The 144,179-nt window shown below is 42.2% G+C and overlaps 1 protein-coding gene and 1 pseudogene across 1 annotated transcript; one reads left to right on the top strand and one right to left on the bottom strand.

Annotated features, from left to right (window-relative positions):
• Nucleotides 1-38,972: 38,972 nt before the first annotated feature.
• On the bottom strand, nt 38,973-118,693 carry KCMF1 (potassium channel modulatory factor 1). The gene is made up of 7 exons (XM_089675375.1): nt 118,554-118,693; nt 66,452-66,619; nt 63,106-63,245; nt 56,316-56,417; nt 47,935-48,109; nt 46,103-46,385; nt 38,973-41,565 (listed from the first exon to the last, which is right to left on the bottom strand). The coding sequence occupies exons 1-7, from the start codon at nt 118,567-118,569 to the stop codon at nt 41,304-41,306; spliced, it is 1,146 nt and encodes a 381-aa protein (XP_089531501.1). The 5' UTR covers nt 118,570-118,693; the 3' UTR covers nt 38,973-41,303.
• Nucleotides 118,694-119,157: 464 nt separating this feature from the next.
• Nucleotides 119,158-126,847, top strand: LOC149473585 (uncharacterized; annotated as a pseudogene).
• The last annotated feature ends 17,332 nt before the right edge of the window (nt 126,848-144,179 follow it).

Below are 144,179 nucleotides of genomic sequence, written 5' to 3'. Positions count from 1 at the left end.
ATTGCAGAGGAAACTGGCTTTTCAGTTTCCTCATATATTCATTAAGTCTGTTTTGGGATCTGGAGCCTGGAGATTTCAAAGAGATCTGGGAGGGATGAAATCTCCAACCCGGGGTCCGTGTTTTGAGAACCCCCAGCACACTGATTGCACAGGTGTGTGCAGGCCTTTTTGTAGAGGCCTAACCATAGTTCTGGGCTCCACCCCGGCAAACGGAGTCAGGAGGGCTCCACCCCGGCAGACGGGAGGTCTCTGCCTTGGAGTCAGGTGAAAGCCAGACTAGCTGTGTGCTAGTGGCCATAATTTGGGAAGAGTCTGCAGGAGACAGACAGTGAACTGTGTACAAGCCAGGAGGCTGAATCTTTGTTGGTATTTCTTGATGGTGGATACCCCTGCGTGGGAAGCATTTGTGTTATTTGAACTTTCTTTAAATAAAAGTGGGCAAAAAAGCCCTTGAAGCGAGTTGCTGTGTGCTTAAACAAGAAAAGCTCTACCAGTTGAAGCGAGTTCCCACACCCCCTATAGTAATTCATTCCCCATATTGTGTCAATTCACTTACCTTTGCTCCGCGCGTTCCTCTTGCCGTGTTCCCGCGCCGTTCCGGTCTTCAGGGCGGACTGTGAGAGGAGAGGAGTTCGTCACGCTGCCCCGCCTACATCCTGACAGCCAATGTTTGCCACGCTCCGCGGGCTGGATTAAAAGGTCCGCCAGGCCGTAGTTTGCCCATTGCTGGGCTAGCTGCAGAGTCCTGACTTTTGAGGCGGCCGCCCGAGAGGAGGGAGGGGAGCGGGCGCCCGGCACACAGAAGAGCCGCATTAAAGTGTGCAAAGAGCCGCATGTGGCTCGCGAGCAGCGGCTTGCCGACCACTGCCTTAGTGAATTGTGGAGCCATTAAAAATAATAGCTCTTTGATGTTCTAACACATGTAACATGCACAAATGTACACTATAGTGCCAAACGTATTGGGACACCCCTTCAAATCATTGGATTCAGGTGTTCCAATCACCTCCATGGACACAGGTGTATAAAATTAAGCACCTAGGCATGTCCATCCATGAAATTTCCTTGCTACTAAATAGTCCACGGTCAACTGTTAGTGGTTTTATAACAAAGTGGAATCAACTGGGAGTAACAGCATCTCAGCCATGAAGTGGTAGGTCACGTGAAATTACAGAGCAGGGTGAGCAAACCGTCTGCAGAGTCAATAGCTAAAGACCTCTAAACTTTGTGTGGCCTTCAGATTAGCACAACAGTGTGTAGAGAGCTTCATGGAATGGGTTTCCATGGCCGAGCAGCTGGATCTAAGCTGTCCATCACCAAGTGCAAAGCAAAGTGTCTGATGCAGTGGTGTAAAGCATGTCACCATTGGACTCTAGATCAGTGTAGACATGTTCTCTGGAGTAAGGAATCATGTTTCTCTAATTGGCAATCCAATGGATGTGTCTGGGTTTGGCAGTTGCCAAAAGAACAGTACTTGTGCCAAGTGTAAAGTTTAGTGGAGGGGGATTATGGTGTGGGTTTGTTTTTCAGGGGTTGTACTTGGCCCCTTAGTTCCAGTGAAGGGAACACTTAAGGTGTCATCATACCAAGACAGTTTGAACAATTTCATGATCCCAACTTTGTGAGAATAGTTTGGGGATGGCCCCTTTCTTTTCCAACAGGACTGCGCACCAGTGCACAAAGCAAGGTCCATAAACACATGGATGAGTGAGTTTGGGGTGGATGAGCTTGACTGGCCTGCACAGAGTCCTGACCTCAACCAAACAGAACACCTTTGGGATGAATTAGGGTGGAGACTGCAGGCCAGGCCTTCTCGTCCGATATCAGTCCCTAACCTCACAAATGCACTGTTAGAAGAATGGTCAAACATTCCCATAGACACACTCCTAAACCTTGTGGACAGCCTTCCCAGAAGAGTTGAAGCTGTTATAGTTGCAAAGGATGGGCCTCTCCATATTGAACCCTACAGACTAAGACTGGGATGCCATTAAAGTTCATGTGTGTGTAGAGGCAGGCGTCCCAATACTTTTGGCAATATAGTGTATGTTCTGGTAATCGTGTATTAATGAGCTCTCTATCACAAAAATGTGCTTCAGCCGTTAGGGTAACATTTAGATATCACCTTATCCACTATGTTGCCATAATAGATACTAATGCTCAGGGGCGGACTGACAAGTCATGGGGCCCCCGGGCAATAGGGGATTATGGGGCCCCTGTGTCCTTGCCCAAACTCAAGAAAGCCTAAGAAAAATGTACCAGGGGCATCTCATGGGGCCCCCTACTGACCCCGGGCCCTCGGGCACTGCCTGAGTTTCCAAATGGTCAGTCCACCCCTGCTAATGCTTATAGCCATACTGCAACTTAAAGCAGTATTTCACTTAAAAATGAAAGACCAGCTTATCCTCCCCCCCCCCCCCCCCCTCTATCTCTATTGCAACATTAATTTTTTAGAGCGGGTACCATTTTATGAGGGACAGGTACCTGCTCCCACTTTTCTCACCTATGCGAGAATATTAGAAGTTCTTCCCCGCGTCACATGTCCCAGGAGCAGACTGAGGAACCATTCAGAAAACACAATCAACTGACTTCCTGCTGTCTACAAAAAAAATTGATATGCAGCAGTTTTCCAGATGTAGTGTACCACATCAAATGAAATGCATTAAGTGGAGTGGAGTTGCAATGCCTTAATGCCGTTGTGCATTAGGGAGCCATTCAAAATAATAGATAATCGCATGCTTATAGCCATACTGCAACTTAAAGCAGAACTTCACTTAAGAGTGAAAGTTCAGCTCCCCTCCCCACCTCTATTGCAACCCACTCCCACTTTAAACTTTTCCCACCAATGTGAGAAAAACTGAAGTTTGCCCCCACATCACATGTCCCATGAGACTGAGAAACCATTCAGAAAAGACATCTAGCAGGAGCCATATGTGAAACAGCAGGAAGCCACATCCGGCTTCTCACAGTCAAGATGGTGGTGCCAGAGACCCAGAGACCAGGGAAGAATCAGCCGGAGGGAAGGCAGCACTGGATCCCTTGGTTGATAAGTGTCTGTTTATTAAAAGTCAGCAGTTACAGTATTTGTAGCTGCTGACATGTAATTAAGAATAAATGACTGAAGATCCTCCTTAAGACAACCCTGAGATGAGCGATCAATCACCTGAACTGGAAAAAGGAATGGAACTGGTCCTATGACCTCAACTGCTAATACATAAAAAAAAGTTAAACAATCAAATTAAACAAAAATTCTATATACAAACGCAACACAAGTCATATTGTAATTGGATGTTCTTAAAAGTTAAAAATCACCTTTGCTTTTCAATCTGCATTCCTATCATGGCAACCTGGAGGCCTTATGTACACAGATGGTGTATGGAACGTCACCAGAAACATCATTTCCTGCTTGTGTAATTGGCTTACTCATTTTCCCAGAAGTCTGCACTAACATACAAATCACATTTTGAGAATCCCCTGCAACAAAAATGTATATTTTAGTGAGATACTCCAAAAGGGATATCAAATGTAAAGGGATGCAGATCCTGCCACTTGCCACTTAACTTAATTTTGCATATGGACACAGACAAATAAACAGATATTTCTTCAGAATAACATAAGATAGGAATCTGAAACAAAGTTTGTTAAAATCCTTGTAATGTACATAGATCACCCAGAAAGGAATGGGTTTTTTTTCAGCAAAAAGTGAAGTTATTCTTAACCGCCTCCCGCCCGCCATATAAGGAAATGATGGGCGCAAGGTGGTTCTCTTGTTCTGGGAGGACGTCATATGTGTCCCTAGGACAGGACACAGCAGATCACCGATCAACGGAAAGAGCAGAAGAAGTCGGCTCTGTCATGTGATCAGCTGTTTCCAATCACAGCTGATCGCATGTAAATAAGGAAATGCTGGTTATCGGCATTTCTCTCCTCACAAGCTGTCAGCATGAGAGGAGAGCCGGTAATTGGCATTACTCAGAGGGGACATGTACACTGATCATCAGTGCCCTGATGATCAGTGTAGCCACAGCAGTGCCACCTGTCAGTGCCCATCAATGCCAGCTGTCAGTGCCCATCAATGCCACCTACCAGCGCCCATCAGTGCCTACCAGCACATTAATGCCACATGTCAGTGCCCATCTGAGCTGCCTTTCAGTGTCACCAATCAGTGCTGCCTATCTGTGATGCCAATCAGTGCCACCTATCAGTTCCAGTCAGTGCCGCCTATCAGTGCTCGACACTGCTTCCTATCAGTGCCAGTCATTGCTGCCTATCAGTGCCACCTATCAGTACCATATATGAGCGCTGCCTTTCAGTGCCCATCAGTGATGCCTTTCAATGCCCATCAGTGCCACCGAACAGTGCCTCCTCATCAGTGACCATCAGTGCCACCTATCAGTGCCCATCAGTGCAGCTTCGTTAGCACACATTAGTGAAGGAGAAAAATCACTTATTTTCAGAATTTTATAACAGAAACTAAGAAAAAACGTGTTTTTTTTTAAATTTTCAGTTGTTTTTGTTTTGCTTAGCAAAAAATAAAAAAATCCAATGGTGATTAAATACCACCAAAATAAACCTCTATCTGTCTCAAAAAAATAAAAATTCCATATGAATACAGTGTTGCATGACCGCACAATTGTCATTAAAAGTGCGACAGCGCTGAAAGATGAAAATTGGCCTGGGCAGGAAGGGGGTATAAGTGCCCTGTAGGCAAGTGGTTAAGGTGTTTTCTTAGACTGCTAATGAGGAAGAAAGGGAACAGCTGCTTGTTTCATTATCACATTACTTTGTTTTACCTTTTGTAATCTTTTAAGGATAAATTCATATTTCCTTGTTGTTGCTTGTATACAAAAGCCTTGAACTCCATGGCCACATATTAAAAAAAGGGCCTGTGAGTTTATTATTTCAAGACAGTTGTTCGGAGTTTGATTCCATTTCCACACAGTGCCTGATGAATATTTCCTTGTGGTAGCTACAACATGACGAAAAAATCTTAAACTGTACATTAGTAATACACAATAGCTGCAGCTGTTTTGTTCTGTGAAAATGTCAGTTTTTATTGAAAGATATATTTTATATATGAAGCTAAACATCCCTCTAGTGGCCATTTGTTTGAATTACAACAAAGAAATAATATTTTGGGCAAACACATTAGTTTTTTTAAATAACTAGTACTCTTCATCATAGATATTAAGTATGTGTAGCATTTGAAAAAAAAACTCAGTGGGGAAGTGGAAACATCATACTCCTAATGTAGCACTACCCCCTTAGGGGCTGCTGGATTTGAATTGGGTTCCCCTATGCTCTGCAACACGCATCTTCACACTCCTTGGGCTTGGTTTTGTTGTTTTTTTTTTTATCAAGGGATTAAACTTGGATTGGGTCTAGAGGTGTTTGGGATGCCTGAGGAACTGCAGGACTTGGGGGAAACTCCTTAGCAACTATGTACAAAGGTTTGGATTAGCAACAGTCTTTTCTTTAAGAGCACCAAAGGCTCTTAGGTGTACCTCCTTAGACCCTAGATGATTCCTCCTCTTCACCCAGCTGCCTGAGGGTATCCCTGAGCAAGGGGGCCCAGGAGCTGTTAATTTAGAACAGTCCCAAATGAGAAGCTAGTTGGGTCTTGCATCTACTGCCCTCTCCCCTTATCTGGCCCAGGGGGTGTTCTCACATTGTCCTCTCCTGTTATCTTGGTGGGTTGGTGGCTACCTTCAGGCCTTATGCTGGGCTGGCTTCTTGCCTGCTACACAGGCGTTCCTTCCTGTGAGACGCTGAGGCAGTGGAGATCCTCTTCTCCAGCAACCTGCCTGTAGGTAGACTTCCCTCCCTGGGCCCCCCTCCCAGTCTCCACGCTCCAGCCTTCCTCAATCCATCTTCTACCCAACACTGCACACCTCCCCCCAGGTTCTGCCATATTTGAGGGTTGCCCTATTCATCATGCCCAGCCTCGTGCTAGAGATTGGCCAAGGTCCCTCAAAACATGCAGATCTGGGGCTCCTTCCCTCCTCTGCCCCTCTTCCAGAAAGCTCTCAGGTTTATGGAAAGGTGGGGGGGCTCCAGAAACCCTGACCTGTAAGAGCCTCTTAGCCTGTCCTGAGGAAACCTCACTACCTTACTCCCCAGACTGACTCATCTCCAGGCTGCTACTATCTAACAAAAACTATCTAAATAGCCCGGAGGGTGTTACATCCATCCCCCAATACAAAACAGCCATGTTCTCACTGGCTGGGGAAAAAAATGACTCCTAAGCCCAGGAGCAGAGCATTCTATATAAAAAACATGGAGGGGAAAAGGGAACAAACTTGGAAGGGGATATGTAAAAAAAAAGAAAAATAGAATATGTACACTTTTACATATTTACATTTGCAACATATGTACAGCCTGACTACAGCTCCCTATGGCTAACAGCAGGAAAAGAAACATATCGACATATATACATTCAAATTAGCATGGAGCACCTCCCCTTGAGGGAAACCCTCCATAGCAACAGCAACTCTACTTGTTCTTGAGAAGGAGAGGACATCTGTCCTGGGGTACCTGCAGAACAGTAAGAAAAGGAAACACAATCCTAGCTATAACTAGCAAACTCAAACATTCTCAGTGGAAGGCGCTTCAGCAACAGTTCGTTTATATAGTAAAAAAAAATAAGTAACCACACTAGATATCCTCACTACCTCACTTCCCAGGCTGACTCATCCCCAGGTTGCTACTCAGCCTCTATCTTAACCAGGGGCGGACTGACAACTCATGGGGCCCCCGGGCAATAGGGGATCATGGGGTCCCTGTGCCCTTGCCCAAACTCAAAAAAGCCTATGAAAAAGGTACTAGGGGCATCTCATGGGGCCCCCCACTGACCCCGGCCCTCGGGCAGTGCCCGAGTTTCCAAATGGTCAGTCTGCCCCTGATCTTAACCACTTGCCCTCCTGAGGATTTACCCCGCTTCCTGACCAGGCCATTTTTTGCATTACGGCGTGACATTATTTTAACTGTCAATTGCGCAGTCAAAAAAAAATACTGGCAATTTTGAGAAAAAAAACTATATTTTTGACTTTTTGATATTAAACATGTCCAGTAAAAAATTTTTAAAAATCTAATTTTGTCATACAGTTAGGCCAAAATGTATTCTGCTACATGTCTTTGCTAAACAAAAAATCCCAATATATATAAATGAATTGGTTTATGTGAAAGTTATAGCGTTTACAAATGGCGGTATATATACTGGAATTTTTTTTTACTAGTAATGGTGGCGATCAGAGACTTATAGTGGGACTGCTGGACTGCGACGGACAGTCTGACACTGGGGGGAACTGACTTTGTGTCACTGATATCCTCAGTGACACCAATACAGTGATCAGTGCTAAAAAAAGCACTGACACTGTACTAATGGCAGGCAGGAAGGGGTTAACATGAGGGGCAATCAAAGGGTTAAGTGTGTGCTGGGTGTGTTTTACTAGGGGGCGGTGTCTGTGTGCTTCACTGTAAGCACCCTGCTTTGGATGGTTGTGCTGTGCACAGCCATCCAAAGCAGTGTGCCTGAGCTGACAGGGAGAACTGTTAGTAAAGAAAACAGTTCTCCTCCCCGTCGGAGATCCTCGGTAATCACCAGGTGCTGGCAAGTAATCGCAAGCCAGGACCCGGTGATTGACAGCCGCGGCCGTGAATGGCGGTGCGGGTAGGGTGCGCGCGACTCACGCACGCCCCCTACCCAGAAATGCAAAATCAAGTATATATACGTGATTTTGTGCACCCGTGCCTCCCTCTAACAGTATTTCTGCTATAGGGCGGTCGAGAAGTGGTTAAAAAAAACTACCTAACTAACCTGGAGGGTGTTACATTAACATACAGTATATCACACACTTATCCTTTAAATGAAAGTTCCCATATGTGATCATTGTCACTTTTTCACTTTTTTGCAAAAACAATTCTTAAAAAGACACTGTGCCCAGCTTGCACCCACCATCAGTCATACATTGGTCTCCAAATCTGTATTTCACAAAGTTCTTAAATGACAGCATTGTGTTTAATACAAACACAAGAAGGCTTACCTCCCCTACCTCCCAGAATAATGGGGAAAGAGATCTGTTTTTCTCAACAGCACTTGTACAGTACACTTGTACACTTGTATCGTAACATTCACAACAGATTTCTCAAGTGACCCAATTCCTGGGACACCTGTTTAGTCGGCTGCTTCTCCTCTAATTCTCTCCTGTGTGTGTGGTAGTAGTTCTGTAAAGTATTACAAAACAAATTGTGCAGACTGCGCCATAAAAATTGTTTTACTGCACTCCTTTAAGGACTGCTCCCCACTAAGGATTGGCACCTTTGGGGGGTGGGGGGGTGGGGAGAGGGTACCCGAATTTGACAGGTACCTGCTCCCACTTCCGGTCTAATCGCCTAGGCGATCGGAATTGGAAGGTGTCCTCCCTCCCTCCCTGTAGTCTTTTGGGACATGTGACAGGTCCCAGAAGACTACAGGACCATACATGAAGTGCATGTGCAGTGGGTACCCAGCTGTGAAGCCGCAAGCTATCACAGCCGGGTGCCCACACTGAAGATGCCAGCCTCCTAGAATACAGGGCTGTGGGGGACACACCGCTGGACCGAGGGACAGGTAAGTGGCTGTTTTTTAAAGTCAGCAGCTACAGTTTTTATAGCTGCTGACTTTTATTTTTTGACAGGATGAGTGGAAGTCCACTTTAAGAAAAGAAGCAGATGCAGTTGTGACGATGTCATCTTTTATATTCTCTTTATTCTTTTTATATTTTCAGGCTATTAACTGCAGTCAACATTTCCCCCCAAGTCTATCAGCGCAAGATGTCCTTGAACTTTCAAAAGTCATCAGTGTGAGGTGTCCATGCAGTTTCAATGGTCATCTTCAAGGACTACTGCACCCATAAAAGGAGAGAAGAAAAAGTTGACTGTCAATAACAGTGTCTCAACCAGGTTGGAAGCTTGGACGAGACAGTATTGCTACTGCAACATTGATGGACATCATGCATCCTGGTCTTCAGCCTTCCTTGTCACTGGATTTTGTACCCACATTCCCTCAATAAGCCTTCTCACCACTACCTGGAGTCTCTGCACTTCACCCCACAAAGGTACCCATTCCTATCGTGGCACTTACCATGTCTGCAGGGAGTCATGTGGGTCCAGCTAAGAACTGTGCTGGCCCTTTTATGTAAGTTTTGGCATACCCTGATATGACTTCATGGGTAAAAGGTGTCACATACCTGGTAGAGGCTGAATTGACGAGAGGGTTTCCCTTACACCTTTTGTCCCATTTTCCCTGGTGTTGATGACAGGGTATAAGAGGGCACAGAGTGGCACAAGTGTCTGTAGAAGATCCTGGCCAGGAGACACTGTGGCAGGTGCAGAACTGAAAACTGTGCAGAAGGCAAACTGGCACCTGGCAGATGTCGCATCCATGGTCAGGCAGGCAGAAATCTGCAACAACCGGGCAGCAGAAGTACAAAACCGGGAACCAGAATCAGGGCCAGGCCAAGGTCAGTAACGGGTGAGCAGAGAAAGTACCAGAACAACAGGCAAGATACAAGATTATGTCACAAGCTGAAGTCCACAACAGGGTTTCAGGAGCAAACAGAATTAAAAAAAAAAAAAAGAAACGGGTCAGAACACTAAAGCAAACATGGAATCAGGTCACAGGTATTTGGAGCTGGCAACTATTCAGTAATCTTCTTGACTCCTGCATTTAAATAGGCACCAACACATCCACACCCATGCTAAATGGCACATCAATGCTAACATGCTTTAAGGCATGAATAGTTCTCACTCTGCGCTGTGCATATGTGCACATCTTTGTGCATGGGTGCACACACGATTCACCTGACAATGGGTGACTTGTCACTTCAGTACAGTCACAATAAAAACACTACAGCATCTCTTTCTTTGTCTCAGTCTTCAAGGAGAACGATTTCCCTTTAGATTGAGAGAAGGACACATTTGGCAAAAGGTCAGGGACAATCTTTGGACATCATCCCTTACTAAAGAGAAAACTGCATATGTACACCCTAATATAGATGAAAACCATATAAATACCAATCGCATGGGCGCTGAACCCCCAAATTGGTTTTCCTCACAAATATCCCAATATAATATATTCATCTCACTGGTATATGAACACCTGGAACTCACGATGGAGGTGGAGAAGACCAGCAAGTTTTTGGGAAGAACCTCTTCTCAAGTCAGATCAACTGGATCACAGTAACATTTCCCCTAAGGTAACAGCATCTTCCATAGATTGCACTCTCCTAGGCAGTGGGAGCTATTGAGAAATTCATTAAGGGTTGCCAGTCACATAACTGGGTCTTTGTCTTTGGATGGTCCACACATGCCTTGAATCTTTCATGCCATGAATCTTTCATATCTTGTCCTTCATTCATCTTGGCACCCAACCAAATGGCCTTCCACAAGCACATTTCCAGTGATGACAACAGTTGAGGAATCTTCACATTTCAGTTTCTCTCTTTAGCTAGTTCATTATATAGATTATCTAGATATCCAGACTATCTTGATTAGTGGGTCAGTTAACTGCTATTGAAGCAGGTTTGGGGTGATTCGGCAGACAGGTCTGCAGCAATTGTTTGGTCTGAAACATATGCTCCTTCTTCTATACCTGTTTCAAAAATTGCTTATCTAATCTCTCTAGGTTTCTCTCAGCGTGTTCCTAAAAGAAGACTAAAGGAAACAATTTTTATGAGCTTTCATTTAATTAGTTCTATTAAGGAGAGGATTTTAAAGATGATGTACTAAGATATTTTATCTTGCCTGAATTTCCTCAAAATAATTTATTTTTCGAACGGATAAGAGGAGCGGTGAGGAAAAACGAGGATGACAAGCGTAGATCTGGAAGTAGGACGTTTATTGGTTCCAGGCATTTGGTATACTGTATATGTGATTGCTATTGGAGAGAAGTTTTCTTGCTAAATGCAGATTCCTTTTTCTTTTTTGTATTTCTTCTTTGGGCTTAGTCTCAAAAGAGTGACCCCAAATCTTTTTTTTTAGGTAATTCATAATTTGCCATTTCCAAAGGGTTGTTCATTGAACTATGAAATCTCTGCTGATCTAACTTCAGTTTCCTCTTCCTTATTGAGGATGTTTTGCAAAAGATTAGATCTCCTGGTAAGATTCTCCATCTAGCTAAGATGGATATTAAATCTGCTTTTTGAGGGATACCTATTCATCCCTCTGTTTTTAACTATTTGGCTTTTGTTTTAAAGGAATATTATTTTTTATGTTTGTGCCTAAACATAGTTTTTTCTTCTCGCACTCCTATTTTGAAGGATTTTCTTCATTTCTTGGTGTTGTGCTTTGAAATATATTTTGACAGTATTATCGATTATTTGGTTGACTTTCTGTTCATGGATGCAGCTGCTTCTGACCTTATTTTTTCCTTTTGAGAGATTTTTCAACATTGTCCTGCTGGCTTCTGAAAGTCTGTTCCCCCATCTGCATGCATTGTTTTTTTGGGTATCACAATAAATACTGCTCTTTTGGCATTTAGGTTGCCAGAAGGTAAGGTGCTGAGACTGAAGTCTTTATTTCTTATTATATAAAAAGAAGGATAAAGTGAAGGAACTACAGTTGTTTCTGGGTCTTTTAGCTTTTACTGCCCCATTTTCAGCCATAGATAGGGTATTTTTAAGGATACTTTATTTGGCTATCTCCAGTATCAAAACATTACTTTGCATGTTTAACTGTTGAAATAAAGGCCAATCTTCATTCCTGTACCTTTTTATTTGTGAAGCTTTACCAAGTCATCTTTTTTGGCAGGAAGATTTTATTGTAAACAAAGACTTGTTCAGAATTCCTTCCGGTAAATAAACGCTTATGGTTTTGGGTGCAGAAATGTCTTTCTCCTAACCTTTTAGGTCAAAGTTAGGTATATGCCTGTAAAGTGTAACAGTTGCTTATGCTTTATCACAATTTCAGATAAACCACTTCACAATGTTGGTACCTTCAGCAGAACTGGTGAGAATAACTTCTCCGGAAAACTTATGGGACTTTGTTTAAATTTAGCTTTATCCTGTCTTAGACATTCAGTAGCAAAACATACATGGGCCTATTCGACAAAAAATGGAAAGTGCAGCGCTATAAAAGACAAACTGTACTTTTAAAGTGAATGACTAACAATAAATGTCCAATGTAGCAGTATCAAATGAGATGAGTGGTCCAGAGGAAAACTTCAAACAGCTCTGATGTCATCCAATATCCCAATACGAAGAAATAGGTAGATTGCCCACTTACCAGAAGCGCAATCTTAATGCGCATGTAAAGGTCAGATATAGCCGGGGTCCTGTATGGATACTGCCTGGAAATACACTGGTGGTTCCTCACTGGTATGGGGATACCGGTGTGGTCAAATCACACTGCTCCTCAGATCCACACACAGAAGCCTGAAATGCTGGGGCTGAGGTATGAAGGCTCAGTGCCAGGTATAAAAAGTAAAAGTGCTCATAGTGTAGTATTGCTACACTAAAGATTTATTAAAACCAATGTGCAAAATGAAACACATACATTAATGTGCCTGTAGATGATGAAATAGGCTGTTAAAAGCACTAACCAGTATGAATCAAAGGGTGATCCGGCGGCATGACGTCAAGGGCTCCTCCTAGACGCGTTTCGTGTCAATACACGTCTCCAGTAGGGGTGATGCCTCAGCTGGACCACTCATCTCATTTGATACTGCTACATTGGACATTTATTGTTAGTCATTCACTTTAAAAGGACAGTTTATTTCTTTTATAGCGCTGCACTTTCCATTTTGTGTCGAATTTATACAGAAAGGTTTTGTGGTTCCTTTTAGTGCAATAGCCGCTTGTTAGAGTGCGCTCACTAATCTGCATATATACATACATGGGCCCATTGTTTTTTTTTATTGATACTTATTTTTTTCCTGAAAATTTAGTTTTACTTCATTGTTTCAGTTTTTTTTGACAGATGCTAAAACAGTTTTTGCAAAGTTTTTCTTCAGTTTTCTTGCCTTCATTGCTGGAAGGTTTTTTGTGCAACTACTGCTAATATTTGTTTTTCCAACCTTGAAGCCTTATTGTTTCATCTTTATTTGTTATTTTACTTATTGGCACTCCAGGGTTATCAGAGTTGATCCCATCCAGGATGTGTCATTGCCAGACAATTCCATGTATTTTTAGAAAAAAAAGTAAGACTGATCAACTGAGAAAAGACAGATGAATTGTTTTCCAGGCTATTTTTGGTTTCCTGGTCAGTCTCTTTTCAATGGCAGAACATCAGTAACTCCAACTAGAGGGAAAGTCATTGCACAAAAGAGATGGGTCCACAGATTGTGACAAGATTCTTGAGCCAACCATGGACCCATCCCAGGTGCCTTTGCCTAATGTTGGTAATTTGGAAGCCTTGTCCAGCAAACTGGAAGCACAGGAGGTCACACAAGACCACCTGGTACATTACTTAAACAAACTGGATTCTTGCCTAGATTGTCTGTAACCATTCTTGTGTGCCCCGACTGCTTCTACAATGCCCTCACTTCCTGTGCATATACAACCTCAGCCGAAACCCTACTCCTCGACTCTGCATCTGCCGCCACCTCCTTATTACTCCAGGGAGCCTAAGGGCTGCCAGAGTTTTCTTAATCAGGGTGGAATTCACTTCAAGGTCCAAGGTTTTTTAGGTAGTTTATATGATCTCCCTCTTAGCCGGAGTTGTCCTGGCCTGTTTCTTTCTGCACCCGGAAATACAGTGAAGTAAATCAGTATTTGATTTTGAATGTTTGCCCACTCACAAAGAAATGATCAGTCTAAAAATCGAATGGTAGGTGTATTGTAACACAGAGACAGAATAGCAACAAAAAATTAAAAAGAAATGCATGTCTAACAAATTATGCACTGATTTGCATGTTCATGAGGGAAATAAGTATTTGATCCCCTATCATTCAGCAGGATTTCTGGCTACCAGGTGTCTTTCATACAGGTAACAAGCTGAGATTAGAAGCAGTCTCTTAAAGGGAGTGCTGCTAATCTCATGTTGTTATCTGTATAAAAGACACCTATCCACAGGAGCATTCAAACAATCAGATTCCAAACTCTCCACCATGGCAAAGACCAAAGAGCTGTCCAAGGATGTCAGGGACAAGTATTGTAGACCTACACAAGGCTGGACTGGGCTACCAACCTATCGCCAAGCAGCTTGGTGAGAAGGTGACAACAGTTGGTGCAATCATTTGCAAATGGAAGAAACACAAACAACTGTCATTCTCTCTAGGTCTTGTGCACCATGCATGATCTCACCTCGTGGAGTGTCAATGATCATGATAGAAGTGAGGAATCATCCCACAACTACACGTGAGGATCTTGTCAATGATCTCCAGGCAGCTGGGACCAGAGTCACGAAGAAAACAAAAGGTAACACACTACGCTGACAAGGATTGAAATCCTGCAGTGCCAGTAAGGTCACTCTGCTCAAGAAAGCACATGTCCAGGCCCATCTGAAGTTTGCCACTGAACATCTGAATGATGCAAAGGAGGACTGGTTGAAAGTGTTGTGGTCAGATGAGACCAAAATTGAGCTCTTTGGCATCAACTCAACTCGCCGTGTTTGGAGGAGGAGGAATGCTGCCTATGACCCCAAGAACACCATCCCAACTGTCAAACATGGTAGTGGAAACACTCTGCTTTGGGGGCACTTTTCATCGAAGGGGACAGGACAACTGCACCGCATCAAAGGGACGATGGACGGGGCAATGTACCGTCAAATCTTGGGTGAGAACCTTCTTCCCTCAGCCAGGGCATTGAAAATGGGTCAAGGATGGATGTTCCAGCATGACCATGACCCAAAACACACGGCCAATGCAACAAATGAGTGGCTCAAGAAGAAGCACACTAAAGTCCTGGAGTGGCCGAGCCAGTCTCCAAACCTTAATCCGATTGAAAATCTGTGGAGGGAGCTAAAAGTTTGAGTTGCCAAATGTCAGCCACCAAACCTTAATGACTTGGAGAGGATCTACTAAGATACTAAGAGGAGTGTGCCAAAATCCCTCCTGAGATGTGTGCAAACCCGGTGGTCAACTACAGGAAACGTCTGACCTCTGTGATTACCTACAAGGGATTTGCCACCAAGTACTAAGTCCTGTTTTGTGAAGGGTATCAAATACTTATTTCCCTCATGAACAAGCAAATCAGTGCATAATTTGTTACACATGCATTTCTTTTGAATGTTTTGTTGCTATTCTGTCTCTCAGTGTTACAATACACCTACCATTCTATTTTTAGACTGATCATTTCTTTGTGAGTGGGCAAACATTCCAAATCAGCAGGGGATCAAATACTTATTTCCTTCAATGTAGGTGAACCTTTGGTTTACAACTTCCCTGAGTTGCAGGCTACCATTTACTGCAAGTCTGATGAGCCTGGATGTGCCTCCTATGCTTGTAGTGCTTTCTTATGTCTTTGCTGAGGAAGCATGACTTTGGCCCAGCATGCTATACAGCTTTGAACCCTGATGGCCAAACTGATCTGGAAAAAACGTGGCTCTAATTGAGATATTCTAGGGAGAACTGTCTAATCATGCAGAGGATGAGCTGGCAGGCAGAGAACTTCTCTCCTGTTTAGCTGAGTTGATTATCCTTTCCATCTGAATATATATCTAGATTAAGGAATACTCTCAGGAGCGTAGTGCTTCCACCCTGCTTCTCGTTCATCAGCATCTAAAGAGGCAGATGCCCCCTGCCAGGAATCCCCATCTGTTGAAACTATGCAACTGGTCAAGCTTGACTATACTCTAAGGAAAGAAGTCATCGCCTGACCAAGATCCTCCCAGGGAGAAGGGTCATTTCCTCAACCAATGCTCCTAGTGTTCCTAAAACTCATGGGTCTAGTAAACTCTAAAGCAGGCCATAGATGGGTCGAAAATCGGCTGATTTTTCAGCCGGAAAAAAAAATCGGCCGATTTTCGCACTGTTAATGGGTTAATTGGTCGGCCATTTTTCTGGATTTTGCCACATTTTTTGGATCAGTAAAGTTGGAAAAAAAGAAGGAAGAGGAAGGAGGAGGAAGAGGAGGAAAAGGAGGAGGAGGAGGAAGAGAAGAACTGTATCTGAAATGGATACAATGTTGTAACCGCTATACTTTTTAATGTCAAATATAATAGCGGAGCTCTCTTCAGGGCACAGAAGTAATTAAATGCCGGCCATAGACGGGACGAAAATCGGCTGATTTTTTTTATCGTTGGTGGTAACGTCGGCCTGTTGAACGACCAATTTTTCGTTTTTTTGTAAAAAAACGGCCGGTTTTCGACCCATCTATGGCCTGCATAAGAGGCACCGACTGTTATGCCAACAAACTGCGATCCTCAAGATGTTCCTTGGAGTACTACATATGGAAACCCTTTCCTTTTTGGTTTATCTCAGATCGCCTCATCATCATCCTAGGACATCCCTGAATGCAGCAGCACTCACCATACATAAACTGGTCCACTCACAAAGTTTTGACCTAGGGGACTCTATGCTATACCCAGTGCCTGCCTGCTAATCCAGTTACAAAAGTAGTCCCGCTGACCCATGCTCTAACCATTGCATAGGTTCCCGTTACCTATGCTGATGTGTTCTCTAAGCATGCTGTTGGTACTTTGCCTCCTTATCAGTCATTGCCTACACATCTTTTTCCCAATATGCTCCTTGTGGAAGAGCCTACCGACTCTCAATTTCTGAGATGCAGGCCATGTTAGAAAATATTTCAGAAAATTTGAAAAAAATTATAATTCACATATTTACCTCAACGGCTGGAGACAGCTTTTACTTAATTTCAAAGAAAAATGGAACTCTAAGATTTTGCATAGACTACCAGGGCCTGAATGCCATTACTGTTAAATTTCTGCTGGCCCTCATCACCAAATTATTCAATCACCTGGTGGACCCTAGATCTTCTCTAAACTTGACCCGAATAGGACACACATTCTGATCCAAATAAAGGAGAGAAAAATGTAAGTCTGCATTAAACAGTCTGGACAGGCATTATGAATATCTTGTGATATCTTTGGCTTGTGTAATGTCCCTGCAGTCTTCCAACACCTCATAACTTAAATCTATCAAGAAGTCCTTTATACAGTTGCAAGAAAAAGTATGTGAACCCCTTGGGATTACACAGAGTTTTGCATGAATTGGGCATAAAATGTGCTCTGAACGTCATCTAAGTCACAACAATAGAAGAACACAGTCTGCTGAACATACTACTACACAAACATTAGATGTTGCCATGGTTTAATTGCACATAACATGTAAACATTCACAGTGCAGGGAGGAAAAAGTATGTGAGGCCCTAGCTTAATGACTTCTCCCACAGCTAATTGGAGCCAGGAGTGAGCCAACCTTGACTCCAATCAGGGTGATGATATTGGATGTGTTGCTGACAGCTGTCCTGCCCTTAAAAAAACACACACCTGTTTTGGGTTTACTGGTTTCAAGAAGCACTGTCTGATGTGAACCATGCCTCGCAAAAAAGAGCTCTCAGAAGACCTACGATCAAGAATTGTTGACTTGCATGAAGCTGGAAACGGTTACAAAAGTATCTCCAAAAGCCTTGATGTTCATGTGTCCACGGTAAGACAAACTGTCTACAAATGGAGAAAGTTTAGCACTGTTGCTACTCTCCCTAGGCGTGGTCGTCCTGTAAAAATGACTGCAAGAGCACAGCGCAGAATGCTGTATGAGGTAAAGAAGAATCCCAGAGTGTCAGCTAAAGACCTACAGAAATCTCTGGCACATGCTAACATTTTTGTTGACACATCTACAATAAGGAAAACATTAAACAAGAATGGAGTACATGGGAGGACACCACGGAGGAAGCCATTGCTGTCCAAAAAGAATATTGCAGCACGTTTGAAGTTTGCAAAAGAGCACCTGGATGTTCCATAGCACTACTGGCAAAATATACTGTGGACAGATGAAACCAAGATTGAGTTGTTTGGGAAGAACACACAACACTATGTGTGGAGAAAAAAAAGGCACAGCACACCAACATCAAAACCTCATCCCCACTGTAAAACATGGCAGAGGGAGCATCATGGTTTGGGGCTGCTTTGCTGCCTCAGGGCCTGGACGGATTGTTGTCATTGATGGGAAAATGAATTCCAGAGTTTATCAAGACATTTTGCAGGAAAACGTACGACCATCTGTCCGCCAACTGCAGCTCCACAGAGGATGGGTGATGCAACAGGAAAATGACCCAAAGCATACAAGTAATTCAACAAAACAACGGCTGCAACAGCACAGAATACGCCTTCTGGAGTGGCCCAGTCAGAGTCCTGACCTCGACTCGATTGAAATGCTGTGGCATGAGCTTAAGAGCGATTCACACCAGACATCCCAAGAATATTGCTACACTGAAACAGTGAAGAGGAGTGGTCCATAATTACTCCAGATCGTTGTGCAGGTCTGATCTGCAACTACAGGAAACGTTTGGTTGAGGTCATTGCTGCCAAAGGAGGGTCAACCAGTTATTAAGTCCAAAGGTACACATAATTTTTCCTCCCTGCACTGTGAATGTTTACATGTTATGTGCAATTAAACCATGGCAACATCTAATGTTTGTGTCAGGAATGGACTGGCCAGCAATGGTGGGACTCACCTGCCTTATGGGCTGCAGTACCAGGGCTGGCCAGCGGGTGCTCCCAGCAATCAGAGACTCAACCTTGCAGCCAGCCAAACACCTGAAACTGCTTATACTGATGTATTTAAGGGATGGCCAGACCTGCAGACTCTGCCTTGGTGTGTGTTTCTCCTGGGCCCTGTATCCTGTTCCTGCTCCCTGTTCCTGTCTGATTCATTGCTGACCCTGCTCTGATCCCTGGCTTTGTCTGACCATTCTCCTGCTCCTGATCCCTGGCTTTGTCTGACCATTCTCCTGCTCCTGATCCCTGGCTTTGTCTGACCATTCTCCTGCTCCTGATCCCTGGCTTTGTCTGACCATTCTCCTGCTCCTGATCCCTGGCTTTGTCTGACCATTCTCCTGCTCCTGATCCCTGGCTTTGTCTGACCATTCTCCTGCTTAACCCCATACGTTCTGACCTCCTGTTGATAATCCCGGCCTGCCTGACGACGCTTGCATTGTATGTACTGTTATCTGTGGGTGGTTTGGTTAGGTTCGTTTGCACTGTGTTATGTTTTAGTATTGCACTGCGTTTATGTATTGTTAGTGTTAATAAATTATATTTATAACATATCTGAAGCCTGCGTTTCCCTGCGTCAGTCACATACCTCTGGTCACACCCGGGAGCCCTGACAGTTTGTGTAGTATTATGTTCAGCAGACTGTGTTCTTCTATTGTTGTGACTTAGATGACGTTCAGAGCACATTTTATGCCCAATTCATGCAAAACTCCACGTAATCCCAAGGGGTTCACATGCTGTTTCTTGCAACTGTATGTGTGTGTGGGGGAGGGGGGGGTTGTATCTTGATTTTTTTTTTTTGTCTATTATCTACTGTAAAATGGGCTCAATGCCAAAGCACAAAAGTACATTATAGAAGCAAGAGGCTTCTCTCAATTACATTGTCTCCAAAAGGGATAAGCCAACGGTTCAGTCCAAACCTAGATCCAGACCAAACTGTGGCTGTTTGGGCATTCCAATGAATGCCCAAATCTTTGCCCATTAAGCCCCGTTTGGCAGGAGCTGTACACCACATATAGAACTTGTATTTCTACCACTTTATATATGAGAGCTTCCTGCTGTCACTGGTTCCTAAGAAAGCTGTGAGTGCTTGCACCCACCACATCCCTATCAATCACAGAATGCTTGCCACATAAGCAAAGGGGCAGTATCCATGTTCCTTTCCTTATATTTTCACATAAAAACCCAGTTCTGCAGTATCCAAGACAATGCACTTTCCTGCTCCATCAATTCCCATGACAGAGTCCAGCTCTGAAACAGTGTCCATTATTCCTCCCACTAATTATAATCTCCATCATGAAAACCGCCCTTCCTCTAAGTAGAAACCTCGTGTCATTGAATCTCCCGGATTTTCTATTGGGTCCATAGTTCCAAACCAGCAGGTCACTCTGTATATAGGTTGTTGCTATTGGTGACCAAGATTGAAGAAGAATGTTAAAGACTTTGTGGCAGGTTGTACTATCTGTTCCCAGACCAGAGTAACCTCTTGTTTGTCTGTGGGCTATTTTATGACTCTTTCCATCCCCAATAATTCTTTTCAGCTTATCAACTTCAAATAAATGGTCAAATGGAGAGAAATAACTAGACCCTGCAGCAGTACCTTCATTCTCTTGTCTCCATCCAGCATGACAACTAGGTCTCCCTCCTGCCTAGGGACAAGTTTGCCCATACTCATAATAGCCACACTAATTCTAGCTCCAGGGAATCATCTTTCTTTGTAGTCTACTGTAACCAACACAAGGTCCCAACACATTTTCCCCCTGCTCATGACATGTCTGCTTCAGTAGCTATGCAGATGTCTTTCAATGCAAAAAATGGATTTGGCTGGGAACTGGGTCTTTACAGATCTGGTGGGTTGGGAGGGCATTTCAGGGCTAGGGGAATATCTGTACTGGGGCTGTTGTAATGGCAGAAGGGGGGCATTTTTGGTTGTATTCTGTGCAGTGGCCTGTAGATTACCCATTCCTTAGCCCTGCACGCATGTGTTATGTACTCCTGAGAGTGTAGATACAAGTACTGTGGCATGTGTGTGCTGTGTATACAGTAAGTAGGCTCAGGTTTTTATTTACCTATGGCCCTTTAACCCTCTCCCACTCTTATTAAAATTTGGCCACAACCACAATTCAGCACTGTTCATTGTACATGCTGCTTTAATACCTGAGGATTTTTTTGAGCCATACAACCAGCATGGCCACGGGAGTCCTTCTGGATTCTTCAATTATGACTCTAAGAAAGTGTCTCACATAGTCTGGCATAAAGGCAAGTTAAACATGTTAAGAAACAAATATGTGTATGACCACACTCAAAATATCAATTGTTAAACTACCTAAAACAAGGAAAGTGTTAAAATAATACTATATAAAATGTATCAACAAAATAGTCACTTTCAAAATATTGCGCAGCTCAGTTCACAAACAATGTGTCCATAATAATTATTCCTAAATTTAAATAAACAAAAACAAAGTCCTTAACAGCTCCCCGTCCGCCCTATAGCGGAAATACTGCTACAGGGCGTCACAGGTGCACAAAATTGCATTTACGTGTAGGGGCCGCTGGTAGCGGCCACGGCTGTCAATCACCGGTGATTACTTGCCGGCGCCCAGTGATTTCCAAGGCTCTCTGACGGGGAAAGTTTTGTTTACTAACAGTTCTCCTCCCTGTCAGCTCAGGCACACTGCTTTGGATGGCTGTGCACATAGCGCAAAAAATAAAAAACTTAAAAAACTTACAGGCAATCAAATACCCCCAAAAGAAAGCTCTATTCATAGGAAAAAAAGTATGTAAATTTAATTTGGGTGCAACGTTGCATGACTGCACAGTTGTCCGTTAAAATAACGCAGCGCCGTAATGCAAAAAATGGCCTGGTCAGGAAGGGGTAAATCCTCAGGATGGCAAGTGGTTAATGTTCACCATCAATTGCAATATGTGCCAAAACAAAAAAAATATATATATATAGTAAAATAAATTTGTACAAAAAATTCTCTTTGCATAAAGATGTGATGTCAAAGCACTCAGTTTCCTTCACCTCTTCAAGTATATACTGTAGCTCACCTCTTTCAATGCAACTTAAAATACAAAGTAAAAATGTTTTCCTTTAAAAGGTATCATACACAATGCAATCCACTTCCAATCCTGTTGGAGCACTATGCAATCTTTAACAGCTAACAATGGGTTAATAGATCTACTCTCTTCATTAATGAGCTTGCAAGGTTCTCACAGTTCCAGACCATTTGCCATCATGTAAAAAAACAGAAAGGAAGGCTTTATAGCGTAAAACAATCTATTTTTTATTCATAAAAACCATCATAGGTACACTTACATTGCCATGTGTCATGCCCGACACTAAGGAGGTATTTGTATTGACAAGTAAAGTCGCTGGCTCAAGCCGTGAACACAGGCTGCAGGTCAATGAGGACTCAGTGCGGGGATCTTCACTCATAGTGTGGCTCTACCTAACATGTGTCGTCATCAGGGGCAGCATACGTGTGTGTTTACCTGCCCAAACCTTTTATACCATGCAATAGCTGGAATTTTTATTTTTGGACTAATCTTAAAGGGATAGCACTATCTTAAAGCGGCACTCTAACCTATTAAAATTTCATATATAAAACAAATAGTTTAGTTTTACATTGTATTATGCATATAGGTGTACACATTTTAGAACAGAAAAATTATATAGTAAAATATTAATATTAACATTAGTAACTTATCACGTATCTCTCTTGGAAATATTCAGTTACACAGCGGCCTGTGGTATATTAAAGAAATACTCCAATTAAAACAAAAATTAATGTCCAAAAATTCTGGATGTATTGAAGAAATTCAAACTAAAATACAGGAGTACCTGGTGAAAACCAGATATGCGTTCCACTATTCTCTTTGGGAAAGCAAATATCTAAAACTGGTGGCACAGAGAGATACCACAAACCAATAGACAGAGAAGGAGACTAGAAAAGCTCCATGGTCATGTACATATAGGTTAGGGTCACAGTGGGAAATGGTCTTCATGCATCTGACAAGTCACAAAAAAAGGGCAAATATGTAGTAAAGCTAAATATTGCTTATTCTGCGGAAATCATTTCTCACCATCAGCATAATGACTATGAAATATACCCCCTGTTGTAACACTCTTCATACATTCTAAGTCTAGGGATACACACTTTTAAGAGAACCATCTCTTACTGAGGAAAGTGGCCTGTGCTTGAACACACTTTAATCCTCTGGACAATTTGCAGTGCTTATGTGGTAATACCTTTGTGTATGACAGTAGTGGTAAATTTTGCAACATCGCAAAGTAACGCGGTCGCAGCATATGGACACCCCCCATCCTGCTATTTTTGGGGTGTCTCAGCCATGTGTTTTTAGAGCCCCCCAACCACATGTGTAAATAGGACCAAAGAGAGAAAGTTGCAGAGTACAAGCTTCATTAAAAAAACTAACTAACCTCAAGTTTAAGGCATTCTCTCGTAGGAGCTGCTGTGGATTAATAGCATGTACAGTAAGAAAAATTGAGTGCACTACCTGACTTCAGCACTGTTGCTATGCTTCCCACATAAAAACTGAATGAAAATTTTACTTGCTGCCTGAACCTAGTCTTAAATGCCAAAGACAACCAATAATAATAGCAATGATGATAATGATGATAATAATAATAATAAAATGAGAACAAATGTATGATGGTGACTCAGTACTCTACAATCAGAATTCTTTCTTAGCTCTTCTTTTAAATGTATCATAATTTCCATTATGCACTAAGGTATGACATAAGATAAAGCTATACTTAAAAACTATGCTGTATTCATTTTAAGTTAAAGTATGTTAAATACACCATTGAAAATGTTTTGTTTTATCTGTTTAATAAGTTCAAAAAATGTTTGGTGATCTTTTAGACCGATGCAGCAGCACATCCAAGGACTGATAAGTAGCAATATTAAATTTCTGTTTTGGGGTTTACATATGCTTTAAAGGAGAACTTCTGTCAGGATATGACTAAACAAGACTCTTAGGCCCTGTTCACATTATTGACAGCACAATCTTCATGTGATTCACTTCACTTGAATAGGCTGCCCTATGCTTGTGTGTCACTCCAAAAGATGCTCCTTCATCTTTTCAGACAACAAGCTTCACACAATTTTTAAAGTCACGGTTTTCCATAATCTCTGCGGAAGCCTATCACAATGACAATCGCATTGTATTTGGGCAGAATCACATCGTATTTGGGGTGCTATTTAAGGATAATAGCAACAAAACCTGTGCCGCGCATTGTGCTGCAACTGACACACTGTAAGGGATACCAAATGCAGGTATCCAGCAAGGATGACCAGATCATTGGGCTGCACCTTAAGAAATAAGGATGAATAAGGTTAAATAAAGTTTTTTTCACATAAGTATCACTCTTCTAACACCAGCACCAACATAAACATGAAACAACAACCTAACTATGTACAAATGGAGGGAGCACACATGAGCAGGGCAAGGTAAGGACTGAGATAGGAAACAAGGGGAGCAGAGCAGGATACAGGGTACTGGATGCAGGGAGCAGATAACTGGGAGAAGGTCACAGGAACAAGGCACAGTATCAGGTACTGGAACAAGACACAGGAACAGGCACATGATCAGGCGGGACATGGCTCACAGGAAGAACACTGAAGCACTGAACTTCAGTTAAGGTTGGGATTAAATACCTCACAGCAGCCAGAGTCATGTTTAGTCTAGTTACTCAGATAAGCTGGCTGCTAGGAGACACCCCCTGGTGGTCACCAAAACCGTGCCCTTCAATTCCAGAAACAACAGTGCCACCAGCAGGTGACCCAGGTCCTGACAAGAGTCCTGACAGTTCCCCCCTTGAGGAGTGGCCTCCACATTCTCCACTTTGCCTTAACCACTGGACCATCAAAAGCAAGCAGGGCATTGGGCACCGAACCATCAGAGGTAAGCTGGGCATCGGGCAAGAGTCCCAAACATGAAAAGGCAGAAGTTAGAGCTGAGGATGATTCAGGTGTAGACTGACCCATAGTTAAGGCAGTGGTAGACAGGTCTAGAGCAGAAGGCTCGATCATACCCCCCTTGCATGGTGGCAGGATTGACCGGAGCTTGTGATATGGTGGCAGGCTTGATTGGAGCACTTTGTATGGTGGCTGGTTTAACTGTAAAACCTAGCATAATGGCAGGCTTAACCAGAGCACCTGGCATGGTGGCAGGCTTGACCGAAGCACTTGGCATGGTGGCAGGCTTGACCGTAGAAACAGGCATTGAAAAAAGGCTTGACCGGAGCACCTCGCATGGTGGCAGGTTTGTCTGGAGAAACAGTCATGGTGGCATGCTTGACCGGAGCAACAGGCATGGAGGACGACATGACCAGAGCAACAGGCATGAAAGCAGGCTTGACCAGAGCAAAAGACCTGGAGACAGGCTTGACCATAGCAACAAGAGTGGAGGCAGACTGAACTGGATCACCAGGCATGGAGGCAGACTGAACTGGATCAGCAGGCATGGAGGCAGACTGGACTGAATCAGCAAGCATGGACGCAGACTGGGCTGGATCAGCAAGCATTGAGGTAGACTGGACCGGATCAGCAGGCATGGAGGCAGAATGCACTGGATCAGTGTGCATGGAGGCATAGTGGACTGGATCAGCAAGCTTTGAGGTGGACTGGACTGGATCAGCAACCGTTTGGAGGCAGACTGGACTGGATCAGCAACCGTTTGGAGGCAGACTGGACCAGATCAGCAGACAGGAAGCCAAACTGGACCAGATCAGCAGACGTGGAGCCAGACTGGACCAGATTAACAGGTGTGGAGGCAGGCTGGACTGAAACAATAGGCATGGAGGCAGACTGAACAGAAACTAATTGCCTGAATTCGAATTCAAAAATGAATTTGAAAATTAATTCAAACTCAAAAATGATTTTGAATTGGAAACATTGCAATAAATACAGTAAGGTATAAAAGTGAAATAAGATGATGATTCTTAGGCTGCTTTATAGAATACAATAAAAAGAATAGAAAAAAAAGAATAGACTAGAATATAACAATAGAATTAAAAATAAAAGAATAGAATAGAATAGACATCAGTTTCTGGAGCACTGCCAGTATGGACTATTCCAAGAATGGACTTCTCCTATGCAGGTATGCTGGGGCAGTCAAAGCTGTAGTTGGGGTTAGTTAAGTCAAGAGACTTTGTTCTACTAAAGCTTCATAAGTGTTGAAACTTTGCTATGCCTGGTCTGAAGTTATTGAAAGGGGTGTATGCAACTAATGGGCACACTACAATTAGTTTATAGCTCGGGTAAGTAAAGCGCATTTGGGTATGGAGAACTAACATGGTACAGTGGATGAGCAAGTGGTTGCCAGGGGTAACGGAAGTCTAGCAAAAAATGTCAGCAGTCTGTCATAGGTGCCCATGACAGGCAGGGTGTTGCTGTCAGCACTCCCTCTCTGAGTGGTCCATCTCCCATAGCAACGGTAACATATCAGCACTGCAGAGGCCCTTGGCCTAGCCATTAGGTACAGAAAAGGAATGGTTAACATAAGAGCACATATGAGGTCCACGCTAGGACCCCATTCCGTTACTGGGAGCGAGGTAACAGAGACACGCTGATGGGAGGAGTGGACATAGGCTCAACATGTCCCTCCTAAATGCAGCTATTTACACTGGAGGTGTGTATTGACACTAGAAGAGAGAGAGTTACCTGGAGTCCAGTTTATTGTTCAGTGTACATGGTGTACTGCCGTCTCCAGGTTGTAGGTCTGCCTTAAGGTCGAGCTATCCCTGAAAGTGGCCTCCGGAGCATTGATGAGCACGACAAAGTAAAGGTAATCCATGTACAAGGGGAGTGATCTCATCCAAGGTGCCCAGTGCAGCCCAGGAGAACCCACCCCAGGGGTAGGCCTCTTATGTTACTCACACTTGGCACCTAATGAGGGTGACATGGAGAAAAACCACCCGCTTACACTTACTTGTTATTCTTCAGTACTTTTTTATCCTCCATTTTCTGTGTTTGAGGGTTCTCTCTTTCAGTCAATTTCTTAGAAGCTATTTCTGTTGATCTGAAGGCTGCAATTTTTTCCTTCAAAAAAGATTTAAATACTTCTCTTGCAACTGCCTTGATGAATAACTTCTTACTCTATACTTTAGTATCACATACCTGGTAGCAGAGCCTGAAATGATGATTTCTTACACCTCTGACTCAGGTCCTCTGATAGTGTGAACAAAAGGTGCAGGAGCACAGACTGTCACGTGTGCCTGTAAGTCTAGGTAGCAACAGAGTAGGTGTCCATGCCATGCCAGCAGAAGTCATCAGTGATCTTCAGTAAAGCAGTCTAGCTAGTAGATAGCTGATGGGCAGCAGACAAAAGCAGACTGGCATGTACTGGTAACAGAATGTAGAACAGCATGCGCAGCAGGATGGTAGGCAGGTACCGATGACTGCAAGAAGAAGAGCAGTGTCAAGCAGGCCAGTTATACACTGGCAGGACAGATCAGGTTCAGAGGCACAGGCAAAAGACTGTTCAAGGAACAAGTCAGTTCAGGAGCCGATCAGTGAAACAGTAGCCTGCAGAAGTGGTGGTCAAAAGACAAACCGAGGTCAAATGCAAGCAGAGTTCAGGAAGTAGTCAGGACAAGCTGGATCAGCAACTTAGAGTAAGGATACAGAATCACAGGATCTCAGAATACACAGGAGGCTGAAGACAAAGCAGCACTGATCCTGAGCACTAGCACAGTTTAAATAGCCCAATTTGCAGCAACATCTGTCACGAGCACACGTAAGCATGCTTTATGCGCAGGGGTCTGAGCACATGCCTAATTCCTGTGTCCACGAGAAGGGACATGGATTAGCCTCTGACGATGCACAGAAGTCTGTCCAGAGGAGCCATCCTGTCTACGAGCATGCCCTCCCTGACAGACATTTCTGTATCTTTTGTCCCACATGTAGCACAATTGGGTTAATGCACTTGAGTGCATCTTCTTCCTCACAAGGAATTGTCTTTTTATTATTCTTGTACTATCCTGCAAGGTCATCAGGCAGAACTCCATATTACATAGCTAGTTTCCCCTCACTGGAATAGTGAAATTTCAGAAACCTTGAGGGACCTAATTCTCATCTTACCTGCTATCAGGCGAATTATCCCAGGTGCCAGCACAGTTTCTCCACCTGGTCCCTGTTGGCAAAAAAAATAGCCCCTTTGTTTATTATACTCATATCTGGTGTTTTCTACTGCCTAGGCAGGCAGTCAAAACTGCCTATCTCACTCCCTGACACTTCTTTGGGCATGAGCAAATAAGCTTTCCTCACCTTTTTTGACCTTAGTAGCCTATATACAAATGACACCAAGCAGGAGCGCTGCCATCCTGGGTGGACTTCATATGGCGTCCTCCCTGGATCATGGGCCGTACTATGGCGCGATCTGTCACCCACTGTGTCCACCGGATCACTTGCCAACTGTACGCAGTGAATGGTTTCCATTCATAGTGTAATATTATGTTGATCTTTGTGATTGGCCACAGTGATCACAAGGTACAGATGGGGCCAATCACAGCTAGTCACAATAGTACACACTGAATGAATGGATTTCATTAATAAAAAATTGTTGCTTATAACAGTAACTATCACTGTTACATTATAAGCAATCATGTGTAAAGAGAAAAAAATCACCTCCCCAGAGAACTACAGTGGCAATATGGTAACACTGTATTGCTCTGGTCACAGAGCAATACAGTGTTACCAAATAAAAAAAAAAAAAAAAATTTCAAAAATTAAAAAAAAATGACATTGTCACCAGTCAGGCTCTGATCACTGCTACACCAATTATATGATGGTGCTGTACTGCACTGGTGACAGTACATAAAAAAAAAATTAAAAAAACTTTTTTTTTATTACTTCATTTTCCACAAATTTGAGACCAAAAACTTGTCATGCCTCTTTATAAATACCTTGGAATGTCTACCTTTCAAAAAGGGGTCATTTGGGGGTATTTGAACTGTGATGGCATTTTCAGGCCTCAAGAAATGAGATAGGTCATCAAGGACTGAGATATATATATATATACTGTATATACTATAGATTATGGACTCTATAACTCTCCTACAGACTTAATAATACACACTTATTTGGGTTATTTACACCCAAGATATGTAGCAGTATACATTTTGGCCTAAATTTATGAAGAAAGTACTTATTTGCAAAATTGTATAACAGAAACAAAGAAAAATGTTTATTCAAATTGTTTGACCTTTTTTCCGTTTATTTAGCAGAAAATAAAAAACTCAGCGGTGATTAAATACCACCAAAAGAAAGCTCTATTTGTGTGGAAAAAGAAAAATTATACAAATTTAATTTGGGTACAGCAGTGTACATTTTAGTTTTCTATAAGGGTGGTTTACATAAGCCTCTAATTGTTGCTTGTTTGGTCTTTTTACTTACCTGCCCTACCTTCTTTCTATGCAGTAAAAGGTAAGTTCTAGACTTTTTTAATTATTATTTTACCTTTTTACTCTTAGTTATTATGGTTCTGTTGTTTAGAGACTTCTAGCTTTTTTTCTTATGGTGAATGTTTGTTTGTCCTCCACATTGTTAGCTAAGGCCCATCATTCCACTCAGACAGCAATTCAGCATGGACCAATACTGTTCTGTAACACCAGATCCTCAGTTTCCCTTTTCTTTGGTCATGGAAATTACATATTTGCCTTTGTACCCCCTCCTTTTTTTTTCTTTCCAACCAGCCTTCATTTGGTGTTGCTACCGTCAAGTTTCCTTGTACTAGATCCCACCTTCATTGGATCTGTTGGTGCCCCACCTCTCAGTTGGACTGCTTTTGGAAATCCCATATGTCTAAGAATTTTTAACTACCTGTGTCTCTCAACAGACGATAAAGAAAATAGGATTTTTGACTTCCCAGTAAAATGATTCCCAGAGTACAGTACAAGACGCAGACTTCTTTAAATTATTATGACTAGGTTATATGTAGCTGCCTTCAGGTGATTGGACAGTGGCAAAAATGCAAGGCTACAGGTACACACTGCTATATAACCTTATATTATAGTTATGGAGGTTTATTCTCTCTCTTGCTTCCTTCAAGCTGACCCCTTCATTTGCACCATAGCCACTGTGAATTATTAGTGCACCTTCTGGATTGGATGACTTCTTGGCACAGCCTTGGAAACTGAATCCAGATCCCATCTGGTGAAATATGCAGGGGCAACCTGTAATGTTGCTGCCCTGCACTTTTTCCTCCTGTGGCCCTTCCCCTTGGCACATGGTTCCAAGCTAGTCACAGTGACTTACAGATCTAGAGTCGTGGTCTGCCAAGTCGCAGAGCCCAGTTTCTAAATACCCCTGAAGGGGTATGCATCATGGAGGGCAAAGCCAGGAAGGGGTTAATACCTTCTTTCTGCCCTGTACCCAGTACTTTCCAGTAGCAGGGATAAAGTCCTTTAAACATTCATACCAGAGTACCCATATTATGCTTGCTTTGTGTCCATTTGGACCAAAGTCCCCCCTTGGATGGTGTGGTCATGGGCTACAGGACAGACCGGGTTAATGTGGCAGTTTGTGTCCTGCTGGAGTACCATTCTACTCAGCAGTGCTGTATCGTACTTGTGCGGCATTCCACACAGGTGCTGTCTTGTTGGGAAGGAGGTAAATGCACTTGTGTGCCCTGCTGCATCTCTTTGCATGATGGACATCAGCCAAGTAATATCTCCTGGTTCTCTCTCCCTGACTGGGCACACTGAAAGTGGTTCATACTCTCTGATCCTGGGTAGCTTGCCCCAAGGCATTCCCCTACTGTTGCAGAGGTTTTGAAGACCCCTATGGGGACATTTTATTGTTGGCATAGAGTACCATAAGAGAATAGATAATGGGTCAGGCAGGTTTCAATAGCTCAGGTTCAACCTCTAACTCATTCTGGGAGTACACTGATGTTCAGGGTCCTGGCCTCCTTTCCTCTGATGCTTGTGCCCATTCTGACTCCCTTCCTTTCCCTGGTCATCCAGCTTAGCTGTCAGCCACACCTGCTTTATACTTCTATTCTAGAAAGGAATCTTCTGCCAATGTCAGAGTTCAGAAATTCTGGCCTTGTCGTGGCCTTAGAGAGCAGGGGTCACCACCGTTCCCCTCAGACTGCTCCTTCTGACTTGGTCTTTGTTCTGGAGCCACACAGTACAGGAAGCATTGTCAGATGAGAAAAAAAATCCTTCTGAGGTGGTATTGACCAGGCGGATACACCTGTTAAGGAAATCTCTCCAGAATTCAGACTATTGCTACGCTCGTTTATTTCTGCAACCAGTCTGATCATCCTTAAATATCTAGTACAGGATCCCTTAATTTCCCTAGACTAGCTAACACCTTTCCAGTTCTTGCTCTGCTTGAGTCTGTCCTATATAGAAAATAGTCTCAAATGGAGAAGATTTGTTCCCCTAAAGGTTTCGCCCAACATTCTATCATTGAGGAATGTTCGTTTTGAAAATGGGCAATCCTGCAGTTGTGTCTATGGCAATTTGGGATTCCAGGCCACTGCTGCATGACTTTGCATATGGCCTGGAATCCCAAGCTCCATTCTTACGGATCATTCTGTCCATAGTCAGCTGGAACTTTTACCTTCGGCCTTGCATTGCTGCGTAAATGGCTTGGTGGACATACATCACCAAATTTCTGGGAGAAAACAGTTTCTGTGTACACCACATGCAGAATGCTCTGGCGTAAATGCTGCTCAGCTGAACTCTCCTGAAAGAAACTCCCTGAGCATTTACTGTTTGAAGGCGACCACCTGTTTGGTCCCTTCTTGAGTACATTCATTAGATTGCAGGCGGTAAGAGTACTCTTCTCCCTTAGAACAAAAAGGCTTGAATCTTTACCAGTAGGTGTGCTACCTCTGAAGTTTCATTTATCCCTCCCTGTCTTCCAATGCTAAGTTTAAGTCCGGAACATACTTTCTCAAGAAGACATGGCCTTGTAAACTAGCCAAGACTGGAGCTAAGACCTCAGCACAGTGATTGGGTGCCCCCTCTTTTCAAGGTGAAGTCTGTTCACCTTTTCAGACTTCTGCTCCCTGTATGTCTCCAATGCCTGGGTCCAGATTGTTGTCTTGAGGGGCTGCAAACTTGAGTTTTGCACTCTACCTCCTCCCCATTCCTCAACTTGTCTCCTTCCCCATCGCAGCAGGTGAATCTGCTTTTAGCTAACAGTTTTTGAAGCAAGGGATCACTAACCCTGTATCTCTAGGAAAAAGCTTTCAAGGGTTTTACTTGAACCTCTTTATAACTCATAATCTGAATGGAGCAGTTCATCTACCCCATCTGCATTCTGTGGTGGCCGATCAATGCTTTCCTTTGACCCAATCATTTCCCCTCTCCCCCAAGTCTTCACTAGTTTTGTCTCTGCTCTGTTGTCAGGGGATCCTCACTGTTGGGTACTTTGGCAATCTTCTGTTAAAAGATCAGTCCTGTCAGCCAACATCCAATGGAAAGTGAAGGTTCTGCAGAGCTTCATTTGGATTCTCAAGAAGCTGCTGGACCCATCTCCCAGTCAAGAGTACCTAGGTCTGTTGCTGGACATGAATTTGTCCAGAATCTTTCTTCCTCAAGACAAACTTTGGACTTTGTTCTCAGGCCAGGGCCCTTGAGGCCCAGACAAAGCCATCAGTTTGTTCATGCATGAGAGTGTTGGGTCTATTTCAGACCACTGTAACTCAACATTTTGGGTGTGTGGGACAAACTACCTGATGCACCTAACCCCCAAGAAAGACTCCCTTACGTGGTGGATTTACAATCCGGTGCTAGACTTAGGAAAACCTTTTCCTCCAGTCATTGATGATCCTCAAAATGGATGCCAGTCTATCTGACTGGGGCACAGTCCTTAATACCTTTGTGTTTTAGAGAACTTGGTCATCATTAAAGGCTCACCTTCCAATCAACATTCTAGAATTGATTTGGTCATCCCTTCAATGCTGGGCTCCTCTATTATGAGGGCACATGACAAGAATATATTCAGACAATGCCACAGCCATGGCTTACATCAATCTTCAAGTACCAGAAATTGTATTGCTCTAAAGGAAATATATTCCGATCCGCCCCTGGGTAAAATTGCACCATACAGTACTGTCCGCTGTTCACACACAGGTGTGAAAAATTGTCAGGTGGACTTTTCAGTCAACATCTAGATCAGGGGAGTGGGCTTTCTATTCAGAGGTCCATCAAGCCCTTTGCCACAGAGGGGAATGACAGCTGCATAATGCCTTGAAAAAGTATTCTTCAATGAGAATCTGATCTTGCAAAGGAGAATCTGGAGAGGCAGAAAGGCATGGACCAGTTTGAACTGATCCCATAACATTACCAGGGTGTCCACTACAAAGACCCAAGGGTCTCTGGACCTGACAACAAACCTTTTTCGTTTGGTGTTGAATATGGATGCCAGTGAAAAAGTATTCTTAACCCTTGAACTTTTCCACATTTTGACAACCAAAAACGTAAATGTATGGTATTGGGATTTTATGTGATAGACCAACACAAAGTGGAACATAATTGTGAAGTGGAAGGAAAATGATAAATGGTTTTCAAAATTGTTTACTAATAAATATCTGAAAAGTGTGGTGTGAATTTCTATTCAGCCCTCTTTACTCTGATACCCCTAACTAAAATCCACTGGAACCAATTGCCTTCACCTAATTAGTAAATAGGAGTCCACCTGTGTGTAATTTAATCTCCGTATACATACAGCTGTTCTGTGAAGCCCTCAGAGGTTTGTTAAAGAACAAACAGCATCATGAAGGCCAAGGAATGCACCAGACAGGTCAGGGATAAAGTTGTGGAAAAATTTAAAGCAGGGTTAGGCTATAAAAAAAATATCCCAAGCTTTGAACATCTAACGGAGCACTGTTCAATCCATCCAAAAAAAAGAAGAGTGACAAGAAAAAAGCCATTGTTGAAAGAAAGCCATAAGAAGTCCCGTTTACAGTTTGTAAGAAGCTTTGTGAGGGAAACCGCAAACATGTGGAAGATGGTGCCCTGGTCAGATGAGACCAAAATTGAACTTTTTGGCCTGAAAGCAAAACATTATGTGTGGCGAAAAACTAACATTGCACATGGTGGTAGCAGCATCATGCTGTGGGGGCAGGGACAGGGAAGCTGGTCAGAGTTGATGAGAAGATAGATGGAGCCAAATATGGAGCAATCGTAGAAGAAAACCTGTTAAAGAGTCTGTAAAAGACTTGAGACTGGAGCAGAGGTTAACCTTCCAGCAGGACAATGACCCTAAACATAAAGCCAGAGGTACAATGGAATGGTATGGATCAAAGCATATTCATCTGTTAGAATGGCCCAGTCAAAGTCCAGACCTAAATCCAATTGAGAATCTGTGGCAAGACTTGAAAATTGCTGTTCAGACACTCCCCATCCAATCTGACAGAGCTTGAGCTATTTTGCAAAGAAGAATGGGCAACAATTTCACTCTCTAGATGTGCAAGACTAGTAGAGACATACCCAAAAAGACTTTTAGCTGTAAGTGCAGCAAAAGGTGGTTCTACAAAGTATTGACTTAGGGGGGGCTGAATATAAATGCAGACCACACGTTTCAGATATTTGTAAACCATTTTGAACACCATTTATCATTTCCCTTCCACTTTGCAATTCTGTGCCACTTTGTGTTGGTCTATCACGGGGGTCCTCAAACTGCGGCCCGCCGAGCACACTCATCCGGCCCGCCAGCAGGGGACACAAAGTACAGGGGTGGGCAGGGGGCTGCTGTCTCTTACCTGGCTCCGGTCCCAGTCCCACGACGATCCAGTCCAGGATGCGCTGCTCCCGCACTCCGACCGCTCCCTCACTCGATGTCCGTGCTGCCGCTCGGCTCCGCCTCCTCACCGCTGATTGGGCGCCAGTACTGTAGCTCAGGAAAGCCACACAGGCAGCCAATCACCGGCGAGGAGGCGGAGCCAAGCGGCCCCACGAAAATCAAGCAAAGGAAGAGGCTGGAGTGAAGGAAGGAGGACAGTTGACCGCCCGGTAAGTGTGCCGTGCAGATGGTACTGCTGAAACCAGGTATGCTGGCTGCAGCAGCACCATGCTGGAACAGGGTCGGCTAGTTAAGTGTCATTGCTGTCAGTGGGAGGAATAGTGCCCCATCATTGGTGTCACTGATACTAATGATGAGGCATTATTCCTCCCACTGACACCAATGATGGGGCACTATACCCCCCCCCCACTGACACCAACGATGGGGCACTATATCCCCCCCCCCCCACTGACACCAACGATGGGGCACTATACCCCCCCCCACTGACACCAACGATGGGGCACTATTCCTCCCCCCACTGACACCAACGATGGGGCACTATTCCACCCCCCACTGACACCAACGATGGGGCACTATTCCTCCCCCCCCACTGACACCAACGATGGGGCACTATTCCTCCCCCCCCACTGGCACCAATGACGTACTATTCCTCCCACTGACACCAATGATGGGACACTATTCCTCCCGCTGACACCAACGATGAGGCACTATTCCTCCCGCTGACACCAACGATGGGGCACTATTCCTCCCGCTGACACCAACGATGGGGCACTATTCCTCCCGCTGACACCAACGATGGGGCACTATTCCTCCCGCTGACACCAACGATGGGGCACTATTCCTCCCGCTGCTACCAATGATGGGACACTATTCCTCCCACTGACACCAATGATGGGACACTATTTTGCTCCACAAGACACACTTGGGGGGAAATGTCTATGCGTCTTATAGAGTGGCCGGCCCAGTATTCCCGCCGCTGTTGTATGTCCGCAGTCTCTGAACAAATGCAGACACAGTACAGGAGATGACCATAGTTTTTTTTTTTTTCTTTAAAACTATAGTCTGGCCCTCCAACGGTCTGAGGGACAGTGAACTGGCCACGTTTAAAAAGTTTGAGGACCCATGGTCTATCACATAAAATCCCAATAAAATACAGTTATGTTTTGTATGGTAACATGACAAAATGTGGAAAATTTCAAGGAGGTATGAATACTTTTTCACTGGTGTCCATATTCTACACCAAACTAAAAAGGTTTGTCGCCAGGTCCAGAGACTTTTCTTTGCAGTGGACACTGGTAATGTCATGGGATCAGTTCAAACTGATCAATGTCTATTTAGCGCTCCAGATTCTCCTTTGCAAGATCAGATTCTCATTGCACGAAATAAGCCCAAGAGACCAAGGTACTCAAACTTCTTGCTTTCATCTGTGGTTTCCTCTGGATTGTCCAGACCATATGTCCCAAGGGCCTGTGTTCCAGCCTGCTGTTCAGACGCTGGCAATAATTGCATGGCTATTGAAGCCATGGTCTTGAATGATGAGAACCTTTAAAATTCAGTCATCCCTACCCTCTTAAACGCTAGGAAGGCAACTTCTCATAAAGTACCATTGCACCTGGAAGGATCACACAGAAGGAGAGAGTCAAGGAATTTGCATCCTAGAAAATACTCTATGGAACGTATCTTTGCAGTCTTATTTGGAGCAAAAATTACCATGGAGCACCATTAAGGAACTAATTTCAGCCTTGGCCATTCTTCATCATATACCTTTGGTCTCTTACTCTTTAGTTAAGGTCTTTATTCAGGAAATAGCTAACATCTCTCCCCGTTCACCCCCCTTGCATTCTCAATCTGGTTCTCTCTCCTTTTCGGAAGCTGCCCTTTGAACCAGTCAGGGATTTTTTTTTTTTCCCTGGTCTGATCTTATCCTGTAAAGATCACTTCTCACAGGATTTGTTTGGCAGCAGCAGGAGCCAATGGCCCCTGAGAAGAGAGAGAGAAGCGCTGCTGCTCTAAGGCACAGTGCTCGATCAAGATCGGGCTCAAGTAAGTATTCAGGAGGGGAGCTGAACATGAAAGGTTTTCTATCTTAATGCAGAGAATGCATTTAGGTAAAAAAAAACCTCCTACCTTTACAGCCACTTTAAGTATGCTTTTTTTTTTCCTTTTTGTATGTATTTCACTCTGCTCACTTGAGCTACTTTTCGTCCCACTCATGATGATTTAAAGAAGCTCCTTTCCTGTTCTGTACAATCGGGAAAAAAAAAAAAAAGATTTTTACACTGACTGCAAAATCTTTTCTTGAAGTTCATTGAAAGACAGGTCCGGACCCCATTTTCTTCACATACTGAGACATGATGGTTGAAAACAGGATTACAAGGGTGCTGACTTAATGTATTTTGTTTGCCAGTATCCAAACCTCCTGAAGGTAGCAGTATAACCCATATGTCGAAGAATTATCTTGCTGTGTCCTTCAATGGACATCAAGAAAACAATTTTACTGGATCAAAATCTTATTTCAGTTCAGTTAAACATTGGGTAAAAAAAATACACCTTTTTCTATATGCAATGTATTTTACCATATGCAACCTACAAAGTTTCAACAGCTATTTACTTATATGCCTAGGATGTATTTTCATCCTCTAGCTCTATTCAGAATAAACATCTGAATGAGTCAAACAGTAGAGGGACCCCCCTCATTTCCTGTTCATAGGGCTCTGCAGAGTACATAAAGACATTCCAAAAGTAAGCAACTACTGCTGGGCCTAGTTAAAGGCCAAGCATTTTCTGCAAACAATGTCACTGAAGTACCCAGTATTGAATATTTATTTCTAAAATAAAGATTTTAGACAAATTGCATAAAAGTGACATAACCTGTAATTTTAAAATGTATACACTTACCTCATGCCCCGGGTTTGATTTCCTTGATTTATTCTTCCATTACATCTTATAGAACCCCTCCGGTTCGTTCCCATCATCAGCGTTGGTAGTCTGAATTAGGGGGGACTTTGGATCAACAGGACTGGCAGACCATGACCCAAACATTATCTAAATGTTCTAGGAATGTCATTATCATTGAGAATGCCTACAAAATTCTTTACCGATGGTACTATACGCCTACTCGTCTAGTTTTATCCCTACATATTCCCCGGTCTGTTTTCGGGGATGCCAACAATTGGGTACCATGGCCCACATCTGGTGGACTTGCCCTAAAGTAAACAGATTATGGATTAGGGTGTATGCCCTCCTCCGCACTATCCTTCACACAGACATTAAGCGTAACCCGTATGAAGCGCTTCTATTTAAACCACTGGAGAGCCTCCTCGGTTCTGTGAAGCTGGCATCACACTTATTTATGGCAACTAAATTGACAATTGCGAGAGCTTGGAAAACTCCTCTGCTTAGTTTTGAGGCTGTCAAAAACCGGATGAAGTTCATAATGGTTAATGAAAAACTGACGGCCATATTGTTGGATACCCATACAAAATTTCTGCAGATATGGCGTCCCTGGCTGGATATAGCTCAACCTTCAAGATTCGACCAGTTCCTTCTGTTGATACGAGGATGGATTCTGCTGTGATCGCACATAAAGTTTATTCATCTCTGAGCTACTCGAGTGCAGCCAGTCTTGTATAGAAGTTTCTCATCTTGCCCAAGTACTTTTCAGCTTGTTTTACAGAAATAAGCTAATAAAAAAAAAAACAAAAAAAAAAAAACAAAAACATACATTTGTATTTTATTGTTATCCAGGGCTCGAAAAATCCCAGGCACCAGGTTGCCATGGTGACTAGAAATTGCATCCGGGCATCAGAGTTTTTTCGCTTTTTCAATGGGCTGACAAAAGCCCAGTCTACAAAAGATAGGATAACACTCCTGCATAGTAGTGAAGCTCATATGTGTCTATGGCTCTTCCATTATACTGTTAGGGATTTGGGGGGGGATGGGGGAGTGCTGACATCACTAACTTCATTCCAGCCAACAGATCTGCAATTCTGCTGCATTGCCAACCCACTTTTCTGTTTATTTAATGTTTTCTACTTCCACTCCATAGACCGCATAGGCTCTCTACTCCTATGTTCATCTGCCCATATACATTGTACAATCTTCTATAGAGTTACCAAAATTATAGGAGGACCTACCTAATCAATACTTTCCAAGCAGGCAGGCCCTTGCAGCACATAGTTGATGAAAGATCTAAGGAGACCATACAATCCGATTGTATAGTGTATGGTGAGCATTAATGTTGGACTTCACTGTCCGTGTTGGACAGGCACACTCCTTTCTCAAGCTTGAAAAAGCAGTGCGCCTGTCTAACACGGTCATCGCGCATGCTCAGAAACACGTCACACATTCTTGGTGCCTGACTTTTTTTAGCTGGCTACTAGATTCAAAGCAAATTTGTCAAGCCCTGATGTAATTCAGTGCAAAGAACCAAACATGGGTACTTTGCAGTATAAAATTAGATCTCCGTCATCATTCTGGAGAAAATACTCATCTGCGTTTCCTGTTATTATTTACTCACAAAGAAACTCAAGGGGCAACAGTCTTGAAAATGCTTTATTGAACTGAACTTATAGCTGTAATGTGCAGAATGTGTTTGAAAAGACTACAGCTTAAAGAAACGTTTTGTTGAGTTTTTTTTTCCTTGTTTTTCATTTTTTTCTGGAAACCGTCAACAAAACAAAAAGAAAAAAAAAATGGAGGGGGGAAAAAACAGGAAAAAAAAAAAAAAAAAAAAAAGGGAAAAACTGCTACAACAGAAGACTAGAAAACCAGGATCACCTCTTCATTTTAACCCTTCAGCACCATAACCCTCGAATGGATGGGGTGAAACATTCAAGTGCAACACTTTGCAGGAATACATAATGTCAGTATATAGGTGAGAGGAACAATCACTAATATACCCAGTGTTATCGTGGGTTACAACACACCACTGTATTTCCAATTGCACACAAGGTGATGCTGCAACAATTGGCAGTTGCCAAGTGAAGGAGAAGGAAGAGGAATAAATGCAGACATGATCAAGTGATAATATATTGGTAAATTCATCAGAAAGCTGTGCATACTCTTTTGTCCTTTTATTTTCTTTATATACTAACTGTACATTGCTAAACAAAAACAAAAAGTAACCTGCTACCCACTGTCGGGACCCTTATGAAATTCTATGCACTGTACACTGAACTCTGTACATATTTTCATATAGGATTAATAGTATAGGCATGTAGGTGGCATGATTTTAATCAAAGGCTTTTTAATTGTATGCCAAAAGAAAAATCAAAAAAGTAATAATAAATAAAAAAGTGCTAACAACAGCATTAGGAATTACGTATTATATACTGACAAAGTCTGGGAGGGAAAATCCTCAAGCTCTCCTTTTTGTGGACAATCTTTGCAAACTAGGAAGCAAATACATAAATAAGAGAACTCAGGAAAAATAGAATTAAGAATGTGAAAAGGATTTTTTTTAAAACTAAGACAACATAATCTGGGATAACGTTTGCCTTTAAACAGAATTTAAATGAATTTATCTACACCTGGATAAAACAAATTGAACAGTTGAAAAGGCTTTGTTAACCACATGAAGGAAAAAAAAAAAATTTAAACATAGAAAAAACAAGGTTTGCTCGAAGGATCACATATTGCAATTTCTGAAGCGGCCTGACTGTAATGTCAATGTATAATTGTAATTAAAGTTTAAACTGGAATTAAAAGAAGGTCACTATGGAGTCAATTTTGCATATTTGCTTTTAGTGATTTGGTCGAGATCATCCACATAGATTGCTCAGATTAGACAATACATTATACCTCACATTTTTTAAGGTGTCCTAAAAAAAAAAAAAAAAAAAAAAAAAAAAAGGAAGGATTGTGTTGCCTGTAACAAACCTCCAGCTGTCATTTTCCAGTTCAAGCTAGAAAATGAAAGAATTTGATTGGATGCTACAGGCAACATATATAGTTATTCTTCCTTCTGCACATGGAGGCATCATGCATCTCTGATCGAAATGAAAAAAAGGACAATGCTGCCATCTAATGATTAAATAATGCCTTATCAGTATACTTAGCAAAATACACAACAAATCTATAAGATTTTTTTTTAAAACTATTTATAATTTAGTAAAACACCCTTCTAGTGGCAACTGCATATGATGGCATTTTAGAGAAATTGTCACATGAAAATCCAAGCAGACATACAGTTAATGCCACTGCAGAACTTGCTTTTCACGCACATAAAATATTCGTACATTATTCAAAAGATCCAAGGCTGAAACCCACTAGAGTTTAGGTTAACTTTGCATGTCGTCAGGTGCTGTAACCTTTTGAATAATGTTTAGGAAAGCTTTGGGATTTACGGTTTAACAGTCTTAGAATTTAAGTCTGTTTCTTTTGTCTTTTTTCTTAATGACAATGTCACTAAAAACTCATGCACGCTGCAAAAAACCTCATGCAGTAGTTATGGTAAACCATCCAAGCAGTTTTTATTAATTAATATTCATAAATACACACAGCAGCTTCATTAGAGATTTTTTTTTATCCATATAGATTTTTCCTCTTCAGTTTGAATGTGGGAGATTAGGAGAGCTTTATTTTTGTTTATGTCAAGGTACAGGAAGCAGACGGCTGCCTCTGGAACTGCTACCTATGTATATTTGCTAGAAGTAAAAATTAGTTAAGTGATTTTGTCATATATATTTGCTTCTGTCTCTTTTTTTCATTTTTTTTTTACATTTTTTTACGTTTTTGAATGTACACAATGTAACAAGAGTGACAGACTGGAAATTACAATCACCAAAACAAACCCAAAGATAGTTGTTTGTCCACTTTCATTGGCAGTTACAGCACAGAGGACATTGTCTGCAAAGGGGGATGTCATCAAAGAGGAGGTGGCGGAGGCTCGTTTCCTTTATTACTCTCTTTGAGATTTAAGTTTTCTAAAGCAACATCTAAAGGCATTATATCTACACAACCCATAGCCCCAAAATCGGCTATTTCCCCCCGCTCATCCTCATCTGAGGAGGAGCTTTCTTCCCGCATCAATGTAGAAAGCAAGAGCTCCTGGACAAAGAGGCTGCGATCTGCACGTTCACTTTCTATTGACTGTCGCTCGGCTTCTGTCATCTTCGGGTCATTCAATCTGCATCAGGTTTGGAAACACAGATAAAAGAGAAGATAAACATCCAAAAAAAAAATTTATTGCCAGATGATTAGAAAGACACTTTTTTGACACTTTAAAATCCTTGGACACACTGTCACTTTGTCCTTTAAGTGCAAAGTGACTAACTGCTGATAGTCTAACCCCAGAGCAAGTTATTCTCACTGATCTGCAATTTCCAATGGAGTGGGGCTTCCAAATATAGGGGAGCATGTGAAAATCTCAATATGACTTCGTTCCACCATGGTAAGTTCCATCACCACATGGCAATGGAGTTTAGAGTTGACTCCAGCACTGGAGAGGAAGCAAGGGAGCACAGACTGGAGAGTACAACTTGCAGGGATGTTGGCCTATCAGCAAACATTTAAAGTGACACTAAACTCTGGTTGAAAAAAAAAAAAACAAATTCTAGGCAATTCTGTATTTTTAAAGTGGAACTTTAGTCAGCAAATTAAGTTCTGCTAGGTATAGCTATCTAAAAAGGTTAAAAATAAGTGTCTATACTGTTTAAAATCCAGTAATACACTGTCTCACGCTGCTGTGCACAACATGCTCATTTGCGCTCTATTTTTCAGCAGTATGCCGAAAATGTAGAGGCCGATGTGCTGACAACCTAAAAATGTACTGCAGTCCAGGGGCTCTAGGCTTCAGCAAAATGGCAGCCTCCAGTAAGAAGAAACTGGAACATTGCTGGAGGCAATTTATAGCACACACTAATTTTGATAGCATAATTATTTTATTGGAATACAGTGAAGGAAATAAGTATTTGATCCCCTGCTGATGTTGAATGTTTGCCCACTCACAAAGAAATTATTAGTCTAAAAATTGAATGGTAGATGTATTGTAACACAGAGACAGAATAGCAACAAAAAATTCAAAAGAAATGCATGTCTAACAAATGATGCACTGATTTGCATGTTCATGAGGGAAATAAGTATTTAATCCCCTTCACAAAACATGACTTAGTACTTGGTGGCAAATTCCTTGTTGGCAATCACAGAGGTCAGATGTTTCCTGTAGTCGGCCACCAGGTTTGCACACATCTCAGGAAGGATTTTGGCCCACTCCTCTTGGCAGATCTTCTTCAAGTCATTAAAGTTTGGTGGCTGGCATTTGGCAACTCGAACTTTCAGCTCACTCCACAAAGTTTCAATCGGATTAAGGTCTGGACCCTGGCTAGGCCACTCCAGGACCTTAATGTGCTTCTTCTTGAGCCACTCATTTGTTGCCTTGGCCATGTGTTTTGGGTCATTGTCATGCTGGAACACCCATCCACAACCCATTTTCAATGTCCTGGCTGAGGGAAGAAGGTTCTCACCCAAGATTTGACGGTACATTGCCCCGTCCATCGTCCCTTTGATGCAGTGCAGTTGTCCTGTCCCCTTAGCAGAAAAACACCCCCAGAGCAGAATGTTTCCACCACCATGTTTTACAGTTGGGATGGTGTTCTTGGGGACAGAGGCAGCATTCCTCCTCCACCAAACATGGCGAGTTGAGTTGATGCCAAAGAGCTCGATTTTAGTCTCATCTGACCACAACACTTTCAACCAGTCCTCTTCTGCATCATTCAGATGTTCAGTGGTAAACTTCAGATGGGCCTGGACATGTGCTTTCTTGAGCAGAGGGACCTTATGGGCCCTGCGGGATTTCAATCATTGTCAGCGTAGTGTGTTATCAATTGTTTTCTTGGTGACTGTGGTCCCAGATGCCTGAAGATCATTGACAAGATCCTCATGTGTAGTTCTGGGATGATCCCTCACTGTTCTCATGATCACTGACACTCCACAAGGTGAGATCTTGCATGGTGCACCAGACCTAGAGAGAATGACAGTTGTTTTGTGTTTCTTTCATTTGCAAATGATTGCACCAACTGTTGTCACCTTCTCACCAAGCTGCTTGGCGATCGTTTTGTAGCCCAGTCCAGCCTTCTGTAGGTCTACAATCTTGTCCCTGACATCCTTGGACAGCTCTTTTGTCTTTGCCATGGTGGAGAGTTTGGAACCTGATTGTTTGATTGCTCCTGTAGACAGGTGTCTTTTATACAGGTAACAAAATTAGATTAGCAGCACTCCCTTTAAGAGACTACTTCTAACCTCAGCTTGTTAGCTGTAAGAAAGACACCTGGTAGCCAGGAATCCTGCTGAATGACAGGGGATCAATACGTATTTCCCTCATGAACATGCAAATCAGTGCATCATTTGTTAGACATGCATTTCTTTTTAATTTTTTGTTGCTATTCTGTCTCTCGGTGTTACAATACACCTACCATTCGATTTTTAAACTGATCATTTCTTTGTGAGTGGGCAAACATTCAAAATCAGCAGGGGATCAAATACTTATTTCCTTCACTGTATATGTTCCTTTCTAAAGAACATTTCTTTTCCAAACTGTTATGGGTAAAAAGTTCCGCTTTAACTATTAAAAAAAAAAAAAAAAAAAAAAAAAAAGAGCTCCTTCTATTGCTCTCAGCCTACTCCGCATCTCCAAATTCTTTTTGTTTTTACTGCTGTGATCCGATTTTGTTTGAGGGTGGCTACATTGGTCCCACTGTACGTAGGAACAGAACCATCCTCTTTGGCTGTGGACTATAGTATGTATAGTGTGCATACAGCAGTTCACATGGCTTCTACAAGCACTGGTCATTCCAAACAAATAGAAGTCAGAAGAAAATGGAGAGGTTCAAGATCTCACGGTTTTTCTGCCTCCTTGAAATGTCCTTCGTAAGAAAATTACATGAAAAATAGATTACAGGTTAAGACGCATATGTATTGATCATTTTTGAAGAATAAGGATATTGTTTAATCCTGCTCTAAACTGGCCACACACACTCACCTTTAGATTTACCAACTATATACAGCTGTGTTCAAAATAATAGCAGTCCAACATCATTAACCACCGTTTTTGGTATAAATTATATTTCTATATGTCAAATAATTTACTAGTAGGTGTAGTAGAGTAATAGACCCAACAGTCATGACATGCACGATTCTGATTCTGTGTAATTCAATTGTTTGAAAGGGGCGCGTTCAAAATAATAGCAGTGAGGAGATCAATTAGTGAGGTCACTAAGTCTGTGAAAAAGCAACTGTCAAGCAGGTGGCCCTTATTTAAGAACGAAGGCAGCAAATGTTGTACATGCTGGGTATAGTGCATTTCTCTCAGAAAATCTGAGTAAAATGGGTCGTTGCAGACATTGTTCAGAAGAGCCGCACACTCTGATTACATGTTTTCCCCTCTCCAATCATCTTAAAAAGAAGTGCAGAAACAGATAGGCTGCTCAGCTAAAACAATCTCAAATACTTTAAAATGGCAACCAACCAGAAAGACGTGGAAGAAAATGGAAAACTATCGAATGGATCAAAGAATAGCCAAAATGGCAAGGACTCAGCCAATGATCAGCTCCAGGGTGATCAAAGGTCTAAAGTTACCTGTGAGTACTGTAACAATTACAAGACGCCTATGTGTCCCATTGTTGAAAAAAACTACATGTGCTAAAGAGGTAACATGAACACATTGACTGGGTTAAAAAAAAATGTTACAACATTTTATTGAGTGATGAAAGCAAGATTAGACAAAATATATATAAACTGGTGCAGCGCTACCCTGAATATTGCCTTCTAATAAATCCAAAATACAATTAATATTGTTTAAGAATAACTTATAAGTGACTATTAGTGTATACTGTGAATGATAATCCCTTATCGTGAAGTGAACTGATCCACTCTGGGATCAAAGGTGAAAAAAAAGTGACTAAACATGGTGTCAAAACAAGAAACAGTAAAAGCAAAAAGTCCAAATGGGACTGCACTGATGTGAACAATATTAGTAAAAGGGGAAAAAATTGTATATAATGAATCCCTGAAATTGGGACCAATAGCTCGCAATATAGTGATCACAACGGCTAAATAATGCCAGATAAAGTGAAGAAACAAGTGACAAAATGTGAATCCCTAAATAGGGGATCAGATTCGACAATAGTGACAAGTGCTGTGATGAACATCAAGGAAATATATACCAAAATTAAATGAACAATCAACACCAGTTGATTTTAAATATTATGCAATAAGCCCAAAAAGGAAAGTTCAAAGGTGCGTGAACACCAAATATTCCAACGACTTTAGAAAGTGCAGGTGATAAAGTGGATATGTATAGCAAACAATTGTCATTTCTTGTGTTTCTACAAGCGTTTTGGCCCTTTTGGGTCGCTTCAAGGAGGTGAGGGGGCAATTCAGCCGCTTATGGATTATTTCCCATTAGTTGTTATGCATTAGGCTTCATCTGTCAACTTGGAATTCAAGAATGAGCTCATAAAGCAAATGGACAACCCAGCTCTTTGAAAAGAAGCCTAGACTAATGTTACCAAGAGACACTAAGATCACTGAAGATGTTCTAGATGTTGCTTACAACGCATCTTAAAAGAAAACAGTAGGCATGTCTGGGGAAGGAATGCTTAGTGACTCACTAGTCAGAGTAAGGTTGGACTTAAAAATCATAGCCAAAATTTGCAATACATGCATACCTTGTGAGGAGAAACTGTGAATTTTGTATAGTTTGCTGATTGTTGTCCGTATTGGATGTGTTGGTTGCTGCTGCTGATTGGGTAATGGTGGTAGTGACACTACTTGCATTGTTGCGTCTAGTTGCGTTACGTGCCGTTTCTAGTTGTTGCCGTGCTGCCTGTGCCTGTTGCCGCTCTAATTGTAACTGCATTTGTAGTTGTTGCAACTGAGAGGCAGAAGGCCCCGAGGAGTTGAGCTGACCACCCGTTGAACGCCTAACGCCAGATAATTGGGATAATAATTCTGTAAAGAAGAAAGAATTGAAAACCGTGAGACACCTTTGTTTAAAAACACATTAAAAAAAACAAAAAAACTAAAACAATACATGTATAAGTTGATCTGTTTGCTATTTTGCACTATTTCTGTTGGAGAAATTGCGAGAGATTGCAAAAGAAGTCATTTATAAAGACACAAGATAAAGCACTCACCTTCGATGCATAAACTGAAAATAGAAGTCAGCTCCATATTTTGTCTATCTATAGCAGGTCATCTTTTTAAAAGAACGATCCAGAGGCAGCATTCATGATATAAGCACTACAGTTCAACCTCAGTGATTCTGAAGTAAAGGGAGGCAATTCTGACACTTCTAGTGCCACCATAGTTAATGCTAGATGGGCTAAATCAGAGGTCTCCAAACTATGGCCTTCCAGGTGTTGATGAACTGCAAGTCCCATGAGGCCTTGCAAGACTGACAGCCACAGGAAAGACTCCCAGAGCCAGAGGCACGATGACTTGTAGTACATGAACAGCTGGAGGGCCATAGTTTGGAGACCCCTGGGCTAAAAGATCCTCAATATTGTCATAATCATGTGACTATGGTGGTGCATTACCAGAATACTGAATGAGTGACCCACAAGAGAACACGGAGGGATTATCTTGTGAGTTTTATTCTGTAGCCAATTTACTGGGAGGCAAGTGCTATCATGGTACAGTGTTTGCCCTCAATGTCAGACACTTTTAACCTTTTGCAGTATATAAACCCTATAGATCCATTGTTACAGGAATAATGTAGGTTTCACCTTCACAGGGTTGCCATTAGGCTTGTAATTAGTGTTTCGTGGTTGCTCTTTTAAAGGGTTGCTTCACTTTCATGGAAAGAAAAATGAATATTGCATATACAATTGCTACATACATAATTGCCACATTACAATTTAAAGGGGCTTTATTATTAAAAAATGACCTTTGCTTAACTTTGAGCACTGTAATTTTCTGTACAATTCAACGCAATATAGAACCGTGGAAGTGTTCTGTTCACAGCTGGTTTACAGACCGTCCCCAGATGTCAGTTCCTGCTTAGGTGATCAAACACTGCACTAAGGTGCAAGTCACCTATTATCTTCTGCACTAGCTGCTTAAACAGAATCAGGGTACCCTGGGAGGTTGCCAGCTCCCACTGTCAATCAGTCATGCAGCAATTGGCTCTGGATGCAGATTGTGTCCAGGGCCGATCATTTGCATGTGATCACCGCATGAGCGATTACAAGAATGTGACCGAATATCTGCAGGAGCTGGCAGCCTTCCATTGCTTTCAATGGGGCTGCCTCCCGCAGCTAATCGTGGGAACCCACGCTAAAGGTCTTGCATCTAATTGGAGTGCTAGTGCATTCGCAGGCTCTAATGTCATTCCAAAAATTCTTCTTTAATGTGTGTAGCAGGCAAAAATACAAGCAAGAAATCAAACATAATAAATGAATAGTTGTGCAATTGCTACAAATGTCTAGTCGGAATACATTTATTAAAACCCTGAAGTTTAAAGTTTGGATAGCAAACTCTGCAAAGGCCGATGACTTACCTGCTATAGGATCCATGGCTTCCCTATTGCTTGGTGAATACGAGCTCTGTGAGGATGAAAGCCCTCCAGTGGAACTGCTAGTAAAGTGCATGTTTGATCTGCGAGCTCTTGGCCCTCCTAACCCTCGGCCAGGGTGAAACATCCTTCGTACGTGCCGGACTCCGCTGGATTCATCATAGGAAATACTTAAGGAAAACAACAACTTTGGTACATCCAAAAATGTTTGCTCAATGCTAAACAGGGATCGTCTGTTCAAGAAAGCACTTTTTGTTGATGTGAGGGTTAAAGTGCTTATAAGGCCTCATGCACACAGGGTGGTTCTGCAGCCACTTTAGTGCACCAAGTGTGTTTTTTTTTTTTTTTACCGCTTGTAAACTGCCCTCCATATTAACACAGACTTTTAGGAGCTTTTAGTGGCAGGAGTGTTTAAAGGCAGGAAAAAAAAACCCCAAGGTCTGTGTCCAGGAGCAGCATTTTTTTGGCGGAATAAAAGACGTTTGACGCATGTAAACGAGTGTTAACGCTAGGCGCATTTAGGGCGTGAGCATTAATTCTTTTCAATGGCCAGAATTAATTATTATTCTGGACAATTAAATGAATTAACACCCAAGCGGTTGACGCTTGTAAAAATGTTATATGCTTTTACAAGTGTAAAACAACCCATTCAGTTTAAAATAGAAATGAAAGGCAAATCATTTTTGTTTACATATAAAAAAAAAAAAATACCTTTATAAATAAACTTCACCCTCCCCCCCCCCCTTTTTTTGGTTTTTAGAAGGGCTCACATTCCCTCTGATCTCAGCTGCATAAGAGCTAGGGGAGGAGAAACAGCAGCACACCAAACTTCCCAACAAAAGGCTGTGGGAGGGAGGGGGAGGCCGTGTCAGAACAAGCCTGATCATTGCTCTCCTCCTTAGTGTGGTCAGTTTTTAATAGGAAAGAGGATGGACTGGCAGGAACACCAGGGATTTCACACATAGAAAGCAATACAAAGAGAACAGGATACGTTTTCTTACAAGTACATGGTACAGCACGCACATATAAAGGGACAGGCCAGGATAACCCCTCTTACTTCCAGCATGACTCAGTTTTTAGCAAAGCAGTACAGAGAACAAGATCATAAACACAGAGGGGTGAGACCTGTATACCTCAAGGAATTCCATGAGAAGGAAATTACAGGAAGTACAAAAAAACTTTTTTTTTGTTTTTTTTCTTTTAATTACCTGTAAAATCCCTTAACATACATCACAGTACACAGGAGGGTTATATCTTGGACTATTGGGTTATGCTCCAGATTCAGTGATTGGACACTGGCAACTACAGCTTGCCACAACTCAGCATTACTCCTCCCACTTCCAGCATTCCCTCAGTTTTGTCAGCAGTCAGTGTATTCTGATGACAGGTTAGAAAACAAGTCTGGCGAGGAGTATTCCCCCATCCACATCAAGTGGAAGGAAGAATGGGCTGCCATAGTAAATGTACGAAGTCCTGGACTAGCTCCTTGTGCTGCTATTCCCTCCCTCAGTCTGAGCTTAGAACGGCAGATTGAAAGAGGCCCATACCAAATTAAATGCGGTCAAACTGCTTTAAAAAAAAAATATATAAATAAAAAAAAAATATTAATACATACAGTGCTACAATAATTTATGTTTTATATCTGCCTGGAGGTCCGCTTAAAGTGGAAATTTACTCATAACAGCTTCATAAATAAATATTACTTACATTCCGCAATAATAATTCTACTACTAAAATTAGTGCGTGTTGTAAATTGCCTCCAGCATTGTTTCGGTTTCTTCTTGCTGGAGGTCAAAGCCATGAGGAACATTAAATCTTTAGGCTATCAGCAGATCAGCCTCTACATTTTCAGCACACTGCCAAAAAATAAAAACAAAAAATAAAGAGCAACTGAGCATGTGCAGAGCAAGATGAGACAGTGCATTACTGGATTTTAAACAGCATAGGCACTTATTTTTAAATGTTTTATATAGCTATACCTGCGAAAAGGGCCAGGCTGAAGTGATCTAGCAGGACTTCAGACGAAAGTTCCACTTTAAATGTATTTTTCTTTTATTCAAATACCTGATAATCCTGTCGTAAAGGTCTTTGTTCAGGCACTCCCAGTTATAGGGTAACACACTTGTCCCTGTCTCTCAATCGTTCTCCTGTTTTGTCACCCTGTCGCACACATTTCCAATGGAGACTAAAGGTGGCCTTGATGGTACCCATAGTCACCATCAGAAAACTCATTCTGAGAGAGAATATGCACCATGTTTGGTGGGATGTAAGCTGGAAATGTCTGAAATGGGGCTGCAAGAGATCAGCAGTGCTTATAAGCAACAAATAATGAAAACAAAAGATGAACCCATATTTAATAAACAAAAAAAAAAAAACAAAAAAAGCAGTATATGGATGTTTTATTTTGTTTTCCCGAGTCATCTTCTAGGACAGCTCACTTGAGAGATAGGGCTCCTCCCAGGAAACACCCGCTCCACCTTTTTTTCCCCTTTATAGGCGTCCTCTCTCCCATTGGCCCCCAGTTTTAGTGTTTCCTCCGGCCAGGAAGGAGCTACGCCCGTTTTTTATTTTTTATCTGGGCTCTCTGGCGGAGTACAGAGGGTCCCTGGCTGGGCCCCCCCCTTCCTCCAAGCAAGGCAGGGGCCTTGTGAGGGGGGGGACCTTTCAGCCAGTTTCACTAGGGATGCCCGTTGTGGGGTGGGGGCGTCGGCCCCAGATGGTCCCAGCGGGGCTCTCCAGGGGGGTAGAGCCCGCTCCGCCGACCGAGGCATTGGTGCCTTTCCCTGGGGGTTTCAGGTAAGTCTTACCTGCTCCTGGATCCCGGCAGCATGGCCAGGAGGCTCGGCTGCGGTGGGTCTGGACGCTGCGATCGCATCACTTCCGGGCGCCGGGTGTCGTCACTTCCGGCGCAGGAGCAGGGAACGGCCGCCGCCATCTTGGAAATGGGCGGCGGGCCGTGGAAGGAACCCGTGCCACGGCCGCTTCTCCACCGGCGGCCGTGAGAGGGGGGTCGGCGAGGGGGGATCGCAGGGGGGGGGGGGCGGAGCCCACCAGCCCCTGAAAAACCGTCGCACCGAGGCAGAGTCTGCGGCGGCATGGAGGCAGATCTGTCAGGAGCGGGGGAGGCCTGCAGTAAGGTAAGGGCCTTTGTTTGGCAACTTTCTTTTGTTTTTACCCCCCTCCTCCCCCCCCCCCTCCCCGGGATGATTGGGTACCCCCCACGCACACACAGCCCCCCTCTCCCCCCCCCCCCCCCCCCCCCAGGCCCACAGCTGGAGCTTTCACAGTGGCACAGGGGGGGAGGCGTTGCTGTTACAGACGCATGAACGCGTGTATCTCCTTGTCCCCAGATGGGCCCACAGGAGGAGGATAGAGGGGAGAAAGAAGCTCCTTGTGAGCAGAAAAAGAAGTGTGCCACTTGTAGGAAGAAACTGGCGAGCTCCTGGAGGAAGCAGCTCTGCCAGGGGTGCATAGACAAGCTCATCAAGAAGGAGTCTGGATCTCTTTTTAAAGACTTCCTACAGAATATGACACAAGAGATGTCCAAGACATTTCAAAGCTTCAGAGAACAGAAGCCGGGACCGGCCCAGGATGAGCCCCAACCGGGCACTTCTGGCACCCAAGGGGGGAAAAAGAGGAAGCTGGTAGCGCCGGTAAGGGACTGGGAGGACGAACAGTCGGACACCTCAGACTCGGAGGAGGGTGAGATTGAGGCTCAGGGCCCAAAGGCAGACAGGTTCCTTTTTCAGGTGGAAGACACGGAGGACCTGTTAAAGGTGATCTATGAGACCCTGGATCTGGAGGAAGAACAGCAGGACCTCTCCCTCCACGACCAACTGTACGCAGGGCTACAGGCAAAAAGCAGCCGTACATTCCCAGTACACCCTGCCCTATGGTCCACGATCAGGAGAGAATGGGAAGAGCCAGAGAAGAAGGCTTTCCTTCCCAAGAACCTCAAGAGACGTTTCCCCTTTAAGGAGGAAGATGCCTCGGTTTGGGAGACTTGCCCAAAGCCAGACGCCCCTCTCTCGAGGATCTCGAAGGACACGGATCTGTCCTTTGAAGACGGTGGGTCCCTAAAAGACCCGATGGATCGGAAAGCGGACGCCTTCCTGAAGAGGGCATGGGAAGCGTCCGCAGTGAATTTTAAACCTGCAGTGGCAACGACCTGTGTGTCCAGAACCCTGGATGTGTGGTTGGGGCAGCTCCGTTCGCATCTGGAACAAGGCACTCCGGGGGAAGAGATTCTGAAGTCCCTTCCGGTGCTGGAGAAAGCGGTAGCCTTCATCGCGGACGCATCAGCAGAGACCATCAGACTCTCTGCTAGATCTACAGCGCTCATAAACACGGCAAGGAGGGCTATCTGGCTGAAATCGTGGCAGGGGGATCTGGCCTCCAAATCTAAACTCTGCGGCCTGCCGTTTGAAGGTAAACTCCTTTTCGGCCCGGAGCTGAATTCAGTCCTGGAAAGGTCGGCCGACAGGAAAAAGAGCTTCCCGGTCCCCAGCAGGCAGGTTGGACGGAAGGGGTTTCGCCCATCCAGGCGATACGCGTCAAGGGAAGCTAGGTTCCAAACCAGGCGCCCAGGCTGGGGCGCAAGAAGAGGCAGGAACGAGCCGAGAGGCAGGGGAGGTTTCCTTTTCAACCCCGGCCAGAATAGACCCAAAACCCAGCCGAAGTGACTGGAGAGGCCAGGTGGGAGCGAGACTGGGGCGCTTCCACGCACAATGGCTAAGGATAACCCAGAACACCTACATTCTGGAGGCCATCCACAGGGGGTACAGAATAGAGTTCACAAGGGCCCCCCCTCAGAGATTCTTTGCAACACCCCTGCCAAAGGACAGGGCTATGGCGGATGCGCTGGTGGACCTCCTACAAAATATGCTCAGTCAGAACGTTATCTGCCAGTTGAGAGAAGAGGAAAGGGGAAGTGGATTCTTCTCCCATTTCTTTCTAAGGAAAAAACCGTCAGGTACTTACAGGATGATATTGAATCTGCGGAAGGTGAACGAGTTCGTGAGGCCCAGCAAATTCCGTATGGAATCCATATACACGGTGAAGGAACTCCTTTCACCTGGGGTGTTCATGGCCTCGATAGATCTGCAAGACGCATACCTACATGTCCCGATAAGAGAAGATTCCAGGAGATTCCTGAGGTTTGCGCTGGAAGGAGAAAAGGGTCCGGTGCTATTTCAGTTCAACACACTCCCCTTCGGCCTGTCGTCGGCCCCGAGGATATTCACCAAGATTTTAGCGGAGCCTTTAAGAGTTTTGAGACTGGAAGGGATAAACATTATCCCCTATTTGGACGACCTGCTTTTATTTGCGGACACAGAGGGAGGCCTGAGATCGCACATCGAACGTACGATATCTTTTCTGGAAAGTTTGGGGTGGCTTATCAACAAGGAGAAGTCACAGCTAACCCCCTCCAAGAGGATTACGTACTTGGGGTACGTCCTGGACTCCGCACAGGCCCGATCGTACCTAACATCAGAAAAAGCCCTCAACCTGCGGCAGGACACAAGGGCCCTCCGGAGGATGTCGACCTGCACGGTCAGGACCGCGATGAGAATAATCGGGCGGATGACAGCGGCAATACCAGGGGTGCAATGGGCGCAACTTCACTCCAGGGTGCTGCAAAATCACACCCTTTCCCACTGGGACGGCAGCCGAGCAGGTCTGAGTTCCAGGATCCGCATCACGCACGAAGTGAAGGAATCGCTAAGGTGGTGGGGAAGCAGCCTCACCTTGGAACGAGGAAGAAGTTGGAGGCTGGCCAACCCACTGCGGATCACCACGGATGCAAGCATGACTGGTTGGGGCGCCCATATGGAAGACGGCCTGGCCCAGGGCACGTGGAGTGCAGTAGACTCCAGCAGGTCGTCAAATTACAGGGAGCTGTTGGCAGTTTTCAAGGCACTTACGACCTTTCAGGAAAAGATAAGGGGGAGAGGTGTCCAGATTCTCTCCGACAATACCACTGCAGTGGCGTATTTGAACAGGCAGGGAGGCACAAGGTCCCCAAGGCTGATGGAGTTGGCCGGATCCCTCCTGAGCTGGGCGGAGGAAAACCTGAAATTCATCACGGCAGTACATCTGAAAGGGGACCTGAACCAGTTGGCGGATCAACTGAGCCGAAGAGAGGTCATCCAGACAGAATGGTGCCTCAGCCAGTCAGCGTTCGATCAGATTTGCGCCAGGTGGGGCTCCCCCTCTATCGATCTATTTGCCAACGGCCAGAACACAAAGCGGGAAAGGTACTTCTGCCTGCAGAAGGACCCCAAAAGCGAGGGGATAGATGCGCTAGCCCAGCAGTGGGAAGGAGACCTCCTTTATGCCTTCCCTCCATTCAGACTACTGCCGAAGGTGATTCAGAAGATCCGGGTGTCTCAAGCCAAAGTTATTCTGATCGCGCCATTCTGGCCCAAGAGATCTTGGTTCTCCCGGTTGAAGGAGCTCAGTTTAGCAGACCCTTGGATGATACCACCCACACGCGATTTACTCAACCAAGGGAGGGTGATGCATCCTCATCCAGAAAGGCTGTCCTTAGCGGCGTGGCTTCTGAGCGGGACAGGCTAGCGGAAAAGGGGCTCTCGGCAAGAGTGGTCGCCACCCTTTTGGATGGCCGGAAGAGGTCGACGAACGCCTTGTACGACAAGGTCTGGAAGAAGTTTTCCGCCTGGAAGGTCAGAAACGAAGCACCGGGCACGCCCATTTTGCATACAGTTCTTGAATTCCTTCAAGCCGGGGCGGATAAGAGTCTGGCCGCCAATACCCTCAAAGTACAGGTAGCGGCTCTGTCGAACTTTCTCGAGCTGAGGTTGGCGGCAGACCCATTAGTAATCAGATTCCTGAGGGCTATCTCCAGGCCCCGTGCCCCGTCCTTGCCAAAACTTCCAACATGGGACCTGGGCACAGTCCTGAAGAGCTTTCAGCGGGGGCCTTTCGAAACGCTGGATGAATGTTCGCTCAGATCTTTGACTCTTAAAACCATCCTCCTCACGGCACTAGTTTCTGCCCGCAGGGTCAGCGAGTTGCATGCCCTTTCAGTGATCGAGCCGTACTGCACCATCTTATTGGATAGAATCATCCTCCGCACGGACGCGGCCTTCCTACCTAAGGTCGCGTCACACTTCCATAGATCTCAGGAAATAGTAATACCTTCCCTGGAGGCCGATCCGGGCAGCGCGGAGGACTGTAGCAGGTTAGACGTAAGACGGTGTTTGATCACGTACATCGAACGCACAAAGACATGGAGACACTCGTCCCGGCTTTTCGTCCTATTCCAGGGACCAAGGAAGGGGGACGGTGCCTCCAAGGGCACCATCGCCAGATGGATCAGGGAGGCAGTTTCGGAAGGTTACAAGTCGGCAGGCCTGTCACCACCGCCCGGCCTAAAAGCCCACTCCACAAGGGCCACTGCGGCCTCCTGGGCGGAAAAAGGGGGGGCCTCCCCCGGACAGATCTGCAGAGCCGCGACGTGGTCCAGTTTCGCCACCTTCACTAAGCATTACAGGCTGGATCTGATCGGCAGCAAGGACCAGGCATTTGGCAGGAAGGTCCTACAAGCAGGGTGCCCGCCCTAATGTACGTATTTCTATTCTACTCCTCTCAAGTGAGCTGTCCTAGAAGATGACTCGGGAAAACGCAGTTATTTACCTGTTAACTGTATTTCCAGGAATCTTCTAGGACAGCGTAACTCCCCCCCGATTACTGTTTGATCACACAATTATGTGCAGGTATGTTGCGAACCTATGGGGGATATCTTTATTACTGGTTTTCTTCTTTGTTTTTCTCCTAGGCCTTCGGTCATATTCTTATACTGGGGGCCAATGGGAGAGAGGACGCCTATAAAGGGGAAAAAAAGGTGGAGCGGGTGTTTCCTGGGAGGAGCCCTATCTCTCAAGTGAGCTGTCCTAGACGATTCCTGGAAATACAGTTAACAGGTAAATAACTGCGTTTTTCTGCACATATAGCCTAAGCCCTGGTTCACAGCAGTGCAGCTTTGAACTTGCGCTACTTTGTGCAACTTCAAAGCTGACTGACTACTCAGTGCAACTTCATTGTGGCTTGCTGACACTGTATGACTTCATTTAACAGATATCAATGCAAGGTGCAATGAAGTCTCACAAAAATAGTGCAGGAACTGATTTAAAGGTCACTGCAACAAGAGTCACACCGATTTGAAAGTTTGCATTGCTGCTAATGGGATGTGGCTTGTCACGCGACTTTGAACTCTTAAGTTGCATGACAAGTCCCACTGGTGTGAACCAGGGATTATGGTTATTGGCCCTCTTGAAGCATAAACACGTCAGAAAAGAGATCAACAAGCACAACACTTAAAAAACAAATGAAAAAAAGGATATTAGATCCCTGGGAGCTCTGTGTTCAAGTGTAAGATGGGCAGCAAAATCATCTGTAACGTGATTTGGATCTCCCCCTGGTAATGCTGCACAAATTGGACAAATCTGCAGAGAAACAAGCATATCAAATAACTATACAAGTCCGTCAAATGAAGACATACAAAAATAAAATGCATTCACAAAAAAAGCACCAAAAATTCTAGGCAATATAAAAAAAAGACTGTACTTTTACTTACAGCATCTAGTAAACCTGTTCTTATTAAAAAAAAAAAATTAAAAGACAATAGAACAGCACATAAAAATGCAAGACTGCAGAGGTTATTCATTATTTTTATGGGCATCTCATAAGCCCCAAAATACAACTTGGCTTTAATATTTTTAGCCACTGATGAAGTATAGATATGGATTTTTGACTTTTGTGACATGCTTGGTCTGATTTTAATCAGAGGGTTTGAGTCAGATACAGCCAGTCAAGCAGCATTGCAGAATTAAGCCAGAATTTGAGAGCTGTATATACAATAATTTTGTGTTAACTATATGAACTATTTAACTATAATATACATTCACGTCGTATTTGTGTTGGTAAGTGAGCTGTAGTTTTGAACTAACACTGCTGCTTAACCAGGGAGGAGTGTACAGTGCTGATGTCATGCCGCTGCGCAATTCCGAGTCGGCACCAGCTATTTATGTAAGCGGATATTTCTTTGCCATACTTATGAATTTTATCGGATTTTAATAAATACTACACTATTGGAAGCCTATTTGCTCCTGGCAAGTTATTTCACTGCAGCTCAGCTAGATATAATGACCTCTGTCAACACAGTCATATGTCAAATGCATGCACCTTTGGAATCCTTGTTTAAATACACGAGCATTTATGCTGTTGTAGTGGCAGCCATCATTTCCGGTGAGTTTTCAGTTCACTGGGAGACAGTGACGGAATTTGTGAATTACTTTGCTGTAAGCAAGAGCACTTTATGGTGGTGGATGGACAATATTTATATTTTTCTCACAAATTTTTCTCGATGATTTTTTGATATCACGGACGTTTATTATATTATTATTTGTATCTGCTTTGATATAGCTTTAGTTTCCCTATTTTATGATTGGCGCTACACTTTTACATATCCAGTAAATATACGCACACCATAGTTGGTAGGCGCTATAACTTTCATGCAAACCAACCAATGTACACTTACTGGGACCTGAGCAGAGGAGGATCAGGGATGTTCTTTGTATCACTTTAGCATGCTGCTGTTACCAAATGTCTTAGTGACAGCAGGCACAGGTAGCTTGTATTAAGCTACCCATTTTCAACAATGGACTCTGCCATGCTCATTATCATATCTGCAAAACACAGTTTTAGGCCTTTTTATTTTTCTTTGAATAAAAATTTTGGTGTGTGTGTGTTATATACAGCGGCTAAATAAGTATTATTCACCATTTTCTCAAGAAATAGATTTCTAAATGGTGCTACTGACATGAAATGTCAGTAACAACCCATGCAAACCACACATACAAAGAAACCAAAACAAAGTTCAGAAATTAGGTTAAGTGCAATAAAATGGAATGACACAGGGAAAAAAAGTATTGAACGCATGAACAAAAGTAGGTGCAAAAAAGGCATGGAAAGCCAAGGCACCAGCTAAAATCTATCAGTAATTAGAAAGTAATCCTGACCCTTGTCAGTGCAAATTAATATCAGCTGGTTCATTCTCAATTGATGGCCTCAAAAAAGATGTCTTAAGCTGTCACACAAGCAACATCTCATGATGGGTAAAAGCAAAGAGTTCTCCCAAGACCTTTGTAACCTTGTTGTTGCAAAACATACTAATGGCATTGGTTACAGAAGGATTTCTAAACTTCTGAATGTTCCAGTGAACCAGGTGATCCTCTCAAGATTTCTGTAAGAGGAGTGAAAAGAATTAGACGAGTTGTACAAGAGCCAAAGGACCACTTGTGGAGAGCTTCAGAAAGACCTGGAATTAGCAGGTACAATGGTTTCATTGTTTCACTCCATCGCTGAAGAAAAAGCATGTTGAAGCTCATTTAAAGTTTGCTGCACAACATTTAGATAAGCCTGAGAAGTACTGGGAGAACATAGTCTGGTCAGATGAGACCAAAAATGAACTCTTTAGATGCCATAATACACACCATGTTTGGAGGTCAAATGGCAATGCACATCACCCCAAAAACACCATACCAACAGTGACGTTTGGTGGTGGGAACATCATGGTGTGTGGCTGTTTTTCAGAATACAGTACAGGCAAACTTAATAACGCTGAAGGAAGGATGAATGGAAATACATACCAAGAAATTCTTGATAGAAATCTGCTGCCATCTACAAGGATGATGAAGATGAAATGAGGGTGGACATTTCAGCAAGACAATGATCCCAAACACAAAGAAGAAACTCTCAATTGGTTTCAAAGAAAGAAAATAAAGCTGCTAGAATTACCCAGCCAATCACATGACTTAAATAGAATAGAAAATCTATGGAAAGAACTAAAGATCAGAGTTCACAGAAGAGGCAAACAGAACCTTCTAGATTTGAAGACTGTGTGGAAGAATGGGCCAGAATCACACCTGAGCAATACATGCGACAAGTTTCTCCATACATGAGGCATCCTAAAGCTGTGATTACCAATAAAAGGATTTTGTACAAAGTATTAAATAAATTTCAGCTAGCATATTAATCACTTTTTCCCTGTGTCACTCCATTTTATTAGACACAGCTTCATTTCTGAACGGTTTTGTTTTGGTTTATTTGTATGCATGGATTGCATGGGTTGTTAACGACAGGTGGTTAAAATTTCATGTCAATAGAGCCTTTAGAAACATATTTACAGAGTATAATGTTGACGAGTGTGTACACACACGGCTTTTTTTCAGCGGGAACGCACCTCCAGCACTGAATGTATGCAATGACAAGGAGTGCTGGAGAGTCTGTTGATACTGGCTGCTGGGGGATCTATTGTTGCTGGGGGGGTTCTCTTGATGAGGGAAGTGTCTGTTGTTGCTGGGAGGGATCTACTATTGAGAGAGGGGTCTTTTGATGCGGAATGCTGAGAGATCTATTTTTGCTGGGTGTTCTTTTGCTGCTGGCAGCAGGGTATCTTTTACTGCTTTTTTTGCTCTCTTTAGTAAATTCCAAGAAAATTGCCACAAAATAAAAATTAGTGCTGTATTCACTAAAATGGGGTGGTACTGGTAGGTAGGCAGGCAGTGGAACAAAAGGATGGTGCCTGTAGGTGGGTAAGCGGTGGAGACAAGGGGTGACTCAGAAAGGGCGAGTTCCTGCACCTATTCTCGGAGGAAAAAAAAAAGAAGACATATAGATAGATAAAATCTGTAGCTGAACCGGACCCAGACTGCACTTGGTTATTTCCGTTAGACTCCAGCTTCCCTGTCCGAACACAGATCCCCGGACACCACCACTGATCATGCAGGAAATAAGACAGCACCAGGCTTCTTCTTAAGACAGGAAGTGAACTGCTTTAATTTTAACACAGACACAAGATATATACCCACCTCCCTGCATATGGACACAGGGCGTGGCAAACCAAATCTAGCAACCAGAGACATCAGCAGACACTCCCTACCAAGCCAATACACAAATACATACAACCCATAATAGTTTGCTCCCAAGCCAGACACACAATAGAACAATGGGACAACCACATGGCATTAAACAATGAACAACCCCCAAATCCCACCAAACCAAGACAGACAATATTAGGACAGATCACTCTGCACCCCTAACAGGCACAGGGTGCCTACACATAAGAGGAACATGAGGAGCTGATACAGGGGCCCCCCACCCCCCAAAAGTCACTCCAGTCACAAAATCTATATCTACCTTATGGTATTCTGCGAGTGGATTAAATAAGAGGAAAAAAAACGGCATATTGAGGTTATTAAAGAAAAAAAAAAAAAAAAAAAAGAAGGAGGCTGCAGCGACATCCGGAGGCTGAAAAAACCCCTTTGGCACTAACAGATTTGGTAATGTGCTCTAACATGGAAAGGAGGAACCATTCCTTCAAGACTATCAGCTTTAAAGATAATTCATCTGATCCACCTATCAATGATGCACCAAAATGCAGGAAATCCCTTTCCAGAACCTTTAGGAATCACAAAGAATATCCAATTTCCTAAAATGGACAGTGCTGAGAGGTAGACTCTCACAGCATGCCCCACGTCCATACAATGAAGATTATTTTCCCTAAGATGTTGTTTTGGAGATTGACATAAGGAAGGCTTCAAGACAACCTTGTCCAAAACAATACAAGTTTGTTAAAAGGTAAGTCTACTAACTTCTCCCCAAAGGTGACAGCCACCAGAAAGGTCACCTTACGGGAGAGGTCAGACAGGGGAATATCCCTGATGAGTTTAAAGGGTGGCTTCTGAAGAGCCATAACCCAAGGGGATACAGGAGAACAAACAAGTGGAGTGATATGAGCTACTCCCTCAACAAAAGGTCTAACTAAAGAGTGAGGGGGAAAAGGCCTCTGAAATAGAATTACTAAGTCCAAGATTTGTCCTGTAATGGTCCACAAGGTCAAGTGGTGGTCCATACTAGATTGGAAGGACGGACAATATACATCGCAAGGAGTACTTTCTAGGATGAAAGATCCTTTCCTCGCACCAGGCAAAGTAGGCCTTCTAGGTACAATGGCAAGATTTATTAGGTTAACTTTTTTACTTTAAAAAAAATATACTTTTTATACAATTATATGCATAGAATTTCACAATATCAGAGATCACAATATCAGAGTTGCAAACATGTTACAATCTGTAAATTAACAACCGATACATCAAATATAAATAAAGCAAAAATTTCACTCTTGAACAGAGAAGGGAGGTCTGTGAATGAAAAATAGCAGTAGTTTCACCAACAGGGGTGACTGGAAGAAAATACCAAGCACCAAGATTTTCAGAGTATAACAAAAATAGGAATTGAGGCCAGAACAACAGAAAGAGAAAGAGGATGGGGCTTCATTAAGAATGATGTTAAAGTCAGTGAACAAGAAGCAGGATGGAACATTGGTCCCTGGGACAGGGAGTCCAGAAAATGCAGAAAGGCACATGAAGCATCTGCCAGGAGCTTGAGTATAACTGAATACCACCTTCTCCTGGGCCAAGTCAGCGAAGTGAGGATACCTAGGATATCCTCTCCCAGTCCTGCAAAGCAGACAAGGGTGAATCTGGAGGGGCATAAGGTGCAGATCAGGTTGAAGTAATCCCATGGCTTCAGCAAAGCATGTACTGGGAAGGTCGGAGGGCTCCTGGATCTGCTGACAATCCTGTCCAGTTTGTTCTTGAATCTGAATGCCACCTGTGGCAAAAGACCTCCAGATGCAGAGACCATTCCCCAGGATACAGACACGGATTACTGAGAAAATCTGCCTGCCAATTTCCCACGCCTGGAATGAAGGCAGCAGAAAGGGTTGGAACCCGACGTTCTGCCCTAGAGAGGCACGACATCTGGTGCCTCCTTGATCAGTGATGTAAGCCACAGCCATGTGATTGTTCGATTAGATTGTCATTAGGTATCTTTGCAATATGGAGTCCAACACTGAACAGAAAAAAATTTAAATGCCCTGAGCTCTAGAGGGCTGATTGGAAGCTTCCTCCAATGTCCAAATACCTAGGGGGTGCAGAACTACTACCCAGCAGGATAGCATTCACCATGAAATCTGCTCACTACAGTGACAGAAAATGGTTTCCCAGCTCCAGCACAGGGGTAGAAATGCACCATATCTGGGAGAGTCTGGCTTTTGAGTTCAGACACAAGGAGCTGTCCAAGTACTGAGTCTGTCTGTCCCACGCAGCCAGAATGCGGAGTTCCAATGGTCTGGTGTGAAACTAGACATATGGCATTGCTTCAAAAGAAGGCCACCATGGGACCCAAGACCCTCATGTAAGCTTGAGTCAAGAGCTTCCCGTGTGCTCAAAGGACACTAGCATAAGACTGAAGGTACAGACGTCTGTCCTGCAGCAGAAAGGTTCTGGACAAGGTTGTTTTCAGCATAAGCCCAGGAACTCAAACTTGTGAGGTGGGTCCAGAAATTACCTCTGGAGGCTGAGGATCTTACTAAAGCTCTGAAGAGCCTGTACGGTTTGCTGGATGTTGGTTGATAAAAGGGAAGACTTGTCCTTCAAAAAGGATATCATCTAGGTACCCCACAACACAAAACCCTGGGAACAAAGCAGAGTCAAAACCAGGGCAAACACCTTGGAGAATACTGGAGGGGTAGTGGAGAGGCCAAAGGGAAAATTGGCAAATTAATCATGCTGGTCACCCACCGCAAAACGCAGGTAAGAAACATGAAAATGTGCAGACCTCCCAGAAGAAATGAGACAATGATCGATCTGGCATTTTCCATGCAAAACTTCTGAACCCACAAGAAAAAAGTTTTCAGATCCAAAACGGGTCAATCTCCCCCATATGGCCCAGGAACAGTAAAGAGATTAGAGTAGGAAGCATTTCCTGTTGGAATAGGGGTAATGACCCCTTGATCCAAGAGCTATAGGACAGCAGCAAGCACCTCAATATTTTAACTGGAACAGTTGAGACAATGTAGGTTTATTTACACACATATACATATATTTTTTTTTTGTTTTTTTAATACTGGCTAGACGTTTTCTGAGGCCCCCATATGTAATAAAACAGAGGTATTAGAATACTGACTTTGTCATTTGGTTGTTAGACAAGAGGAAACAATTTAAAATAAAACCTAACAACATTTTTCTGGCAAATTAACAGTTAGATTTACTGCCAAAATGTACTTACCACTTCTGTTGATGTTTCTGCATGCTCTGAAGTCACATGCTCTTGTAGCGAGGTCTCTGTATAACCCATTTTACCGCAATAAGGACAAGTAAAAGACTGTGGCTGCTCTACAGAGAAGGCTTCCCCACCATAATATAAATCTGTTTGGAAACAAAATACACAATTAAAAAATGTATACGTTTCTGTCTTTATCTCACATAGTATTTATAACTTTGTTTAGCTGCTTCTATGATTCATAGACCGCTACCATAGTGCAAAGCCAGGAAGATTATTCTGGTTCAGAGTTACTGCTTTTTCAGTATGCTCAAAGTACATAGATGATTATACTGATAATAATCAGGCTGGAGGTGGAAGAGATAACAGAATATGGAAGCTTAACCCGGATATAAATGTTTCAATTGACAGGCTATACTGTGCAGCAGAGATATGCGAATCACAAGACTAAATAAAACAGAATTAGAATTCCTCTGTCAGGTAAAACAGTTCAAAACACACACACTTAGCACTATGCCTGGGATTCCACTTTAATCACTTCAGCTCTTGTACCTTTATACCCCACTGCATGTTTTTAAAGTGGAGGTAAACCCATTTTTGCATCTTACCTACATGTAAGCTTACAATAAAGCTTACCTGTAAGTAAAATGAATATGTCATAAAAGTGCACCGGTTAGATTCGCTCTGTCAGCAGGAGCATGCGCTCTGAAGGAATGGCATACTGTGCCGCATACTGAGACTCCCGTGCGAACCAGGAAGGAAGACCCGGTGAAGATGGAAGTCTCTGCAGCAAGGACACCGCACTGCTGAAGGGCTTCGCGCTTTAAGGTAAGTCCTGTATAATGTGATAGAATGCGATGCATACTAGCACATAAGGACTTCACCTTCCAGGGGACTTTTCTTTTTCTCAAACTGTGGATTACTACTGTTTTAATGACAAAAACTAAACAAAAATATTAATTCAGTTTCTAAAATATGACTAAAATACTAAAATGGCATTTTAGTCAAAAGACTGACTAAATCGAAAAATTTGACATCAAAATTACTAGTGGTCAAAAAGCAATATTCTTGTTAATTTGCGGAACCTGGTTTTATTTATAAAGATGTTACTTGATACTCGTTTTCATTATTAGCAGAGAACCGTTAAAGTATTTATATTTACGTAATATGTGCAATGGCATTACAGCCAATGGAGTTTACTTTTTTTATAATATATATATATATATATATATATATATATATATATATAATTTTTTTTTTTTAAACCCTGGTTCACGCTGATGCGGGGCTGAATAAGTCGCCTTTTCTGTGCGAATTCCGCTCCGCATCAGAATTGCACCCCATTCACGCGAACCACTGCAGGTGTGTATGTTGACAACATCCCGAAAGCGGTCAGCAAAACGCGGTGCGATGTGCAGAATCGGATCGCATAGGTGTGAATACCCATGCGATCTGATACTAGTGCGGCCCAAAAAAGGGTCCTGCACTTTTTTTGTGCGGGTGCGGTGCAATTAGAGCCATACAAAATGTATGCCTCCATTCGCACTGCACACAAATTGCATGTGATTTGCACAGGAATGTGATGCGGTTCCTGCGCGAATCACATGCGATATACCGCACTGCATATATGTGATCCCACTCTTAAAGTTGCACTTCTGTTTGTCAAAAAGCAATATTTTTGTTTGTTTATGATACAGATTTTCAGTCAACTAAAAGACAACAAACTAAAAAGCAAATCAGATGACTAAAATACGACTTAAACTAAAATGGCATTTTAGTCAAAAGACTATTAATAAAACTAAATTGAAATTTGAAGTCAAAATTAACAGTGTTGGAGACAAACTAGGCTTTATTTGGCAATATTGTCTTAAAAAATACTTATGTAATCTATAGATAAAAAGATGTAAAATTGGGGGAAAAGGTCTTTTCCTATTTTTAGCTTAAAACATTAATTGTACTGTAAATAAAAAGTATACTTCCTATTCTATAAACTTGCGCTTTCATTTAATGCGACACAGAAAAAAATACAAGAAAGTAAAAGAAAAAGAAGAAAGCCCTTTTACAGGAAATGGGATGCCAGATCAGAAACATTGTCTGGCAGATGTGATAGTGACCAAGAACAGAAGGTATGTTACTGTCTAGATCACCGGGTGAAACATCCTAAAAATAAAAAAAAATTAAAAAAAAAAAAAAAGGTGGTTTTGGACAAGTCCTTTATTCAAAAAACAAATTTTAAAAAATGTTCCCCAGGTGTAGATCCATCCATAATCACGATATCTGCTGCTACCTCTGGCACGAAAGGAAAAAAGAAAAAAAAAAAAAAAAAAAAAAAAAAAAGAGGATCTGCTCCTGAGAGCTCTGCCGTTTGACAGCTCTGCTGCCTGACAGTTTCTGGGGTTGGATGGGGCGCTCACTTGATCTTTCAAGCCCCCCTTTTCCTGATCTGCCAGGCTGCATGCTCAGATAAGGGTCTGGTATGGATTTTCAGAGGGGCCACAGGCATTTTTTTTTTTCTTAATTGTTAATTGCTGGCAAATGTTTTTCTTTTTACATTCTGCTGTTAGCTTGTTACATTACCGCATATTTTCACCACTAAAATACCGCATGACTTCACAAAATAACTTTTTTTTTTTTTTTAGTAGCTTTTTTTAGTGAATGCCAACAAACATTTTGTATGGTATCTTACTGCATACTTAGATGCAGTAAGATACCGCTTTGTGAATTGCCCCCCCCCCCCCACTATGTCTGTGTACCAGGTTTTTCTGAGCCAGTTTAGCATCATTATTTTTCTCTCTCACGCACTGTATCGTCAAGGTATATGAGGCTAGAGGATTCCTGGTTTTGGTAACAAACCAAGGTAGCTTGCTGCTGAATCTGAGAGCATGGATGTCCACATATGGAATCTCCCATTTTTGGCATACTATACTGCAGAAATTTGGATGAAGGGCCCATTACCCTTGATTCAGGCAATGGCTGCTGAGATACTGTGGACTGCAGATCGTTGGGAAGCGAGTTTCTGTCCAAGAGATAATCTGGTTTGCTTTCTCCAAGGCAGCCAAACTCCAGGTGCCCCCTTGATGGGTGAAATTAGGCAACCGACATGGCACTGTGACTACAACCAGACTAGGATTCCCTTCAGTTCCAGTGCTGCAGGGCCAATTCCAGGTATACAGTGCTGCAGGGTCAATCTGACTGCTCCGACAGCAAAGATGGTCCTTGGACTGTTTGGGATCTGAACACTCTTCCCCACTCTTGCTTTCCAGCGATAGATAAGGAAAAGATGTTCTGTACTGTACAATTAAGACAGTATTTTTTATTGCGATAGAAGAAAATAAATAAATAAAATACATACCAAAGTCTACCCTTGTCAATATGCACTGCATTGGATGGTCAGTTGTATGCCTTGTCGTCGTTGCACCACTTTCATAGCAAGATGCACACAAATCGTAATCGTAGCAAATTAAACACTTGTATCGTCGGCCTCTAAAGTTTCCTTTTAAACATGCATCGCAGCTGACACCTGCACAGAAAGAAAAAAATTTAAGTTTTTTTTTTTTTTTTTCAGAAAGAAATATAAACTGTTTAAAGCAGAAGGCAATGGGTTCATGTCACACTAGTGATTCTGGGCCCACTCACTTTCTATGGCGTTGTATACATACTGGCCAGACCAGAAAGATGTCATTCTCCTGCTGCTTCAAAACTAGTGTTTTAAACAAAGGAATGACATATTGGGGTTTATTTACTAAAGCTGGAGAGTCCAAAATCAGACTCCCTTCTGCATAGAAACCAATCAGCTTCTAACCTCAGCTTGTTCAATGAAGCTTTGGCAATGAAACCTGGAAGCTGATTGGTTTCTATGCAGAAGGGAGTCTGATTTTGCACTCTCCAGCTTTAGTAAATAAACCCCATTGGGTCAAGTGACTGTTACACTTCAGAATTGTAAGTGTGACATGGACCTTGGGCTGCTTTCACACTGCTGCTGTGCGGTTTTCCAGCACCCCGTGTGCAGCACAGCTTTCCTGTGTGTTTGGAGCAGGTTAACAGCACTTTCCCATAGTTATATTACGTCCCATAAGTTTGATGAGATTTCTGAAAGCGCACCAAACACGTGGGACATAATATAACTTGCAGCTAAATTGTTCTAAACACGCGGGTAAGCTGCACTGCACACGCAGTGTGGGAAAACTGCATCACAGCAGTGTAAAGGCAGCCTTAAGAGATAAGATGGGCTGTTAAATTTCACATGCTCACAAAATCAAAGTGACAGCTGACAAATAAAAGAATAATTAGAGTTTCAACAAATGCATTCCTAAACCTTCTAATGGCATAGTTATTTACAGATTTTACCATATAACACATACAGTGGGAAAAGAATCATCCTCCTTTAAAATAATCACATTTTGTTGCTTTGCAGCCTGAAATTAAGGCAGTTTTTGTTTTATCCAGCTGTATTTACTCAGTACAACTTTAAACATCCAAGTTAAAGATATAATGCCAACACGTCACAAAAAATTAAAAACAGAATCACTGAGTTAAGCTGGCCATACATGGGTCGAATTCCTAAAGAATTTTCTTTCGAAAATCATTTCTAAGAATTTTCATTTGTATTTCACACCATTAGTGGGCCAGAGAAACAGCTGATTTTCATGTGACCGTCGAATTTGAGTGATCGGGCATGTTGGAAATTTTTTGAAAAACGAACAAATTTCTAATAATTTATGCGAGAAATATAATCGAAAAAGAAACGAGCATGAGCTGTGATCTGAGGAGAAAAGTACATTCTTGGCCATGAAAATTCTTTTCTGTAGCAACATGAGAACTTGAAGGCTTGGCTGGTTGAATTTCAAAATCAATGGTGGCACCATCGGATTATAAAATGCACAAAATTAGCAATTTTCTAAATAAAATTATTTCGGAATTTGACTCATGTATGGCTTGCATTAGAAAAAGGATCACCCACCTCCTAAAAATGACTTGTAAAACGCAATCAGGTGTAGCTAATCACCTTCTCAAAAGGCACACAAAGCCATTTATCTTTTGGCTGTGATCAGCTGTGGTCATTTTGATTAGCTCAGCATAAAAAGAGCTTCCCTGCAGCATTTCAGTCCCTGATAGTGCAACTGAAGCAAACAATCAACTTGGGGTGGCAAGGCACTGTCAGAAGATATCTGGGATAAAATTCCCTGAAAACCCATCTCTTCAGGGAAGCCTACCCCACCCTCACCTAACAGCCGATCTCCTCCACTCCGCCTACCACTCCATCCCCCACAGCCTCCTGTACCACTATCCCCTCCCTCCTAGATTGTAAGCTCGAAAGAGCAGGGCCCTCGAACCCCTCGTATATTGTTTTGTTACTATATTGTCTCATGTACTGTCCCCACTATATTGTACAGTGCTGAGCAAACTTTTTGGCGCTATATAAACACTGTATAATAATAATAACAGTGGACAGGCACAAGTCAGGAGATACAAACAATTTCAAAGACTTCATCAATGCTTAGAAGCACAGTGAAGTCTGTTCTTAAGTAGTGGAAGGTATTTGGTACAACACAGACCCTCCTTGGACCAAGACGTCACTCCAAACTGGATGAAAGAGCCAGGAGGAAACTGGACAGAGAGGCTACCAAGAGGCCTACAGCAGTTGCAGGAACTGATGACAGACTTGTCATTGTGTGCATGTAACAATACCACAAATTCTCTACAAATGTGGCTTGTATGGGAGGGCTGCAAGGAAAAAAAATCAACACCTCAAGAAAGGCCACATGCAGTTACGACTGAGCTTTCCCAAAAAGCACCTTGAAGATTCCAGGGCCACAAGGAAAAAGGTTATAAAGCAACAAAATATGATTTTAAGGGGCAGCGATTCTTTTCTATACACACTGTATATAGCATATTTTTATTTAAATTTGTATTTTGAGAGATTAATGTAATATTTATTTTAATTTGACTTTCACACCCACTTGTTACACCATATATTATTTTTCATATAGAGATTTGTAGATTCTCCTATAGTGGCTATTTCTTTTTCTTTATTGCAGAAGGATTAGAACCTTTGCAAGGTTTTTATTGCCATGTCTCAGCTGGAGAGTTTTACATCAAATGGATGACTTGTTTGTATATATTAAAAAATGATGAAGTCTATAGCTGCCCAAATGGTCTCCCATTTTGGTAGAAAAAAGGACCAGCATGCCAATTACAAAAAAGACAATTTGCCTGTGTGTATGTTCCTACCCTCAATTAAAGTGGTAGTTAAAAAGGATAATTTCACATTAAAAAAAAAAAAATAAATGCACATTTTTTTGCAGTTAGAAAAAAAAAAATTGCATTTGTTATTTAGGTTTTACTTGGAACCTGTAAAGTACTGCACCCGCAATCAGCAAGCTGGTTGTAACAAAGCAGATCAATGGATCAACTTGGGTACAACAAGCCTGCCCATACACTGATAGAAATTTGGCTGGTCCCTGCTGAACCAGACAAATGTTGATCCATATATGGCCGGCTTTACCTATAATTTCAGAAATATTGTACTGATGAATACACATTAGTACAAGCATCTCTCAGCAGAAGCCATTATAAAATAAATGCAGTATCTGCTGGTGCACAAAGTATTTCATTTGTGTCAAACTGAACTTGTTTTAGACAAGATTTTCTTTTAAGTTCTTGATAGAAGACATTAAACAAAAAACAAAAACAAATGGTGACCAGCAGGTAAAGAATGTATATTGCAGTTTATTTCAGCATGACCATGGAAACTGTCAGCCCAGCTAAAGCTGGGGAAACAAAAGTCCTCACCATATTAATGATGCATCTGACAATTTCTACAGCAGAGAAAGCAAGCCCAGACCAGTTTCCAAGCAGCAAATATACACGCCACAAGTCTCAGTTACAGAAATGCTTTATTTATTAATCTCTCACAATCAGTGAAAGCGTACAGGCTTGACAGACAATAGCAACATAAAACCAAAATGGCATCACTGGAAAAATTTGAAAAACGTTTTATTGTAATGCTAAATAGGAACGGTTAACTTGCTCTTACATTTTTGGCAAACCTATAGGGATACACATACAGTATAAGCTTTGCAACATTTCAGTATACAGATGAAATGCAAATATATGTACATATTAGGGGGCTGTTTAAAGAGACGAATAAGAAGTGTCAAAGTTTTGCAGCTTGGCATTGAGCAAGGGACAGGAGGATTTGGGAGGTCACACTAGCAACTCTAGATGTCTGCCTTGAAAAAGCAGCACTTGAGAGTCTTATTAAAAAAAAACAAAAAAAACTGGTCATTCTGGTTAACAAAACCATCTCTGTTGTTCAAACACAGTTTATCCTTCTTTCATTAGTAAAAATGAAAGAAGTTTGACTGGGTACCTTAGGCAACAATTATTTAATTCCACTATTTTCTCAAGGTTAACAAATTGCATAAAAAAAGTCAAAACCACGTCACCCTTCATATGATCTTACTGGAGATGGATCTGAGGTGCTCAATCCATCTGCTCTTCCACACTGTCAGGTTTGTAACCACAGCCGGAATAGAACACACAATCCTATATTATAATTTGTTTAAAAACCATGAAAGACAAATACGAAAAAAAAAAAAAAAAAAAAAAAACCCCACTCCTCTGAATGAGGTGCTTCAATTGCTCATGTCTTTAGCAAGTTGGGATTTTCTTTTACTTTCTCTTTCAATGATAATGGTAAACAGAACAAATAGAGTGAATCTCATTAACAGGGACACAGACCGCAATAAAAACTGACAAGCATTCGAATCCCTCTGCACTTTATCCAAAACAAAAAAAAAAAAAAAACAGTTTTGCCATTAGTTATACTTTAAATTTGTTCTAAAGGTAAAACATTACCTTAATGCAGGGAATGCATTAAGGTAAAAAAAATTTTTGCCACTTGCTCCCCCCCACGCCCAAATACTTACCCAAGTCCTATATCTATGCAGCACCATGCCTGTCCGCGGTCTTTTCTCCCCTCTTCTTGGTCTCACAAGCTTCCAGCTTCCGTCAGTCAACTCCTGTGAACAGGCAGCAGGAGATGGAGCCAAGCCGCTGTGTGTGTCAATGGATGCACACAATCTAGCTCAGGATCAAGCTTGCACATCTGTCCCTATAGCAAGCCCTTACCACAGGGGCAGACACAGAAGAGGAGGAGCCAAGATTACCAATGGGGGACCCCAGAAGAGGAGGTGCGGGGCTGCTCTGTGCAATACCATTGCACACAACAAGTAGAACATTTATTATTTTAATTAAACAAGAGTTGCCCTTTAAAACCACTTTAACAAACAGCACATTTGTACTACCCCAGCAATCGGAAAATTAAGATTTGAATGCATTCAAGAGACTGGACAGTGTCAATAAAATCTGCAAGGGCAGCCTTGTATAACCCCTCCTATTCCCATTATTATTATACAGGATTTATATAGCGCCAACAGTTTGCTCAGCACAGGGAGACAATAAAGCAACAATACAGTTCAATACAAGTGGGCTAGGAGGGCCCTGCTCCTTGGAGATTACAATCTAGTAGGGAGGGGCTGGTGGTACAAAAGGTAATAACTGTGGGGGATGGACTGATGGGAGAAATAGAAGAAGATTTGGTTATTAGCTGAAGGCAGGATAGGCTTGCCTGAAGAGATAGGTTTTCAGAAATCGCCTAAAAGTGGGCAGAGTAGGTGATAGTCGGATAGATTGGGGTAGAGAGTTCCAGAGGATGGGGAGGCTCTGGAGAAGTCCTGGAAATAAGCAGGAGAGGAGGAGTCAAGGGAGCTAGAGAGCAGGAGGTCATGCGAGGAGCGGAGAGGACAGTTTGGGTGATATTTATAGAGAAGATTGGGGATGTAATTTGCGGCAGAGTTGTAAAACAGCTTTACATGTTGTTTTGAATTTAAATTGATGGGCAATGGGAAGCAAGTGGAGGGATAGCACACATGGAATGGTTGGTAAGGTGGATGAGTCTGGCTGCAGCATTCATGATAAACTGAAGAGGGGATAGCCGGCGACTAAGTAGGCCAGTGAGGAGGGAGTTACAATAGTAAAAGGCGAGCAATAACAAGGGAGTGAATAAGTTGCTTAGTAGTCTCAATGGTTAAAAAGGGACGTATTTTGGAGATGTTACAAAGGTGGAGTCAACAATACTTGGACAGTGATTGGATTTGGGGCTGAAAGGACAGATCGGTGTGCAGGATTGCATCTAATACCCTGGCATGAGGGGAGGGGTTGTATTATTGATCTTGATGGAGAAGTCAGGCGAGGGAGCACAGGCTGGAGGGAATATTAATAGATTGGTTTAGGAAAGATTAAGTTTGAGGAAGTGGTGTGACATCCAGGCTGATATATCATGCCTCAGTTTTCCAGAAAGGCAGTAGTAGAGGTGGATCATAACAGGGGAGTGACCCATTTCTCTTACTGTACTCCAAGATTGCTGTCACAGTGGTCACCATTGGTAACAGTTCAGTAGCTGTCCTGGGAGCACACAATGAGCGCACTCTACACAAAGACCCCTCAGCCACCATGGATGCACAAGTGCAGCATGTGGGGAATGAAAGAAGTATGGGAATCTTTGATTGTAAGCTGCAAGGAGCAGGGCCCTACTAAACCTCCTGTATTTAACTGTATTGTTGCTATATTGTCTCCGTTTATATTGTAAAGTGCTGAGCAAACTGTTGGAGATATACAGTTGTGTTCAAAATAATAGCAGTCAGACATCACTAACCTGATCAATCACTGTTTTTGGTACAAATGATATTTCTACATGGCAAATAATTTACTAGCAGGTGTAGTAGAGTAGTAGAAATCCAACAGACCCAACAGTCATGACATGCATGCTGCGGATTCTGTGTAATTGAATCACTAATTGAAAGGGGCATGTTCAAAATAATAGCAGTGTGGAGTTCTATTAGTGAGGTCATTCATTCTTTGAAAAACAGGTGGCAATTATTGCCCTTATTTAGGGAAGGAAGGCAGCAAATGTTGTACATGCTGGTTACAGTGCATTTCTCTCTGAAATTCTGAGGAAAATGGGTCGTTCCAGACATTATTCAGAAGAACAGCGTACCTTGATTAAAAAGTTGATTGGAGAGGGGAAAACATATAAAGAAGTGCAGAAAATGATAGGCTGCTCAGATAAAATGATCGCAAATGCTTTAAAATGGCAACCAAAACCTGAAAGACGTGGAAGAAAGCGAAAAACTACAATTCGAATGGATAGAAGAATAGCCAAAATGGCAAGGACTCAGCCAACAATCAGCTCCAGGAAGATCAAAGAAGGTGTAAAGTTACCTGTGAGTACTGTTACAATTAGAAGACGCCTATGTGAAGCCAAGCTATGTGCAAGAAGCCCCCGCAAAGTCCCACTGTTGAAAAAAAGACGTGCTGAAGAGGTTACAATTTGCCAAAGAGCACATTGAATGGCCTAAAGAGAAATGGTGCAACATTTTGTGGACTGATGAAAGTAAGATTGTTCTTTTTGGGTCTAGTGGCCGGAGACAGTTTGTCAGACGACCCCCAAACACTGACTTCAAGTCACAGTACACTGTGAAGACAGTGAAGCATGGTTGTGCAAGCATCATGATATGGGGATGTTTCTCATACTACGGTGTTGGGCCTATTTATCGCATACCAGGGATCATGGATCAGTTTGAATACATCAGAATACTTGAAGAGGTCATGCTGCCTTATGCTGAAGAGGAAATGCCCTTAAAATGGGTGTTCCAACAAGACAACGACCCCAAACACACCAGTAAACATGCAACATCTTTGTTCCAGACCAACAAGATTGACGTTATGGAGTGGCCAGCCCAATCCCCGGATCTTAATCCAATAGAAAACTTGTGGGGTGACATCAAAAATGCAGTTTCTGAGGAAAAACCAAGAAATAGAGAAGAACTGTTGAATGTAGTCCAATCATCCTGGCCTAGAATACCGGTTCACAGGTGCCAGAAGTTGGTTGACTCCATGCAACACAGATGTACAGCAGTTCTCAGAAACAGTGCTTATACAACAAAATATTAATTAAGTGATTCAAAGGAAAGCAAAATCTTCAAACATTTTGCAGTTTATGAATGTTTGAGTTTACGAATGTTTTAGTGAATGTTTGAGTTTGTAAAGAATACAAACACTATTTTTTTGAACAGTCTAATATTCACTTTTCTTCCATTTTTTTAGAGGAACAACACAAATTTGATATATTTTTCTTCATGTTTTGATTTGGAATAGAATGTGTAGTGTTCCCAATGCATTTGTGTGTATGGAAATAAAAGCTATTAGAAGGATTTTGAGCTTTATTCACTTTTTTTCAACACACTATTATTTTGAACACAACTGTATAAATCCTGTATAATAATAATTAAAAAAAAATCATATACTTACTTAGGTGGATACAGCATCATTCTGATGCTGCATCTGTCTCCCGCCAGCTCTAAGGGTGAGAACGCAGCGATTACACGACCTGATTGCCGAGTTCTCCCTGCCGCTGTGAGTAGAGAACAGTGACTCACTGGAGCGCTGGGCTGTGGAGGGGATGGGAGCAGCAGACTCAGACTCTTGAGGCAGAGCCAGGTGCCGCTCCAGATTCTAAGTTGCATCCCGACTACATGGTCGCAATCTTTTGCCAGCCTGGACCGGCTCTGACATCAGCAGACAGCAGGCTTCAGCCAGCTGTCAGTTCTGCACTCCTGTGCTAAGTTTTCAGCTTACTGCACTCCTGTGATCCATAGGAGAGTACAGCCAAAAGAGCTCTGGCTGTACCTCTCCTTTAAGATGCACCCTCCCTGCTGCCACACACATGCATTAAATAGTCAGCAAGAGGTTAAGAATATGTAAATACTTGAATATCCATAGCCTGGCCACAGGTTCAATTTAAGACCATGTTAGACAAAAGAATCTTCTCCAATACAATTTAACACATGCAATGGAGCAGGTGTTCCCTCACTCTGAGATGATGAAAAGATTTATTAGCTGGATGATTAATACTGGATATCACTGGCAGAAGAAGCTCTTGAGTCTAGACTGACATCACCCTAAAACGTCATATTTTAGAATGCATCTTGAAGGTTATAGTGACATGATACATGAATTATTAATCATCACCTGTAACAGCTCTGCATTTTTAGTCAATTTCTGTCTATAGGAGCTAGAAGGGAATTCATATAAAAAGCACAAAAATAGCTATTCGTATCAATTTAAGCCCTAAATCTAAAAATAAAGTAATTTCACTTTCACAGCAATCTGAAAAATAAAATATAAAAAGTGGCTGGTAAATTATGTTAATTAACCACTTCACTCCCAGACATTTTCACCTTTCCTACCCAGGCCAATTTTCAGCTTTCAGCGCTGTCACACTTTGAATGAGAATTTCTGAGTCACGCAACACTGTACTCAAATGAAATCTTCATATTTATTTTTTTTTCGAGAGATAGAGCTTTCGTTTGGTGTTTTTTATCACCACTGGCATTTTTTTGCTATATAAAAACAAAAAAATACCAAAAATTTAGAAATCAAAAAATACACACATTTTTCTTTTATAAACTTTTGCAAATAAATAACCCAAATCAGTGTATATTATTTAGTCTGTAGGAAAGTTATGGAGTTCCTAAACTATCATATGACTGATCAGGAACACTAAGTGGTAAGAGTATGTGTAAAAAAATAAAAAAATGTTTTATTTTCTGTGAACAGAGCAGTACAGTGTCACCACAGTGACAGTACTTCTCTGGGAAGGAGATCAGGATTTTTTTTTTTTACACTTATTGCTTATAACAGTGATCATTTCAGTAATAAGCGATCGTTTTTATGAATGGCACTGTGTACAATTGTGATAGCAGTGATTTTGCCATAGCTATCACGTGGTGCAGATCCAATGTAAATGGCCCTGTACCATGTGACCACTATGACCAATTACAGAGATCACAATAGTACACAATGAATGGCTAAAAATGAAAGCCACTGTGTACAACTCACATGTGATCGCTGTGTTACAGCATTCACATGGTACCAAGGTCGGCCTGGTATAACATTCTGTCTGTCCACCTGACACAGCAGATCACAGATTGTGCCACTGCATGGCCCCCAGAGCGTGCAGGAGGAATACAAGTGGGAAGACGTCACAGGACGTCCTCCCAGGATAATGAAGCTCCCCGCCTGGCCATATCATAATAGGCAGTGGTTAAAGAAGAATTACAGGCATGGATAATTTTTTACACAGTAATAATGGTCCAGCTTAGACCTTATGTGCAACTATCCCATTTTGTTCTTACTTTCTATTCTCAAGTTTAAATTTCTCCTTAAATTCATAAAACAAGATCTTATTGGTTGCTATAAGCAAAAATCCCACTTTTATATTAATTTTAATTTCCCTAGGTTTAGTAAATTTTCAACACATCAAGAAATCATTATTTATGGGGGAGAAAAATAGAAACTCATTTTCTGCTTTCTGATAATGCCACTAACCTGGCTGTGCCTGGCTGCTATACTTCAGAGTCACAGAGCTTGCTTAGGCCAGTGCCTAGAAAATTTGAAGCCAAATCTGATATCAGCATGGCATCTAGGAAATTGGTATTCTCAAATAGAGTAATCAACAACTGTCTAATTATATTTCTCTTCCTATGCCTGCAGTCTGTTTTAACAATTCAAATAGTTCACTCACTGAATGGAGCCAAACAGGCAATGTAAACAGGAATCCAGCAAAACCATATGCAAAGCACACACAAGATACAGCAAAAAAAAAAAAAAAAAAAAAAAAAGAAAAGAAAAAAACATAAAAATCAGAAACTGAAATATTTTATTGTAGTCTGTTTACTATGCAATCTCTTGTGTAGTGTTAACACCTTCCATACAAGGTTCAACGAAAGTGAAATATCTGTATCTAAAGATATAGTAGGTATATGGTCTGAAAAAATTAGCAGTTTAGTTTGTGCACATGTTGGATAGTAGATAAATGTAAGATCAGGAACAGCTCAGTAACCTAAGATTGCAGTTATCCAATCAGCCTCTTTGTCCTCACTTAGTGAATGCAGTAGTGAATCAGATCACTACACACATTTGAAATGGTTGTGAGGTTGACTTATGTAAAGTACTTCAGGGAGCCTCTGAAAATGGGAACAATACAATTGCAGTTGTTTTAAGGGTACCCAAGTGCACAGGAAACTGAAAAAGTAATTGCTTTTGGTATATAAAAAAAAAAATTATACACAAATAAGTTTTCTACAAACAGCAAAGTACACTGCATTCATTTTAGGTCATGCTGGAATATTAAAACAAATATGTGCTGGTTTACAGTGAACTGACATATATGACAACTGTAGTACTACATATTTTCCAGGAACCTCAGGCATACTCAGTACGGTGTATCACTTGGATGTGTTAGTTCTGAGAATAAACTGACACCTGTCCTGTTTTAGATTTTAGGTAGTTCACACTTTCACTCCGCAAAGTTGTTTGTTTAGGTATCTTTAATATAATATATAACATAAGACTAGGTTGACATTGAAGCAGTGTGAATTCCTTCAGCATACAATAAACGCAAAAGTATCCACCTCTGAGCACTTTCAGCTCACAGCTTTCAAAATCTGATTTGAGGCTGTCTCAGATCTGTACTGACTGGATTCAGAGGAGGCCCTACACAGTATCTGAGCATCACAAACCAAAAAAGCCATTTAATTTATTTTAATATTCAAAGCAAATGATCCATACGTTTTCTTTGCTGAGAAATTACTTTGAAAAACACCCCCTAGCATTTCTGACCACGGCCATCTACGTAGATGATTCATGTAACATTTACTTCCTGTAATCCTGACATACAACTGTCCATGCACACTCCCTTGTTCAGACTACAGTCCTTAAAGAGAAGCTGCAGTCGGTTTTCTAAAAATTAAAAGTCAGCAGCTACGAAAACTGTGGGTGCTGACTTTTAATAAGCAGACACCTATCTATACAAGGATTCAGCGCTTTGCTCACCTGAGAAGGTGCTGGGGACCATCTTTAGCACTCTGCTTTGCATCCTGAGTGTGGCCACCCATTTGTGACAACTTGCAGCTGCACAGTCGGATGCCCACTGCACGAGCCGACTGTGCATTGTGAATGGTCCTGCAGTTCTCTGGGACCTGTGATATGCCCCAGAAGACTGCCTAGGCAATCCAAGAGGAAGTGGGAGTGGGTACCTCTCAAAACTAGGTACCCAACACCCCCCCAAAAAAAATGTCAAAGAAGCAGGGAAGGAAATATTAAAGCTGAACTACCCCTTTTGCGTGAAGTTCCGCTTTAGGTAAAGATGCCGCCTGCTTAACCTCTTCACGCTGGCCGCACACAAAAGTGCGATCTCCCGACGTCTGGGCCTAGACGCCGAGCGGCCGCACATTTGCGTGCAATTAAGAAAAACATATGCGCTGAGAGCGTGCACCCTGCGTGCTCCCAGCACACGTCCGGTAATCACGGAAAGGTCCCGATCTGCTCTTTCGATCAGGAACTTTCCCAATCATGTGACCGCCATGACGGCGAATCATGGCAGTCACATGACCCTAAAACTCTGCCCCGCCTCCCGGCTTCTGAAACCCTTAAAGGGCTGGGAGGCACCGGCGCCAAGAGGTTAAGGACAACAGCCCTTAATTGAATGCACATTCAGCCTCAGAGGTAAAGACACAGAGGGCACACTTCTCCTCCTTCAAGCCACATGATTGACAGCAGCTCTCGAGTGTTTTCCTCTCTTGCTGACTGAATGAAGGGGCCTGCATGTGTGCAAGTGATGGGATATGTAGTCTTGATCAGTGCAGTATAGTAATGTTATGAGTGTGCATTTCCAAAATGGAACTCAAGGGATGTGGTGCCTAGAAAGTAACTACAAAGCAATCAAATGTAAGTGCTTTTGGACTTAAATATAAGCAAACAATAAAACCAACATAAAAGAAATACACAGGCTACCCGCTGTCAATCTCTTGACATGTCCTTAAACTAGTCAAACTTGGTAACCCAAAAAAAAATTCAATTTTCCATCTTGAGTGGGGCCATCTTTGGGTGTTCTAAAACGGACTTATAAATCATAGTATATGTATGTAAAATTGCTCATGTTTGAGTACAAAAATACCCCTCTTCCTATGAAGAGAGAGCTGTTGTTCCACAGCTCCCAACATAGGCAGATAATATAAGGACAGTCTGCCAATCATTACTTCACCACATCAACTGTTTTCAATCAACAAAGAGAAAAGAATATCAAAAAGGCTGACCCCAAATACAAGCAGAATTTAAAAATATAGACATCACCATGGTTTCTAATATTGATAATATTGTTTACCTTGCTGATAGTATTCACATATATATCTAAAAAAAAGAAAACATTAAGGGGCTCTTTTCATTATGTAAGCCTGTGATAATGTATGAACTTTGCTGCATTGTCATTCATTTTGAATGACACCATAATGCACTATTACATACTGGGCCACACACCGCACTGCAGTATACCACAATGCACATGCCGTGCTTTGAAGTGTGATACATAAACGATCAAGTCAGAGGAGTGGTCACCTGCCCTCTGAGTGCCCCTGATTGCACAACATGAGATACCACCTTCCCAATACATAACCGGAAGTGATGGGTCCGCATTTAGAGCTGTCCTCTGTACATGGCTTCTCAGCACTGATGCAAATGTCTTACAATTGACCTGAGAGATATTATGTGTGTATGTTAACGCAATGCATAGTATAAATAAAGAGTCTATAATTCCTCCTTAGACAATGATCAAAATAAATATAGTTTCAGAATAAAATACTGGCCATTTGTCATGTAACTGGTTCAGTAATCACAACAGCTATAGCTCAAACTATGATCAATAAAAAGGCAGTATGTGAATGTTTCAAGGCCAACAAAGCAAACATAATATTTCTTTGATTGACTCTCCATATGGGATTGATCCAATATCCACAATCTGTTCAACTGTATGCTCGTCAGTAAGCAAAGACATACGAGCATGTAAAATGCTGAAAATATATATAGGGATTGCGACACTTGTTTTTAACATTTATTAGATTCATTCTATTTCAAGTCATAAAACAGAGCAAATGGTAATGAGGATCCATCTCTAGAATAGGTGAACCCATAGCCAGTTCATACATCTGAGTTGTCATAACGTGAAGTCACCCTATCGGCAGCTCAGCTTCCCCTGCTACCCCTCCCAGCAGTGACTTGGCAGCTTTCCAACTTTTTAAATCCCAGGTACCTGGTAGGAGAGAGCAGGGCAAGTTGTGGTTCTGAGCATGACTTAAAGCAGAGTTCCACTCACCCTGTCAAAAAATTGTAGCTGTTGACTTTAAAAAAAAAAAAAAAAAAACAGTCACTCACCTGTCCCACGATCCCCCGGTGTGTCCCCCACAGCCCGTTTCACTGGCTGTCCTGTGTTCCAGGCGCCAGCATCTTCGGTGTGGGCACCCGGCTGTGACTGCTTGTGGCTTTACAGCCGGGTACCCACTGCGCATGCGCAAGTAGCACTGCACTTCATGAATGGTCCTGTAGTCTGTCTTGTGTCCCAAAAGACTACACGGAGGGAGGGAGGACACCTTCTGCTTCTGGTTGCCTAGGCGATCGAACCGAAAGTGGGAGCGGGTACCTGTCAAATTCGGGTACCCGCTCCCCCCACAAGGTGCCAATCCTTAATGGGGAGCAGTCCTTAAAGCAGAACTTCCCCTTTTGGGTGGAGCTCCGCTTTAAGTGCTTCTACTGTGAGGTCATTGAGGAGGGAGGAGGAGTGACTGGCCTCAGGTGATACACAGAGATGAAAAATCCTCCTATACAAGTTGTACACATTTATCTGTAGTCTTCTCTTCAGCTGTTTAAAGACCAGAATTTATATAGCTTGTCTATACTTTCAAATGAGGAATGAGACAGTAGGCAGAAATGATACTTCTGCTCCATTCAAATTTGTGCGACTCCAAAAGTAGTGCAATTTCCATTGCGACATTACATTGCAGCTTTGATGAAACTTTGAATGGGTGCAACTTTGGCTTTGACTGTTGCATGGATAACATTAAGGATATAACTTTCATGCAACTTTTGAGAGTTTACATCGCAGTCTATGGCATTAAAGTCAAATCAAGGTAGTGCAGGAACTTTTTTTAAAGTCACCTCGACCAAGTTACATAAATTTGAACGGCATGGACTGCGACTTGTTATGCAATTTTGTGTGCCCAAAGTCGCATGACAAGTGTGTATGGGATAGGTTTTGCTCATTTTTCATGTCTGAGATTTATAATCATGTTATACACCTACCACGAAAAAAAAAAAAAACTAAGACAAAAAAGAAAGAGACAGACACTCTGCAGTTTGGCAGCACACACCATAAAATGCCTACTCTTAGGGGTTCCAGCTAATGATTTTAAAGCACGATTCACACATTTCCATGTGCCGCGCATAGGACAGCCCATTCAATTGAATGGGCTGCCCTATGAATGTTTATCATGCCAAAGAAACTCAGGGACCAAATTTGGTCCGAATCAGGTATGTTTTTACACACTTATTTTACCGCAGTTGTCATGTGCCAATTCTGCCGGCTATTCCAAACCGGCCTACAGTGAATAGAAACTTACTTTGTCTGCACACTACTCCTGTATGCCACAAGACCGAGCTGCTTAAGCGAATAGACAAATGCCAGGTTTGTGACCATAATTAGCACTATGAAAGTTTAACTGTCAGAAAAATCGAAGTTTTTATAGGAGGTTTGAGTACAAGAATTCTAGTGGAAGAATAGTTTACAAGGAGTGCAGAGAAGATATGAGAGACACCTTATGATACCTGCTACCAACCTGTGAAGTAACATTTTTCTTTAGGTTGTACTGGGCCACTTTAAATAGGAAAAAAAAATTGTTTATCTTCACTGAGAATCTTTTGAATTATTATTTCGGTGTTTACTTTAAAGCAATTTGTGATGCAACATTCATATTTTTACATGCCATTTGTGTTATTAGATATACATTTACAGATTAGCCACTAGAGGGAGCAAACACTCTGCAATATTCTATCTGTTCCATAAGACATTAGTTCTGGATAAAAATTCATCCCAAGGGGGAAAAAGAATTGGTCTCTATGCCTTTCACCAAAATGAGGAATACCCCCCCCCCCCCCCTAGTATTGGGGTTTGCGACAGAATAAGGCACACAAATATCTTCTGTATTAATAAGATTCCAGTGTGCCCCATATCTTATGGTAAGAATATATTCACTCATAATATTGTATTGTAACTTTTACCAAGTATACAATGTATCCCAGTCAGATTTTTCTCAAAGGAAAAAAAAAACTGCAATACATTTACTGATTTTAAGGCGTCATGCACATAGAGAATGTGAAAATATGTCCTGTGTAAAATTCTCAGCAACGTCCTGCACCCACGGAGCCGCAGATGTCGCGCACATCAGAACTTCTGGAAACGCATTCTATAGAAGCATCAGCATGTACAGGAGTACAGCCACTCACTTGTATAGCAGGCTGAACACAGCACCTGCAGCTTCCTGGGTGTGGGAAATGGACAGAGCTTTATGCTGGGCACATTTTCAGCTTCTCAAATTCCATGTGCATGAGGCCTAAGAAACTGTCAGTTTGCACTGAATAGACAAAAGGCCAGCCTATTTATAGTTTACCACCAACCCACTTATACTCTGCAGTGCTCCCAAGCAGTTCGTTCCTCCATTGCAGACACCACAAAATACCAAAATGCTTCCAGATGGTTGTGCGACCTCCTATGATGCAGTGCTCAGGCTTGTCTTAGCAGGGGTGACATCACCAACCCTATGTAACCACCCAACGCCGACCTTACAGCTGGGTATATTCTGGCAGCTGCAACAGAGCAAGAGGTGTACTGTGAAGGCGAGTATAATTGGATTTACCGCTTATACAAATATAGTTGCTAAAAAAGAAATCCAAAATTTTGGGTTGTCCCCAGAAAAGTAATACAAGGGAAATCTTCCAATGGGGACACTAGTACTAGTGACTCAGGGCTCTCCAAGGAATTCCCCAATTTGCAGGCATTTCCTCTTACTTCCTGCTTTGGCTATGGGACAGGAAGTGAAGATAGAAATCGATCCAATGGGACACAGATGGCAAACAACTGACGGGTTAAAAACTCTCCCTACTCTATCCAAAATGGGAAAAAAAGTTTTACCTATAGTTCTACTTTAATGACACGGTAAGGTAGGGCTTTACGTTTTCTGGTCGCCTTGCCAGGCCGCCAAGGCAACCAGAAAACGTCTTCTGGCGCCTGAGTTTCCACCAACCCACTCACTGCCGGCAACTCCCATTGCCTGACAGCCTGAACATGCAGCTCTGGCCGTTTGACAGACGATCCTTCTCTCTCCCTCCGGCTGGTCGGGCCAGTCCCCGTAGTTTCCCGGGAAGCAGCCAGTAGGCCTGGTGGGAGTCTGATGTCCGGTTCTCAGGTCCAGAGTGAGTGACATAGTTGGAGGGGGTTGGTCTTTCTCCTTTCTTTAGTCGGCCGCTGTTTCCTCCCACAAAGCCCAAGCAGGGTACAAAGACGAACGGCTTCTCTCTGGAGAAATAATGGTGTGATCCTCCTGCGTGCCTAACTAAAGTACCTCCTAACCTTTGGGAGCTGCTAACACCTAATCATATACCACGTGATGAGTGTAAATCATAAATGCAATGGTGCAGCGCTGACTTGATAATAAAAATAAAACTGTCAGCTATAAACAGTAAACAATAAATGTGAAAATAAACGTGAACTTTAGCCTCGGTGAGATCTTAATAGTGAAATATTATTAACCAATGAATTCAACCAAGTCCAATTGGGACTAGAAACAAGTGTACAAAGTGTACTGATCCACTAGGGATCCCAGGTGATATCAATAAGTGCTGTAATCAACCAGGTCCAAAAAAAAAAAAAAAAAAAAAGGACTAAAATAAAGTGTGTAACGTCAACGGATCCACTCAGGGATTGTAAGCTCCAAGGAGCAGGGCCCTCGAACCCCTCATGTATCGCATTGTATTGTTATTGTATTGTCTCCTATTGTAATGTAAAGCGCTGAGCAAACTATTGGCGCTTTATTAATACTGTATAATAATAATGTGATATTCAAAAAGGTGATAAAGACCATAGAGATAAAGAATATTATAAATATAGTCCAAATGGGACTGGATAATGGTGAAAAAAAAAAAACAGCAAAAAGTAGGACTAAATAAAAAGGTGAAACAATGAATATAGAAGTGTCAGAAATCCCTAAGTTACACTTAGCAACAAAGCAAAAAAGAAAAAAAAACAAAAATAAAAAATATTTTTTTAAAACCAAACTCCAAAAATGTGCCCAAAAGCCCGAAATGCAAAGTATGAACAAAACGCACAAAAAAAAAAAAAAAAAAGTGTCAGAAAAAAAATATATAATAAATCACTAAATAGGAAACACATATGTAAAAAGTTCAAAAGGTGCATAAACGCCTTGAGGAGGAGGGAAGGCAGGGTATATATATAAGGGGGGAACCATACCCAGTGTATACAGAAAAAGGGAGATGGATGTAGGGGGGGGTGGGGCTCAGCAAAATACCAGGCACCATGGCAACCAGAAACCATGGCCCCAGGCATGAGCAACTTCCATTGCTCCACACCCCAGACATGCAGCTTCATTAGCCAGTTCAGCATCAACAGCCCAAAACCATTTAAAAAAAAAAAAACTACTACTTACCCACAGCAGAACCAAAGTTTCGCTCTTCCTCTCCACGCATCAGCACCCCTGTGTACCTTCCGCCCACAACAGTCCCACCGTCGTGCAGAAAGGTTCCCCTACACTTCCCTCTCCCTTGGCTACAGCCAATCTTTGCGCACTGTGGCACACCCCACCTCCCCTTCTACCTGCCAGTCCCGCAGTCCAACCCATAAAAAACAAAAACCTCAGCCCCCAACAAGCCATCCCCTCCATGTGAAAAGTTAAGATCTGCCATCAACAATAAAGCCCTGTTTAGTCAAAAAAAAAAAACCTGGCTCCTAACTTTAGTAGGCTCCTAGATTCAAAGAAAGTTTGTCTAACTTTGTACTAAGTAGTTTTGGAAAGTGAAAGACCTATGAACTGTGCAGCCAGCTAAAAGCAAGCTAAATGAACACAGAGGCCCAACATCAATTTCATAAAAAAAAAAAAAATAGAAGGTTCTTATCATGCATGCTGGGAATTTCATATATGCGACTCAATAGACAGATAGCAATTGGATAACCTTAGTTATTGTCAGTCATCCCTGCTTTATCAGAAAAGAGCAGAACATTGGATACAATTTTCCACCCTGCCTGACTGCTTGTGATACAGACCTTCTGCGATCCGCTGATACAATCATTTGCTCTTCATACATGATGAGATATCATACCACCTCCACAAAATGCTATATACAGAGTGTATGGTGAAGCATTAAAGTCAACACACAATTTATCTAAAGCCACACTTGGCAGACTCCCATTGTTCTGCTAGTATACTGCTCAAGACAGGTGGAAAATAAACTCATTTAGAGAACTATTTGGAATTGCTGGTTATAATTTTGTTTTTTACTGTAGAAATAGAAAATACTATTGTATTTTTTTTTTTTTAGATTTGCCAAGCCTGCTCCAACAATTGTTTGTCAGGCAAATTAGTGAGTCACTTGAGCAACTGCTGAGATCTAATCAGTCTTATGATAGGCACACTGACTGCACTGCTCTCAGTTGGACTAATCAAAAGACAGACAAGTACTGAAATATTAAAATTAAAAGTAGACCTGTACTCACATCATAACAACAAAGAGGACCTTTGATTGGCTGAGCTTCCCCTGCAGCAGAGATCATGTGAGCTAGGCCCTCAGATATGCATGTAGGAATGAATGGAACAGCATTTTCTCCAGGAAAGGATAATATTTCAGACGCTACTGAACTTCATTTATACATCTCAACAAAGCTGTTGCCATTTGAGCATTACTCCGCTTTAAGGACAACCACTGTGCTATGGTACCAAGTAGAACATCAAATATGGCTTGCCACATCCACATATATTAAGGATCTATACATACCAATATGATTGTAAAGCCATTAACACAAAGAAAACACTGTTTACATCATTTTCAAGCATCTATATTTCCTCATCCATAAACCTCAAATTGCTGAATTATCTCTAGCAATACATACATCAGCCAAATACATATCAAGACAAGCATGACTAGTAGTGAATTAACTAGGCAACACAGTTTTTTGTCGTTATATCAGAGTGGGAAAATAGGGAATCAGTCTGCATTAGGCCTCGTTAACACAGCTTAAAAACACCACTCCTGCAGGCATTTGGCTTTTATTTTCAGCCCATAAAAGCTCCTCTTCGTTAGCTTATATGTCCATCCACATATAGGTATTTACAGGCATATTAGAAGAGGAGTGTTTACGGAAAAAAAAACCCATCTACAATAAGGAGAGGAGCTGAAGAGCAGAAAAAAAAATGTCTGACGTGTCTAAACCGATGTGCAACATGCAGCTTTAGACGCGTTTTAGTAAGCAGCTTTTAGCCTGGGATGAGTTCTGGCATTCAGAAGAGCAGAGCAAACATCCTGTGTGCATGGGGCCTTATACTTCTACTACTGGGATTCATACTAGCATATCAACTGCTGTCATGCTCTTTCACATGCATGGCGTTCCTCCTGAAGAATCCTATTCAAATAACTTGAAAGGGAGAAAACTGGACAACACACACAATAAAATAATGCAACATGCAGCTCTTTTTCCCCAAAGTGATGTAACGGAATGTGGCAGTATGAACAGGTTCTTTTAGAAAACAACGCATTTGTCAATGCATTTTACCAACATTAAAGCGAAACTTGACCCAAAAGGGGAAGTTCTGCTTTTCCTCCTCCTCCTCCAATCCCCCCCAGACACATTTGGATTGCATTTTTATTTTGGGGGAGCAGGTAGTTTTGACAGGTACCCACTCAGACTTCCATTAGGATCACCCAGGCGATCCAAGCAAAGGTTCTCCCCCCACCCTCCCTGCCTGCGGCCTTTTTGGACATGTCACAGAAGGCTTTGGGTCCATTTACAAAGCACAACCCTGCTGACGCATACACTTGTTAAAGGGGTTCTTCAGTCAGATGTGTGAAAATTAAAACTCAACAGCTACAACAACTGTGGCTAACTTTTAACCTCACCTGTCCTCGCTTGCTTCTTCACCGGTTTTTGGTCTCGGGCTCCATCATATTAGCTGTGGGCAGCCGACTGTGAGGTTAATATACTGGCCTCGGGGAGCAGAGTTGTGTTTTTTAAATGGTCTCGCCTTTAGCTAAACTGAAGCAGTCATCCCCACAAAAAGCCTATGGGGGACCTCCTGCCTACCCAACAGAGTATATAACAGGGAATGGAAGCATGCCAGGTGACATTGTGCAACAGGGAAAGCCAAGCTTAAACAGCAACAATTCTGGCCAGGACACCACAGGGGTGACTCCATTTTAGAGTCTCATTGATCACCATTCGACTGATTACTGATCCTAGTGTCAGAGGGACAAAAATAAAAGATAGGAGAGGAATCACAGATAGCAATAAAAGCCCGACAAATGTTCTAACCCTGCTTCACTATATAGAACTGAAAGCAAAAGTCTGGCTGATGTTTGGCTTTAATAACAAAAATGTAAGCAATGTCACTTCCCTGGACTTATTTAATTTGCAGTGGGTGATGAAACATTGAGTCGACATCATTATAAATTAATGAAAAAAAACTACTTCAATATTGATTAGATGGTCAGCCAATTAGTTGACCTGCATACAAAAAAAAAGCATGATTTGTTTACATGTCCGTATATACATTGCAGCACACAGACAGCTCAGTACACTGTCCATACATGTCAATAAGTGCCTGAGAATGTGTGAGGAGCAATGCCTCATGGGACATGTAGTGCTGATCAAGGAGGCTGAAGTGATTCAGTGATTCTAAAGAGGCAGATTTTTTTTATTTTTAAAGTATTCAATGCATTAGGGTACCTTCTGCGACCAGCTGTCCCCAGCCCCCTCCCCCCTATACTTACCTGATCCTGTAATGTGCATGAGCTCTCTTCCTCCTCACAGGACTTGCAGCAGTAGGAGCCTTTGCTGTCAATCACAGCAACATGAGTAAGTGGGGGGGACACTCTGAAGGCAGAAAGAGCCAGTAGTGCTGGCGAGAATCCCAAAAGAGGAGAAGTGGGGCTGCTCGGTCCTGTTGTTCTTTAAAAAACATTAAAACATCACTTTAAGGCCTCTGTGCAGGGAAGATCAGCATCAGAACCAGGAGAAGCTGGAGGCTGATAGACTGGAGGCAAGTTAAGGCACTAAAAATTTAAAATTCTACCAGTATTGTACATTTTATTTAAAATGATTACATCATTGCAAAACAAATCTCAGCCATTAATACTACTGAGATATATAAAGATTAATATAACCCCCCCCCCCCTTGTGTAGCTACATATGTCTGGCTCCTAGTTAAAATACCCTATATTTACTACTTCGGAGTATGTTGATTACAGTGCCTTGAATAAGTATTCATAACCCTTGAAATTTTCCACATTTTGTCAACCAAAAACAAAAAAAAGTATTTTATTGGGATTTTATGCGATAAGCCAACACAAAGTGGTACATAATTGTGTAGTGGAAGGAAAATGATAAAAGGCTTTCAACATTTTTTCACAAATAAATATCTGAAAAGTGTGGTGGTCATTTGTATTCAGTCCCCGAGTCAATTTTTTGTAGAAACCTTTTGCTGCAATTACAGCTGCAAGTCTTTTTGGGATGTCTCTACCAGCTTTGCACATCAAGAGAGTGAGAATTTTGCCCATCCTTCTTGGATTGGATGGAGAGTTTCTGTGAACAGCAATTTTCAAGCCTTGCACAGATTTTCAATTGGATTTAGGTCTGGACTTTGACTGGGCTATTCTAACACATGAATATGCTTTGATCTAAACCATTCCATTGTAGCTCTGGCTGTATGTTTAGGGTCATTGTCCTGCTGGAAGATGAACCTCCTCCCCAGTCTCAAGTCTTTTGCAGACTAACAGGTTTTCTTCTAAGATTGCCCTGTATTTGGCTCCATCCATCTTCCCATCAACTCTGACCAGCTTCCTTGTCCCTGCTGAAGAAAAGCATCCCCACAACACGATGCTGCCACCACCATGTTTTACAGTGGAGATGGTGTGTTCAGGTTGGTGTGCAGTGTTAGTTTTCCACCACACATAGCATTTTGCTTTTAGGCCAAAAAGTTCAGTTTCGGTAACATCTGACCAGAGCACCCTTTTCCATGTTTGCTGTGTCCCCCACATGTCTTCTCATAAACTGCAAATGGGACTTCTTATGGCTTTCTTTCAACAATTATTTTCTTTTTGCCACTCTTCCATAAAGGCCAGATTTGTGGAGTGCACAACTAATAGTTGTCCTGTGGACAGATTCTCCCACCTGAGCTGTGGATCTCTGCAGCCCCTCTAGATTTACCATGGGCTTCTTGGCTGTTTCTCTGATTACTGTGATCCTTGTCCAGCCTGTACGTTTAGGTAGATGGCCATGTCTTGGTAGGTTTGCAGTTGTGCCATACTCTTTCCATTTTCAGATGATGGATGAACAGTGCTCCGTGATATGTTCAAAGCTGGGGATATTTTTTTTTTATAACCCAACTCTGCTTTAAAGCTCTCCACAACTTTATCACTGACCTGTCTGGTGCGTTCCTTGGCCTTCATGAGGCGGTTTGTTCTTGAATGTTCTCTAAACAAACCTCTGAGGGCTTCACAGAACATCTGTATTTATACTAAGATTACATTATACACTGGTGGACTATTTACTAATTAGGCGACTTCTGAAGGCAATTGGTTCCACTAGATTTTAGTTAGGAGTATCAAAGTAAAGGGGGCTGAATACAAATGCACACCACACATTTCAGATATTTGTAAAAAAAAATTTGAAAACCATTTATCATTTTCCTTCCACTTCACAATTATGTCCCACTTTGTGTTGGTCTATTACATAAAATATCAATAAAATACATTTACGTTTTTCGTTGTAACATGACAATGTGGAAAATTTCAAGGGGTATGAATATTTTTTCAAAGCACTGTACATATATATGTGTATTTGTTTTTGTACTATAAAAGGCTATTTTGGGGTTTTTTACCTCATCAGAACAGATGATACAAAAAGCATGCTGCTACTATGGGTCTTAGTGACAGCAGACGCAGGTAGCTTGTATCAACCTACCTGCCTATGACACGAGAGTCTGTCAATAATATTACAGTCCTTTCTGAAAATATGCAAAACAGCATGTAGGGTTTTTTTTTTTGTTTGTTTGTTTTTTGTTTTTTTTAAGAAAAATGTTGATTTCTGAGTCTGATCTGTACCAGATGCAAGCTCTAAAATAAATAAATAAATATTATATATCTTATGTTATTCTCAGAGTGGATTAGATATTTTGTTCCCTAACCATACAGCTGGTATTTACATAACACACACACACACACATATATATATAGATATATATATAAATAATAGATAATGGATTGCGCGAAGATGAAGCTACTTTGAATGTGATCTTATCCCTGGCCTATAACAAAGATATTTCTCCAGGATTCTTAATTATCAGTTTAGTGAAAATGTATCTGTGAACTTGGAAAATCATAATGAAAGTTTCAGTTCAAGCTTCATAACAAAAAGGAACAAGTTTCCTTGAACGGATAATACCACAGTTTTATAATGAGGAGGAACATGAACTTCGAGTTAAAAGAGGAGGAGGGAGAAAGCAGGAAATGTTGAGAAGCATGTGAGACAGGGCTGGACTAAGAACTGTGATTCATGCTTCACTCAGCTCACAAAATGAACACGGGAAAACTTAGAACTCGGCCCAGCACCAAGTCATACCAGCCATGCGGTAGACAAAAAAAGAATAGGCACATGGAGCAAACAGCACATTACACGAGACTGCAACGAAAACAGAAAACATTACTAACAAATACTGTACTTTTAGATGGGAATCCGGATCATATAATGTCTGCAAACCATAATAAAGCACAGAAGTCTTTTCCCTAAGGCCCCTTGCACACGGGGTGGACTCTGCCAGGAGTATCCGCCTGCTCAGGTGGGGATCTGTCTGCTGATCCCTGCTCAGCAAATAAAAGACAGGTCAGTGTCTGCAGAGCCAACACAGACACAGCTTTTGTTCTCTATGAAGCAGTCAGATGTAAACAGACCGCCTGTCAGTTTACATCCGACTGTCATTTAATCCACTAGACGGATTGGGAATGGATCCCCATCCACCTGTTTCTAGCAGATTAGATCAGATGCAGGCGGGTGTAAACAGACATGTCTGTTGACATTCACCTCCCCATTGAGAAAAATGGGTGGTCCGATAGAGTCCGCCTAAAAGACAGACAAGCGGACCTCATTGGCCCGCCTGTGTAAAAGGGGCATAAAAATAACCTTTAGGCAATGCATGTTTTAATGTGTTTTATCATGCACTGCAATTGGTATCTATAGTCCCTATAACAAACTATTGCCTCAAAATAGGAACACATCCACATATTTCACAGATATAAACTAGCATTGTTTAACACAAAGGCCAAGCTGTGCAGGTGTGTTGATGTGTTAAAATGCATAGGTTAGAACTCATAGTTGTGAATAGGATTTAATGCATATTAATAAATGAAAACTATTATGTACACTTAAAGTGAACAAAAATTATTTTTTTTTGTACAGCCAGCTGGCTGATCAAATGGATTCCTCCATCCACACAAGTAAGGTGGATAGAGAAATGCTTCCTGCTGTGCCTTTGTATTCTAACAGCAGGATCGAGAAACTTTTTCCAACAATCCTGTTCGACAGAAGGGGACACACATACATGGATCAAAATTCAGCCGGTCCCTTCTGAACCTGACATCGATTCACCTACAGCAAGGTAGACTACAATGCATCTATAACTGACAGATGCAGGAAACACAAGCTGTGACTAAAATGTACAACCCCTTACTATACCAAAGCTGCATGTGTGGGGAAACTGATGTGAACTGAGACATCAGAAGCAGCTCCATGTTCATTTTAAATCAGAACTCCATGTTTTTTTTTTTTTACAATGCAGTGGAGCTATGCCCCCACTTCATGGATCAGCTGCTCATTTTTTTCTATGAGTGAGGACTAAGCTCATACTCGCCTGTCCTGCCAATCCTAAGGAAAACTGTGCTCCCCCACGGTCAAACGGTGGACTGCTCCTATTTGAGGAGCTGCAGACATCAGGAACAGTCCATTTACAAAACCGCTGGACCAATGGGGGGGCAAGTGCTGAAAGGACCGGTCTTGTACAGTAGGTGTCCTCTCTCCTAGAACAAGCATTCCAAGTTCTCACTTTTCCCACCTGTACAAATCACTGGGGTAATGCATACAATACTATTACTCACGCATGTGAACATCATAGTACCCTCATAATCCACTTCCATCAGCTGTTTCAAACACAATACTTTACCAAACATAGCCTGAAAAAGCCTAATCAGAGTAAGAAGCACTTGTCAATATGTAAATTTGAACTTCTTGCTAAAAATTAGTGGTTATCCTTTGTTCTCTATCCCTTACAATGCTCCTTTCGCTGCAGATGTATACAGACAGCATACAATTAGCATTACCACAGGAAAGATGGAGGTGTCTTAGATAAGCTGTGACTGACTAGTCAGGCTTTACTTTCTCTATGATGAGAGAGGCAATATGGCAGCAAGCAACAGGGAGAAAGAACAGGATCTTGGGAAACCAACTAGCTCTTTTTTTGTTCACCGATTATGAACTGGTGGGTTATTTATGAAATGAGGAGCTTATATTTGGCAGTGGTTTCTGTAAACATTGCCAAAGAAAGGTGTTGCTGGAATCGGGAGACCCATTGTGTATCACAACGATTGGTACATTGACGTCCTTTTCCACATGTATATGGAAACAAGGTTTTACCTCCATCAATTATATAATCTTGTCATTCATACAAGCATTTGACAGAGGGGTTGATTTACTAAAACTGGAGAGTGCAAAATCTGGTGCAGCTCTGCATGGTAGCCAAGACACAGCAACATTACACCTATGAGGCATTAGCAATCCTGTGACTGGAGGAAACCTGCCAGCAAAGCTTGGCAGCTAACTGGAAAGGGAGATTCTTCAGCATCACCACCAGCAAGAGGGTGACAAACACACAGGCAAGGAGTCTATTAAATCAAACAGAAACACACAGAAAAACAACCACAGTGCTCAAAAGTGTGTACTATCCACCACCATAGACCTCAGTGGACAAATGCTCACCTCCTTCGATGGACCTTAAGTTTATAAAAAATATCTGATATGCAGGGTCCCTTTATACAGTCAGGATGAGCTATAATGGAGGATTCAATCTCTCCTGTCTCAAAACATCCATCCAGCCAGGAAATGTTTAACATTACAACTCAAAAAGAGAAATAAGAGCATAGTGCTTTCCGGGTTTCTCAAAACCGCAAACAATTTTTTAAATCCTACTCACATTAAAAAAAAAAAAAATTTAACTCATTCTTCAATGAACTGTAAAGCAGGCCATAGATGGATCAAATCAATTAAATCCATGTATGGGCAGGCAGGTTGAATGCAATAACACTGCAGAAGGGATTTCCACATCAACGCTGACTGTGTTGATGGGGGAATCTAGCAATTTTTCTATCTGCATCCGATGATTGCAGGAAAGAAAAATCAAATCATCTACGGCTTGCTTAAGAAGAAGAGACACCTGCACAGCTCACCAGTCCAATTGACAGCTTATAATCGCATCATGAAAGCGGATCTACTGCAAGAACATTCTCTCTCCTCTACAAAACTACCAAGGCTCAGTGCTCCACACTACACATTACATCACCAACTTCATCAGTTCACTGAAAACTACAAGCCAATAGCCGCTAAAGTTGTCAGGACTTGCAGTTCATCCATTCACGGAAGTTCATGAATGAATGATGCGGCTGTGTGGGCATTTCTTTTGGATGGCTTCCACACTGATCATCATTGAAGGCTGTTTATTAAATCAATCTATTGACTTCATCACCACGGATTACTTCCCCTTTTGCCAAAGAAAACAAAAAAATAAAATGAAACACTTGTTTTACCGATTTGCATATTTATTTTCTTTGTTACTACAGCAGATTACTTGGCACATCATCATAGAAGATTGAATCAATACTTTATTTTGAAAAAAATAAACACCCACCAATTTCATGGATTTATACAAAGTTTTGTTAGTTCATTTGTTTTCACTGCTAATGATTTGACACATGTTAATTTACAGTGCAGTACAGTTATTTTAGGTAATTTATTAGGACTTTGGGTACTGCAACTTTTTATTGGTTATTAATAGTGGTGAGCACAAGATCTATTGGATATAATAAAAACACACAGGTCAGCAGCATCTTTGAACTTTAAAAGGCTGCTTTCACAAGGGTGATCTGATCAGGTCTGCCTGTCTGTTTTTCAGGCAGACTTGGTCAGATGGTCCATATATCCCTATGGACCGGCAGGTTTAAACAGACTTGTGTCCATTTACACCTGCCTACCTACAATAAAATCAGATCAGTCAGGTATAAATGGACAGTTGGTCCGTTTACACCTGGCCACCCATAAAACAGAGTAGTACATGTACACTCTGCATAAACTGAGTGGACACAGACCTGCCATCTATCCACCCCATGTGAAAGGGGCCTAACAATCCTATGCCATACTCCTTATCCTTCAAAAAGGAACCTCCTATGTTAGAGTGACAATTTTCTGGTCACTATGGTTGAAAAAAAAAAAAAAGTCAATTTGACCCCACCAATGATTAGAAAATTGAATGAATGTTCTTAAATTTTTAAATAAAATGGTATTAGTGTATGGCCAACTTGGGTCTTTTAAGCATCACACATTCCCAGAAGTGCTTGATGCCAGTGTTCCCCGCTGCATGCTGTGTTTTTTTTTCCTCCCACCCCAACATCACTACAGGAAACAGCACTGAACTAGGAACTGAGAGGATAGATACACACTCCCAGATGTGTTCAAAGCTGGAGGGAAATACAGAGAAGACCCAGGCTGCCAGACAGGAGAGTTATACTATCTCTTCTGTTAGAGAGTGCCATTTTCATTTGTTTAGGGCCCTGACAAGGTCTTTAAAAAATAAATAAATATAAATAAATATATATATATATATATATATACACACATACATACACATACACACACACACATATACATACATATATATATATATATATATATATATATATATATATATATATATATATATATATATACACACACACACACACATACACACACTATACTATAACTACATGATCATTCTTGGTGTAAGAGCAAATATTCCACCACCATGGCATCCCTTCACATATTCGTCACTCTTTCCCAGTATATACTGTATAAAGAACCAAAGATAAAACCCTTTCCTATAACTTTGTCTTAAAGTGATTCTAAAGGCTCAAGGTTTTTTTACCTTCATATAATCTATGCATGAAGGTTAAAAGCCTTCTCTTTGCAGCATCCCCCCCAGCCCCCCCTAATACTCACCTAAGCCCCCTCTCGATCCAGCGATGTGCACTGGAGTCTCGGCTATCCCGGGACTCCCTCTCCTTATTGGCTTTGAATCAAGCAGAAGCCATTGGCTCCCACTGCTGTCAATCACAACCAGTGAGCCAATGAGGAGAAATGGGGAGGGGGCCAAGCCACGGCTCCATGTGTAAATGGATACAAGGATCAGCGGGTGCCCCCATAGCAAGCTGCTTTCTGTGGGGGCACCCAACAGGAGGAAGGGGCCAGCGGGGGGACCCAAGAAGAAGAGGATTTGGGCTGCTCTGTGTAAAACTACTGCACAAAGCAGGCAAGTATAAACATGTTTATTAATTAAAAAAGAAAGAAAAAGGCCTTTAGAATCACTTTAAGCATATCCCATCTAATGCAGGGTGGCATAAATCCACCTGACAGTCAACAAGGACGTCTCACTGGCTCTAGCAGTCCTACTCCGAGCCAGTTTTCAGCTTAGAACCCCCCTGTGATGTCACTAGATCCATGATGATTTGGTCTTAAAAATGAACCAACTTGCCACAAGTTCGCTGTCCACCAACTCCTCCTCATGGATTAAAAATGTGAAATTGTTACTTTTACTAAATTACGGTATATATGGGTGCTTTTGGGGTGGGGGTTTGGGAGCAGCAGTGTACTGCTCTGTCTCCCCCGTGTCCTCACCTCCCCAAGGTTTCCAGTCATTCAGAAATATATGGCCAAGGTCATAAAAACTTGAGACATTAAACGCCGCTTTTAACAACATTGCTGCCATTGCATACTGCCTGACAGCAATATTTTTTCTACATGTACTGAGCTACGCATGCATGCAAGTCAAGTCCAAGTCATCCCTAGTCAGCCATTCCAGATGGCTGAAGACACCGAACTTGGAAGGAGGCCCGGTGAAAATGTCCGCTGCAGAGGTGTAGCAATAAGGACACAACATCTGCTGCTCCAGTGTTTGGGGGGGGGGGGGGGGGCGTCTCCCATAAGGTGCAAAAAGGCTCTGCAAACGTAAACAATATAGCAAAAACCCCTAGTTACTGGCAGCAGAAATTTTAATTCTGATTTAATTTGATTTCTGCTTTTACCATGCGGCCTATCCTACACCATTCCATCCTCAAGTACATTCATTTTTACCTGGTCCTAATTTTTTTTGGAAGATTTTTCCACTACTGCCATAAAGTAAAACTGTCACGGTTCCAACAGACTAAGATTTTGTTTTCTTTAGAACAGTTGTACAAAATTCCAACTAGGTGCACATTGGAGTACAATGTGAATTGAAAGTTTAATGTTATGCTTTTTTAATTTGAATATAGAGTTCGGACAATACTCAGAATTATAATAGAACTAGAATAGTTTGGAGAAACCCTACAGTAACCCCCCCCCCCCCTACTTTTTTTTTTTTTTTTTTACATTTTAGCTAGTGATATAAACGTTTTCACTCTTCTGTTTTTTTTCCCTGTCTGTGACACCAGTTGGGAGATTCACTCCCTGTCTCAGTGACACCTGCACAAAAAGTGGGAGGTCTGGTTGTCAGTGGAACATGAAGGCACATGCAGCAACAAAAAAACCATTGTATGGAGGTTTTAGGCCCCATTCACACCTGCACAATGGGCCGTTTGCGCTTACCCAACGGAGAAAGTAACACTCTTATGAGCAATTACATTCACATGTCCAAAAACAGCTGCAGGTGCTGTCAGTTGTGAGAGAGACGTCCCATTGCTTTCATTGGAGCTTCTCTCTTATAGCTAATCGCAGGGGACCCTGCCGAGTTACCCGCCGGTTATCGCCAATAGCCCCATTCACAAGTGTACTTAATGCTTCCTCACACTATTAATCTGTATTTTTCCTCATCTGTGTCACCATTACACAGATTTCTCAACACTTCCTGTTTGGACAAGAAGTGAGGGAGTAGCTCTTGAATAGGGACACAGATCATAGTAAAAACCTTGCAAAGAATAACTCCTTCCATGCTATCCAAAATAAAGGTTTTGGCTGGATTTGAACATTTAAAAAGAAGTAGGACTTTCTTTCTCCTTATTTATACTTACCAAGGTGGATGAAGCATCAATCTGATGCTGCATCTGTCCCCCCCCCCCCCCCCCCGGCTCTAAGAGTGAGAACTCAGCGATTACATGATCGCTGATAGATGAGTTCTCACAGCCGCTCTGAGCAGAGAGCAGGACTGTTGGTAACCCCAACAGACCCAAACCTCTGCATTGAAGCTGCCCCAGTAACGCCACATCCATTAACCTCAAACCTTGAGATATTCCACAGAACATTCAATGGCTTGACAAAATGTCATTCAAAAGTGCTTCAAAATTTTGCAGGCTTTTAACATTTGATTTTGGAGGGAATGGATTTTCCAGAAGGAAAACCACATTAACTGTTGGATATAACTACTTGCCCTTTGAAAGGTTTAACCCCCTTTTGTAACCAGACCTTTTTTTGCTATTAAGCATTGTGCTACTTGAATCACTACATAATTGATAGTTAAATATTCAAATAACATTTATATAATTTTTTCACACAGAGGTTTCTTTTGGTAGTATTTGATCACTATTGGGTTATTTTTTGCCACAAAATAAATAAATAAATAAAATGTATGGGGAAAAAACCCACTATATTTTCTACTTTGTTATAAAACATATCCAATAAAAATACAATTTCTTCATAAATTTAGGGCAACACATCATGTGAAAGTTGTCAGAAGTACAGCAAGAGACATGTAACAGAACTGCCAGTAGTAGGAGTACAGCAAGGCACAGGACTCACTGCCAGAAGTACAGCAGTCAGCAAGGGACATGTAAGCACTCCCGGGCGCAATGTTGGGGGAACGCAGCCCTCTCCGCCTCAAAGCTGACGTCACTTCCAATACCGGATACCGGAGTCCCTCGTTTGAGGTATTTATTAGGAGGCATGGCAAGTTTTTTGAATTTTAGCAAATTTCTTAAAAATTTAATTTTTTTTTTTTTTTAACTACATACTGTCACCAGCACAACACAGCATCATCATATGACTGGTGTGGAAGTGATCACAGATACTGAATGGTGACCTTTAAAAAATGAATACATTTATTCAGGGTTTTTTTGTTTACATTTTTCTTTAACATTCCCCCCCACCCCAACACATACTTTTGTCAACGTAATTCAGTGTCACTATAGTGGCACTGTACTACTTTGGGGGTGGGGGTTTATCAGGAATTTTTTTTTTTTTTTTTTATAATTGCTTGTTAGAGTGATCACTGTATAAGCAATAAAGCAATCATTTACACCATGTAATGGCATCCACTCATGATGCCTTTGTTTACTACTGCAATATTTAACACTTTGATTGCTGTTATAATGACAATCACTGATATAGCAAAGGTTTGAACAGTCATGACTACGTTAAATTCATAACAGCTGTGATTACAATTGTGTGTTGTGATGGTACAGGGTGCTGTGATTTGCCCGGGTACCATATGATAGCTGTGGGCCAATCACAGCATTACGATAAAGGATAAGTTCACCTTTGGGAACAGATTCACATTCCTATACCTGCAGCCGCGCCCGCTGCCACCCCTCCCTCTGACAGCTCATACGGGGGAAACTTTTCCCCATACTGTCAGATTTGAAAACAGTGTGGTCGTGCGAGGCTCCACCCACACGGCTGCATCACTCATTCACAGAGTTCTGTGAATGAGTGTCTACAAGTCCTGGCAGCTTAGCAGCTGTCGGCTTGTAGTTTTCAATGAACTACCATGGCGCTGTGGAGCATCGTGGTAGTTCACTAAAGCATCCTGTTAGAATATCTGCTTGCCCATACATCCCGTACGGCAAGCTGATATTCTGACAGGTCTGCAGGAGATCTACTGATCACTGGTGCAATGCTTTCCAGGCTCCTGCAGACAAAAACAATAAATGCACATTTTTTTACCTGCAAAAAAAAAATGTGCATTTATTATTTCTGTCAAAAAGGTGAACTTATGGCTTCATTCATAACAGTTATGCTTAAAGAATAACAGTTGTGTTGACATTGAAATCATGTGATTGCATAACGATCACTTGACTTCGCAGCCAAGCAATCCACTGTGTCTGGCAGACGCAACGTGCTTCGTACCCTTGGCTGGATGACGTACATGTACGTCATCCAGCCTTCCCATGCTGCCCTGCCTGCTGTAAATGTACTGTGGGCGGGCAGCAAATAGTAAAAATTACAACGGTCAAAAATTATACTAGAGTATGGCCAGTTTTACATTTTTGAACCAGATGGATTGTTAGAGCTTTACAGCAGTCATATCTGACCCTTAATTACCCACAACATGTAGCACTAAGCAAGGCCTAAACCAAATTAGACAGATCTCAAAGCCTAACCAAAGCATTCCAAAGGAACAGAAAATGTTAGTGTTGTGGAGGGGCACTGAAATGAAAATTCTTGGCCAAAAACCAAAAATTCAGGATGCATTTGGCCAAAAACGACTTTTTTTTTGTCAAAATAATTTTTATATAAATAATTGTATTATATTCAACTATGCAAATTAATATCATGAATTTAAATGAATATGAATTTATTTTCAGCCAATATAGGCTGCTTTCACACTGAGCAGTTTTTGCGTTAAAAAAAAAAAAAAAAAAGAAAAAGAAGAAATGCACAATATAAGCTCAAGAAAAATGCATCCCTTTAAATTCAATGTATGTCTTCACACTGATCCATTGTGCTTCCCTTGAGGGTCAGGGACTTTTTTGTTTAAAAACACAAAACGTTGCATTTTTTGGTTCAACAGATTTCAATGGAGATGCTGCAGAAAAAAAACATGTAGTGCATTTTTTACATATTTTTAATCTGCCCAACCACATATTTTTTATCTGCTCAGCAACAAGTAGGGTAAAAGAAAAAAAAAAATCCAAGAATCGCAAAACTCATCAAAAAACGAGCGTGCAAAGAACACAACATGCACTGCAAAATGTACAAAACGCAAACTGCATTGGTGTGAGCCAGGCATGAAATAAATTGAAAATGCATCAAAAACGCACACGTGTTGCATTTTGAAGCGTGTTTTTTTGTTTGTTTTTTTAAGTCACATGACCCATGAAAAACGCACCCTAAAACATGGGGAATGATGGAAAGGGGGGCTTCTGAGTTAATTTCACCAAGGTGGTTAGGTGTCTCATTCTAGGCTAAAGATTCTTATCAATAAACAACATTCATGTTTGAATGGGCTCAAATAGCACTGCACCAAAAGTAGTGCATGCAACTAACCGTATCGCATAGCACATGAGATCCAGTGCAGGCAAATGCAGTGCGTTTGTGACCAACAATTGGGGTGTCGTTAGGATAACATTGACATCTACAGCAGATCGCAACTGCGGTTTGAGGACATCGAGCGTGGGCTTCCCGCACTGCATTCTGCCGTGAACCGGCACCTAGCATGCAGACGGATTAGTGTCCTGCCAATGATGGGGAGTGCTTTATTGAAATTTCAAAGTGACATTAATTCACACCTGCAGTGTCCAGCATGAACATAAGGTAAACTCTAGAAAAATGAAGCATGTCAGAACAGAGTAGTGGTATAAACGGGGAACACAAAAAAGAACTATGTCCAGTGGTGGGTTTTGATCTAGTGTGGAAAAATGCCAGTCACCACCTTAGGGCTTAAAGCCCAACTAAATTGACTTAGAAAAAAAAAAAAAAAAAACACAAAACACCAAAAAGGTGTGTCAAGTCTTACAAATATTTCACTTTAGAAAGTAGCTACTGCCTGAATAGAAACGCCTGATCCCTGACAGTATGCTGCAGAGTAAGACACTTTTACAATGTGTAAAACAGCATTCAAACATGACAGTTTCAATATACCCCTCTCAAGTTCAGACTTATAGCTCTGAAATCAGCAAAACTCACTCTCTGCTGATTAACCGTTTCAATACCGGGCACTTTTACCCCCTTCCTGCCCAGGCCATTTTTCAGGTTTCAGCGCTCTCGCACTTTGAATGACAATTGCGCGGTCATACAACATTGTACCCAAACTAAAATTTTATCATTTTCTTCACACAACTAGAGCTTTCTTTTGGTGGCATTTAATCACCGCTGGGGTTTTTATTTTTTGCTAAATTAACAAAAAAAGGCCGAACATTTTTGAAAAAAACAAAAACACGTTTTTCTTTGTTTCTGTTATAAACGTTTGCAAATAAATAATTGCTCTTCATAAATTTAGGCCGAGATGTATTCTGCTACATGTCTTTGGTGAAAATAACCCAAATTAGGATGTATTTTTTAGTTTGTAGGAAAGTTATAGAGTTCACAAACTATGGTATAGATCTGAAAATTGATCAATCCTGAAGTACTGACAGCCAATCTAATTTCTTGAGGTCCAAGAATGTCAGAATAGTACAGATATCCCCCAAATGACCCCTTTTTGCAAAGTAGACAGTCCGACGTACTTCATAAGAGGCATGTCGAGTTTTTTGAAGTTGTATTTTTTTGTCAACTTTTCGGAAAATGAAAAAATGAAAATTATTTTCACTATTTTTTTTTTTTTACATACTGTCACCAGTGCAGTACAGCGTCATCACATAACTGGCATGGTGGTGATCAGGGACACTGACTGGTGACAGTATGAAAAAAAAAAATAAATAATAATAATTTTAATTTTTTTTATTACATTTTTTTTCTTTTTACGATTTTTTTCATATTTGACCTAAGTAGTACAATGTTACCATTGTACTACTTTGGGGAAGCGATCAGTTTTTTTTTTTTTTTTTACACAATTTGTTTATAGCAAAGAATTACTTTGCTATAAGCAAGCATTTACCTGAATGACATCGATTCATTCAGGGTTTTTTTTTTTTTGCGCTTAGCTGTGATTTGGCCACAGCTAATCACATGACACTGCTGGGCTGTGATTAGCCCAGCTTGTGCATGTGATCGCTGTGACCAATCACAGCTACACACACTAGTATACAATGGATGGCATGAATGAAGCCATCCATTGTATATAACTGTCATTTGACATGCTGTGATTGGTCACAGCAGGTCACATGGTATCGGCAACGGGGCCGGTACTCAGATCTGTCATCAGCCGTGCTCTGCAGGCGCGCAAACTGCACATGCCCGGGAGGACGCCATATGGCGTCCACCCGGAACGCTAATGGATTTTGCACGCCGCCATTCAGCCATTGGCCGGGCGGCTAATGGTTAAAGAGCTCTAGTTTTGATGCAGCAATGGCCTCTTCAGGCCTCTGATAAGAGGCTACATCTATGGAGAGAAAGCATCCTCTTGTACAGCTGAGATGGGAACAGGATTCTGTACACAGGCTGTGGCTACTTTCAAAAGGGAAATTAACTGTAACTGCTCCTTCAATTAGAGGGAGAGGGCTGAATACTAACAGAATTCGGTGCATTTCTGCACGTGATATTCAGGTATAGCTGTGGCAGACAAATCAATGACCGACTGACAGAAGCCAAAGCTGTATGCATATCTCACACTCCACATTTGCTTCTGATTAGTTACCAGGTTGCTTCGGAATACGCAGCAAAAAAGCACTTCAGACACAAACACGGTAATGTAAGCAAATCCATTCAGATTAATACATTAGTGTGCGTTTTACAAGGCATTACCACAATACATGGTCACGTGCATACCACCATGGTGCCATTCATTTTAACTGGTACCTCGACACCAAATCAGAAAAAAAATAGCTCATGTCTGATTTTAGAAACATTGTACTCCATTGGCAATTTAACAGCAGCACAGACATTTAAATGGATCCTAAAAACCTGCAATCATATCGGTTTGCCCTTAGAGTATAACTAAAGGCAAAAAAATTATTTAGATTTGGGTAGAGTGGAGAGGGGTTTTTTACAGGGCGACGGAACCGGAAGGGACATCGCTCCGGTTCTCAAAGGGCATAGAGATGAGTGGAGACCATCTTTCCTTCACCAATCTCTATGCCCAGCGCCGGGATCATTCAGAGGTTTCTCAGGTAAGACTGAGAACTACCGAGTTGCGGCCGGTGATGGCTGCGGCGGGAGGGTTATTTTCGGCACCTGTATCTGTGCTTTTTTTTCTCATATCAGCCAATGGCCCAGAGGCCAAACCATTTCGGCCACCGAAACTGCGGTGCACCCCTAGCTATAACTGTCTGTGTTCCCACTGATGAGGTACACTACAGTGGGGAAAATACTTATTTGATCTCCTGCAGATTTTGTAAATTTGCCCACTTACAAAGAAATGAAGGGTCTATAATTTGTATCATAGGTGTATTTTAAAATGATAGAGACAGAAAATCAATCAAAAATCCAAAAAAAAAAAAAAAAAAAAAAAAAAAAACACGATACAAATGTTATAAATGGAGTTGCAGCTCAGTGAGTAAAATAAGTATTTGATCCCCAAGCAAAACATGACTTTGTGCTTGCCAACAAGGATTTGTCCAAGTACTGAGGTAAGACGTTTCTTGTAGACCGTTACCAGGTTTGCACACATCTCAGGAGGGATTTTGGTCCACTCTTATATACAGATCTTCTCTAAAATCAGTAAGATTTCGTGGCTGTCATTTGGCAACTCGAAGTTTCAGCTCCCTCAGTAAATTTTCTATAGGACTAAGGTCTGGAGACTGGCTAGGCCACTCCATGACCATAATGTGCTTCTTCTTGAGCCACTCCTTTGTTGCCTTGGCAGTATGCGTTGGGTCATTGTCATACTGGAAGACCCATCCACGACCCATCTTCAGGATTCTGGACAAAGGTTCTCATCCAAGATTTTACAATACATGGCCCCGTCCATTGGCTCCTCAATGCGGCAAAGTCAGCCTGTACCTTTAGCAGAGAAACAGCCAAAAAGCATAATGTTGGAAACTTCGTGCTTGACTGTAGGGATGGTGTTCTTAGGGTCATAGTCAGCAATTTTATTCATCCAAACATGGCAAGTTGCGTTAATGCCAAAAGAGCTTAATTTTGGTCTCATCTGACCACAGCACTTTCTCCCAATCCTTCTCTGAATCATTTAGATGTTCATTTGAAAACTTCAGACGGGCCTGTGCATGTGCCTTCTTGAGGATGCGAACCTTGCAGGCCCTGCAGGATTTCAATCCATGGTGGCATATTGTGTTACCATTGGTTTGTTTGGCGACTGTGGTCTCAACTGCCCTGAGCTCATACACAGGCTTCTCCCGTGTAGTTCAGTTGTCTCCTTTTCACCAAGCTTCTTGGTCTTGCATTCCATTACAGCCTTGTGCAGCTCTACAATCTTGTCCCTGATGTCCTTTGACAGCTCTTTGGTCTTGCCCATGGTGATGGTGAGGTTTGAATGGAAGCAAGATAAGGAGTTGTTGTTAGGAGCACCTTCTTAAAATGATAGGACTAATCTGTGTACCACATGAGAGCATAGCCAGTCTGTGGGAACCAGAAATATTGCTGGTTGGTAGAGGATAAATTACTTATTTTAGTCCCTGAAATGAAACTCAATTTATAACATTTTTATCATGTTTTTTCCTGGATTTTTGGTTGATTAAAAATACACCTATGATAAAAATGATAGACCCTTCATTTCTTTGTAAGTCGGAAAACTTACAAAATCTGCAGGGAATCAAATAATTTTTTTCCTTGCTGTATCACAAACTGTCTTGATCACCAGTGTCACCACCGATGAAAGTGAGGGTATATCCAAAAGATTGAGTTTCCACCAGAACAAGAACAGAGGGTAAAACCCTTGTAGGGGGACACTTGTTCCCATGACAGCTGTCTAAAGTTAAATTTACACTCATGGCAGACCTTGCCACTTCTCTGAAAAGTGATCCATGGTGAAACGTTGTAAAGCCCGCACCACTGTACTGCAACAGCTTGCACTGCCTGTTCAACTGGACAGGGAGTATAATCCCATCTGGCCACCTTTGCAACAAAGCACTAAACAATATCTTTATTCAAATTCACATGCAGCCACCACCTAATGGCCCTGTAATCTATTTTTCATGGAACTGTTTAAGGCTAGTAGTACACACGATCAGAAAATCTTACAAAAAAATACTGCTTTTGAAGCGACCATACGACAATCTGATCGTTAGTACACAGCTATCGTTATTAGAATGGACAAGCACAAACATTTGTCGTACAATACCAGATCATATTTTTGGTTAATCATTTCAGTTTTCATCCAAAAATACAATACAAATAGATTACAACACGTGAGAGTACTTCCGTATTTTTATGTCGTCCAACAAGAATTTTCGTAACCTTTGCATTATTGATATAAGACTAGCATGCAAAGGGAAAAAAAAAAAAAAAAAAAAAAAACACACCACACAACACACAATTATTCGTCCAATATTCTCATAGTGCATATGGGGCTTTAGCCCTGGTTCACATATATGCATTCTGAACCGCATCCAACTGGCATGATGTGAACCAAAAGGCTTTTCTAAAGATCCAGTTCCCATATGTGCAGGCCGGCTGCAGTGCGATTTCAAATAGTCTGGTGCGATTTTCATACTGGTTCAGGTGTGATTTCCAATGTCATACACTTTAACAATCTGCACCTGAATTGCACCTAAACCACTGAACAAAGTCACAACAGACAGAGCTTAAAAATCGCACTGCAAACCGGCCCTACACATGTGATCCTGGACTTACTGTGATTTTCTGCTGCTTTGTAACATTCTCAGTGAGCTCCTGAACCTCTCCTTTTCCCTAATCATTTCAGTTTGTTTGGAACGGCCAGCACATTAGTTCTGGCCTTGTGCACTGTCCTATGATTACAACACATTCCATAGTCCCTAGCTCCTATGTACCTCTCAGGAGGAAGCAAGAAAAGTTAACTATATTATTATATACAGGGAGACTATAGAGAACGAAAGTAGCCAACAAACAGGAAGTCATAGCACAGCAAGAGGGTACTTTGAATTAAGAACACGTGCTTGAATCAAGATTTTTTTTTTTTATTTAATCACTAGCCTACAGGGCACTTATACCCCCTTCCTGCCCAGGCCAATTTCCAGCTTTCAGCGCTGTTGCACTTTGAATGACAATTGCAAGGTCATGCAACACTGTACCCATATGAAATTTGTATCATTTTTTTTGTGACATACAGAGCTTTATTTTGGTGGTATTTAATCACATCTGGGTTTTTATTTTTTTCTTAAACCAAAAACCACTGAAAAGTTTGAAAAAATAATTTTTTTTCTTTGTTTTTGTTATAAAATTGTAGTGATTTTTCTCCTTCACTGATCTGTGCTAATGAGGCTGCAGTGATAGGCTGCACTGGTAGGTGGCACTGATGGGCATTGACAGGCATCACTGATGGGCACTGAAAGGCAGCACTAACTGGCACTGAAAGCCAGCTCAGATGGGCACTGATATGTGGCACTGATGGGCACTGGCAGGTGGCATGGATGAGCACTGATGGACACTGACAGGTGGCGCTGCTGGGGCTACACAGATCATCAGGGCACACGGATCATCAGTGCTCTGATGATCTGTGTATATGTTCCCTCCGAGGAATGCCGATTACCGGTTCTCCTCTCTTCACGAGCTGTCAGCCTGACAGCTCGTGAGGAGAGAAATGCCGTTAACCGGCATTTTGCTGTTTACATGTGATCAGCTGTGATTGCACACAGCTGATCCCATGACCGAGCTGACATCTTCGGCTCTTTCCGTGGATCGGTGATCCGCTGTGTCCAAGGGACACAGCATACCGTGATCGCTGTGCGCTCCGGGAGCCGCGCATGCACGGTTAGAATAGGAGGACGTCATATGACATCCTCCCAGAACGAGAGAACCACCTTGCGTCCGTCATATTACTATATGGCGGGCGGGAGGCAGTTAAACCAGAGTAAGAAGTGTCACTTAAGGGGATACTGTTGAGGGGGCAGTTAAACTGTGGCTCAAAACAACTCCCTTCCCCAAACCAAAAATGTAAAATGAGCCCTAAATTGAATTCCAGGTATGATCATTTTTTTACACTGAACCAATGTCCAGTTTGAACCAATGCAAGTATGTATGTGTCACACGACTGGGATCCCCATGGAAGCTAGAAATCACGGTTGTAGACACTGCCACTACAAAAATTGTTGCTACCTTATGGGTTCCATGCCAAGCAGATGCCCTTCCTCATTGTGAACACAGGACGTTGCCTGCTTGGCATGGGCATCATTCTGGAAACACTTTGCATTTTTGTAATGAATGCAAAGTGTACTCTGATTAGATGAGAAGATTATAATGTCACCCACCTCTCACCCAATTAAAGAATGTTTTACATTGATTGAGAAAATGGAAACTGTTCCTTTAACTGCGGCTGTGAGGAGCAAACACCCTCCTGTGTTCACGGTGAGGAAAGGCAGCTGCTCAGAACAGGACCCAGAAGCTATCGGCAATCACTGCAGCAGCCATGGGTGCAGGCTACAGTAATTTCAAGCTTCCATGCTAACCACACAAGTATGGAACATGCATAATTACATTAGTCCAAGCTGGATCAATGTACGATGTTACAAAAAAAAAAAAAAACCTGTAATACCTAAAACTTCAGCTTGATAGCCTTCTAACTTTATAAAATGCCATCAGTACAACCAAGACCTATTCAATGTGTTGTGATATAATATTTAACCAACAAGTTAATAGAATAAAGTAGCATTCACAAAACCAGTTAATAAAAAGGCAGAAGTCAAAAGATATTTTAAAAAGCCAAGTAAGGTATGTATCTATGGCCAGCAAGATATATTATTCCCAAAAAGTAAACAGTTGAAATTTTTAAGTGTGCTGATTAGCAACAGGGTCTACGCTTATGCAATTTAATCTCTACTAGAAAGTTTTCCATGCATTCTCATTCCATTACTGAAATCACCAGCAATTAATCAATAAGAGTAGAATAGTGATGACTACTAAACACATGGATCAAATGGCTCCGTAGGTATAAGCTACACAAGTTGTATTAAGTAATGACCAATCGCGCACAATCAAGCACTACCATTCGTTACTACACACTGCTTGTGTGGCTAACCCTATAGGGAGCCATTTCCTCCATCTGCTTAGTAATCAATGTCTACTCTGAGCAATTAAACTCCAGCAATCCTAGTAGCATGTCTAACCCACAAAAGAAACAAAAAAAAAAAAAACCAAAGCCTTAGTGTGCTACAAAAAGCAAGGATAGAAAAAGGTTAGAGTATACAAACAAGATTTTTAAGAAACCTAAAGAAATGCTTACAACCTTGCTACCCAAGATGAGGCTATGTTCACACAGGCAATCATGAAAGAACAGCTATCCCTGCTGCAAGAATCATCAGTTTACTGAGACTGGAATCACAGGTCTATGCAGACAGCTAAGGCTGGGAAGTCTGTACAAATGAATGACAGGTCTTCACTGTCTGCACATGGAGCAGTTGCTAGCGGATAGGTTTAGCAGGTAATCTTTCTGTGTCCAGGGCTGATCTGGGCCTAGCCACAGGTATCACTCCATGTGCAATTACATGCAGATAGCCACAAGCACTTGTCATTCCTTTGAACAGACTTCCTGGCTGCAGCTACTCACATAGACCTGTTTTTCCTGCTAAAGAAAACTGCTGATTCTTGCTGCAGAAATCCACTGTTCCTTCACAACCGCCCATGTGAAAGTAGCCTAAAGATAAAAATGAAAGTAAGTGTACAGTATAATTCATAAGTTAACATAACAAATATACTGAATTTAAAATATATGACATTATCTCTGGATCTCTTGGCAATCTTTCAGAATGAAACCATTGTGTCAACAAACCCAAACACAATATACTTAGCTTTACGTACTTTGGCTATTCACACAGCTATGTTCACATATCATCAAGTGTAACTGCAACAAAAGTAAGTGCAAGCCAAACTAGAAAGATTTCAGTTACTGGTGGAGTTTGCTGGCCAGGGTAACCATTAGGTTAGATCTGTTGGGAAGTACAGTAGGTAAATCTTACTCCTACGGTTTCTAACACTGCTGACACCTGTCATGAAGTCTCATTCGCCCTACTGCAGTGCAGCAGGGTCAGTTTTAATGTTTGTGTTACATTCTCGGCAACGTAAAATACATGGTTAACTGAAAAGAGATAGTGACAGCCATGTAATTACTGCAGCAAGTTAATAGACTTGGAAACTCAAATCCTGAGTTACACCACCAGTATTGCCTGACAAATACAGGATAAGAATGTTGATGGTATTTAACCCGCCAGCATATATGCAGAGTGTAAGTATCAGCTTTAGGTTAGGAGAACCCATCTAAAATACAATACATTACACATGACCAATCAGAACAAGGTTCCAAAACTTGTGCTTGTATTTTAATTATTCATAAAGAAAAATGACAGAAATCATAACACTCAGAAGCCATTGAGTAAATTCTAGAAGGCAACTTGATACATACAATTCCAATATGAAGGAATTCTTCTAACTTTATAGGTTAACCAAAAGTTTTGATGTTTCAAAGCTCATGTTTCAGGACAAATCAAGCAATCAAAACAATATCATGAGAACAACAATATCATGACAACATCCAAGTTAAATTCCTACCACTAGAAAAGCACTTGAAGGAAAGTGAAAGTTGAATGCCAGAGTTTTAAAGACTTAGGCTCCATGCATATCTGAGCGTAGCGTTTTTGGCACGTTTTCATACAGCGTTTTTGAACTTTTTTCTATTAGCCAATAGAGAAAAATATCATCTGTTGCATCATTTGTTGCTAGGTCTTTCTTTTTTTTTTTTTAGTTTTTCCATCAGCCTTAGTTAGTATTAATAATTTTTTGTTTTTTGGGATAAGTATTTTATTATTTCCTTATTTATAGTATTTTACTTATTTTCTCATTAATTTTTTGTTAGGGTAATAATAAAATGAATAAATGTAAAATAAAAACACACAACTTAAAAAAAATCATAAATACTAGGTAAATATTAACCCCTAATATATATATATATATATATATATATATAAAATTATTATTAATAATAATAAATGAACACCTAAACCCGAACAAAAAAATAAATCAATGAATAAATGTAAAATAAATATACAAATAAAAATAATCATAAATACTTGTAATAGTAAATTAGTATATTAATAATTAACCCATACCCTTAACCCCAAAAGCTAAAAAAGTAATAAAATAAATTAATAATGTATTTTTTTGTTCAGGTGTTTATTATTATTAAGATTCTTATTATGAATAATTTATTTCATTTTTTTCAAGGTTAGGGGTTAATTATGTATTTAGGATTTTTCATGTGCATTTATATGTGCATTTATTTTTTCATATACTATTAATTTTTTTTTTTTTCTACATATTTTAAATTGAGCAGGGAAAAAAAAAAAGAAAATCACACAAAACGCACGCAAACGCTCCAATTGCGCGTTTCTATGGGAAAGAAACGCGCCAAAAATGTGCACATCTGCCCAAATGGAGCTACAAAAAGTAGCTCCAAAACATTTTTGAGCTTCGGGCGTCCTGCTTCAGGTGACTTGGAGTGGAGATGTAAACCATCTCCACAGAATAATATTGATTTTTTTTCCCCTGAGCGTTTTGGAGCTTTGAGATTCATGCTACAAAACGCTCAGGTGTGAATGCAGTCTTATGGTTATACTAAACTGCACACCTTGTGAAACAAGTACAGAATTGGTTGATCAGGCCCACTGAAGAAATTGGTTGCAGATTTCTAAAAGACGAACATTTGTATAAAAAAAAAAAAAAAACCAATCATTATCACAAGCTTTTGTTTTTTCTTAGCACGTTCATTTCTTTACGTTTATATTCCAATATCTCCATGAGTATGTGCTCTTCGATCCTTTGACAATAAACATCATCAAAGTCTAGAAACGGACTTACTTTTTTTTTTTTTTTTTTAACTTAAAATAGAACTTGGTAATTTTCTCTCTTTTTTTTTTTTAGACTAGCCAAAGATCCAAAAGGTACCTCTAATGCTGAATAGCCCATGCCCAGCTCACTGCACAAATGTTGATTCTGTTCATCCTGGATACTACACTGTTGTAACAGAGTTCTGGGTGTCATACAGTGAAAGTATGCAGCCATATACCTACCCCCCCAATACTTACCTGAGCCCGATTGCGATTCATGGATGTGCACAACATCCTAGGCTGTTCCAGGTCTCTGCCTCCTCATTGACTGGGACAGCAAGCAGGAGCCATTGGCCCCCCAATGCTGTCAATCACAGCCAGCCAATGAGGAGAGGGGGCAAGGCCGGGCCGCGGCTTGATGTGTGAATGGATACAAGGATCAGTCGCTGCCCCCATAGCAAGCTGCTTGCTACGAGGGTACCCAAAAGAAAGGAGCAGCCACGAGCAGCAGCAGGGGACCCAAGAAGAGGAGAATCCAGGCTTCTCTGTGCAAAACTGCACACAGCAGGCAAGTATAAACATATTTGTTATTTTACAGAAAAAAAAAAATTAAAACATTTAGTATTGCTTTAACCCTCATACATTCACAGATAGCAAGGCAGTTTGTAATTTGACATGGGCCCATTCACACGGTGTAATCCAGAGTGGATTGTCACCACAAGGGCACACAGAAAACAATTGTTTTCTAAGTGTCCTTTTTGCACCACAACTCTTGCGTGATGTTGCTGTGTAGTGTGGAAAAACGCAGACACAGCAGATGAATGAAACTTAACTAAAACAAAGGCACCATTCCCCAAAGCCAACACAGAAAGGACACTAACCTGTACCTTAAAACATGTGCCCTGTTCACACTCCAATGCTGCCTGCATGAGAGTTGCAGTGTGTTGCGGTAAATGCAGACATGCTGCATTTTTCAGCAATGCACAAGAACTCACCTGATGTCAATGTTGGTCATCGCACCACTGTGGTGAACAGATAAGAAAAAGTAATTTTCGAATTCCAATAAAGAAAATAAAAAAAAAAAAGATAAGAGCATCTTGAAATTGTAAAATTGCATGGCACCACCAATACACAGTGGACTCTAGACCGCACACTAAACCAGATAATTGTAGCATACATCTAGCGTAAACACAGCCTAAAAAAACATTATCCCATTCAGTTAAACGGTCCTGTTGGAAAATCAGGATCCAGAATTCGATCAGCACATACATCCAATGGCCCCAGCACTGATCTGTGAATTCAGAAAGGGGGGGGGGGGTCAGAATACAACAGAACGGCAGGAGAGATTCCCTGCATCTACATCATCTATGGATGCGGGGATCTATGCATACCAAGCTTTAGATCTGTACAGTAAACAGCATTAGGCTGGACATAGGACAATCATCATTAGAGGTAACTTACCCTTCTTAAAAAAAAAAAAAAAAAAAAATTCCTGTAGTCATTTAAAAAGCCTGACATACATTAAATCTCCTTGTTATTCCCCCTCCCTAGGTGATGAGATATATGATGTAGATTTTAATATGGGATGATCTAAGAGAGGAATACTTACCCTAAACCATGAATCACAGTCTTCCTCCTGGCTTGTTTCAGTTGTGACAATTCCTAAAAGCTGCTCTTCTTATCAGTCTTTTGGCTGGTCTTGTTTCTCCCGCTCTTGCAGTTGCTGTGTGCAATGCAAAATCAGTGGCTATCATGGGTCCTGTATTGTACATGACAACACAGGTGTGCCTATCGTGTGACTGTGGAGTAAAGCAAGTATTCCTCTGTATTAGATCATTCTGCATCAGCTGGGTGGGGTAATAATGTTAAGTATTTTATTTATTCCCAGACTTCAACATTAAAGTAGATGCAAACCATTTTCTAGTTTGCTAAAGCACTCTGCATCATAAACAATTATGTTTTTCCTCCAAACACTAAATTCCACTTTTTTTCAGGTATCCTGCAGATCACCGGCAGCCACTTCCTGTTCACATGCACCTGCTTTAGGCTGGCCATACATTATACAATGTTCCTGAGATTTATGCTTTACATTTACCAAGATCCACATAATATGAGGTCAAAGCTAAACAACACTTTCAATTGTATCTAATTAGGCAGGCCCTTGCACTACATAGTGGAAGGTAAATCTAAAGGAAACTGGGCAGAAATTTGTCAAAAAACTAAGAAAATTGTACAGTGTATGGCGAGCCTTACTGTTGGCTATACATCGTTATTCTGAAGCAGCTTGCCTGTGTGATATGTTTAACCACTTGCCCTCCAGAGGATTTACCCCCCTTCCTGACCAGGCCATTTTTTGTGTTATGGCGTGGCGTTACTTTAACTGACAATTGCGCGATCATGCAATGCTGCACCCAAATGAAATTTATAGGGGTTTTTTCCCCACGAATTGAGCTTTCGGTGGTATTTGATGGTCTTTTTTTTTTTTAAGCGCAAAAAATAAAAAAAAAAACCACAGGCGAACAATTTTGAGGAAAATAAGCAATATTTTTGGCTTTTTGCTATTAAACATGTCCAGTAAAAAAAAAAAAAAAAAAAAAATTCACATTTCGGCAAATTTAGGCCAAAATGTATTCTGCTACATGTCTTTGCTAAAACAAATCCCAGTACATGTAAATTAATTGGTTTATGTGAAAGTTATAGTGTTTACAAACGGCAATATATATACTAGGATTTTGTTTTTATTTACGAGTAATGGCAGCGATCAGCGACTTATAGCGGGACTGCGGCAGGCATTCTAACACTGGGGGGAACTGACTTGTTGTCACTGACACCAATACTGTGATCAGTGCTAAAAAAAAAAAAAAAAAAAAAAAAAAAAAAACACTGACACTGTACTAATGGCACTGGGCAAGAAGGGGCTAACGTAATGGGCAATCAAAGGGTTAACTGTGTGCTGTTTTACTATGTGCTGTGTCCTTCACTGTAAGCACATTGCTTTGCATGTCTGTGCACAGCAATGCAAAGCAGTGTGCACAAGCTGACAGGGAGGAAACTGTTTTGTTTACAAACAGTTCTCCCTGTCGAAGATGCTCAGCAATCACCAGGTGTCGGCGAGTAATCACTGGCCGGGACCCAGTGACTGACAGCTGCGGCCGTGAATGGCGGCATGGGTAGGGCACGCCTCCTATTAGAAAATGCAAAAGCGTATATATATACACGCAATTTTGCGCACCCGTGCTGCCCTGTAGCAGTATTTCTGCTATAGGGCAGTCGAGAAGCGGTTAAACACAGCCACTTATTTCAAGTAGGGGTACAGTGACAGGGTGACAACACAGCAGCACAAGACGAAGTGCCTAAACAAAGACCTTCAAGATACCATTAAATATTATTTTAATGAAAGTTGCAAATTAAAAATAAAATCCAAGCACCTTTTGAAATAAAGTATACCCAAGGTCAAAACTTTTTTCCATTTTGGAAAGAATAGGGAAGTATTAAAATCAGGGGCAGGTTTTTTTTTGCCACGTGTCTCATTAGGGAGATTTCCTTTTACTTCCTATCCTGCAGATAGCATATTGACAGGAAGTGAGAGGATCTCTTTCCAATGTGAAGGAAAGCCCTCTTTGTCACAAGAACAAGTGCACCCATTGGAAGACTTCCCATCTTTGTTCTGTCAGTAGCTCAACATTTTGGATTTACTTTCACTTTCAATTCTTGTGACATTGGTAATCAGAACAATAAAGTTAGCCATTCACAAAAGAATGTCTGCCAGTTCCTGATGAATCGGCCTAAATGTGATCCATGGGTGGCCCTGTCTGCACCCTCCTGTCCAACATCCTTTAAGGCTGGTGACACCAGGAATCACACAGAATGCGCTGTACGTTCCTGTGTGATTGATATGCAGTTCTGTGCAGTGGTAATTCAGCCCACTCATTTTAAATTGACTGAAACCGCACCACACCAAAAGCAGTGCGTGCACTACTTTACAAAACTCACTGTAACCACATCACATGGGAAGTACCGTGTGATCCGTTGTGGGCAAATGCACTTTGTGGCCTGTGATTGGAGCATCATTAACTTAGTATTGGCATCTGCTGCAAATCGTCACTGCAGTGCATTTTGAACGCAGTGCGGGAAATGTGCACGGAGCACAGAATTCCTGCAACGCATTCTGGTTGACAAGGACCTTAAAAAGATTGTAAACAAAATAAAAAAAATATATATATCATTATGGGAGTATCATACTTACCTGCTTTGTACACTGGTTTTCCACAGAGAGCAGATCTGATCCTTCTCTTCTCGGGTCCCCCGCTGGTGCTCCTGGCTCCATCCCCCTTCCAAATTCCCCATTAGGAGGCCACTTACAATGGGGGAACTCATAGGGGCTCACTCTCGAGCCAGCTCTATGTGTCCATAGACACACTGAGCTGGCTCGGCCCTGCCCCCATTACCTCCTAACTGGTAATGACTGACAGCAGGGGGAGTCAGTGGCTTCTTCTGCTGTAACTGAGCCAATGAGAAGAGAGCTGAGAGAGCCACTGCTTTTGTGCACATTGCTGAATAGGGATCGGGTTCAGGTAAGCATAAAGAAGGGCTAAGGGGGTGACGCATACAGAAGATTTTTTTTTTTTTACCTTAAAGTGGTTGTAAACCTCAGGACATGAAATATGAACAAAGCATATCCCTCTATAGTGTGTAATTGTCTCTATCCAGAGCACAAAGTGTAATTTCAGACTGGTACTTCATAACTCTGTTATCAGCATGAGTTGCTTCTGACATCAAGAAAGCAATAGTGACGGGAGGAACCTCCAGCAGAGTGACAGCTTCAGCTCTGTTCATGTGTGCAATGTGAAGGGGGGGGGGGTGTTCCCTCCCCCCAATTAGCTCTCTGAGCTCTCCTGAATGTAATTTTAGCTTTCCGTCACCTTTTTCTGCACTCAGACAATCTTTATGAATTCAGCAGTTTGAACAAAATGTAGAGAAGAGAAAAGTACAGATAAACAGGTACAACTTATGTACGGTGATATGTTTTATCTCTGTGTTTCACCTGAGGCCAGTCACTTCACTGGGTATATGTAAGGGTTTAAAACCACTTTAATGTAGTAAAATCCTTCAGCCTTAGAATCACTTTAATCAACAAAAAAACATTGATGGAGCCAGGTGGAAAATTTGTCGGCCAAACAGTGGCTGGATCCAATCAGAAGCCATTCTGGCAACGGCTGTCAGAATTCAATCACCAGGCAGCGAGGATTCCTCACCCTACACTATTTAACTATAGATTCCTCTTCTTCAGCTCCCTACACTATTTAACTATAGATTTCTCTTCTTCAGCTCTATATATAGTCAGCTTTAGAAAGCAGGAATATCCTTAACACGGAGCTCCAGGGCCCCCCCCACAAAAAAAAAAAATTAAAAGTCAGCAGCAACAAATCCTGTAGCTGCTGACTTTTATAAGGACATTTACCTGTCCAGGGATCCAGTGATGTCCTCACCCGAGCCAATTCTTCTATTGGCTTTGGGTGCAGGCGCCGGCATCTTAAGTAAGGGAAACTGGCAGTAAAGTCTTGTGGCTTCACTGCTGGTTTCCCAGCGTGCTGCGCTTTCGGAATGGTTTTGCAGTCTTCAGGGACCTGTAAAGTGTCCCAGAAAGCTGCGGGGAAAGGAGGGGGCTGAACCTCCAGCTCAGATCTCTGTGGTGCATCTGACTGGAAGTGGGGGCGGGTACCTGTCAAATCCAGGTACCCGCTCCCCCAAAAAGATGCCAAATGTGGCAGCGGAGATGGTAGGCAGACAAGGGGGACTTCCACTTTTTGGGTGGAACCCTTTCAGGGAGGGAGACCGGCAGTACAGCCTTGTGGCTTCATAGCCAGTCTCCTACTGCACATGTGCACTGCGCTTTGGGAATGGTCCCGCAGTCTTTTGGGACCTGTGAAGTTTCCCAGAAGGCTTCGGGAGGAGGGGGGGCCACATTCTGGTTCAGATCGCAGCGGCACATCTGACTGAAAGTGGGAGCGGGCACCTGTCAAAACCATGTACCCGCTCCCCCCCAAAAGGTGCCAAATGTGGCAGTGGAAGGGGGGGGGATGCAAACAAGCTTAACGTCCCCTTTTGGGTGAAGTTCCACTTTAACAGGGACAGAGACAGCATTAAAATCCTGACCTCGAAACTATATCCAAATCTGTAAAAAAATTAAAAAACAATAAAAAATTGCCAATACTCATATTTAAAGCCTACGCAAGTCTAGCGACTGGATCTACGATGACATCAACCCAATGGAAATGATGATCCCCAGCCATGATCTGGTCAAATTGCATACAGTAAAATGAAGTCACAAAGCGACGATGGGAACACAGCGCGTGTATGTTTCTGTTGACGTGCGGTAACTCCCAGCAAGCAACCTCCCAGGGTCTGAACATAGTTGATCTATAGCTGCAGAACCCCAGGCCCTGTAGCTGTGAAGGAGTGTAGTGAAGTTTGACAGAGGTGTCCCCTGCCTGCAGACCCAGAGCCCAGCTACATCCACAGGTGTCCCCCCAATGATCCCACCATTACAGTGCACAGTGATGCTGATGAGCTGGCCAGGAAGCAGTAAGTGCCCCTGTCTCCTCAGTGCTGGGGGATGAGGAAGAGTCTCCTGTGCCGGTGTGTGTCCACACAGCTCCCCTCCTCCTCCCTCGGATGACAGTGCAATCCCTCCTCCCAGGCCTCTCCCTCGTCTCCGCACCGCACACACACACCTGATGGGCCCCTGCCTGCTCACACAGCCCCGGACAAGGGCCCCCCCTCACCCTACACGTGTGTCAAGTCACTGAGTGACACCGGGGCGGACCACTGGCTGAGGGCCTCAAGCCTCGGCCTGGAAGTCAGGGTGTCCCCGGGAGCTGTGCGGAGGGAGGGGAGGAAGCTGGGAGGAAAACAAGGCCCAGGGGAGACAGGTGTGAAGGCTGAGGGTGACAGGGGAGGGCTCCACGTCGGGAGTACGAGGCCTGCAGGAATGGGGAAGAGGAGCCGGTTACACCGGGGGGGAGGAGCAGGAGGCCCGGGGCCTGAGAACACAGCACTGTGTATAGTGTCCGGACAGGCCGGCCTGCCCGGGGAGACGTGCGTGTAGACGGCGGAGGAAGGGGGCTCAGTCGGCGGATTGTCGCCTGTGTCTTCCCCTCGCCACTCACCTTCATGTCGGGACATCCTATCGCTCAGGCCGCCGCCGCTGCAGCTGCTCCTCCGACTCCTCCTCCTAGTGAGAGAGCAGTGAGTGTGTGTGTGTGCTTCCTCTACACCCTCCTCCTCTTCCTCCTCCTGACACCACACTCCACACCAGCCTACCTCATACATACTTCTTCTACCTATATCCTATATAGGTGGCCATACTATGGGGGAGCCTTCCTCTGTCACCTGACACCAGGCACCCTCACAACACCCCTGTCCTGGCCTGAACAATACACGACGTGCAGAGTAAACAACTTCTTCTGCATAGGAAGTTCAGTGTATACCAATAGTTCCATTCCTTGGGCCATTAAAGTGTTACTAAACCCACAACAGCAAAATCAGTCTATATGCAGTAAAGCATGCTTGTTATACTCTGGAACCTAAGGGGTAAATCCTCTGCATTGCATAAAAAAGCTCTTTGATCCTGTCATCCCTGATCTTCCCCTTCTTCTACAGTCCCCAATCCATCTGCTGATACTACAGAGCTCTAGGAGGCACTCTGCACATGCTCAGTTTGGTGTATTTGCTAGAGAGCTTCTTTTTTTGGTGTGGGTGCATGTGGTCAGCATGGGGCCAATCAGCACTGTCCAGTTAGAGGGTCAGTGGTCATGTAGACTCAGAACAGTCAGAAGAGAATGAAAACTTCCCCTACAAGCATCAAAGTGTTACTAAACCCACAACAGTAAAATTATTCTGTATGTGCAGTATAGCATGCTTGTTATACTCACTGTGGAACCTCCACATTTTGTAAAAAGGCTGTTTGATCCTGTCTTTTCTGATCCTCCCTTTCTTCCACAGTCCCCAATCCATTTGCTTATAGTACAGAGCCCTAGGATTCACTCTGCACATTCTCATTTTAGTGGTTATGCTAGAGAGTTTTTTTTATTGAGGGTGCATATGATCAGCACAGGGCCAATCTGCACTGTCCAGACAGAGGGGCAGGGGTCATGTAGCCCCATAGGACAGTCAGAGGAGAATGAAAACTCCCCCTACAAGCTTTAAAGTGTTACTAAGCCCACAACAGTAAAATCAGTCTACATGCAGTAAAGCATGCTTGTTATACTCACTGTGGAACCTAAGGGGTTAGTCCTCTGCGTTGCATAAAAAAGCTGTTTGATCCTGTCATCCCTGATCTTCACCTTCTTCTACAGTCCCCAATCCATCTGTTGATACTATAGAGCTCTAGGAGGCACTCTGCACATGCTCAGTTTGGTGTTTATGCTAGGGAGCTTTTTTTTTATTGTGGGTGCATGTGATCAACACAGGGCCAATCAGCACTGCCCAGGCAGAGGGTCAGGGGTCATGTAGACTAAGAGAACAGTCAGAGGGGAATGAAAACTTCCCCTACAAGCATCAAAGTGTTACTAAACCCACAACAGTAAAATTATTCTGTATGTGCAGTATAGCATGCTTGTTATACTCACTGTGGAACCTCCACATTTTGTAAAAAGGCTGTTTGATCCTGTCTTTTCTGATCCTCCCTTTCTTCCACAGTCCCCAATCCATTTGCTTATAGTACAGAGCCCTAGGATTCACTCTGCACATTCTCATTTTAGTGGTTATGCTAGAGAGTTTTTTTTATTGAGGGTGCATATGATCAGCACAGGGCCAATCTGCACTGTCCAGACAGAGGGGCAGGGGTCATGTAGCCCCATAGGACAGTCAGAGGAGAATGAAAACTCCCCCTACAAGCTTTAAAGTGTTACTAAGCCCACAACAGTAAAATCAGTCTACATGCAGTAAAGCATGCTTGTTATACTCACTGTGGAACCTAAGGGGTTAGTCCTCTGCATTGCATAAAAAAGCTGTTTGATCCTGTCATCCCTGATCTTCACCTTCTTCTACAGTCCCCAATCCATCTGTTGATACTATAGAGCTCTAGGAGGCACTCTGCACATGCTCAGTTTGGTGTTTATGCTAGGGAGCTTTTTTTTTATTGTGGGTGCATGTGATCAACACAGGGCCAATCAGCACTGCCCAGGCAGAGGGTCAGGGGTCATGTAGACTAAGAGAACAGTCAGAGGGGAATGAAAACTCTCCCTACAAAGTGTTACTACAGAGTCCTAGGAATCACTCTGCACATTCTCATTTTGGTGGTTATGCTAGAGAGTTTTTCTTTAGGGAGGGTGCATGTGATCAGCACAGGGCCAATCAGCACTGTCCAGACAGAGGGTCAGGGGTCATGTAGCCCTATAGGACAGTCAGAGGAGAATGAAAACTCCTCCTACAAGCTTTAAAGTGTTACTAAACCCACAACAGTAAAATCAGTCTGTATATGCTGTAAAGCATGCTTGTTATACTCACTGTGGAACCTAAAGGGTTTATCCTCTGCATTGTGTAAAAAGGCTGTTTGATCTTGTCTTCTCTGATCCTCCCCTTCTAGTGTCGCCACTCCATCTGCTGATAGTACAGAGCCCTAGGAGGTGCACATGCTCAGTTTGGTGTTTATGCTATAGAGGTTTTTTCTGGGGGGGAGGATGTATGTGATCAGCACAGGGCCAATCAGCACTGTCCAGACAGAGGTCAGGGGTCCTACAGCCTTAAAGCTTTAACCAATGCTCTGCTGGGCACTGATAAAAGTCACAAGTCTACTCTAACTGCTGATGAGAAAAGGTATTTAGCAGTTGATATTTACTAAAATAATTGCATTGCCATGTTCTGTATACCATGCGAGACCAGATATAGTGAATGCCGGGCCTGGGGTTAAGTAACACTTTAATTTTATTTTAAAAGTTCCATTTTTAACCACTTGCCCTCTGGAAAGTTTTACCCCCTTCATGACCAGGGCATTTTGTGTGCTATTCAGCACTGTGCTACTTTAACTGGCAGTTGCACAGTCATGCAACACTGTAGGCAAATACAATTTACATCATTGTTTTCACACAAATAGAGCTTTCTTTTGGTGATATTTGATCACCACTGGATTTTTTTTTTTTATTATATAAATGAAAAAAAAAAAAAAGAAAACTTGAGAAAAAGAAACAATATTTTCTTTCTGTTATAAAATATATCCAATAGAAAAATAAAAAAAAATCTAATTTCTTCATAAATGTAGGCCAAAATGTATTATGCTACATGTCTTTGGTAAAAAAAAAAAAATCCCAATAAGTGTATATTATTTGGTTTGTGTGAAAGTTAGAGTGTCTACAAACTATGGAATATATACTGACATCTGTACACTATACTGGTAATGACAATGATCAGCAGGACTGTGATAGTGTGGCAATCTAGCGCTAGCTGACCCTGGCAGGGAGGACCACTAACTGATTAACAGACACTGACATCAATAGTAACATTAATACAGTGATCAATGCTAATACTCTGCACTGTCACTGTACTAATGACACTGGCTGGGAAAGGGTTAACAACAAGGGGCAATCAAAGGGTTAGCAGTGTGCCTAATGTGTAATATGTGCTGCTCTTGCTTTACTGTCTGTTTTTCCTCCCTTTTTGCAGGGGGAAAAACAGCCAGATCGCTGTGCCCTGTACATAGAGTTCTGTGTTGTGTAAACACAGAGCTCTGTGTGTGATTGGACACAGCTGATCAGCTGCCAAACTTGTGCTGTGTTCAATCCAAGAAGAAGGCCAATCATGCATATACTGTATACAGTATGCGATTGTGCCTGCACCTGCCACCCCGCCGCAGTAATGTACTGTGGTGGGGCAGAAGTGGTTAAATGGAACTTTACCCATACCAGTTTAATAATACATATTATTATTATTATTATTATTATTATACAGGATTTATGTAGTGCTGACTGTTTGCACAGCGCTGTACAATATAAAGGGGGACAGTACAATTACAATACAGTTCAATACTGTATTGCGGGGAAGAGGTGCAGGACATGGAAGTGGATAAACGTAGAGAGTTTGATGAATCTATAGATGATGACATAAAGGAGAAGAAAGCTGTTCAAGATGGAGACGCGCAGAATGGCAAAGAGGCAGCAGATGACTCAGAGACACCAGTAAGCCTGGAGACCATCAACCTGGATCTTGAAGCTGAGGATGTCGACTTAAACCACATGTGAATAGGAAAGATTCAGGGATTTGTGGTGCATAGAAAAGTAAAGACCCTGTGCCTTGCGACAAAACCTTATAAAGGTGATTGAGAACTTGGAACAGTTGGTGTCATTGAATGAATAGGACCTCTATGACAATCAAATCTGTATTATCCAGAACCTGGAGAACCTGAGTCAACTCCAAATTCTGGACCATTCATTTACCTTCTAAAACGTATTGAAGGTCTAGAGCCATTGACTCAGGTACATCGCCTCTATTTGGTGAATAACAAGATCAGCCGAGTTGAGAATGTCAACAGTTTAACAAAGCTCCGTTTGCTAGAACTGGGCTCAAACCGTATCCGGGAGATTGAGAATCTAGATACATTAAGAGATCCTGACAGCCTTTTTCTTGGTAAAAACAAAATCACCAAATTGCAGAACATGGAAACTCTAAGTAACCTCACTGTACTGAGCGTACAGAGTAATCGCCTTACAAAGATTGAAGGCCTAAAGAGTCTTGTGCATCTGCGTGAGCTCTACCTAAGTGACAATGGCATCCAAGTTTTGGAGGGTGTGGAGAACAATAAAAAGCTCACTACTTTGGATGTTGCTTCTAATAGAATAAAGAAAATTGAAAATATCAGGCATTTTACAGAACTCCAGGAATTCTGGATGAATGACAACTTGGTGGATAATTGGGCAGACTTAGATAATCTCCAAACACGAAAAGGTTTCTTCACAGTGAGAGCCGTGAAAATGTGGAATAGACTCCCTCAAGAGTTGGTTCTGGCCAGCTCAGTGGATTGCTTCAAAAAAGGCCTGGATTCTTTCTTAGATACACAGAATATAACTGGATACTAACATTTATAGGTAAAGTTGATACAGGGAATATTTGATTGCCTCTCGGGGGATCAGGAAGGAATTTTTTTCCCAGCAGGAGCAAATTGGATCGTGCTCTGCTGGGGGGGGGTTTTTTGCCTTCCTCTGGATCAACTGTGGGTATAGGATTATAACTTTTTTTTTTTTTCCTATGGTTGAACTGGATGGACTTTTGTCTTTTTTTCAGCCAGACTAATTATGTAACTATGATGCAGAGGGAATAAGAGGACCCTGCTCATGGAGCTTACAATCTAAAGGAATTAATGTTCTTTAAGAAAAGCATATACACTCAACGGCCACTTTATTAGGTACACCTTGCTAGTGCCAAGAAATTATCCCCCACACCATTACACCACCACCAGCCTAAACTGTTGATACAAGCCAGGATGGATTTATGCTTTCATGTTGTTTACGCCAAATTCTTACCCTACCATCTGAATGTCGCACCAACCAGTCTGCCCATTCTCCTCTGACATCAACAAAGCATTTTACTCCACACAACTGCCCCTCACTGGATATGTTCTCTTTTTTAGACCATTTTCTGTAAAGCCTAGAGATGGTGTGTGTGAAATTCCTAGTACATCAACAGTTTTTGAAATACTCAGACCAAGACCGTCTGACACCAACAACCATGCCACATTTAAAGTCACTTAAATTCCCTTTTTCCCCATTCTGATGCTTGGTTTGAATTTCAGCAAGTCGTCTTCACCATGTCTAGATGCCTAAATGCATTGAGTTGCTACCATGTAATTGATAAGCGATTTGTGTTACCAAGCAATTGAACAGGTGTACCTAATAAAGTGACCGGTGAGTGTACATTCCACATTAATGATTATGCTACCAAAATTAGTGTGTGCTGTAAATTGTCTCCAGCATTGTTCTTGTTTCTTCTTCCTGGAGGCCACCATTTTGTTGATGCCTAGAGCAGTCATTTCCTTATTGGAATCTCTCCCCTTCTTCTTGGCCTCAAAAACTGTATGTCGCCTTCTTCAATTAAAATATGTACATTTCCAGCCTTGATTGTATGTCTTGGCTCAGTTAGAAGCTTTACAGTGCTAAAGTTCACAGGATGCTGAGGGATAAAGAAGAGAATATCAAGGAGATAAGATAAGACACTATCCTTGGAAGTTTAACTCTTTTGTGTCTCCTTGGAGGGAGAGTTTGTCCTCTTAGCTCTCCTGCTTTTCTTTTCTCCTTCCCTAGTCTGTGTTCCCTCTGCACAGTCTGTGTCATTCCTGTAGCTTTCTTCGCCTTTCAGCAACAGTAAATCTTAATGCAGAACTAAACCCTCCTATCCTTTTCAGTCATGGAAGCTGCCATCTTAGCCTCTGATCTTCAACTGCCATTGGGCTGCACATATGATCAATTATGACACCAGCCATTTGACGGTTTGACAGCTTGGTTCACAGCACAAGCAAATGTGACAGCATTCCCGGCATGCCAGGAATTTAACTGTTATATGAAACCGTTAAAATGATGGGGTTTAGTACCACTGTAAAGCTGTCAGCTCATCGGCCTCTAGAGGCTCTGATTTTAGGCACAGTGCTGAGAATAGAAAGTGTTTGAGCATGTGCAGAGCAGGGCAAGACAGTGTATTTGTAGTCCAGTGTAGACAGGACTTTAAACAGTAAAGGCACTTATTTTTAATGTCTTACATAGCTATATTTGCAACAGGGGCCAGCATGAAGTGATCTAGCAGGACTTAAAGTGGAACTTTAGTCAGAAAATTAGGTCTTGCTAGATCATTTTAGACTGGCCCTTTTTGCAAGTATAGCTACGTAAAAAATTAAAAATTAAAACTATGTATCTATAATGTGTAAAATCCAATAACACACTGTCTCACCCTGCTCTGCACATGCTCAGTTCCTCGCCATTGTTAGGCATTTTTAGGCACTGCCGAACTTGTAGAGGCCCATAAGCCTTTAACCACATGCCGCCCAGCCACTGTAGAAATACAGCGGCAGGGCGGCACGGCTGGGCAAAACCACGTTTTAAAACGTGTTTTTAAAAAAGGTAGGGGGCGCGCGGGGCGCGCCGCCACCCTGCCTGTCCCACCAATCACAGCCGCGGATGTCAGTCGCCGGGTCACAGCCGGTCGTTACCGGCTATGTCCCGGCGATCGGTGGCAATCGCTGACAGGGAGCACAGCTGCCGTAGCTGTGCTTTCTGTCAGTTCCCTGAGAGCTCCAGGACACACTGATCGGGACAGAAGAGTTTCTCTCTCCCAATCAGCGGTGTTCCCTGCAGTACACACCCCCGCCCCCTAGTAAAACACTCCCCTCACACAGTTAACCCTTTCCCTGAATTATAAACTTAACCCCTTCCTTCCCAGTCCCATTAGTACAGTGTCAGTGTTTTTTTTTTTTGCACTGATCATTGTATTGGTTTCACTGGGGATGTCAGTGACCCCAAGTCAGTACCTCCCAATGTCATAATGTCCGCCGCAGTCCCGCCATAAGTCGCTGATTGTCGCCATAAGTCGCTGATCGCCGCCATTATTAGTATAAAAAAAAACTAAAAATCCCAGTATCTTTCCCGCCATTTGTAGACGCTATAACTTTCATGTAAACCAATTAATTTACACGTATTGGGTTTTTTTTTTTAGCAAAGACATGTTGCAGAATGCATTTTGGCAGAAATTTATGACTAAATTTGATTTTTACATTTTTTTTTTACTGGACATGTTTTATAGCAAAAAGTCCAAAATATTGGTTTTTTTCCTCAAAATTGCCAGCCTTTTTTTTCATAGCGCAAAAAATAAAAACCACACAGGCGATCAAATACCACCAAAAGAAAGCTCAATTTGTGGGAAAAAAGGATGTAAATTTCATTTATGTACCGTTTTGCATGACCGCACAATTGTCCAGTAAACTAGCGCAGCGCTGTATAGTAAAAAAATGGTGTAAATTGCAGTATCTATACCATAGTTTGGAGACGCTATAACTTTCACACAAAGCAATCAATATACACCTATTGGCATTTTTTTACCAAAAACATGTAGCAGAATACATTTTGGCCTAAATTTATAACTAACTTTGAGTTTACTATATATTTTTTATAGCTTAAAGTAAAAAAATATCGTTTTTCTTCAAAATTTTTGGCCTTTTCTTGTTTATAGCGTGAAAAATAAAAAGCGCACAGGTGATCAAATACCATCGAAAGAAAGCTCTATTTGTGTGAAAAAAAGGACGTCAATTTCGTTTGGGTGCAGCATTGCATGACCACGCAATTATCAGTTGAATTAGTGCAGCGCCGAGTAGCAAACAGAGGCCTGGTCATTAAGGGGGGTAAATCCTCTGGAGGTCAAGTGGTTAAAGTGAAATAAACCCTCTTATCCTTTACAGCCAAGGAAGCTACTTCTGTTTGATCTATAACTGCCATGGTTCTGCAAATGTGATCAGTAATGACACAAGACATTTGAAGGTTTAACAGTTTGGTTGAGGACACAAAAATATGACAGTTAGCATTTCTCGGCATTCCAGGAATGTAACTGTTTTTTGAAACTGTTAAATCAATGGATTTAGTTCCCCTTTATGATTTACTGCTGTTCAGGGGCTCTGGCTCTCAGCAAAATGGCAGCCTCCAGCAAGAAGAAACAGGAACAATGCTGGAGGCAATTTACAGCATTTTGGTAGAAGAATTCTTACATAGTTAGGCTAGCCATACATTATACAATTTTCTTGAGATTTTCGGTTTAGATTTACCAAAAACCATATAATAGGAGCTCAAACCTAACAACATTTTCAATTGTATCCAATTAGGCAGGCTTTTGCACTACATAGTTGAAGGTAAATCTAAAGGAAATTGGGCAGAAATTGGACAGAAAATTGTATAGTGTATGGCCAGCTTTAGTCTGGCTGAAAAAAGACAAAAGTCCATCCAGTTCAACCATTAAAAAAAAGTTATAATCCTATATCCACAGTTGATTCAGAGGAAGGAAAAAAAACACAGCAAAGCAAGATCCAATTTGCTCCTGCAGGGAAAACAATTCCTTCCTGATCCCCCAAGAGGCAATCAAATATTCCCTGGATCAATGTGGAATGTACAGTTAAGTCCATATATATTTGGACACAGGCACAATTTTCATACTTTTGGCTATGTATGCCACCAGAATAAATTAAAACGAAACAATCCAGATGAATTTGAAAAGCAGACTTTCAGCTTTAATTCAAGGGGTTGAACATAAATATCAAGTACAAATTTTAGGAACTGCAACCATTTTTATACACAGGCCCTCCATTTTCAGGGGCTCAAATGTAATTAGACAAACTAATATAATCATAAATAAAATGTTCATTTTTAATATTTTGTTGAGAATCCTTTACTGGCAATGACTGCCTAAAGTCAGGAACCCATGGACATTACCAAAGACTGGGTTTCCTATTTTCTGATGCTTTGCCACGCTCTAACTGAAGCTGTCTTCAGTTGTTCTTTGTTTGTGGGTCTTTCTGCCATTGTTTTGCCTTCAACAAGTGAAATGCATGCTCAATTGGGTTGAGATCAGGTGATTGACTCTTGGCCATTGCAGAATATTCCACTTCTTTTCCTTCAAAAGTGCCTGGGTTGCTTTTTGCTGTGTGTTTTGGATCATTGTCCATCTGTACTGTGAAGCGCCATCCAATCAACTTTGCTGCATTTGGCTGAATCTGGGCTCACAGTATATCTCTAAACACTGCAGAATGCATCCGGCTGCTTCTGCCTTCTGTCACAGCATCAATAAACACCAATGACCCAGTGCCACTGAGAGCCACACATGCCCATGCCATCACACTGCCTCCACCATGTTTTACAGATGACGTCTGCTTAGGATCATGAGCTGTTCCAAGCCTTCTCCATAATTTTTTCCTCCTGTCATTCTGGTACAGATTAATCTTAGATTCATCCATCCAAAGAATGCTTTTCCAGAACTGGTCTGGCTTTTTAGGTGTTTTTTGGCAAAGTCTAATCTGGCTTTTCTATTCTTCAGGTGTGAATGGTTTGCTTCTTGTGGTGAACCCTCTGTATTCGCTCTTGTGAAGTCTTCTCTTGATTGTAGACTTTGACAATGATATACCCAACTCCCGGAGAGTGTCCTTCACGTGTCTTGATAGTGTGAATAGGTTTTCCCTTACCATAGAGAGGATCCTGCGATCATCCACCACTGTTGTCTTCTGTGGATGTCCGTGCCTTTTTATGTTGCTGAGCTCACCAGTGCGTTCTTCTTTCCTGAGAATGTACCAAACTTTGATTTGGCCATTCCTAATGTTGCTGCTATCTCTCTGATGGATTTGTTTTTGAAGCCTTACAATGGCTAGTTTCACTTGCATGGACAGCTCCTGTGAATGCATGATGTAGGTTCACAGTGATAGATTCCAAATGCAAACCACACTTAGAATCAACTCCAGACCTTTTACCTGCTTAATTTATGAAGAAATAACGCAGCAGTAGCCCACACATGGCCATGAAACAGCTTTTGATTCAATTGTCCAATTACTTTTGGTCCCTTGAAAAAAGGGGGGATGGCTAGTCTTAAGAGCTGTAATTTCTAAACCCTTCCTCCAATTTGGACATACATACCCTCAAATTAAACCTGAGAGTGTGCACTTTCAGCCCATATCCATTATATAACTATACCTTTAATATGTTTTGGTAAATACCGGAAAAAATCTAAAATTGTGCCTGTGTCCAAATATATATGAACCTAACTGTATGCTCCTTTCTAAAGAACATTATTTTTGATCAAGTTGTTATGAGTAAAATTCGGCTTTAATTTTCAGACTAAAGTTCCACTTTAACTGTTTCCCAAAACAGTTAAATTCAAGACATACCACAAATGATAACTGTCACATTTGCTTTTTCCCTCAACCGAACTGTCAAGACATCAAATGGCTGGTGTCATAACTGACATAACACGTGCAGCAACAGGGCAACTGCAGATCAAACAGAGGATAAGATGGCAGCTTTGCTTGAACTCAAGCATGTTTGGATCCTAGTCTGGGCTAATCATAAACAGACAAGACTGTCCCTGCAACAGTACAGATGACAACTTCCTGGCGGGATTGCTCAGGTGGATTGCTAGGATCCAAACACACCTGAGCTCATTCCTAATCTTAAAGTGATATTAAAGTGGTTGTAAACGCTCAAGGTTTTTTACCTTCATGCATTCTGTGCATGAAGGTAAAAAACCTTCTGTATGCAGCAGCCACCCCCAGCACCCCAATCCCTACCTGAGCCACATCTCGATCCAGCTATGTGCACAAGAGCCTCGGCTGTCCCGGGTTTCTCCCTCCTCATTTGAGGCCATTGGCTCCCGCTACTGTCAGGCACAACCAGTGAGCCAATAGGAAGAGAGTGGGGCGCGGGACCACGCTGCACCTGTGTGTGAATGGATACACAGAGCAGTAGCTTGAGAGCGATCCTGATCGGGTGCCAGCATAGCAAGCTGCTTGCTGTGGGGGGCACTTGGCAGGAGGGAGGGGCCTGAAGCACCATTGGGGGACCCAAGAAGAGAAGGATCAGGGCTGCTCTGTACAAAACCACTGCACAGAGCAGGTAAATGGTTAGCACTTTTGCCTGGCAGTGCTAGGGTCAGTGGTTCAAATCCCAACCATGGCACCACCTGCCTGGAGCTTGCATGTTCTCCCTGTGCCTGTGTGGATTTCCTCCGGGTACTCCAGTTTCCTCCCACACTCCAAAGACATGCTGGTAAGTTAATTGGCTCCTGTCTAAATTGGCCCTAGTATGTGTATGTATGAATGTGAGTTAGGGACCTTAGATTGCACACTCCTTGAGGGGTAGCGACTGATGTGAATATACCATATACAGTGGGGATCGAAAGTTTGGGCACCCCAGCTAAAAATTTGTATTAATGTGCATAAAGAAGCCAAGGAAAGATGGAAAAATCTCCAAAAGGCATCAAATTACAGATTAGACATTCTTATAATATGTCAACAAAAGTTAGATTTTATTTCCGTCGTTTACACTTTCAAAATAACAGAAAACAAAAAAATGGCATCTGCAAACGTTTGGGCACCCTGCAGAATTTATAGCATGCACTGCCCACTTTGCAAAGCTGAGACCTGCCAGTGTCATGGATTGTTCTCAGTCATCATCTGGGAAGACCAGGTGATGTCAATCTCAAAGGTTTTAAATGCCCAGACTCATCTGACCTTGCCCCAACAATCAGCACCATGGGTTCTTCTAAGCAGTTGTCTAGAAAACTGAAACTGAAAATAGTTGACGCTCACAAAGCTGGAGAAGGCTATAAGAAGATAGCAAAGCGTTTTCATATGTCAATATCCTCTGTTCGGAATGTAATTAAGAAATGGCAGTCATCAGGAACAGTGGAAGTTAAAGCAAGATCTGGAAGACCAAGAAAAATATCAGACAAAACAGCTCGCAGGATTGTGAGAAAAACAATTCAAAACCCACGTTTGACTGCACGATCCCTCCAGAAAGATCTGGCAGACACTGGAGTTGTGGTACACTATTCCACTATAAAGAGATACTTGTACAAATATGGTCTTCATGGAAGAGTCATCAGAAGAAAACCTCTTCTATGTCCCCACCACAAAAATCATCATTTGAACTTTGCAAATGAACATATAGACAAGCCTGATGCATTTTGGAAACAAGTTCTGTGGACCGATGAGGTTAAAATTGAACTTTTTGGCCGGAATGAGCAAAGGTACGTTTGGAGAAGAAGGGGCACAGAATTTAATGAAAAGAACCTCTGTCCAACTGTTAAGCATGGGGTTGGATCAATCATGCTTTGGGGTTGTGTTGCAGCCAGTGGCACAGGGAACATCTCACGAGTAGAAGGAAAAATGGATTCAATAAAATTTCAGCAAATTGTGGATGGTAACTTGATGCCATCTGTGAAAAAGCTGAAGTTAAAGAGGATGGCTTCTACAAATGGATAATGATCCTAAACACACCTCGAAATCCACGGGGGATTACATCAAGAGGCGTAAACTGAAGGTTTTGCCATGGCCTTCACAATCTCCTGACCTCAACATAATTGAAAATCTATGGATAGACCTTAAAAGAGCAGTGCGTGACAGACAGCCCAGAAATCTCAAAGAACTGGAAGACTTTTGTAAGTTAGAATGGGCAAAGATACCTCAAACAAGAATTGAAAGACTCTTGGCTGGCTACAAAAAGCGTTTACAAGCTGTGATACTTGCCAAAGGGGGGCAGTACAAGATATTAACTCTGCAGGGTGCCCAAACTTTTGCAGACGCCATTTTTTTGTTTTCTGTTATTTTGAAAGTGTAAATGATGGAAATAAAATCTAACTTTTTTTGACATATTATAAGAATGTCTAATCTGTAATTTGATGCCTTTTGGAGATTTTTCCATCTTTCCTTGGCTTCTTTATGCACATTAATACAAATTTTTAGCTGGGGTGCCCAAACTTTCGATCCCCACTGTATGTGGGCAAAGCGTTGCATAAAGTGACAGCGCTATATAAGTACCTGAAATAAATAAGTATAACGTGTCTTATTTAAAAAAAACATTAAAATCTCCCATTACAATCATTTTAAAGCATTATTTTTTTTAAATAAAAAAAACACAAGTATCCTGCTTTGTGTAATGGTTTTGCACTGAGCAGCCCCGTTCCTCTTTTTCTGAGATTCCCTGCCGGAACTCCTGGCTCCTCCTCTTTAGTGAGTGTCCCCATAGAAAGACAAAAGACACTTTCTATAGGGGCACTCGTGTGGGCTTGCTCTCGAGCCACCCTGTCTACATCTATTGAAACAGACAGGGAGGCTCAGCCCCGCTCCCCTCTCCCTTGTCACAGAATTTGTTTGACTGCAGCAGGAGCCAATGATTTCTGCTGCTATCAGTCTGTCCTTTGAGGAAGGAGAAAGCAGAGAGAGCCACTGCTCTCATGCACAGGGCTGAATCGAGATCGGGCTCAGGTAAGTATAAGTGGGTGATCCTGTGACACAAAAGGTTTTTTTTTACCTTAATGCATACAATCCAGTAATTTAAAAAATCTTTAGGCTTTAGAACCACTTAAACTATCAGTCAAAAACCACTTCCCCGTGTGTGGCTTATCGATCAAATGGGCTGTCTACTATAGATCAGTTATTCCTATCTGGAGAGATTATTCAGAAAATAAATAATTTATCAAAGCCTGTATGGCCACCATTAGTCAGGGAGAAACAGCAGCTTTACAGACTCACCCGAACTTTTGAATTTGAAAAATGTGTGGGGAAGGGTACATGACCCTGATTGCACACTGTCTGCATCTAAGGCATTTCCCCAAAACAACCAATCAAAGTCAGATGTGCATGAGAGTCCATACAACTGATGCATCACCATTGACTAACACAGGCTGCTGCATGCATAAACAACTGGCTCTTGACAATGTTCAGGCCTTTGAGCTCAGTGGATGAGCCCCTAGGTGATTAAAGTGAAGCTCCACCTAAAATGGGACATTTCACTTTAAGTACTGGTCCCCCGCCCCCTCTGAGGAATTGGTACCTTTGGGGAGCAAGGGAAGGAAGTGGGTACTTGATTTTGACAGGTACCCGTTCCCAATTCTGCTGCTTTCGCCCTAGGTGATCATAAGTGGAAGTTGTCCTCCTCCCCGTAGTCTTCTGGGACATGTGACAGATCCCAGAAGACTACACTTGCATGCGCAGTGGGCACCCGGCTGTGAAGCCGCAAGCTGTCATAGCCGGATGCCCACATTTAAGATGCCAGCACCAGAGAGCAAGGACAGCTGGTGAAACTGGCTACGGTGAGTACACCTCTGGATCATGGGACAGGCGAGCGACTGTTTTTTAAAAGTCAGCAGCTACAGTTTTTGTACCTGCTGACTTATTTTATTAGCTTTGACTGGAGCTCTGCTTTAAATGACACTCCTACAACAGAGAAGAGGAAACTCCAAATTCTACATGGAGAAGAGGAGCCAACTGTGAAATAGCTACTACAGCTATTTATAGATGTTTCAGCATGTCACAGACTAAGAAGGACATGAGAAAATGTGAACTATATGAGGTTTCTTTCACACCGGCATATACTTTACTGCCCCTCTGAAAAGTGATCCACAATGGATCACTATTCAGAAAGCGGTTGAGCAGTGATTTGCAGGTGTTCAGGTAGCAATACTGTTTGTTTTTTTAATCCCAATGGGGATTTTACATTGAAATGCCAAGCTGCAATCATGTGGCAAGCATTTGGCACTTGGTTCTGACACATTAATGGGTGCGTTTGGCAAACAGAATGCCTTCCAAACTCCACATGGCAAACTAGAATTGTCGCACTGCATAGTAGTGCAGCCATGGCAATGTGAACAGACCTGAGAGGCAATCATGTCTGTAGGTAAGCATTCAGGGTGTCGTAAAAAGGCAGATTAACCACCTACTTGTAATACCTCCTTGCCGCCTAACTGAATAAGGCCTTAATCCCCTACCTGGACCTACCTATTCATTTTAAATTATTCCTTAACCACTTGCCTACCAGGCACTTATACCCCCTTCCTTACCAGGCCAATTTTCAGCTTTCAGCGCTGCCGCACTTTGATTGACAATTGCGCGGTCATGCAACATTGTACCCATATGAAATTTTGATCATTTTTTTCTCACAAATAGAGCTTTCTTTTGGTGGTATTTGATCGCCACTGGGCGCTTTACTTTTTGCGCTATAAATTAAAAAAAGTGCAAAAAATTTGAAAAAAAAAAAAAAGTTTATTTGTTTCTTTTATAAAATTTTTCAAACAGGTATTTTTTCTCCTTCACTGATTTACGTTGATGAGGCGGCACTGATGGGCACTGATAGGCGGCACTGATGGGCACTGATAGGCAGCACTAAAGGGCACTGATAGGCAGTACTGAGGTGGCACGGATAGGCGGCACTGATAGACAGCACTAATTAGGGGTCACGGATAGGCGGCACTGATATGCAGCACTGATAGGCGGCACTGATAGGTGACACTGATGATGGGTACTGATAGACGGCACTGACTGGCATCACTTCTGGGCACTGACTGGCGGCACTGACTGGCACAACCCCTGGGCACTGACTGGTGGCACTGACTGGCAGCACTGGTGGGTGGCACTGGTGGGTGGCACTGGTGGACAGCACTGGTGGGTGGGCACAGGTGGGTGGCGCTGGTGGGCACAGGTGGGTGGGCACAGGTGGGTGGCACTGCTGGGCACAGGTAGGTGGCACTGCTGGGCACAGGTAGGTGGCACTGCAGAGTGGCACAGGTGGGGGCACTGCTGGGCACAGGTGGGGGCACTGCTGGGCACAGGTGGGGGCACTGCTGGGCACAGGTGGGGGCACTGCTGGGAATGGGTGGGCGGGGCTAGTGGGCGCACAGCTGATCGGAACTTGCGGGGGTCACTGCTGGGCACCGATCATCAGGGCACTGATCATCAGTGCCCTGATGATCGGTGCCGATCCCCGCTCTGACAACTGCCGGTTCTCGGCAGTACTTTCCTCATGATCTGACAGCGTGAGGAAAGTGCAGCCGAGAACCGGCACTTGCATTTTCCTGTGATCAGCGTGTCATTGGACACCGCTGATCACGTGGTAAAAGGCCGGTGGGATCGGCCTTTCACCACATCTCGTGATCAGCTGTGTCCGTAGGACACAGCGATCACGGAGATCGCCGGGTGCGCGCCCCCTGGGGCGCGCAGGAGAGCGCGTTCTGGGAGGACGTCATATGACGTCCACTCAGAACTGGCCGGCCGCGGTGAAGCCGTCATTCGGCTATGCGCGGTCGGCAAGTGGTTAATGTGATAACATTCCCAGGCTCTCCTCCTATGTCAAGGTACCCCATTCTAAAATGTAGAAAACTAAACTAATAGTTTTACATATCGCAGCAGCATCCACACATATAGGACACCCAACATTAGAGGTGATTTATTCTTACAAAGCAAATACACCTTTGCACACTGGTACTGACTAGTATTCCAGCATTTCTCTTCAACTTCAGATTCTCTCCCTCATTCAGCTAGCATTACCCCAGTACTAAGGGCAAACAAAGATGCTGTGCAGGTGTCCAACATCCTCCTTATCAACTAATGACATACTGTAGTTACATAGTTAGTCTGGCTGAAAAAAGACAAACGTCCATCCAGTTCAACCATTAAATAAAAAAAAAAAGTTATAATCCTACACCCACAGTTGATCCAGAGGAAGGCAAAAAAACCCCAGCAAAGCATGATCCAATTTGCTCCTGCTCCCAGTACTAAGGGCAAACAAAGATGCTGTGCAGGTGTCCAACATCCTCCTTATCAACCAATGACATACTGTAGTTACATAGTTAGTCTGGCTGAAAAACTGTAGTTACATAGTTAGTCTGGCTGAAAAAAGACAAAAGTCCATCCAGTTCAACCATTAAATAAAAAAAAAAAGTTATAATCCTACACCCACAGTTGATCCAGAGGAAGGCAAAAAAACCCAGCAAAGCATGATCCAATTTGCTCCTGCTGGGAAAAAATTCCTTTGTGATCCCCCGAGAGGCAATCGGATATTCTCTGGATGAACTTTACCTATAAATGTTAGTATCCAGTTATATTCTGTGTATCTAAGAAAGAATCCAGGCCTTTTTTAAAACAATCCACTGAGCTGGCCAGAACCAACTCTTGAGGGAGTCTATTCCACATTCTCACAGCTCTTACTGTGAAGAAACCTTTTCATGTTTGGAGATTAAATTTCTTTTCCTCCAGACATAAAGATTGCCCCCTTGTCCTCTGTGATGACCTCAGGGTGAATAACTCTACACCGAGTTCACTATATGAACCACTGATGTATTTATACATGTTGATCATATCCCCACTTAACCTCCCTGGCGGTATTCCCGAGTGTAGCTCGGGGTAAAGTTTCAGTACCACAAGCGGTAACTACGCAACGCTGCCCCAAACTACCTAACTGACCTGATACCCAAATACCACCCTACCCGTGCCCTTCGCTCCTCACAGGACCTCCTACTCTCCAGCTCCCTGGTCTCCTCCTCCCATGCCCGACTGCAGGACTTCTCCAGGACTTCCCCCATCCTCTGGAACTCCCTATCCCAATCCATCAGACTGTCACCTACCCTCCTCGCCTTCAGGCGCACCCTGAAAACCCATCTCTTCAGGGAAGCCTACCCCACACTCACCTAACAACTGATCTCCTCCACTCCTCCTACCACTCCATCCCCCACAGCCACTTCCTCCTATACCACTATCCCCTCCCTCCTAGATTGTAATCTCGAAAGAGCAGGGCCCTCGAACTCCTCGTGTATTGTATTGTACTGTATTGTCTCATGTTCTGTCCCCCTCGCTAATGTACAGCTCTGAGCAAACCCTTTGGCGCTATATAAATACTGTATAATAATAATAATTTGTTCTTGGGTTTAGATCTACTTTAGTCAGATTCTGAAAAATTCACTATTATTATTTATTTTTTTATATTTTTATTTTCTTGCAGCCAACTCCAAGAGCCAGATAAAACAGCCACAAATGATCTAAATTTTTGTTTGTGGGCTAACATCATTATAGTAATTCATAAGTCCAGAGGTGATAATGTGGTCTAAGGATGAAAATGGTTGTGGTGGTGGTTAATTATTGGTAGTACTGTTGTTCAGATGGTATGCATTTTCTTCGAGTCAGTCTTCAAGTTCAGTGGTCATCAAACATTAGCTGCAGAAGTCATCGGTTTTTAAAGTAGAACAAAAGGCAAAACATTTTTTTTTCATTTGGATAGAGTAAAACTGATGATTGATAAAAACTGCATGGATTCCTCCATCCATACAATTGAGGTGGATGGGAAAATCCTCCCCGCTCTATTGCATACTGACAACAGGACTCCTCCACTGTGAGAACACACTGATCAGCGTTGCAGCTAGTGACTGCAGGTGCTGATCGAATAAAATTTACCAGCAGTTCCAACAGGACTCCTCCACTGTGAGAACACACTGATCAGCGTTGCAGCTAGTGACTGCAGGTGCTGATCGAATAAAATTTACCAGCAGTTCCATTCAGGAGGAGTCAATCATTAGATCGACTAACCTCAAACAATAGTGGCCATAGATGGATGGAGATTCAGCAAGTCCCTGCTGAACTGGCTGAATGTCAGTCCATCTATAGCTAGCTTAAAGTGGAGTTCCACCCAAACGGGGAAGCTCCACTGGTCTGCAGACTTACAAGTGATGGCAGATATACTCCATTATAGTGCCACCAACAATACTGTGTTTATGAATGCCCCCAGATGGCCCAAAGAATGGGGTTTGTCCAACATTTGATGAAAAGTATAGTTTTAGTGACATTGGTCACATTAACTTAAAAATATGAAAAAAAAACTATCCCTTAAAGTGTTACTAAACCTTCAACAGAAAATCAGTCTGTATATGCAGTAAACATCCTTGTTATACTCACTGTGGAACCAAAGGGGTTAATCCTTTGCATTGCGTAAAAAAGCTGTTTGATCCTGTCTTCTTTGATCCTCCCCTTCTTTCAGTGTCCCCCTCTTATCTCCTGATAAGACATATAGTGTGAAGTCACTCTGCACATGTTCAGTTTGGTGCGTATTGCTAGAGAGGTTTTTTTTTTCTTGGGAGAGTGTATGTGATCAGCACAGGGCCAATCAGCACTGTCCAGACAGAGGTCAAGGGTTCTGCATCCTCCTAGAGCAAAATGAAAACTCCTCCTACAAGCTTTAACATGTGCTGTGCCGGACACTGATAGAAGTCACAAGACTGCTCTAACTGCTGTTGAGAAAAGGTATTTAGCAGTTTCTATTTACTAAAATAATTGCATTTCCATATTCTGTGTACTGTGGGAGACCAGATATAGTGAATGCAGGGTCCTGGGTTCAGTAACACTTTAAAGTCATCCTCACTCCAATATTGTAAAGAAGAAACTAATAGTAGTACAATAAAAATAATATCGGCTTAATATAATATTATTAACATTTTCAGGCACCATTATCCACAATAGCCCAAATAAGGACCAGAATTATTGATATGGCAATACTAAAGTAAGCAGCCAAGTAAATGACTATTAGAAACAAGCACTTCTTTTATCTACCGTACATGTATTCCTCAGGCTCTAGTTATTGGACATCAAGTCTTTGTGATGCTTCAAATGGTATTATAGCAAAGAGGATGATATATATGAAAATAGGTTTTCAACTTTAATGCTGAGCTCTAGGCAGATATAGAAGACACAAAAGAATGCAGCAATGTAATCATTAATAAATCACTAAGGCTAGGTTCATACTTGTGCTGCTGCCTAATCATGCATTTTCCAGTATGTTTTTATGGCACGCTTTTACGCATTTTTTAATGCTTTATTAATTTTTTCGGTGAACATAAAACCTTACCAAAAACACATGTACATGCATTTTTCATGCGTTCCTATTAAAGTATGTGAGGCCAAAAACACACTATGCACTGCACAATGTTACATTCATGTGAACAGGCACCATTAAGAATAATGTGATTTCCATTTTTTGTGCTGTGGCATAGTACCACTGGATTGGCGTAGGGCCAATGTGGTGCCAATATTTAAAAAGGGGTCAAAATCTTTATCAAGTAATTACAGACCGGTTAGTTTAACTTCCATAGTTGGGATGATACTGGAGAGTTTAACCACTTCCCGACCGGCCGTTGCATTTAAACGGCTGGACGGTGGCAGTGCAGGGTCGGGTGGCCGTTCATAAATGGCCTCCCCGCACCCTGCTTGTGCGCGCTCCCTCGGAGCACGCAGCACCGCGATCCGGTGCCGGCTGTGTCCTCCGGACACAGTAAAACACCGATCGGCGGACGGGACCTCTCTACGAGGTCCCGATCATGTGATCACTGATTGGCCAATTAGTAATCATATGCAAAGTAGTAAGCAAGATGTCACTTGTGACATCATTGCTTACTACGTGTGAAATCTGTGAATGATCACAGAGGTCACATGGTACAAGGCTATTCACAACAGCCTTGTACCATGTGACAAGCTGTGACCAATCACAGCTCACTCAGTACTTCTCAATGAGTGCAAGAATGCAGACAGAGAGAAAGAGAAATGATTGCTTTTACATCCTATATGGGTGTAAAAGCAATCAGTGTAAAAAAAAAAAAAAAAAAATCTTCATCACCCCCCACAAGTAGTACAGTGTCACCATCTTTTTTACTAAAAAGATAACGGAATACATTTTGGCAAAGATTTATGATGAAATATTATTTATTTGCAAAATTTTATTTAAAAAAACACTTTTTTTCAAAATTTTTGGACTTTTTCATTTACATAGCAAAAAAAATAAAAATCCCAGCGGTGAATAAATGCCACCAAAATAAAGCTTTATCTGTCTCAAAAAAATGGTAAAAAATTAATTTGGGTACAGTGTTGCATGACCGCGCAATTGTCATTCAAAGTGTGATAGCGCTGAAAGCTGAAAAATGCCCTGGTCAGGAAGGGGGTAAAAGTGTCCAGTCTGGAAGTGGTTAATAAAAGACCACATAGATGAGTTATTGCTGGAAAAAAATATTTTAAGCAACAGACAGCATGGATTCATGAAAGACAGAAGTTGTAAAACAAATCTGATTTCTTTTTATGAGGAGGTGAGCAAAACCTTGGACAGAGGGGTGATGTTGGATGTGGTATACTTGGATTTTGCAAAAGTGTTTGACACAGTTCCCCACACACGGCTAATGTGTAAGGTAAAGTCTACAGGCTTGGAAAAATCCATATGTAAATGGATAGAAAACTGGCTAAAAGATCATATTCAGAGAGTAGTGGTTAATGATTCATACTCTGAACGGTCTAGGGTTGTCAGTGGTGTACCCCAAGGTTCAGTGTTCGGACCCTTACGTTTTAATACATTTATAAACAATATAGGGTCTGGGATTAAAAATACCATTTCAGTCTTTGCAGATGACACCAAGCTGTGCAGTGGAATAACGTCCTTACAGGATGTCTTCAATTTACAAGTCGACCTCAATGCACTGTTTAATTGGGCAACTATGTGGCAAATGAGGTTTAATGTTGATAAATGTAAGGTTATGCACTTGGGGACTGAGAATATGCATGCATCACACATACTAGGGGGGGTACAACTGGGAGAATCAATGGTGGAGAAGGATCTGGGGGTTCTGGTAGATCACAAGCTTAATAATGGCATGCAATGCCAAGCTGCAGTTTCTAAAGTGAGCAAAATCCTCTCTTGTATTAACTTCTTCAGCCCCAGCCTCTGCATTAGTACGTTTGCAGGGCGGCACGGCTGCGCAAAACCACGTTTTAAAACGTGGTTTTGCAAAACAGGTAGGGGGCGTGCGCGAGGTGCGTGCCTGCCCTACCTGTCCCACGGGTGTCAGCAGCGGGTCTCAGCCGCCGGGTCACGGCCGGTCATTACTGGCCGTTTCCCCGCGATTAGCGGTGATCGCTGACAGAGAGTAGGGTTGCATTGTTTATACACAGCCCTGCTATCTGTCAGTTGCCTGTCAGCTCCTGATAAGCTGGAGAGGGAGAGAAGAGTTTCTCTCTCTCGATCAGCCTGTCCCCGTCCAGCACACACCTACAGTAACACAAACCTCTTCTGTAACCGCTTACAGCAGAAATATTGCTACACAGCGGCATGGGTACGCAAAATCACATATATATATATATATATATATATATATATACACGTGATTCGCACTCCCGTGGTTTTCACACCCCTCCCAGATAGCGTCAGATTGCCCATCAGTACACCAGTCATCACATTTAACACCTTGATTGCCAGGAGCACGCTCATGTACAATAAACCTAAATTGCTAGTATAATGTCTGAACGGGTCAATATCTTTGATCAGGTCAGCACTATACCAGCGTTCACATTAGTATAGCGTCCCCAAAAACGCAGCGTAAGCGGGATCAGCCCCAGCACCTGCCAACACCTGAGTTTAGCCCCTACGCTTACCCCCCCTTCTCCCCCAGCAAGTGCAGTGTCAGTAGGTCACTGTCACTTGTTACATTGCACACAAAACCGCAGTGTTCGCAGAATCAGGCCTGATCTCTGTTAGCACTAGCGGTTAATTTTGATGACTCTCATATGCAGCAGAGTGCCAGTACTAGTGCCGCGCTACCTTTTGGTGAACTGGCGAGTACCAGCGGTCTAGTACATCTTGGTCTTTCACATACCTCCTTGATTTTTGGAGCTGTTTTTCACAGAATATCTGTATGCGTTGATTGTGGATCAAAGCAGTTTATATGCACAACAATTTATCGCCGCCAACCCAAATTCAAACCTTGCCAGACCATTCGCATGGAAACTCATTACGGATTTTAAATTTATATTTTTTTTGGGCCTAACCCTCAACATGGGCATTACTAAAAGAAATGAATTGCGGTTGTATTGGTCCGCAGACCCAATTCATCATATACCGTGTTCTCTGCTGCCATGGCCAGGCATAGATATGAGAGTATAATGTGTTTTATGCTTTTGAGCGACAATACACTCTGTCATCCTCGGGGTAACCCTGAATTTGACCGGCTCCACAAAATTCAGCCCCTCGCAAATCACCTTAACCTAAAATTTGCAGATGTCTACATTCCCAGCAAAACATCTGCGTTGAGGAGTCCCTTATTAATTTTTCTGGCCCCCTTGCATTCAAACAATTTCTCCCCTGCAAGCGTGCCAGATATGGGGTCAAGATGTAGAAGACATGTGAGAGGACAACAGGCTATACTTATAAGTTTTGGATTTACGCGGGAAAAGATTCACGTGGAACCCGCCCGGATGCCCAGACTACATGGGGAAGATAGTTTGGGACTTGGTGTCATCATTTCTCCATATGGGGTACCACTTATACATGGACAATTTTTATTCAAGCGTGCCACTATTTAGACATTTATTCAATCTTGGAACTGGCACTTGTGGCAAAGTGTGACCTAATGTGTGCCCACCATTAGAAGGGGGTGGATGCAGGGCGGTATATTCTAACAGTGGGCATACCACACACTTTTTCTGGCAGAGATTTCTTCTCATTTTTTCATTCAGTCCACAGGCTGCATACAAAAAAAAAAAAAGAACATAGCATATATAACCAACAAGGACCAGCAATGTACTGATACATCACTGGATTTGAATGGTTATACCAGGATGATGCCTACAGCTGCAGGCATCATCCTGGTATCGTTTTTTTCAGCCGGTGATCGGCTTTCATGTAAAAGCAATCCTAGTGGCTAATTAGCTGCAAGATTGCTTTTACAAGCAGCGGGAGATGATGTCCCCCCTCCCCCGCTGCCTTCCACGGCCTTCTCGGGCAGTCCCGTGCCATCAGGGGAACCTGAGAATGCAGTCGGTGTTTCTGCCAGCTGACCATAGAGCTGATTGGAGACCAGAATGGTGCCAATTGTCTCTATAGTCTAAGAATTCGGAAGCTACAAGCATTTCATCACTTCAGTTTTGCAGGATATAAACAGCGCCATTTGTAAATTGGGAAAGCATCTGATCACACCGATTTTGGTTTGATTAGATAATGTAAGGGCAGAGGAGATATCTATAGTCTGATAGACCCCAAATTTCTCAAAAAAGAATATGACAATGCCCATTGAAGTTATAGGGGTTGTTTGCATTCCCTGTTATAGCATTAAAAGTGATAAAAAAAAAATGAAAGGTACAATGTAAAAATAATTTTAAAAAAATCAAAATAACTAAAAAAAAAAAAATCGCCCCTCCCATGTGTGCACACCTGTGTGCACAAGCCTTGACCCTGTGCCGGTATCTAAACAGCGGTTGCACCATACATGTGAGGTATCACCGTGAATGTCAGATCAAGGGCAGTAATTCTAACACTAAACCTTCTCTGTAAATCTAAAATGGTGGCTTTTAAAGGCTTTTAAAGCGCTGCCTATGGATATTAAAAATGTTTGCAGTTTGTCGCCATTGCACGGGACATGCGCAGTTTTAAAGCATGTCATGTTTGGTATCTATTTACTCGGCATACCATTATCTTTTATATTTTACCAAACAATTGGCCAATATATTGTGTTTTTGTGCATTAAAAGTAAAAAAAGTGTATTTTTTTTTTAAAAATTGCTTTTGAAAAATCTCTGCGCGAGTACTATGTGCCATAAAAAATTGTAGTACCCACCATTTTATTCACTAGGGTATCTTCTTTAAAAAATATATAATGTTTGGGGGTTTAAATTAATTTCCTAGCAAAAAATACTGATTTTTTTCATGTGAACAAAAAGGCTTGGTCTTCAGGTGGTTAGAAGAGTGAATGATGTGTGGCATAAACTTCTAATGCTGGGCATAAAACGCCCCCACTCCCCAAAATGACCCCTTTTTGGAAAGTAGTCACCCCAAACTATTTGCTGAGAGGAATGTTGAATCAATAGAAGAATTTATTTTTTTAGCAAAAGTTTTTGGAAAATTACAAAAATAAATATATTTCTTTTTTTTACACAAAATTGTCACTTAAATGATTTACTGCTCACACATGCCATGGTTATCTGTGGAATTACTCCCCAAAATACATTCTGCTACTTCTCCTGAGTATGGGGGTACCACATGTGAGAGACTTTTTGGCAGTCTACCCAAGTACAGGACCCCAAAATCCAATAAGCACCTTCAGGCTTTATTTCCTCATTACACTTCCAGACTACCTATCACAGTTTCGGAGGCCCTGAAATGCCAGGATAGCACCTAACCCCCCCCAAATTACCCCTTTTTGGAAAGAAAACGCCCCAAGGAATTTGAGAAAAAGCACAGTAAGTATTTTGCAGATCTCATTTGTTGCCACACGTTTTTG

This window comes from Staurois parvus, unplaced genomic scaffold, assembly GCF_062004578.1.
Source record: "Staurois parvus isolate SC_StPar_1 unplaced genomic scaffold, SC_StPar_1.0 ptg000013l, whole genome shotgun sequence".
Taxonomy (NCBI): Eukaryota; Metazoa; Chordata; class Amphibia; order Anura; family Ranidae; genus Staurois; species Staurois parvus.
Note: the sequence above shows the minus strand (reverse complement) of the source record. Positions and strands in the feature narration are given on the sequence as shown.

What these genes read in the sequence shown, in the direction of transcription:
- KCMF1 (XM_089675375.1), bottom strand. An exon ending in CAGAAACATCAACAGAAGTG is followed by an intron (nt 56,418 to 63,105) that starts GTAAGTACATTT and finishes GTTTCTCTGCAG; the next exon opens with ATTTGTCCAATTTGTGCAGC. An exon ending in AGCCATGGATCCTATAGCAG is followed by an intron (nt 46,386 to 47,934) that starts GTAAGTCATCGG and finishes TCTTCTTTACAG; the next exon opens with AATTATTATCCCAATTATCT.